Here is a 144,179-nt window from a genome sequence, read left to right as displayed (position 1 = left end):
TCTGTGTGGCATAGACACAGCTACCAACACTGTAAAACCAAAAGCAAAAATGCCTCTCATGCACTGATCATTTCTGTGTGGCATGGACACAGCTACCAACACTGTATAACCAAAAGCAGAAATGCCTCTCATGCACTGGTCATTTCTGTGTGGCATGGACACAGCTACCAACACTGTATAACCAAAAGCAGAAATGCCTCTTATGCACTGGTCATTTCTGTGTGGCATGGACACAGCTACCAACACTGTAAAATCAAAAGCAGAAATGCCTTTTATGCACTGGTCATTTCTGTGTGGCATGGACACAGCTACCATCACTGTATAACCAAAAGCAGAAATGCTTCTCATGTACAGGTCATTTCTGTGTGGCATGGACACAGCTACCAACACTGTAAAATCAAAAGCAGAAATGCCTTTTATGCACTGGTCATTTCTGTGTGGCATAGACACAGCTACCAACACTGTATAACCAAAAGCAGAAATGCTTCTCATGCACTGGTCATTTCTGTGTGGCATGGACACTGCTACCAACACTGTATAACCAAAAGCAGAAATGCCTCTTATGCACTGGTCATTTCTGTGTGGCATGGACACAGCTACCAACTCTGTATAAATAAAAGCAGAAATGTCTCTCATGCACTGGTCATTTCTGTGTGGCATAGACACAGCTACCAACACTGTTAAACCAAAAGCAGAAATGCCTCTCATGCACTGGTCATTTCTGTGTGGCATAGACACAGCTACCAACACTGTATAACCAAAAGCAGAAATGCCTCTCATGCACTGGTCATTTCTGTGTGGCATAGACACAGCTACCAACACTGTATAACCAAAAGCAAAAATACCTCTCATGCACTGGTCATTTCTGTGTGGCATAGACACAGCTACCAACACTATAACCAAAAGCAGAAATGCCTCTCATGTACAGGTCATTTCTGTGTGACATAGACACAGCTACCAACACTGTATAACCAAAAGCAGAAATGCCTCTCATGCACTGGTCATTTCTGTGTGGCATAGACACAGCTACCAACACTGTATAACCAAAAGCAGAAATGACTTTCATGCACTGGTCATTTCTGTGTGGCATAGACACAGCTACCAACACTGTATAACCAAAAGCAGAAATGACTTTCATGCACTGGTCATTTCTGTGTGGCATAGACACAGCTACCAACACTGTAAAACCAAAAGCAGAAATGCCTCTCATGCACTGATCATTTCTGTGTGGCATGGACACAGCTACCAACACTGTATAACCAAAAGCAGAAATGCCTCTCATGCACTGGTCATTTCTGTGTGGCATGGACACAACTACCAACACTGTATAACCAAAAGCAGAAATGCCTCTTATGCACTGGTCATTTCTGTGTGGCATGGACACAGCTACCAACACTGTAAAATCAAAAGCAGAAATGCCTTTTATGCACTGGTCATTTCTGTGTGGCATGGACACAGCTACCATCACTGTATAACCAAAAGCAGAAATGCTTCTCATGCACTGATCATTTCTGTGTGGCATGGACACTGCTACCAACACTCTATAACCAAAAGCAGAAATGCCTCTTATGCACTGGTCATTTCTGTGTGGCATGGACACAGCTACCAACACTGTATAAATAAAAGCAGAAATGCCTCTCATGCACTGGTCATTTCTGTGTGGCATAGACACCGCTACCAACACTGTTAAACCAAAAGCAGAAATGCCTCTCATGCACTGGTCATTTCTGTGTGGCATAGACACAGCTACCAACACTGTATAACCAAAAGCAGAAATGCCTCTCATGCACTGGTCATTTCTGTGTGGCATAGACACAGCTACCAACACTGTATAACCAAAAGCAAAAATGCCTCTCATGCACTGGTCATTTCTGTGTGGCATAGACACAGCTACCAACACTGTATAACCAAAAGCAGAAATGCCTCTCATGTACAGGTCATTTCTGTGTGGCATAGACACAGCTACCAACACTGAATAACCAAAAGCAGAAATGCCTCTCATGCACTGGTCATTTCTGTGTGACATAGACACAGCTACCAACACTGTATAACCAAAAGCAGAAATGACTCATTGCACTGGTCATTTCTGTGTGGCATGGACACAGCTACCAACACTGTATAACCAAATGCAGAAATGCCTCTCATGTACAGGTCATTTCTGTGTGGCAGAGACACAGCTACCAACACTGTATAACCAAAAGCAGAAATGCCTCTCATGCACTGGTCATTTCTGTGTGGCATAGACACAGCTACCAACACTGTATAACCAAAAGCAGAAATGACTTTCATGCACTCGTCATTTCTGTGTGGCATAGACACAGCTACCAACACTGTATAACCAAAAGCAGAAATGCCTCTCATGCACTGGTCATTTCTGTGTGGCATAGACACAGCTACCAACACTATTAAACCAAAAGCAGAAATGCCTCTCATGCACTGGTCATTTCTGTGTGGCATAGACACAGCTACCAACACTGTATAACCAAAAGCAGAAATGCCTCTTATGCACTGGTCATTACTGTGTGGCATAGACACAGCTACAAACACTGTAAAGCCAAAAGCAGAAATGCCTCTTATACACTGGTCATTTCTGTGTGGCATAGACACAGCTACGAACACTGTTAATCCAAAAGCAGAAATGCCTCTCATGCACTGGTCATTTCTGTGTGGCATGGACACACCTACCACCACTGTATAACCAAAAGCAAAAATGCCTTTTATGCACTGGTCATTTCTGTGTGGCATGGACACAGCTACCAACACTGTATAACCAAAAGCAGAAATGCCTCTTATGCACTGGGCATTTCTGTGTGGCATGGACACAGCTACCAACACTGTAAAATCAAAAGCAGAAATGCCTTTTATGCACTGGTCATTTCTGTGTGGCATGGACACAGATACCAACACTGTATAACCAAAAGCAGAAATGCCTTTTATGCACTGGTCATTTCTGTGTGGCATGGACACTGCTATCAACACTGTATAACCAAAAGCAGAAATGCCTTTTATGCACTGGTCATTTCTGTGTGGCATGGACACAGCTACCAACACTGTATAACCAAAAGCAGAAATGCCTTTTATGCACTGGTCATTTCTGTGTAGCATGGACACAGCTACCAACACTGTATAACCAAAAGCAGAAATGCCTCTTATGCACTGGTCATTTCTGTGTGGCATAGACACAGCTACCAACACTGTAAAACCAAAAGCAGAAATGCCTTTTATGCACTGGTCATTGCTGTGCAGCATAGACACAGCTACCAACACTGTATAAATAAAAGTAGAAATGTCTCTCATGCACTGGTCATTTCTGTGTGGCATAGACACAGCTACCAACACTGTTAAACCAAAAGCAGAAATGCCTCTCATGCACTGGTCATTTCTGTGTGGCATAGACACACCTACCACCACTGTATAACCAAAAGCAAAAATGCCTTTTATGCACTGGTCATTTCTGTGTGGCATGGACACAGCTACCAACATTGTATAACCAAAAGCAGAAATGCCTCTTATGCACTGGTCATTTCTGTGTGGCATGGACACAGCTACCAACACTGTAAAATCAAAAGCAGAAATGCCTTTTATGCACTGGTCATTTCTGTGTGGCATGGACACAGATACCAACACTGTATAACCAAAAGCAGAAATGCCTTTTATGCACTGGTCATTTCTGTGTGGCATGGACACTGCTACCAACACTGTATAACCAAAAGCAGAAATGCCTTTTATGCACTGGTCATTTCTGTGTGGCATGGACACAGCTACCAACACTGTATAACCAAAAGCAGAAATGCCTCTTATGCACTGGTCATTTCTGTGTGGCATAGACACAGCTACGAACACTGTTAAACAAAAAGCAGAAATGCCTCTCATGCACTGGTCATTTCTGTGTGGCATGGACACACCTACCGCCACTGTATAACCAAAAGCAAAAATGCCTTTTATGCACTGGTCATTTCTGTGTGGCATGGACACAGCTACCAACACTGTATAACCAAAAGCAGAAATGCCTCTTATGCACTGGTCATTTCTGTGTGGCATGGACACAGCTACCAACACTGTATAACCAAAAGCAGAAATGCCTTTTATGCACTGGTCATTTCTGTGTGGCATGGACACAGCTACCAACACTGTATAACCAAAAGCAGAAATGCCTTTTATGCACTGGTCATTTCTGTGTGGCATGGACACAGCTACCAAAACTGTATAACCAAAAGCAGAAATGCCTTTTATGCACTGGTCATTTCTGTGTAGCATGGACACAGCTACCAACACTGTATAACCAAAAGCAGAAATGCCTCTTATGCACTGGTCATTTCTGTGTGGCATAGACACAGCTACCAACACTGTAAAACCAAAAGCAGAAATGCCTTTTATGCACTGGTCATTGCTGTGCAGCATAGACACAGCTACCAACACTGTAAAATCAAAAGCAGAAATGCCTTTTATGCACTGGTCATTTCTGTGTGGCATAGACACAGCTACCAACACTGTATAACCAAAAGCAGAAATGCTTCTCATGCACTGGTCATTTCTGTGTGGCATGGACACTGCTACCAACACTGTATAACCAAAAGCAGAAATGCCTCTTATGCACTGGTCATTTCTGTGTGGCATGGACACAGCTACCAACTCTGTATAAATAAAAGCAGAAATGTCTCTCATGCACTGGTCATTTCTGTGTGGCATAGACACAGCTACCAACACTGTTAAACCAAAAGCAGAAATGCCTCTCATGCACTGGTCATTTCTGTGTGGCATAGACACAGCTACCAACACTGTATAACCAAAAGCAGAAATGCCTCTCATGCACTGGTCATTTCTGTGTGGCATAGACACAGCTACCAACACTGTATAACCAAAAGCAAAAATACCTCTCATGCACTGGTCATTTCTGTGTGGCATAGACACAGCTACCAACACTGTATAACCAAAAGCAGAAATGCCTCTCATGCACTGGTCATTTCTGTGTGGCATAGACACAGCTACCAACACTGTATAACCAAAAGCAGAAATGACTTTCATGCACTGGTCATTGCTGTGCAGCATAGACACAGCTACCAACACTGTATAAATAAAAGTAGAAATGTCTCTCATGCACTGGTCATTTCTGTGTGGCATAGACACAGCTACCAACACTGTTAAACCAAAAGCAGAAATGCCTCTCATGCACTGGTCATTTCTGTGTGGCATAGACACACCTACCACCACTGTATAACCAAAAGCAAAAATGCCTTTTATGCACTGGTCATTTCTGTGTGGCATGGACACAGCTACCAACATTGTATAACCAAAAGCAGAAATGCCTCTTATGCACTGGTCATTTCTGTGTGGCATGGACACAGCTACCAACACTGTAAAATCAAAAGCAGAAATGCCTTTTATGCACTGGTCATTTCTGTGTGGCATGGACACAGATACCAACACTGTATAACCAAAAGCAGAAATGCCTTTTATGCACTGGTCATTTCTGTGTGGCATGGACACTGCTACCAACACTGTATAACCAAAAGCAGAAATGCCTTTTATGCACTGGTCATTTCTGTGTGGCATGGACACAGCTACCAACACTGTATAACCAAAAGCAGAAATGCCTCTTATGCACTGGTCATTTCTGTGTGGCATAGACACAGCTACGAACACTGTTAAACCAAAAGCAGAAATGCCTCTCATGCACTGGTCATTTCTGTGTGGCATGGACACACCTACCGCCACTGTATAACCAAAAGCAAAAATGCCTTTTATGCACTGGTCATTTCTGTGTGGCATGGACACAGCTACCAACACTGTATAACCAAAAGCAGAAATGCCTCTTATGCACTGGTCATTTCTGTGTGGCATGGACACAGCTACCAACACTGTATAACCAAAAGCAGAAATGCCTTTTATGCACTGGTCATTTCTGTGTGGCATGGACACAGCTACCAACACTGTATAACCAAAAGCAGAAATGCCTTTTATGCACTGGTCATTTCTGTGTGGCATGGACACAGCTACCAAAACTGTATAACCAAAAGCAGAAATGCCTTTTATGCACTGGTCATTTCTGTGTAGCATGGACACAGCTACCAACACTGTATAACCAAAAGCAGAAATGCCTCTTATGCACTGGTCATTTCTGTGTGGCATAGACACAGCTACCAACACTGTAAAACCAAAAGCAGAAATGCCTTTTATGCACTGGTCATTGCTGTGCAGCATAGACACAGCTACCAACACTGTAAAATCAAAAGCAGAAATGCCTTTTATGCACTGGTCATTTCTGTGTGGCATAGACACAGCTACCAACACTGTATAACCAAAAGCAGAAATGCTTCTCATGCACTGGTCATTTCTGTGTGGCATGGACACTGCTACCAACACTGTATAACCAAAAGCAGAAATGCCTCTTATGCACTGGTCATTTCTGTGTGGCATGGACACAGCTACCAACTCTGTATAAATAAAAGCAGAAATGTCTCTCATGCACTGGTCATTTCTGTGTGGCATAGACACAGCTACCAACACTGTTAAACCAAAAGCAGAAATGCCTCTCATGCACTGGTCATTTCTGTGTGGCATAGACACAGCTACCAACACTGTATAACCAAAAGCAGAAATGCCTCTCATGCACTGGTCATTTCTGTGTGGCATAGACACAGCTACCAACACTGTATAACCAAAAGCAAAAATACCTCTCATGCACTGGTCATTTCTGTGTGGCATAGACACAGCTACCAACACTGTATAACCAAAAGCAGAAATGCCTCTCATGCACTGGTCATTTCTGTGTGGCATAGACACAGCTACCAACACTGTATAACCAAAAGCAGAAATGACTTTCATGCACTGGTCATTTCTGTGTGGCATAGACACAGCTACCAACACTGTATAACCAAAAGCAGAAATGCTTCTCATGCACTGGTCATTTCTGTGTGGCATGGACACTGCTACCAACACTGTATAACCAAAAGCAGAAATGCCTCTTATGCACTGGTCATTTCTGTGTGGCATGGACACAGCTACCAACTCTGTATAAATAAAAGCAGAAATGTCTCTCATGCACTGGTCATTTCTGTGTGGCATAGACACAGCCACCAACACTGTTAAACCAAAAGCAGAAATGCCTCTCATGCACTGATCATTTCTGTGTGGCATAGACACAGCTACCAACACTGTATAACCAAAAGCAGAAATGCCTCTCATGCACTGGTCATTTCTGTGTGGCATAGACACAGCTACCAACACTGTATAACCAAAAGCAAAAATACCTCTCATGCACTGGTCATTTCTGTGTGGCATAGACACAGCTACCAACACTGTATAACCAAAAGCAGAAATGCCTCTCATGCACTGGTCATTTCTGTGTGGCATAGGCACAGCTACCAACACTGTATAACCAAAAGCAGAAATGACTTTCATGCACTGGTCATTTCTGTGTGGCATAGACACAGCTACCAACACTGTAAAACCAAAAGCAGAAATGCCTCTCATGCACTGGTCATTTCTGTGTGGCATGGACACAGCTACCAACACTGTATAACCAAAAGCAGAAATGACTCTCATGCACTGGTCATTTCTGTGTGGCATGGACACAGCTACCAACACTGTATAACCAAAAGCAGAAATGCCTCTCATGCACTGGTCATTTCTGTGTGACATGGACACAGCTACCAACACTGTATAACCAAAAGCAGAAAAGCCTCTCATGTACAGGTCATTTCTGTGTGGCATAGACACAGCTACCAACACTGTATAACCAAAAGCAGAAATGCCTCTCATGCACTGGTCATTTCTCTGTGGCATGGACACAGCTACCAACACTGTATAACCAAAAGCAGAAATGCCTCTTATGCACTGGTCATTTCTGTGTGGCATGGACACAGCTACCAACACTGTATAACCAAAAGCAGAAATGCCTCTCATGCACTGGTCATTTCTGTGTGGCATGGACACAGCTACCAACACTGTATAACCAAAAGCAGAAATGCCTCTTATGCACTGGTCATTTCTGTGTGGCATAGACACAGCTACCAACACTGTAAAACCAAAAGCAGAAATGCCTCTCATGCACTGGTCATTTCTGTGTGGCATGGACACAGCTACCAACACTGTATAACCAAAAGCAGAAATGACTCTCATGCACTGGTCATTTCTGTGTGGCATGGACACAGCTACCAACACTGTATAACCAAAAGCAGAAATGCCTCTCATGCACTGGTCATTTCTGTGTGACATGGACACAGCTACCAACACTGTATAACCAAAAGCAGAAAAGCCTCTCATGTACAGGTCATTTCTGTGTGGCATAGACACAGCTACCAACACTGTATAACCAAAAGCAGAAATGCCTCTCATGCACTGGTCATTTCTGTGTGGCATAGACACAGCTACCAACACTGTATAACCAAAAGCAGAAATGACTTTCATGCACTGGTCATTTCTGTGTGGCATAGACACAGCTACCAACACTGTATAACCAAAAGCAGAAATGACTTTCATGCACTGGTCATTTCTGTGTGGCATAGACACAGCTACCAACACTGTAAAACCAAAAGCAGAAATGCCTCTCATGCACTGATCATTTCTGTGTGGCATGGACACAGCTACCAACACTGTATAACCAAAAGCAGAAATGCCTCTCATGCACTGGTCATTTCTGTGTGGCATGGACACAGCTACCAACACTGTATAACCAAAAGCAGAAAAGCCTCATGTACAGGTCATTTCTGTGTGGCATAGACACAGCTACCAACACTGTATAACCAAAAGCAGAAATGCCTCTCATGTACAGGTCATTTCTGTGTGGCATAGACACAGCTACCAACACTGTATAACCAAAAGCAGAAATGCCTCTCATGCACTGGTCATTTCTGTGTGGCATAGACACAGCTACCAACACTGTATAACCAAAAGCAGAAATGACTTTCATGCACTGGTCATTTCTGTGTGGCATAGACACAGCTACCAACACTGTAAAACCAAAAGCAGAAATGCCTCTCATGCACTGATCATTTCTGTGTGGCATGGACACAGCTACCAACACTGTATAACCAAAAGCAGAAATGCCTCTCATGCACTGGTCATTTCTGTGTGGCATGGACACAGCTACCAACACTGTATAACCAAAAGCAGAAATGCCTCTTATGCACTGGTCATTTCTGTGTGGCATGGACACAGCTACCAACACTGTAAAATCAAAAGCAGAAATGCCTTTTATGCACTGGTCATTTCTGTGTGGCATGGACACAGCTACCATCACTGTATAACCAAAAGCAGAAATGCTTCTCATGCACTGATCATTTCTGTGTGGCATGGACACTGCTACCAACACTCTATAACCAAAAGCAGAAATGCCTCTTATGCACTGGTCATTTCTGTGTGGCATGGACACAGCTACCAACACTGTATAAATAAAAGCAGAAATGCCTCTCATGCACTGGTCATTTCTGTGTGGCATAGACACTGCTACCAACACTGTTAAACCAAAAGCAGAAATGCCTCTCATGCACTGGTCATTTCTGTGTGGCATAGACACAGCTACCAACACTGTATAACCAAAAGCAGAAATGCCTCTCATGCACTGGTCATTTCTGTGTGGCATAGACACAGCTACCAACACTGTATAACCAAAAGCAAAAATGCCTCTCATGCACTGGTCATTTCTGTGTGGCATAGACACAGCTACCAACACTGTATAACCAAAAGCAGAAATGCCTCTCATGTACAGGTCATTTCTGTGTGGCATAGACACAGCTACCAATACTGAATAACCAAAAGCAGAAATGCCTCTCATGCACTGGTCATTTCTGTGTGACATAGACACAGCTACCAACACTGTATAACCAAAAGCAGAAATGACTCATTGCACTGGTCATTTCTGTGTGGCATGGACACAGCTACCAACACTGTATAACCAAATGCAGAAATGCCTCTCATGTACAGGTCATTTCTGTGTGGCAGAGACACAGCTACCAACACTGTATAACCAAAAGCAGAAATGCCTCTCATGCACTGGTCATTTCTGTGTGGCATAGACACAGCTACCAACACTGTATAACCAAAAGCAGAAATGACTTTCATGCACTCGTCATTTCTGTGTGGCATAGACACAGCTACCAACACTGTATAACCAAAAGCAGAAATGCCTCTCATGCACTGGTCATTTCTGTGTGGCATAGACACAGCTACCAACACTATTAAACCAAAAGCAGAAATGCCTCTCATGCACTGGTCATTTCTGTGTGGCATAGACACAGCTACCAACACTGTATAACCAAAAGCAGAAATGCCTCTTATGCACTGGTCATTACTGTGTGGCATAGACACAGCTACAAACACTGTAAAGCCAAAAGCAGAAATGCCTCTTATGCACTGGTCATTTCTGTGTGGCATAGACACAGCTACGAACACTGTTAATCCAAAAGCAGAAATGCCTCTCATGCACTGGTCATTTCTGTGTGGCATGGACACACCTACCACCACTGTATAACCAAAAGCAAAAATGCCTTTTATGCACTGGGCATTTCTGTGTGGCATGGACACAGCTACCAACACTGTATAACCAAAAGCAGAAATGCCTCTTATGCACTGGGCATTTCTGTGTGGCATGGACACAGCTACCAACACTGTAAAATCAAAAGCAGAAATGCCTTTTATGCACTGGTCATTTCTGTGTGGCATGGACACAGATACCAACACTGTATAACCAAAAGCAGAAATGCCTTTTATGCACTGGTCATTTCTGTGTGGCATGGACACTGCTATCAACACTGTATAACCAAAAGCAGAAATGCCTTTTATGCACTGGTCATTTCTGTGTGGCATGGACACAGCTACCAACACTGTATAACCAAAAGCAGAAATGCCTTTTATGCACTGGTCATTTCTGTGTAGCATGGACACAGCTACCAACACTGTATAACCAAAAGCAGAAATGCCTCTTATGCACTGGTCATTTCTGTGTGGCATAGACACAGCTACCAACACTGTAAAACCAAAAGCAGAAATGCCTTTTATGCACTGGTCATTGCTGTGCAGCATAGACACAGCTACCAACACTGTATAAATAAAAGTAGAAATGTCTCTCATGCACTGGTCATTTCTGTGTGGCATAGACACAGCTACCAACACTGTTAAACCAAAAGCAGAAATGCCTCTCATGCACTGGTCATTTCTGTGTGGCATAGACACACCTACCACCACTGTATAACCAAAAGCAAAAATGCCTTTTATGCACTGGTCATTTCTGTGTGGCATGGACACAGCTACCAACACTGTATAACCAAAAGCAGAAATGCCTCTTATGCACTGGTCATTTCTGTGTGGCATGGACACAGCTACCAACACTGTAAAATCAAAAGCAGAAATGCCTTTTATGCACTGGTCATTTCTGTGTGGCATGGACACAGATACCAACACTGTATAACCAAAAGCAGAAATGCCTTTTATGCACTGGTCATTTCTGTGTGGCATGGACACTGCTACCAACACTGTATAACCAAAAGCAGAAATGCCTTTTATGCACTGGTCATTTCTGTGTGGCATGGACACAGCTACCAACACTGTATAACCAAAAGCAGAAATGCCTCTTATGCACTGGTCATTTCTGTGTGGCATAGACACAGCTACGAACACTGTTAAACCAAAAGCAGAAATGCCTCTCATGCACTGGTCATTTCTGTGTGGCATGGACACACCTACCGCCACTGTATAACCAAAAGCAAAAATGCCTTTCATGCACTGGTCATTTCTGTGTGGCATGGACACAGCTACCAACACTGTATAACCAAAAGCAGAAATGCCTCTTATGCACTGGTCATTTCTGTGTGGCATGGACACAGCTACCAACACTGTATAACCAAAAGCAGAAATGCCTTTTATGCACTGGTCATTTCTGTGTGGCATGGACACAGCTACCAACACTGTATAACCAAAAGCAGAAATGCCTTTTATGCACTGGTCATTTCTGTGTGGCATGGACACAGCTACCAAAACTGTATAACCAAAAGCAGAAATGCCTTTTATGCACTGGTCATTTCTGTGTAGCATGGACACAGCTACCAACACTGTATAACCAAAAGCAGAAATGCCTCTTATGCACTGGTCATTCTGTGTGGCATAGACACAGCTACCAACACTGTAAAACCAAAAGCAGAAATGCCTTTTATGCACTGGTCATTGCTGTGCAGCATAGACACAGCTAACAACACTGTATAACCAAAAGCAGAAATGCCTCTCATGCACTGGTCATTTCTGTGTGGCATAGACACAGCTACCAACACTGTTAATCCAAAAGCAGAAATGCCTCTCATGCACTGGTCATTTCTGTGTGGCATGGACACACCTACCACCACTGTATAACCAAAAGCAAAAATGCCTTTTATGCACTGGTCATTTCTGTGTGGCATGGACACAGCTACCAACACTGTATAACCAAAAGCAGAAATGCCTCTTATGCACTGGTCATTTCTGTGTGGCATAGACACAGCTACCAACACTGTATAACCAAAAGCAGAAATGCCTCTTATGCACTGGTCATTACTGTGTGGCATAGACACAGCTACAAACACTGTAAAGCCAAAAGCAGAAATGCCTCTTATGCACTGGTCATTTCTGTGTGGCATAGACACAGCTACGAACACTGTTAATCCAAAAGCAGAAATGCCTCTCATGCACTGGTCATTTCTGTGTGGCATGGACACACCTACCACCACTGTATAACCAAAAGCAAAAATGCCTTTTATGCACTGGTCATTTCTGTGTGGCATGGACACAGCTACCAACACTGTATAACCAAAAGCAGAAATGCCTCTTATGCACTGGGCATTTCTGTGTGGCATGGACACAGCTACCAACACTGTAAAATCAAAAGCAGAAATGCCTTTTATGCACTGGTCATTTCTGTGTGGCATGGACACAGATACCAACACTGTATAACCAAAAGCTGAAATGCCTTTTATGCACTGGTCATTTCTGTGTGGCATGGACACTGCTATCAACACTGTATAACCAAAAGCAGAAATGCCTTTTATGCACTGGTCATTTCTGTGTGGCATGGACACAGCTACCAACACTGTATAACCAAAAGCAGAAATGCCTTTTATGCACTGGTCATTTCTGTGTAGCATGGACACAGCTACCAACACTGTATAACCAAAAGCAGAAATGCCTCTTATGCACTGGTCATTTCTGTGTGGCATAGACACAGCTACCAACACTGTAAAACCAAAAGCAGAAATGCCTTTTATGCACTGGTCATTGCTGTGCAGCATAGACACAGCTACCAACACTATATAAATAAAAGTAGAAATGTCTCTCATGCACTGGTCATTTCTGTGTGGCATAGACACAGCTACCAACACTGTTAAACCAAAAGCAGAAATGCCTCTCATGCACTGGTCATTTCTGTGTGGCATAGACACACCTACCACCACTGTATAACCAAAAGCAAAAATGCCTTTTATGCACTGGTCATTTCTGTGTGGCATGGACACAGCTACCAACACTGTATAACCAAAAGCAGAAATGCCTCTTATGCACTGGTCATTTCTGTGTGGCATGGACACAGCTACCAACACTGTAAAATCAAAAGCAGAAATGCCTTTTATGCACTGGTCATTTCTGTGTGGCATGGACACAGATACCAACACTGTATAACCAAAAGCAGAAATGCCTTTTATGCACTGGTCATTTCTGTGTGGCATGGACACTGCTACCAACACTGTATAACCAAAAGCAGAAATGCCTTTTATGCACTGGTCATTTCTGTGTGGCATGGACACAGCTACCAACACTGTATAACCAAAAGCAGAAATGCCTTTTATGCACTGGTCATTTCTGTGTGGCATGGACACAGCTACCAACACTGTATAACCAAAAGCAGAAATGCCTTTTATGCACTGGTCATTTCTGTGTGGCATGGACACAGCTACCAACACTGTATAACCAAAAGCAGAAATGCCTTTTATGCACTGGTCATTTCTGTGTAGCATGGACACAGCTACCAACACTGTATAACCAAAAGCAGAAATGCCTCTTATGCACTGGTCATTTCTGTGTGGCATAGACACAGCTACCAACACTGTAAAACCAAAAGCAGAAATGCCTTTTATGCACTGGTCATTGCTGTGCAGCATAGACACAGCTACCAACACTGTATAACCAAAAGCAGAAATGCCTCTCATGCACTGGTCATTTCTGTGTGGCATAGACACAGCTACCAACACTGTTAAACCAAAAGCAGAAATGCCTCTCATGCACTGGTCATTTCTGTGTGGCATGGACACACCTACCACCACTGTATAACCAAAAGCAAAAATGCCTTTTATGCACTGGTCATTTCTGTGTGGCATGGACACAGCTACCAACACTGTAAAACCAAAAGCAGAAATGCCTTTTATGCACTGGTCATGGCTGTGCAGCATAGACACAGCTACCAACACTGTATAACCAAAAGCAGAAATGCCTCTCATGCACTGGTCATTTCTGTGTGGCATAGACACAGCTACCAACACTGTTAAACCAAAAGCAGAAATGCCTCTCATGCACTGGTCATTTCTGTGTGGCATGGACACACCTACCACCACTGTATAACCAAAAGCAAAAATGCCTTTTATGCACTGGTCATTTCTGTGTGGCATGGACACAGCTACCAACACTGTATAACCAAAAGCAGAAATGCCTCTTATGCACTGGTCATTTCTGTGTGGCATGGACACAGATACCAACACTGTATAACCAAAAGCAGAAATGCCTCTTATGCACTGGTCATTTCTGTGTGGCATAGACACAGCTACAAACACTGTAAAGCCAAAAGCAGAAATGCCACTTATGCACTGGTCATTTCTGTGTGGCATAGACACAGCTACGAACACTGTTAAACCAAAAGCAGAAATGCCTCTCATGCACTGGTCATTTCTGTGTGGCATGGACACACCTACCACCACTGTATAACCAAAAGCAAAAATGCCTTTTATGCACTGGTCATTTCTGTGTGGCATGGACACAGCTACCAACACTGTATAACCAAAAGCAGAAATGCCTCTTATGCACTGGTCATTTCTGTGTGGCATAGACACAGCTACCAACACTGTAAAACCAAAAGCAGAAATGCCTTTTATGCACTGGTCATTTCTGTGTGGCATGGACACAGCTACCAACACTGTATAACCAAAAGCAGAAATGCCTTTTATGCACTGGTCATTTCTGTGTAGCATGGACACAGCTACCAACACTGTATAACCAAAAGCAGAAATGCCTCTTATGCACTGGTCATTTCTGTGTGGCATAGACACAGCTACCAACACTGTAAAACCAAAAGCAGAAATGCCTTTTATGCACTGGTCATTTCTGTGTGGCATAGACACAGCTATGAACACTGTTAAACCAAAAGCAGAAATGCCTCTCATGCACTGGTCATTTCTGTGTGGCATGGACACACCTACCGCCACTGTATAACCAAAAGCAAAAATGCCTTTTATGCACTGGTCATTTCTGTGTGGCATGGACACAGCTATCAACACTGTATAACCAAAAGCAGAAATGCCTCTTATGCACTGGTCATTTCTGTGTGGCATGGACACAGCTACCAACACTGTATAACCAAAAGCAGAAATGCCTTTTATGCACTGGTCATTTCTGTGTGGCATGGACACTGCTACCAACACTGTATAACCAAAAGCAGAAATGCCTTTTATGCACTGATCATTTCTGTGTGACATGGACACAGCTACCAACACTGTATAACCAAAAGCAGAAATGCCATTTATGCACTGGTCATTTCTGTGTAGCATGGACACAGCTACCAACACTGTATAACCAAAAGCAGAAATGCCTCTTAGACACAGCTACCAACACTGTAAAACCAAAAGCAGAAATGCCTTTTATGCACTGGTCACTGCTGTGCAGCATAGACACAGCTACCAACACTGTATAACCAAAAGCAGAAATGCCTCTCATGCACTGGTCATTTCTGTGTGGCATAGACACAGCTACCAACACTGTTAAACCAAAAGCAGAAATGCCTCTCATGCACTGGTCATTTCTGTGTGGCATGGACACAGCTACCAACACTGTATAACCAAAAGCAGAAATGCCTTTTATACACTGGTCATTTCTGTGTGGCATGGACACTGCTACCAACACTGTATAACCAAAAGCAGAAATGCCTTTTATGCACTGGTCATTTCTGTGTGGCATGGACACAGCTACCAACACTGTATAACCAAAAGCAGAAATGCCTTTTATGCACTGGTCATTTCTGTGTAGCATGGACACAGCTACCAACACTGTATAACCAAAAGCAGAAATGCCTCTTATGCACTGGTCATTTCTGTGTGGCATAGACACAGCTACCAACACTGTAAAACCAAAAACAGAAATGTCTTTTATGCACTGGTCATTGCTGTGCAGCATAGACACAGCTACCAACACTGTATAACCAAAAGCAGAAATGCCTCTCATGCACTGGTCATTTCTGTGTGGCATAGACACAGCTACCAACACTGTATAACCAAAAGCAGAAATGCCTTTTATGCACTGGTCATTTCTGTGTAGCATGGACACAGCTACCAACACTGTATAACCAAAAGCAGAAATGCCTCTTATGCACTGGTCATTTCTGTGTGGCATAGACACAGCTACCAACACTGTAAAACCAAAAGCAGAAATGCCTTTTATGCACTGGTCATTTCTGTGTGGCATAGACACAGCTACGAACACTGTTAAACCAAAAGCAGAAATGCCTCTCATGCACTGGTCATTTCTGTGTGGCATGGACACACCTACCGCCACTGTATAACCAAAAGCAGAAATGCCTCTTATGCACTGGTCATTTCTGTGTGGCATGGACACAGCTACCAACACTGTATAACCAAAAGCAGAAATGCCTTTTATGCACTGGTCATTTCTGTGTGGCATGGACACTGCTACCAACACTGTATAACCAAAAGCAGAAATGCTTTTTATGCACTGGTCATTTCTGTGTGGCATGGACACAGCTACCAACACTGTATAACCAAAAGCAGAAATGCCTTTTATGCACTGGTCATTTCTGTGTAGCATGGACACAGCTACCAACACTGTATAACCAAAAGCAGAAATGCCTCTTAGACACAGCTACCAACACTGTAAAACCAAAAGCAGAAATGCCTTTTATGCACTGGTCATTGCTGTGCAGCATAGACACAGCTACCAACACTGTATAACCAAAAGCAGAAATGCCTCTCATGCACTGGTCATTTCTGTGTGGCATAGACACAGCTACCAACACTGTTAAACCAAAAGCAGAAATGCCTCTCATGCACTGGTCATTTCTGTGTGGCATGGACACAGCTACCAACACTGTATAACCAAAAGCAGAAATGCCTTTTATACACTGGTCATTTCTGTGTGGCATGGACACTGCTACCAACACTGTATAACCAAAAGCAGAAATGCCTTTTATGCACTGGTCATTTCTGTGTGGCATGGACACAGCTACCAACACTGTATAACCAAAAGCAGAAATGCCTTTTATGCACTGGTCATTTCTGTGTAGCATGGACACAGCTACCAACACTGTATAACCAAAAGCAGAAATGCCTCTTATGCACTGGTCATTTCTGTGTGGCATAGACACAGCTACCAACACTGTAAAACCAAAAACAGAAATGTCTTTTATGCACTGGTCATTGCTGTGCAGCATAGACACAGCTACCAACACTGTATAACCAAAAGCAGAAATGCCTCTCATGCACTGGTCATTTCTGTGTGGCATAGACACAGCTACCAACACTGTTAAACCAAAAGCAGAAATGCCTCTCATGCACTGGTCATTTCTGTGTGGCATAGACACAGCTACAAACAGTGTAAAGCCAAAAGCAGAAATGCCTCTTATGCACTGGTCATTTCTGTGTGGCATAGACACAGCTACGAACACTGTTAAACCAAAAGCAGAAATGCCTCTCATGCACTGGTCATTTCTGTGTGGCATGGACACACCTACCACCACTGTATAACCAAAAGCAAAAATGCCTTTTATGCACTGGTCATTTCTGCGTGGCATGGACACAGCTACCAACACTGTATAACCAAAAGCAGAAATGCCTCTTATGCACTGGTCATTTCTGTGTGGCATGGACACAGCTACCAACACTGTAAAATCAAAAGCAGAAATGCCTTTTATGCACTGGTCATTTCAGTGTGGCATGGACACAGATACCAACACTGTATAACCAAAAGCAGAAATGCCTTTTATGCACTGGTCATTTCTGTGTGGCATGGACACTGCTACCAACACTGTATAACCAAAAGCAGAAATGCCTTTTATGCACTGGTCATTTCTGTGTGGCATGGACACAGCTACCAACACTGTATAACCAAAAGCAGAAATGCCTTTTATGCACTGGTCATTTCTGTGTAGCATGGACACAGCTACCAACACTGTATAACCAAAAGCAGAAATGCCTCTTATGCACTGGTCATTTCTGTGTGGCATAGACACAGCTACCAACACTGTAAAACCAAAAGCAGAAATGCCTTTTATGCACTGGTCATTGCTGTGCAGCATAGACACAGCTACCAACACTGTATAACCAAAAGCAGAAATGCCTCTCATGCACTGGTCATTTCTGTGTGGCATAGACACAGCTACCAACACTGTTAAACCAAAAGCAGAAATGCCTCTCATGCACTGGTCATTTCTGTGTGGCATAGACACAGCTACCAACACTGTATAACCAAAAGCAGAAATGCCTCTTATGCACTGGTCATTTCTGTGTGGCATAGACACAGCTACAAACACTGTAAAGCCAAAAGCAGAATAGCCTCTTATGCACTGGTCATTTCTGTGTGGCATAGACACAGCTACGAACACTGTTAAACCAAAAGCAGAAATGCCTCTCATGCACTGGTCATTTCTGTGTGGCATGGAAACACCTACCACCACTGTATAACCAAAAGCAAAAATGCCTTTTATGCACTGGTCATTTCTGTGTGGCATGGACACAGCTACCAACACTGTATAACCAAAAGCAGAAATGCCTCTTATGCACTGGTCATTTCTGTGTGGCATGGACACAGATACCACCACTGTATAACCAAAAGCAGAAATGCCTTTTATACACTGGTCATTTCTGTGTGGCATGGACACTGCTACCAACACTGTATAACCAAAAGCAGAAATGCCTTTTATGCACTGGTCATTTCTGTGTGGCATGGACACAGCTACCAACACTGTATAACCAAAAGCAGAAATGCCTTTTATGCACTGGTCATTTCTGTGTAGCATGGACACAGCTACCAACACTGTATAACCAAAAGCAGAAATGCCTCTTATGCACTGGTCATTTCTGTGTGGCATAGACACAGCTACCAACACTGTAAAACCAAAAACAGAAATGTCTTTTATGCACTGGTCATTGCTGAGCAGCATAGACACAGCTACCAACACTGTATAACCAAAAGCAGAAATGCCTCTCATGCACTGGTCATTTCTGTGTGGCATAGACACAGCTACCAACACTGTTAAACCAAAAGCAGAAATGCCTCTCATGCACTGGTCATTTCTGTGTGGCATAGACACAGCTACAAACAGTGTAAAGCCAAAAGCAGAAATGCCTCTTATGCACTGGTCATTTCTGTGTGGCATAGACACAGCTACGAACACTGTTAAACCAAAAGCAGAAATGCCTCTCATGCACTGGTCATTTCTGTGTGGCATGGACACACCTACCACCACTGTATAACCAAAAGCAAAAATGCCTTTTATGCACTGGTCATTTCTGTGTGGCATGGACACAGCTACCAACACTGTATAACCAAAAGCAGAAATGCCTCTTATGCACTGGTCATTTCTGTGTGGCATGGACACAGCTACCAACACTGTAAAATCAAAAGCAGAAATGCCTTTTATGCACTGGTCATTTCAGTGTGGCATGGACACAGATACCAACACTGTATAACCAAAAGCAGAAATGCCTTTTATGCACTGGTCATTTCTGTGTGGCATGGACACTGCTACCAACACTGTATAACCAAAAGCAGAAATGCCTTTTATGCACTGGTCATTTCTGTGTGGCATGGACACAGCTACCAACACTGTATAACCAAAAGCAGAAATGCCTTTTATGCACTGGTCATTTCTGTGTAGCATGGACACAGCTACCAACACTGTATAACCAAAAGCAGAAATGCCTCTTATGCACTGGTCATTTCTGTGTGGCATAGACACAGCTACCAACACTGTAAAACCAAAAGCAGAAATGCCTTTTATGCACTGGTCATTGCTGTGCAGCATAGACACAGCTACCAACACTGTATAACCAAAAGCAGAAATGCCTCTCATGCACTGGTCATTTCTGTGTGGCATAGACACAGCTACCAACACTGTTAAACCAAAAGCAGAAATGCCTCTCATGCACTGGTCATTTCTGTGTGGCATAGACACAGCTACCAACACTGTATAACCAAAAGCAGAAATGCCTCTTATGCACTGGTCATTTCTGTGTGGCATAGACACAGCTACAAACACTGTAAAGCCAAAAGCAGAATAGCCTCTTATGCACTGGTCATTTCTGTGTGGCATAGACACAGCTACGAACACTGTTAAACCAAAAGCAGAAATGCCTCTCATGCACTGGTCATTTCTGTGTGGCATGGACACACCTACCACCACTGTATAACCAAAAGCAAAAATGCCTTTTATGCACTGGTCATTTCTGTGTGGCATGGACACAGCTACCAACACTGTATAACCAAAAGCAGAAATGCCTCTTATGCACTGGTCATTTCTGTGTGGCATGGACACAGCTACCAACACTGTAAAATCAAAAGCAGAAATGCCTTTTATGCACTGGTCATTTCTGTGTGGCATGGACACAGATACCAACACTGTATAACCAAAAGCAGAAATGCCTTTTATGCACTGGTCATTTCTGTGTGGCATGGACACTGCTACCAACACTGTATAACCAAAAGCAGAAATGCCTTTTATGCACTGGTCATTTCTGTGTGGCATGGACACAGCTACCAACACTGTATAACCAAAAGCAGAAATGCCTTTTATGCACTGGTCATTTCTGTGTAGCATGGACACAGCTACCAACACGGTATAACCAAAAGCAGAAATGCCTCTTATGCACTGGTCATTTCTGTGTGGCATAGACACAGCTACCAACACTGTAAAACCAAAAGCAGAAATGCCTTTTATGCACTGGTCATTTCTGTGTGGCATGGACACAGCTACCAACACTGTAAAATCAAAAGCAGAAATGCCTTTTATGCACTGGTCATTTCTGTGTGGCATAGACACAGCTACCAACACTGTATAACCAAAAGCAGAAATGCTTCTCATGCACTGGTCATTTCTGTGTGGCATGGACACTGCTACCAACACTGTATAACCAAAAGCAGAAATGCCTCTTTGTCAAAGATCCGAGGATTGGCGAAGCACGCGGGAGCACACAATGAATGGTGATGACAAAGTGCATACAGTTAACTAAGCTATTTTATTCTCTAGACCTCATCAACAGATATTCATACTCAGAAATTAACATGAAACTTGTGCACAAGAATTTATCACTAATAAATCACGTTAATCGACAAATCAACAACTTCAATCTATTATCCATTTATGCGAAATACAACAATATGCTTAATACACAGTTACGTAAAACTAAGTTGAGCCATACAAGGCCTTCGGGTCAGGGAATTAAGGCAAAGCAAAACTTTGATAAAGTTTACAGTATTAGTGTTCTATTGTAGTCCTGCAGTGTTCTGTTACGCTCCTCAAATCTTGGCATCGACAATACTTCAGCTACCATCCACATCAAGTCCATAGAGCTTCTAACACTGCCTGTACCACCAGTAACCGATCCGGGTAGATACAATAGAAACCATTCACCACCAGTTGCCAATATTAACGTATGTCCACACGACCACGATACACCAGTTCACGATTACCAAGCCAACTGAAAACAGCAATACCAATTGCACGTGCTAATTAATTAAATTCCCATCACACGACGAGTATTCTATAGGACTATTATGTATCGCTACATTACACTTAAAGAAAGCTTAAATAATGCGACATATATAATTCACAATAAATTCCATGCTTCCAATCATCGCTTTAACGCCATATAAATAATTGTGTCTACACGACACTCCAAAATATGAAAAGTACGACTTACGGTTGATATGCCGTCACTCCCCCTGTTCCATTCAGCAAGAGACAGAACCACTGAAACCAACAGACTCGTCCTGTCTGTACACAGGTATAAACGTAACGCTGGTTGACTATTAGTCTGGTTCTGCAGCATGAGCAAGGTGACGAAGAGCCTGAAATGCCCTTACAAACTGCTGCTAGGCAGAGCTGAATACGGTGCTCATACTTCGACGGCTCGTGGTGTACTGACTTGCCACGTCCACCACACAACTCACATGAATTTACATAACAAAGCCACCTGCAAGACGCATGCAACCTTACACTCCCATTCATACGCAAATATCCACATCATACGCTGTACAAAGCAAATGCAACACTTGGCTTGGTTAAGCTCGACCAAGGGTCGGGCCAATTTTATTTATAGATTTAGCTCGCATTTACATAGCAGAAAACTAGGCTGATTTTCCTACAACATTGACTCCCCTCTCTAGAAATGTATCTACTCATGATACACTTTCCACAGGGAAATCAGAGCCTCACAAATGTACCTATTCAACTCTACTGAGATAGTCGGCCCCAACATTCTCAGAACCTTTAATACCTTCAATACGAAACCTGTAGGACTGCAATGCCAAAGCCCAACGCATCACCCTTGCATTTACCATTTTGGCCCTCTGCATGTATATAAGAGATTGGTGGTCTGTCTGAAGAGTAAACATACGGCCATACAAATATGCGTCAAACTTGTGCACGCCCCAAATAACCGCTAAACATTCCCTTTCTATAGTAGCATACCTGGTTTCCCTTGGCAGGAGCTTCTGGCTAGCATAGGCTACTGGGAAAACTTCATGGTCATGTTCCTGGAGAAGAACTGCACCTAAGCCGAGATTGGATGCATCTGTGCGCAGCATGAACGGCTTGGTACAGTCTGGCAGATGAAGGATAGGCGAAGAGGTTAGCTGGAATTTTAGTGCATTGAATGCGCCCTCTTGACTCTCGCCCCACCCAATCAAATTAGGTTCCCCTTTCTTTGTCAGATCCGTCAAGGGCACTGCAATCGCCGCAAAGTTGGGGATGAACTTCCGGTAGTAGTTTGCCAGTCCGAGAAAGGAACGCAGCTGCTTCTTGGTTGATGGCCTCTTAGCCTCTTGGATATTCAGTAGTTTGTCAAGTTGTGGCTTAAGCTGACCTTCTCCAACTATATGACCCAAGAAGTTGATAGATTTAAAACCAATTTCACATTTACCTGGTTTTGCTGTGAGGTTCGCTTCTTTAAGTCGTGCCATGACTTCATCTAGGGTCGCGAGATGCTCACCCCAAGTTGCTGTGTGAACCAATATATCATCAACAAAGCTATCAACACTCTTCATTCCATCCAGTACCAATCGCATAACCCTGCTGAACGATGCCTGTGCATTTACCAAGCCAAAGAGCATCATGCAGAAATGAAACAAACCATTTGGGGCTTTAAATGCAGTTACTGGCCGCGATTCCTTCTTCAAAGGGATTTGCCAATACCCTTTTGTGAGGTCTAGCTTGCTGAAATAATTATCACGTGAAAGTGAAGCAAAAATTTCATCTGGATCATTCATTGGTTCAGCATCAAAAACTGTGATACCATTTAATGACCGAAAATCTATGCAGAACCTGATGCTGTTGTCTTTTTTCTTCACAAGGACTATTGGAGAAGAGTAAGGGGATTCAGAGGGCTCTATTATTCCCAGACGCAACATGAACGATATTTCCTCTCTCACTGTATCCTTTAAGGCATGTGCTATGGGGTAGGGTCTCTGTCTGATTGGCTCACATGTAGTCAACTTTATCTCATGTTCATATAGTGATGTCCTCCCTGGCAAATCTGTGAGTACTTCGCTGTACTGGGCAAGTAGCCGCCTCACTGCAACACCTTGCTCCAAAGTAAGGCTGTCACTCACCTTCACATCATTAGCAGTCTGCGTTTGCTGTAAGACTGGCACTGTCAACAAGTCGCCATGTGGTTGTACAGCCTCGTGCCCTTGTTCCGGGTCTGGTTCTGAGTCAAGGAGTGCTCAGGACGCCGTCACCTCCACATCATCCTTCTCCTTGGGGGCCACTGAGCCAACTACACCCTCTGCTTTCCTGCAAACATACAACTTTAGTAAATTTGAATGGAATGTTTTTACTTTACCACCCATGTCAATCTGATAATCCACATTACCGAGCTTTGCCACCACTGGAAATGGGCCCTTCCACTGCAGCTTGTTACTATCAGTGGGAAGTAGTAGCAGAACATAATCACCCACCTTAAACTGACGTGGTTTACTCTTTCTATTGTAAAACTTCTCTTGTCTCATCTGTGCCTTCTTTAGGTTCTCATGTGCGAGTTCACACGTCTTTTCCAATCTTTCCCTCAGATCGATAACATACTGGTAGGTGGTCCTTACCTCTGTCTCTTCTACCTCGCCAGTCCACAGCTCTTTAAGTATGGATATTGGACGTCTAACACTCCTCCCATATATCAGATCAAATGGTGAAAACCCAAGACTAGCTTGTGGCACCTCACGATATGCAAATAAAAGTGGTGCTAGGTAGCGATCCCAATCTTTGGGTCTCTCGGAACTCATTCTCTTCAACATTTGCTTCAGTGTGCCGTTGAAACGCTCCACCAGTCCGTTACAGGCAGGATGGTAGGGTGTTGTAGTCAACTGTTTTATTGAAAGTAATCTGCTCACCTCCAGCATGATACCCGATGTAAATTGGGAGCCTTGGTCACTCAAGATCTCCCTCGGTACACCAACCCTACAAAAAACATCCACCAGTGCCTCTGCTACTGTAGTAGTCTCAATATTCTTCATTGCCACTGCCTCCGGATATCTTGTAGCATAATCTACTACGGTGAGTATGTACCTATTACCCTTGTCAGTTATCGGGAAGATGGGTCCCACAATATCTACTGCCACTCTCCTGAATGGGATGTCAATACATGGCATGCGTCCCAAGGGTACCCTTACTACTCTACCCTTTGGACTTGTTCGCTGACAAATATCACACGACTGGACATAACGCTTCACATCAGACTGAACACCAGGCCAGAAGAAACTAGTGAGTACCTTATCCACAGTTCTTTGAACTCCTTGGTGTCCTCCTAATAGTGACTCATGGGCTATCTTCATAACCATAGGACGAAGCCTGCAGGGAACTACAACTTGGTGAATGCAGTCACTGCTCCCAACCTTTGGAGACTGGAATTCCCTGTACAACACATTCTTGAGAACAATGAACTTGGACTTGCGGCCGTTTCTGTCTATCCTCTCATGCCCCTGATCTGCCAAATACCTACATCTCTTAAGGGTTTCATCATCTCCTTGTTCTTCTCTAAGCTTCTGTGGTGTAATGACCTCAGCGAAGTCATCTGGTACCTTCAATGGTTTGGTCAGCCTACCTTCTGCCCTTTTCTGTGCCCGTGTCTGCATTGAAGATGTGACCTTAACTTTCCTCGCACACTCAGTGTCTACACCCTCTTCAGTCCACTTGGGGTCAGGGTCTTCGGGTCCTCTACTTCCTTCGATATTCCCCAACACTAGGTCGTATACTGGCTTCTCCATACATAGGGCATCTACAGTACCAACATAGAATGATGTGTTAATGTATATTGTGGCTACTGGAGCCCTTCTAATTGTTCCATCTATCAGAACACATGACTGATGCTCGCCTGTAAGTTGGCTGTCAAATACCAAATCCCTGCGAACAACAACACCACTACACCCACTGTCCCTAAGAACCGACACCTTTGTCTTACCAACAAACCCACTTAGCACTGGCATAGCTCCTGTGGTGTGCTTATGAGATGACATACTTGTGGCTGGCGACTGCAGAGGGCCTGATACTCTACCACTTCCCAGCTCTTTGGCAGGCTGTTTGCCCCGTTTCATCGGTTTACCCTTAGCAGTCCCCTTGACCTTGCCCCCTGTCTTTAGTGGCACATGTCTGAAACCATTACCCTGTGGTGCAGATTGGTTGAACTTACTTGAAACCATGCTGGATGCCTTCAGACTAGCAGGCGCTCTGTGGTTACAATCCTTAGCCATGTGTCCTTTGCGATGACAAACATAACAGGTCAAATCTTTAATAAGCTGGCTCTTCCTAGTTCCAGCTGCTGAACTCTATTGCGATGGTGGAGTAGGAGTCTCTGGCTTACCTACTGCAGCTTGTGGTGCCTTTCCACCACTCCACGACTGCTTTTGTGTGGAACTCCCGAATGAGGAACCTCTTGCCTCAACGAACTGCTCTGACAACCTTGCCATCTCAGTCAGTGTCTTAGGGGATCGCTCCTTCACAAAAATAGCCAGGTCTTGGCCACAACTGTTCAAAAACTGTTCCTGCAAGAGAAGGTTCTTTAGACAATCAAAATCTTTGTCAATCTCTGATAGATCAACCCACCGAGTAAACAAATTCTCTATTCTGGCTGCAAACTGAATTGCTGATTCAACACGGTCGGGTTTAGCCATTCGAAATCTGGTACGAAACCTTTCCTCTGTTAGGTTGTATTGTTTGAACAACGCCGTTTTTACTACTTCATAATCATTTATCTCTGTAACTGCTAGACGACAGTAAACATCAAGAGCTTTACCTGTGAGCAATGTGCTCAAGTTAGTAGCCCAATCTACCTTCTTCCATCTGACTGACACAGCATATCTTTCAAATCGCTGTATATATGAATCCAAATCATCCTTACTATCCTGAAACATGGGGAGTTTGGGGGCCTTTACATTATAGGCTGGCCTATGCTTGCGCTCATCCTCATCACTCTCACTGCCACTTTCATCACTCTCACCTTTCCTCAACACATCACTTTTTACCCGTAGCTCCATCAACATTCTTTCCTCTTTCTTTATCTCCAGCTCACGCTTCCTCAATTCTAACAACTCCGCTCGTTCACCTCTAGCATCTCTCTCCCTCTCTCTAGCAAACTCAAGCAAATCCGCCCCTGTCAGTCCTGTCTCTCTTCCAAAGTCTAGCCACTTCTCCATATTAGGCGCCGGATTCAGCCTGCAAATCTAAACTGAAATACGATGGGAGCATCTACCAAACCAGATCGCCCACGCCTGTGTACATAAAGACGGCACTGTCCCTTGCCGAGTGGATAGCCAGGAGAACGGATATCTGAAATAAGCTAAGCTAAGATAAAACCAGACAATATATTAGTAAATGAAAAATTAAAAAATTACCTGTGCGGCGAAAGGAAAAATTATAAGCACCGTGAGACAACGCCAATCAGTGCGGGTCACCCGTTAAGATGCACGTGCTCGATTTTTTTTTGTATAAGCCAATCCTGGCACGCTCGCCAAAATGTCAAAGATCCGAGGATTGGCGAAGCACGCGGGAGCACACAATGAATGGTGATGACAAAGTGCATACAGTTAACTAAGCTATTTTATTCTCTAGACCTCATCAACAGATATTCATACTCAGAAATTAACATGAAACTTGTGCACAAGAATTTATCACTAATAAATCACGTTAATCGACAAATCAACAACTTCAATCTATTATCCATTTATGCGAAATACAACAATATGCTTAATACACAGTTACGTAAAACTAAGTTGAGCCATACAAGGCCTTCGGGTCAGGGAATTAAGGCAAAGCAAAACTTTGATAAAGTTTACAGTATTAGTGTTCTATTGTAGTCCTGCAGTGTTCTGTTACGCTCCTCAAATCTTGGCATCGACAATACTTCAGCTACCATCCACATCAAGTCCATAGAGCTTCTAACACTGCCTGTACCACCAGTAACCGATCCGGGTAGATACAATAGAAACCATTCACCACCAGTTGCCAATATTAACGTATGTCCACACGACCACGATACACCAGTTCACGATTACCAAGCCAACTGAAAACAGCAATACCAATTGCACGTGCTAATTAATTAAATTCCCATCACACGACGAGTATTCTATAGGACTATTATGTATCGCTACATTACACTTAAAGAAAGCTTAAATAATGCGACATATATAATTCACAATAAATTCCATGCTTCCAATCATCGCTTTAACGCCATATAAATAATTGTGTCTACACGACACTCCAAAATATGAAAAGTACGACTTACGGTTGATATGCCGTCACTCCCCCTGTTCCATTCAGCAAGAGACAGAACCACTGAAACCAACAGACTCGTCCTGTCTGTACACAGGTATAAACGTAACGCTGGTTGACTATTAGTCTGGTTCTGCAGCATGAGCAAGGTGACGAAGAGCCTGAAATGCCCTTACAAACTGCTGCTAGGCAGAGCTGAATACGGTGCTCATACTTCGACGGCTCGTGGTGTACTGACTTGCCACGTCCACCACACAACTCACATGAATTTACATAACAAAGCCACCTGCAAGACGCATGCAACCTTACACTCCCATTCATACGCAAATATCCACATCATACGCTGTACAAAGCAAATGCAACACTTGGCTTGGTTAAGCTCGACCAAGGGTCGGGCCAATTTTATTTATAGATTTAGCTCGCATTTACATAGCAGAAAACTAGGCTGATTTTCCTACAACACTCTTATGCACTGGTCATTTCTGTGTGGCATGGACACAGCTACCAACACTGTATAAATAAAAGCAGAAATGTCTCTCATGCACTGGTCATTTCTGTGTGGCATAGACACAGCTACCAACACTGTTAAACCAAAAGCAGAAATGCCTCTCATGCACTGGTCATTTCTGTGTGGCATAGAAACAGCTACCAACACTGTATAACCAAAAGCAGAAATGCCTCTCATGCACTGGTCATTTCTGTGTGGCATAGACACAGCTACCAACACTGTATAACCGAAAGCAAAAATGCCTCTCATGCACTGGTCATTTCTGTGTGGCATAGACACAGCTACCAACACTGTATAACCAAAAGCAGAAATGCCTCTCATGTACAGGTCATTTTTGTGTGGCATAGACACAGCTACCAACACTGTATAACCAAAAGCAGAAATGCCTCTCATGCACTGGTCATTTCTGTGTGGCATAGACACAGCTACCAACACTGTATAACCAAAAGCAGAAATGACTTTCATGCACTGGTCATTTCTGTGTGGCATAGACACAGCTACCAACACTGTAAAACCAAAAGCAGAAATGCCTCTCATGCACTGGTCATTTCTGTGTGGCATGGACACAGCTACCAACACTGTAAAATCAAAAGCAGAAATGCCTCTCATGCACTGATCATTTCTGTGTGGCATAGACACAGCTACGAACACTGTTAAACCAAAAGCAGAAATGCCTCTCATGCACTGGTCATTTCTGTGTGGCATGGACACACCTACCACCACTGTATAACCAAAAGCAAAAATGCCTTTTATGCACTGGTCATTTCTGTGTGGCATGGACACAGCTACCAACACTGTATAACCAAAAGCAGAAATGCCTCTTATGCACTGGTCATTTCTGTGTGGCATGGACACAGCTACCAACACTGTAAAATCAAAAGCAGAAATGCCTTTTATGCACTGGTCATTTCTGTGTGGCATAGACACAGCTACCAACACTGTATAACCAAAAGCAGAAATGCCTCTCATGCACTGGTCATTTCTGTGTGACATGGACACAGCTACCAACACTGTATAACCAAAAGCAGAAATGCCTCTCATGTACAGGTCATTTCTGTGTGGCATAGACACAGCTACCAACACTGTATAACCAAAAGCAGAAATGCCTCTCTTGCACTGGTCATTTCTGTGTGGCATAGACACAGCTACCAACACTGTATAACCAAAAGCAGAAATGCCTCTCATGCACTGGTCATTTCTGTGTGGCATGGACACAGCTACCATCACTGTATAACCAAAAGCAGAAATGCCTCTCATGCACTGGTCATTTCTGTGTGGCATAGACACACCTACCACCACTGTATAACCAAAAGCAAAAATGCCTTTTATGCACTGGTCATTTCTGTGTGGCATGGACACAGCTACCAACACTGTATAACCAAAAGCAGAAATGCCTCTCATGCACTGGTCATTTCTGTGTGGCATAGACACAGCTACATTTGTACCAACACTGTATAACCAAAAGCAGAAATGCCTCTCATGCACTGGTCATTTCTGTGTGGCATGGACACAGCTACCAACACTGTTAAACCAAAAGCAGAAATGCCTCTCATGCACTGGTCATTTCTGTGTGGCATAGACACAGCTACAAACACTGTATAACCAAAAGCAGAAATGCCTCTCATGCACTGGTCATTTCTGTGTTGCATAGACACAGCTATCAACACTGTATAACCAAAAGCAGAAATGCCTCTCATGCACTGGTCATTTCTGTGTGGCATAGACACACCTACCACCACTGTATAACCAAAAGCAAAAATGCCTTTTATGCACTGGTCATTTCTGTGTGGCATGGACACAGCTACCAACACTGTATAACCAAAAGCTGAAATGCCTCTTATGCACTGGTCATTTCTGTGTGGCATGGACACAGCTACCAACACTGTAAAATCAAAAGCAGAAATGCCTTTTATGCACTGGTCATTTCTGTGTGGCATGGACACAGATACCAACACTGTATAACCAAAAGCAGAAATGCCTTTTATGCACTGGTCATTTCTGTGTGGCATGGATACTGCTACCAACACTGTATAACCAAAAGCAGAAATGCCTTTTATGCACTGGTCATTTCTGTGTGGCATGGACACAGCTACCAACACTGTATAACCAAAAGCAGAAATGCCTTTTATGCACTGGTCATTTCTGTGTAGCATGGACACAGCTACCAACACTGTATAACCAAAAGCAGAAATGCCTCTTATGCACTGGTCATTTCTGTGTGGCATAGACACAGCTACCAACACTGTAAAACCAAAAGCAGAAATGCCTTTTATGCACTGGTCATTGCTGTGCAGCATAGACACAGCTACCAACACTGTATAACCAAAAGCAGAAATGCCTCTCATGCACTGGTCATTTCTGTGTGGCATAGACACAGCTACCAACACTGTTAAACCAAAAGCAGAAATGCCTCTCATGCACTGATCATTTCTGTGTGGCATAGACACAGCTACGAACACTGTTAAACCAAAAACAGAAATGCCTCTCATGCACTGGTCATTTCTGTGTGGCATGGACACACCTACCACCACTGTATAACCAAAAGCAAAAATGCCTTTTATGCACTAGTCATTTCTGTGTGGCATGGACACAGCTACCAACACTGTATAACCAAAAGCAGAAATGCCACTTATGCACTGGTCATTTCTGTGTGGCATGGACACAGCTACCAACACTGTAAAATCAAAAGCAGAAATGCCTTTTATGCACTGGTCATTTCTGTGTGGCATAGACACAGCTACCAACACTGTATAACCAAAAGCAGAAATGCCTCTCATGCACTGGTCATTTCTGTGTGACATGGACACAGCTACCAACACTGTATAACCAAAAGCAGAAATGCCTCTCTTGCACTGGTCATTTCTGTGTGGCATAGACACAGCTACAAACACTGTATAACCAAAAGCAGAAATGCCTCTCATGCACTGGTCATTTCTGTGTGGCATGGACACAGCTACCAACACTGTATAACCAAAAGCAGAAATGCCTCTTATGCACTGGTCATTTCTGTGTGGCATAGACACAGCTACCAACACTGTATAACCAAAAGCAGAAATGCCTCTCATGCACTGGTCATTTCTGTGTGGCATAGACACAGCTACCAACACTGTATAACCAAAAGCAGAAATGACTTTCATGCACTGGTCATTTCTGTGTGGCATAGACACAGCTACCAACACTGTAAAACCAAAAGCAGAAATGCCTCTCATGCACTGATCATTTCTGTGTGGCATGGACACAGCTACCAACACTGTATAACCAAAAGCAGAAATGCCTCTCATGCACTGGTCATTTCTGTGTGGCATGGACACAGCTACCAACACTGTATAACCAAAAGCAGAAATGCCTCTTATGCACTGGTCATTTCTGTGTGGCATGGACACAGCTACCAACACTGTAAAATCAAAAGCAGAAATGCCTTTTATGCACTGGTCATTTCTGTGTGGCATGGACACAGCTACCATCACTGTATAACCAAAAGCAGAAATGCTTCTCATGCACTGATCATTTCTGTGTGGCATGGACACTGCTACCAACACTGTATAACCAAAAGCAGAAATGCCTCTTATGCACTGGTCATTTCTGTGTGGCATGGACACAGCTACCAACACTGTATAAATAAAAGCAGAAATGCCTCTCATGCACTGGTCATTTCTGTGTGGCATAGACACCGCTACCAACACTGTTAAACCAAAAGCAGAAATGCCTCTCATGCACTGGTCATTTCTGTGTGGCATAGACACAGCTACCAACACTGTATAACCAAAAGCAGAAATGCCTCTCATGCACTGGTCATTTCTGTGTGGCATAGACACAGCTACCAACACTGTATAACCAAAAGCAAAAATGCCTCTCATGCACTGGTCATTTCTGTGTGGCATAGACACAGCTACCAACACTGTATAACCAAAAGCAGAAATGCCTCTCATGCACTGGTCATTTCTGTGTGGCATGGACACAGCTACCAACCCTGTTAAACCAAAAGCAGAAATGCCTCTCATGCACTGGTCATTTCTGTGTGGCATAGACACAGCTACATTTGTACCAACACTGTATAACCAAAAGCAGAAATGCCTCTCATGCATTGGTCATTTCTGTGTGGCATGGACACAGCTACCAACACTGTTAAACCAAAAGCAGAAATGCCTCTCATGCACTGGTCATTTCTGTGTGGCATAGACACAGCTACAAACACTGTATAACCAAAAGCAGAAATGCCTCTCATGCACTGGTCATTTCTGTGTTGCATAGACACAGCTACCAACACTGTATAACCAAAAGCAGAAATGCCTCTCATGCACTGGTCATTTCTGTGTGGCATAGACACAGCTACAAACACTGTATAACCAAAAGCAAAAATGCCTTTTATGCACTGGTCATTTCTGTGTGGCATGGACACAGCTACCAACACTGTATAACCAAAAGCAGAAATGCCTCTTATGCACTGGTCATTTCTGTGTGGCATGGACACAGCTACCAACACTGTAAAATCAAAAGCAGAAGTGCCTTTTATGCACTGGTCATTTCTGTGTGGCATGGACACAGATACCAACACTGTATAACCAAAAGCAGAAATGCCTTTTATGCACTGGTCATTTCTGTGTGGCATGGACACTGCTACCAACACTGTATAACCAAAAGCAGAAATGCCTCTCATGCACTGGTCATTTCTGTGTGGCATAGACACAGCTACCAACACTGTATAACCAAAAGCAGAAATGACTTTCATGCACTGGTCATTTCTGTGTGGCATAGACACAGCTACCAACACTGTAAAACCAAAAGCAGAAATGCCTCTCATGCACTGGTCATTTCTGTGTGGCATGGACACAGCTACCAACACTGTAAAATCAAAAGCAGAAATGCCTCTCATGCACTGATCATTTCTGTGTGGCATAGACACAGCTACGAACACTGTTAAACCAAAAGCAGAAATGCCTCTCATGCACTGGTCATTTCTGTGTGGCATGGACACACCTACCACCACTGTATAACCAAAAGCAAAAATGCCTTTTATGCACTGGTCATTTCTGTGTGGCATGGACACAGCTACCAACACTGTATAACCAAAAGCAGAAATGCCTCTTATGCACTGGTCATTTCTGTGTGGCATGGACACAGCTACCAACACTGTAAAATCAAAAGCAGAAATGCCTTTTATGCACTGGTCATTTCTGTGTGGCATAGACACAGCTACCAACACTGTATAACCAAAAGCAGAAATGCCTCTCATGCACTGGTCATTTCTGTGTGACATGGACACAGCTACCAACACTGTATAACCAAAAGCAGAAATGCCTCTCATGTACAGGTCATTTCTGTGTGGCATAGACACAGCTACCAACACTGTATAACCAAAAGCAGAAATGCCTCTCATGCACTGGTCATTTCTGTGTGGCATGGACACAGCTACCAACACTGTTAAACCAAAAGCAGAAATGCCTCTCATGCACTGGTCATTTCTGTGTGGCATAGACACAGCTACAAACACTGTATAACCAAAAGCAGAAATGCCTCTCATGCACTGGTCATTTCTGTGTTGCATAGACACAGCTACCAACACTGTATAACCAAAAGCAGAAATGCCTCTCATGCACTGGTCATTTCTGTGTGGCATAGACACACCTACCACCACTGTATAACCAAAAGCAAAAATGCCTTTTATGCACTGGTCATTTCTGTGTGGCATGGACACAGCTACCAACACTGTATAACCAAAAGCTGAAATGCCTCTTATGCACTGGTCATTTCTGTGTGGCATGGACACAGCTACCAACACTGTAAAATCAAAAGCAGAAATGCCTTTTATGCACTGGTCATTTCTGTGTGGCATGGACACAGATACCAACACTGTATAACCAAAAGCAGAAATGCCTTTTATGCACTGGTCATTTCTGTGTGGCATGGATACTGCTACCAACACTGTATAACCAAAAGCAGAAATGCCTTTTATGCACTGGTCATTTCTGTGTGGCATGGACACAGCTACCAACACTGTATAACCAAAAGCAGAAATGCTTTTTATGCACTGGTCATTTCTGTGTAGCATGGACACAGCTACCAACACTGTATAACCAAAAGCAGAAATGCCTCTTATGCACTGGTCATTTCTGTGTGGCATAGACACAGCTACCAACACTGTAAAACCAAAAGCAGAAATGCCTTTTATGCACTGGTCATTGCTGTGCAGCATAGACACAGCTACCAACACTGTATAACCAAAAGCAGAAATGCCTCTCATGCACTGGTCATTTCTGTGTGGCATAGACACAGCTACCAACACTGTTAAACCAAAAGCAGAAATGCCTCTCATGCACTGATCATTTCTGTGTGGCATAGACACAGCTACGAACACTGTTAAACCAAAAACAGAAATGCCTCTCATGCACTGGTCATTTCTGTGTGGCATGGACACACCTACCACCACTGTATAACCAAAAGCAAAAATGCCTTTTATGCACTAGTCATTTCTGTGTGGCATGGACACAGCTACGAACACTGTATAACCAAAAGCAGAAATGCCTCTTATGCACTGGTCATTTCTGTGTGGCATGGACACAGCTACCAACACTGTAAAATCAAAAGCAGAAATGCCTTTTATGCACTGGTCATTTCTGTGTGGCATAGACACAGCTACCAACACTGTATAACCAAAAGCAGAAATGCCTCTCATGCACTGGTCATTTCTGTGTGACATGGACACAGCTACCAACACTGTATAACCAAAAGCAGAAATGCCTCTCTTGCACTGGTCATTTCTGTGTGGCATAGACACAGCTACAAACACTGTATAACCAAAAGCAGAAATGCCTCTCATGCACTGGTCATTTCTGTGTGGCATGGACACAGCTACCAACACTGTATAACCAAAAGCAGAAATGCCTCTTATGCACTGGTCATTTCTGTGTGGCATAGACACAGCTACCAACACTGTATAACCAAAAGCAGAAATGCCTCTCATGCACTGGTCATTTCTGTGTGGCATAGACACAGCTACCAACACTGTATAACCAAAAGCAGAAATGACTTTCATGCACTGGTCATTTCTGTGTGGCATAGACACAGCTACCAACACTGTAAAACCAAAAGCAGAAATGCCTCTCATGCACTGATCATTTCTGTGTGGCATGGACACAGCTACCAACACTGTATAACCAAAAGCAGAAATGCCTCTCATGCACTGGTCATTTCTGTGTGGCATGGACACAGCTACCAACACTGTATAACCAAAAGCAGAAATGCCTCTTATGCACTGGTCATTTCTGTGTGGCATGGACACAGCTACCAACACTGTAAAATCAAAAGCAGAAATGCCTTTTATGCACTGGTCATTTCTGTGTGGCATGGACACAGCTACCATCACTGTATAACCAAAAGCAGAAATGCTTCTCATGCACTGATCATTTCTGTGTGGCATGGACACTGCTACCAACACTGTATAACCAAAAGCAGAAATGCCTCTTATGCACTGGTCATTTCTGTGTGGCATGGACACAGCTACCAACACTGTATAAATAAAAGCAGAAATGCCTCTCATGCACTGGTCATTTCTGTGTGGCATAGACACCGCTACCAACACTGTTAAACCAAAAGCAGAAATGCCTCTCATGCACTGGTCATTTCTGTGTGGCATAGACACAGCTACCAACACTGTATAACCAAAAGCAGAAATGCCTCTCATGCACTGGTCATTTCTGTGTGGCATAGACACAGCTACCAACACTGTATAACCAAAAGCAAAAATGCCTCTCATGCACTGGTCATTTCTGTGTGGCATAGACACAGCTACCAACACTGTATAACCAAAAGCAGAAATGCCTCTCATGCACTGGTCATTTCTGTGTGGCATGGACACAGCTACCAACCCTGTTAAACCAAAAGCAGAAATGCCTCTCATGCACTGGTCATTTCTGTGTGGCATAGACACAGCTACATTTGTACCAACACTGTATAACCAAAAGCAGAAATGCCTCTCATGCACTGGTCATTTCTGTGTGGCATGGACACAGCTACCAACACTGTTAAACCAAAAGCAGAAATGCCTCTCATGCACTGGTCATTTCTGTGTGGCATAGACACAGCTACAAACACTGTATAACCAAAAGCAGAAATGCCTCTCATGCACTGGTCATTTCTGTGTTGCATAGACACAGCTACCAACACTGTATAACCAAAAGCAGAAATGCCTCTCATGCACTGGTCATTTCTGTGTGGCATAGACACAGCTACAAACACTGTATAACCAAAAGCAAAAATGCCTTTTATGCACTGGTCATTTCTGTGTGGCATGGACACAGCTACCAACACTGTATAACCAAAAGCAGAAATGCCTCTTATGCACTGGTCATTTCTGTGTGGCATGGACACAGCTACCAACACTGTAAAATCAAAAGCAGAAGTGCCTTTTATGCACTGGTCATTTCTGTGTGGCATGGACACAGATACCAACACTGTATAACCAAAAGCAGAAATGCCTTTTATGCACTGGTCATTTCTGTGTGGCATGGACACTGCTACCAACACTGTATAACCAAAAGCAGAAATGCCTTTTATGCACTGGTCATTTCTGTGTGGCATGGACACAGCTACCAACACTGTATAACCAAAAGCAGAAATGCCTTTTATGCACTGGTCATTTCTGTGTAGCATGGACACAGCTACCAACACTGTATAACCAAAAGCAGAAATGCCTCTTATGCACTGGTCATTTCTGTGTGGCATTGACACAGCTACCAACACTGTAAAACCAAAAGCAGAAATGCCTTTTATGCACTGGTCATTGCTGTGCAGCATAGACACAGCTACCAACACTGTATAACCAAAAGCAGAAATGCCTCTCATGCACTGGTCATTTCTGTGTGGCATAGACACAGCTACCAACACTGTTAAACCAAAAGCAGAAATGCCTCTCATGCACTGGTCATTTCTGTGTGGCATAGACACAGCTACCAACACTGTATAACCAAAAGCAGAAATGCCTCTTATGCACTGGTCATTTCTGTGTGGCATAGACACAGCTACAAACACTGTAAAGCCAAAAGCAGAAATGCCTCTTATGCACTGGTCATTTCTGTGTGGCATAGACACATCTACGAACACTGTTAAACCAAAAGCAGAAATGCCTCTCATGCACTGGTCATTTCTGTGTGGCATGGACACACCTACCACCACTGTATAACCAAAAGCAAAAATGCCTTTTATGCACTGGTCATTTCTGTGTGGCATGGACACAGCTACCAACACTGTATAACCAAAAGCAGAAATGCCTCTTATGCACTGGTCATTTCTGTGTGGCATGGACACAGCAACCAACACTGTAAAATCAAAAGCAGAAATGCCTTTTATGCACTGGTCATTTCTGTGTGGCATGGACACAGATACCAACAGTGTATAACCAAAAGCAGAAATGCCTTTTATGCACTGGTCATTTCTGTGTGGCATGGACACTGCTACCAACACTGTATAACCAAAAGCAGAAATGCCTTTTATGCACTGGTCATTTCTGTGTGGCATGGACACAGCTACCAACACTGTATAACCAAAAGCAGAAATGCCTTTTATGCACTGGTCATTTCTGTGTAGCATGGACACAGCTACCAACACTGTATAACCAAAAGCAGAAATGCCTCTTATGCACTGGTCATTTCTGTGTGGCATAGACACAGCTACCAACACTGTAAAACCAAAAGCAGAAATGCCTTTTATGCACTGGTCATTGCTGTGCAGCATAGACACAGCTACCAACACTGTATAACCAAAAGCAGAAATGCCTCTCATGCACTGGTCATTTCTGTGTGGCATGGACACAGCTACATGTACCAACACTGTATAACCAAAAGCAGAAATGCCTCTTATGCACTGGTCATTTCTGTGTGGCATGGACACAGCTACCAACACTGTAAAATCAAAAGCAGAAATGCCTTTTATGCACTGGTCATTTCTGTGTGGCATAGACACAGCTACCAACACTGTATAACCAAAAGCAGAAATGCTTCTCATGCACTGGTCATTTCTGTGTGGCATGGACACTGCTACCAACACTGTATAACCAAAAGCAGAAATGCCTCTTATGCACTGGTCATTTCTGTGTGGCATGGACACAGCTACCAACACTGTATCAATAAAAGAAGAAATGTCTCTCATGCACTGGTCATTTCTGTGTGGCATAGACACAGCTACCAACACTGTTAAACCAAAAGCAGAAATGCCTCTCATGCACTGGTCATTTCTGTGTGGCATAGACACAGCTACCAACACTGTATAACCAAAAGCAGAAATGCCTCTCATGCACTGGTCATTTCTGTGTGGCATAGACACAGCTACATTTGTACCAACACTGTATAACCAAAAGCAGAAATGCCTCTCATGCACTGGTCATTTCTGTGTGGCATGGACACAGCTACCAACACTGTTAAACCAAAAGCAGAAATGCCTCTCATGCACTGGTCATTTCTGTGTGGCATAGACACAGCTACAAACACTGTATAACCAAAAGCAGAAATGCCTCTCATGCACTGGTCATTTCTGTGTTGCATAGACACAGCTACCAACACTGTATAACCAAAAGCAGAAATGCCTCTCATGCACTGGTCATTTCTGTGTGGCATAGACACACCTACCACCACTGTATAACCAAAAGCAAAAATGCCTTTTATGCACTGGTCATTTCTGTGTGGCATGGACACAGCTACCAACACTGTATAACCAAAAGCAGAAATGCCTCTTATGCACTGGTCATTTCTGTGTGGCATGGACACAGCTACCAACACTGTAAAATCAAAAGCAGAAATGCCTTTTATGCACTGGTCATTTCTGTGTGGCATGGACACAGATACCAACACTGTATAACCAAAAGCAGAAATGCCTTTTATGCACTGGTCATTTCTGTGTGGCATGGATACTGCTACCAACACTGTATAACCAAAAGCAGAAATGCCTTTTATGCACTGGTCATTTCTGTGTGGCATGGACACAGCTACCAACACTGTAAAATCAAAAGCAGAAATGCCTTTTATGCACTGGTCATTTCTGTGTGGCATAGACACAGCTACCAACACTGTATAACCAAAAGCAGAAATGCCTCTTATGCACTGGTCATTTCTGTGTGGCATAGACACAGCTACAAACACTGTAAAGCCAAAAGCAGAAATGCCTCTTATGCACTGGTCATTTCTGTGTGGCATAGACACAGCTACGAACACTGTTAAACCAAAAGCAGAAATGCCTCTCATGCACTGGTCATTTCTGTGTGGCATGGACACACCTACCACCACTGTATAACCAAAAGCAAAAATGCCTTTTATGCACTGGTCATTTCTGTGTGGCATGGACACAGCTACCAACACTGTATAACCAAAAGCAGAAATGCCTCTTATGCACTGGTCATTTCTGTGTGGCATGGACACAGCTACCAACACTGTAAAATCAAAAGCAGAAATGCCTTTTATGCACTGGTCATTTCTGTGTGGCATGGACACAGATACCAACACTGTATAACCAAAAGCAGAAATGCCTTTTATGCACTGGTCATTTCTGTGTGGCATGGACACTGCTACCAACACTGTATAACCAAAAGCAGACATGCCTTTTATGCACTGGTCATTTCTGTGTGGCATGGACACAGCTACCAACACTGTATAACCAAAAGCAGAAATGCCTTTTATGCACTGGTCATTTCTGTGTAGCATGGACACAGCTACCAACACTGTATAACCAAAAGCAGAAATGGCTCTTATGCACTGGTCATTTCTGTGTGGCATAGACACAGCTACCAACACTGTAAAACCAAAAGCAGAAATGCCTTTTATGCACTGGTCATTGCTGTGCAGCATAGACACAGCTACCAACACTGTATAACCAAAAGCAGAAATGCCTCTCATGCACTGGTCATTTCTGTGTGGCATGGACACAGCTACCAACACTGTATAACCAAAAGCAGAAATGCCTCTTATGCACTGGTCATTTCTGTGTGGCATGGACACAGCTACCAACACTGTAAAATCAAAAGCAGAAATGCCTTTTATGCACTGGTCATTTCTGTGTGGCATAGACACAGCTACCAACACTGTATAACCAAAAGCAGAAATGCTTCTCATGCACTGGTCATTTCTGTGTGGCATGGACACTGCTACCAACACTGTATAACCAAAAGCAGAGATGCCTCTTATGCACTGGTCATTTCTGTGTGGCATGGACACAGCTACCAACACTGTATAAATAAAAGCAGAAATGTCTCTCATGCACTGGTCATTTCTGTGTGGCATAGACACAGCTACCAACACTGTTAAACCAAAAGCAGAAATGCCTCTCATGCACTGGTCATTTCTGTGTGGCATAGACACAGCTACCAACACTGTATAACCAAAAGCAGAAATGCCTCTCATGTACTGGTCATTTCTGTGTGGCATAGACACAGCTACCAACACTGTATAACCAAAAGCAAAAATGCCTCTCATGCACTGGTCATTTCTGTGTGGCATAGACACAGCTACCAACACTGTATAACCAAAAGCAGAAATGCCTCTCATGTACAGTTAATTTCTGTGTGGCATAGACACAGCTACCAACACTGTATAACCAAAAGCAGAAATGCCTCTCATGTACAGGTCATTTATGTGTGGCATAGACACAGCTACATTTGTACCAACACTGTATAACCAAAAGCAGAAATGCCTCTCATGCACTGGTCATTTCTGTGTGGCATGGACACAGCTACCAACACTGTTAAACCAAAAGCAGAAATGCCTCTCATGCACTGGTCATTTCTGTGTGGCATAGACACAGCTACAAACACTGTATAACCAAAAGCAGAAATGCCTCTCATGCACTGGTCATTTCTGTGTTGCATAGACACAGCTACCAACACTGTATAACCAAAAGCAGAAATGCCTCTCATGCACTGTTCATTTCTGTGTGGCATAGACACACCTACCACCACTGTATAACCAAAAGCAAAAATGCCTTTTATGCACTGGTCATTTCTGTGTGGCATGGACACAGCTTGCAACACTGTATAACCAAAAGCAGAAATGCCTCTTATGCACTGGTCATTTCTGTGTGGCATGGACACAGCTACCAACACTGTAAAATCAAAAGCAGAAATGCCTTTTATGCACTGGTCATTTCTGTGTGGCATGGACACAGATACCAACACTGTAAAACCAAAAGCAGAAATGCCTTTTATGCACTGGTCATTTCTGTGTGGCATGGACACTGCTACCAACACTGTATAACCAAAAGCAGAAATGCCTTTTATGCACTGGTCATTTCTGTGTGGCATGGACACAGCTACCAACACTGTATAACCAAAAGCAGAAATGCCTTTTATGCACTGGTCATTTCTGTGTAGCATGGACACAGCTACCAACACTGTATAACCAAAAGCAGAAATGCCTCTTATGCACTGGTCATTTCTGTGTGGCATAGACACAGCTACCAACACTGTAAAACCAAAAGCAGAAATGCCTTTTATGCACTGGTCATTTCTGTGTGGCATGGACACAGCTACCAACACTGTATAACCAAAAGCAGAAGTGCCTTTTATGCACTGGTCATTTCTGTGTAGCATGGACACAGCTACCAACACTGTATAAGCAAAAGCAGAAATGCCTCTTATGCACTGGTCATTTCTGTGTGGCACAGACACAGCTACCAACACTGTTAAACCAAAAGCAGAAATGCCTCTCATGCACTGGTCATTTCTGTGTGGCATAGACACAGCTACCAACACTGTATAACCAAAAGCAGAAATGCCTCTTATGCACTGGTCATTTCTGTGTGGCATAGACACAGCTACAAACACTGTAAAGCCAAAAGCAGAAATGCCTCTTATGCACTGGTCATTTCTGTGTGGCATAGACACAGCTACCAACACTGTATAACCAAAAGCAGAAATGCCTCTCATGCACTGGTCATTTCTGTGTGGCATGGACACACCTACCACCACTGTATAACCAAAAGCAAAAATGCCTTTTATGCACTGGTCATTTCTGTGTGGCATGGACACAGCTACCAACACTGTATAACCAAAAGCAGAAATGCCTCTTATGCACTGGTCATTTCTGTGTGGCATGGGCACAGCTACCAACACTGTAAAATCAAAAGCAGAAATGCCTTTTATGCACTGGTCATTTCTGTGTGGCATAGACACAGCTACCAACACTGTATAACCAAAAGCAGAAATGCCTCTTATGCACTGGTCATTTCTGTGTGGCATAGACACAGCTACAAACACTGTAAAGCCAAAAGCAGAAATGCCTCTTATGCACTGGTCATTTCTGTGTGGCATAGGCACAGCTACGAACACTGTTAAACCAAAAGCAGAAATGCCTCTCATGCACTGGTCATTTCTGTGTGGCATGGACACACCTACCACCACTGTATAACCAAAAGCAAAAATGCCTTTTATGCACTGGTCATTTCTGTGTGGCATGGACACAGCTACCAACACTGTATAACCAAAAGCAGAAATGCCTCTTATGCACTGGTCATTTCTGTGTGGCATGGACACAGCTACCAACACTGTAAAATCAAAAGCAGAAATGCCTTTTATGCACTGGTCATTTCTGTGTGGCATGGACACAGATACCAACACTGTATAACCAAAAGCAGAAATGCCTTTTATGCACTGGTCATTTCTGTGTGGCATGGACACTGCTACCAACACTGTATAACCAAAAGCAGACATGCCTTTTATGCACTGGTCATTTCTGTGTGGCATGGACACAGCTACCAACACTGAATAACCAAAAGCAGAAATGCCTTTTATGCACTGGTCATTTCTGTGTAGCATGGACACAGCTACCAACACTGTATAACCAAAAGCAGAAATGCCTCTTATGCACTGGTCATTTCTGTGTGGCATAGACACAGCTACCAACACTGTAAAACCAAAAGCAGAAATGCCTTTTATGCATTGGTCATTGCTGTGCAGCATAGACACAGCTACCAACACTGTATAACCAAAAGCAGAAATGACTTTTATGCACTGGTCATTTCTGTGTGGCATAGACACAGCTACGAACACTGTTAAACCAAAAGCAGAAATGCCTCTTATGCACTGGTCATTTCTGTGCGGCATGGACACAGCTACCAACACTGTAAAATCAAAAGCAGAAATGCCTTTTATGCACTGGTCATTTCTGTGTGGCATAGACACAGCTACCACCACTGTATAACCAAAAGCAAAAATGCCTTTTATGCACTGGTCATTTCTGTGTGGCATGGACACAGCTACCAACACTGTATAACCAAAAGCAGAAATGCCTCTTATGCACTGGTCATTTCTGTGTGGCATGGACACAGCTACCAACACTGTAAAATCAAAAGCAGAAATGCCTTTTATGCACTGGTCATTTCTGTGTGGCATGGACACAGATACCAACACTGTATAACCAAAAGCAGAAATGCCTTTTATGCACTGGTCATTTCTGTGTGGCATGGACACTGCTACCAACACTGTATAACCAAAAGCAGACATGCCTTTTATGCACTGGTCATTTCTGTGTGGCATGGACACAGCTACCAACACTGAATAACCAAAAGCAGAAATGCCTTTTATGCACTGGTCATTTCTGTGTAGCATGGACACAGCTACCAACACTGTATAACCAAAAGCAGAAATGCCTCTTATGCACTGGTCATTTCTGTGTGGCATAGACACAGCTACCAACACTGTAAAACCAAAAGCAGAAATGCCTTTTATGCATTGGTCATTGCTGTGCAGCATAGACACAGCTACCAACACTGTATAACCAAAAGCAGAAATGACTTTTATGCACTGGTCATTTCTGTGTGGCATAGACACAGCTACGAACACTGTTAAACCAAAAGCAGAAATGCCTCTTATGCACTGGTCATTTCTGTGTGGCATGGACACAGCTACCAACACTGTAAAATCAAAAGCAGAAATGCCTTTTATGCACTGGTCATTTCTGTGTGGCATAGACACAGCTACCAACACTGTATAACCAAAAGCAGAAATGCTTCTCATGCACTGGTCATTTCTGTGTGGCATGGACACAGCTACCAACACTGTATAACCAAAAGCAGAAATGCCTCTTATGCACTGGTCATTGCTGTGCAGCATAGACACAGCTACCAACACTGTATAACCAAAAGCAGAAATGCCTCTCATGCACTGGTCATTTCTGTGTGGCATGGACACAGCTACCAACACTGTATAACCAAAAGCAGAAATGCCTCTTATGCACTGGTCATTTCTGTGTGGCATGGACACAGCTACCAACACTGTAAAATCAAAAGCAGAAATGCCTTTTATGCACTGGTCATTTCTGTGTGGCATAGACACAGCTACCAACACTGTATAACCAAAAGCAGAAATGCTTCTCATGCACTGGTCATTTCTGTGTGGCATGGACACTGCTACCAACACTGTATAACCAAAAGCAGAAATGCCTCTTATGCACTGGTCATTTCTGTGTGGCATGGACACAGCTACCAACACTGTATAAATAAAAGCAGAAATGTCTCTCATGCACTGGTCATTTCTGTGTGGCATAGACACAGCTACCAACACTGTATAACCAAAAGCAGAAATGCCTCTCATGCACTGGTCATTTCTGTGTGGCATAGACACAGCTACCAACACTGTATAACCAAAAGCAGAAATGCCTCTCATGCACTGGTCATTTCTGTGTGACATGGACACAGCTACCAACACTGTATAACCAAAAGCAGAAATGCCTCTCATGCACTGGTCATTTCTGTGTGGCATAGACACAGCTACCAACACTGTATAACCAAAAGCAGAAATGCCTCTCATGTACAGGTCATTTCTGTGTGGCATAGACACAGCTACCAACACTGTATAACTAAAGCAGAAATGCCTCTCTTGCACTGGTCATTTCTGTGTGGCATAGACACAGCTACCAACACTGTATAACCAAAAGCAGAAATGACTTTCATGCACTGGTCATTTCTGTGTGGCAGAGACACAGCTACCAACACTGTAAAACCAAAAGCAGAAATGCCTCTCATGCACTGATCATTTCTGTGTGGCATGGACACAGCTACCAACACTGTATAACCAAAAGCAGAAATGCCTCTCATGCATTGGTCATTTCTGTGTGGCATGGACACAGCTACCAACACTGTATAACCAAAAGCAGAAATGCCTCTTATGCACTGGTCATTTCTGTGTGGCATGGACACAGCTACCAACACTGTAAAATCAAAAGCAGAAATGCCTTTTATGCACTGGTCATTTCTGTGTGGCATGGACACAGCTACCATCACTGTATAACCAAAAGCAGAAATGCTTCTCATGCACTGATCATTTCTGTGTGGCATGGACACTGCTACCAACACTGTATAATCAAAAGCAGAAATGCCTCTTATGCACTGGTCATTTCTGTGTGGAATGGACACAGCTACCAACACTGTATAAATAAAAGCAGAAATGCCTCTCATGCACTGGTCATTTCTGTGTGGCATAGACACAGCTACCAACACTGTATAACCAAAAGCAGAAATGACTTTCATGTACTGGTCATTTCTGTGTGGCATAGACACAGCTACCAACACTGTAAAACCAAAAGCAGAAATGCCTCTCATGCACTGGTCATTTCTGTGTGGCATGGACACAGCTACCAACACTGTATAACCAAAAGCAGAAATGACTCTCATGCACTGGTCATTTCTGTGTGGCATGGACACAGCTACCAACACTGTATAACCAAAAGCAGAAATGCCTCTCATGCACTGGTCATTTCTGTGTGACATGCACACAGCTACCAACACTGTATAACCAAAAGCAGAAATGCCTCTCATGTACAGGTCATTTCTGTGTGGCATAGACACAGCTACCAACACTGTATAACCAAAAGCAGAAATGCCTCTCTTGCACTGGTCATTTCTGTGTGGCATAGACAAAGCTACCAACACTGTATAACCAAAAGCAGAAATGACTTTCATGCACTGGTCATTTCTGTGTGGCATAGACACAGCTACCAACACTGTAAAACCAAAAGCAGAAATGCCTCTCATGCACTGATCATTTCTGTGTGGCATGGACACAGCTACCAACACTGTATAACCAAAAGCAGAAATGCCTCTCATGCATTGGTCATTTCTGTGTGGCATGGACACAGCTACCAACACTGTATAACCAAAAGCAGAAATGCCTCTTATGCACTGGTCATTTCTGTGTGGCATGGACACTGCTACCAACTCTGTATAATCAAAAGCAGAAATGCCTCTTATGCACTGGTCATTTCTGTGTGGCATGGACACAGCTACCAACACTGTAAAACCAAAAGCAGAAATGCCTCTCATGCACTGGTCATTTCTGTGTGGCATGGACACAGCTACCAACACTGTATAACCAAAAGCAGAAATGACTCTCATGCACTGGTCATTTCTGTGTGGCATAGACACAGCTACCAACACTGTATAACCAAAAGCAGAAATGCCTCTCATGCACTGGTCATTTCTGTGTGACATAGACACAGCTACCAACACTGTATAACCAAAAGCAGAAATGACTCATTGCACTGGTCATTTCTGTGTGGCATGGACACAGCTACCAACACTGTATAACCAAAAGCAGAAATGTCTCTCATGTACAGGTCATTTCTGTGTGGCATAGACACAGCTACCAACACTGTATAACCAAAAGCAGAAATGCCTCTCATGCACTGGTCATTTCTGTGTGGCATAGACACAGCTACCAACACTGTATAACCAAAAGCAGAAATGACTTTCATGCACTGGTCATTTCTGTGTGGCATAGACACAGCTACCAACACTGTATAACCAAAAGCAGAAATGCCTCTCATGCACTGGTCATTTCTGTGTGGCATAGACACAGCTACCAACACTGTAAAACCAAAGCAGAAATGCCTCTTATGCACTGGTCATTTCTGTGTGGCATAGACACAGCTACCAACACTGTATAACCAAAAGCAGAAATGCCTCTCATGCACTGGTCATTTCTGTGTGGCATAGACACAGCTACCAACACTGTAAAACCAAAAGCAGAAATGCCTCTCATGCACTGGTCATTTCTGTGTGGCATAGACACAGCTACCAACACTGTATAACCAAAAGCAGAAATGCCTCTTATGCACTGGTCATTTCTGTGTGGCATGGACACAGCTACCAACACTGTATAACCAAAAGCAAAAATGCCTCTCATGCACTGGTCATTTCTGTGTGGCATAGACACAGCTACCAACACTGTATAAACAAAAGCAGGAATGCCTCTCATGTACTGGTCATTGCTGTGCAGCATAGATGCAGCTATCACTACTGTATGCCCAAATTTATTTGTAGAGTTGCAAGTTTTCAGTTTATGTTCACTATCAGAATGAAATAAACACTTCACCTGATAGACAGAAACTAAATTGTTTTTTAACTTTGACTTAACTGGTTTGACTCTTATTATCACTGTAGGTGATTTTTTGAGGAAATTGTTTTGTACTATTTCAAGCACAGGTAGGAATAGATAGTAATGTTGTAAAGTTAACCAGTGGTTTGGTGGTAGCGACATCCTTACAGCAAGTTTTGAAAATTGCACTCTAAAATCATGCACTCATGTATCCATGTTGCAGTGCTAATTTGTATGTGACAAAGGGTCCATGCAGCAAGGAATGTACAGCATGGCAGTAGCAGCCTCACAGCATAGATGCTGCAACACTGTGAGGCAAAGCTGAAATTTTATAAAGGTGTGTTTGTCACATAGAACCCACATTGAGCAAACTGAAGCATCACCATGACAACCTCTCTTTTATATTACATTAGGCTTCATGAATATGACTCAGGAAATATTTAGAACCAATTTTAAAACAAAATATTCAAATCAACCACTCCCATCTATGATATGGTAAGAAAAAACCCAGACAGTAAAGATATCCTTGACAAAAGTTTAAAATGGCTTTGTATGAAAATTCATCAAATCAAATGAATACAAATTTGGTATGGTAATCATTTAGGAATCTTACCAGTGTTCTATCTCTGACTGACAAGAAAGCAGGGGACTTGCAAATCCAATGTTCAACCAAACATGACCTTTCTGACAGGCTTGTAGTGCGCCCTCTGCGGTACATCCATGACTCCTACTCATTATACAGCTGGGCTTTGAAGACGCTCACACAGTAATCAGCATTCTAGACACAAACATATTGAACATATGTGCAATCATGAATTAAATTGATGAAATAGACACATGCAGGGTATAACAGAGCTAACTGTGAAAACTGAATACGTTTGACACAGTTGTATCGAATAACTACGCCTTGAGTAATACATAAGATTATGTTCTTATTTTTGGAACTGACAGATGTTCTAGCAGTAGATACACTCATGTGTCATAACTCAAATTGTCAACAATTTGTAATCCCAAGTTATAAGCAAAAATTAACAAAAATAAGTACTTTTTGATGAACAAAATGGCCACCAGTCGGCTAATCTCAAAAACAAATCTGAATAATAATGGATGTGCCTTGGCATGTCAAAAGGTGTTACACATATTCTACATTTGAACAGAATCAGCCAGCACAACTTGGAGATATATGGTCACCAGTCGGCCATTTTGTATCTGAAAAGAAAACAAATCTGGGGCATACGTATACCATCATGTATCAACCATGTACCAAGTTTGGAAAAAAATGGTCCATGAACTTCTGTGATACTGTGACGGATGGAAGGAATCCAATCCATACGTCCCCAGACTGTTTCCAGTCAACGACTCACAATCCTGCAAATCTAAATATTTGTTCTAATACCTATGAACTAACTAAGCCACACATCAGACCATTCAATATTTCACACAGTAGTTCTAAAACACAGATGAAACTAATAATATCTCAGAGTACAACTTTAAAGATTTAATATGGGAATACTCACATCACTGACATCCAAGTTGATATTACCAGTGGAGTCTTTGAAATATTGACCTTCAACTGACAGGAAAAACAATAACACTCGTAATCTTCTGTTGGACCATAATACTGATATAGACTGGGTGCTACCACCAACACACTCCATGAACAAACCAACTAGCTTGGCTTTCTGATTCACATTGGTTTATCTGGTAAGAAAAGTACAGACATGATATAGTGAAAATAATCTTAAAAGGGACAATGACAGGAGAATAAAATCTAGACACAATTAACACATCACTGCTGGCACCATAAATAACAGGGATGATTTCACTTTTTCTGAGGAGACTCAGCTTGCGATGCGTTAAAATCAAAGTCCATCTTTTTAACTTATGGATAATTATTGTAACTGTATTTGAAGTACTGTATTTGTTCTATTAGTTACACATGCACTTAAATTACAGAGGTGTTTCTGTTGTCAAATTAAGTAATAATGAATCACTGTACAACAAATGTGATTTTTGGTTTGCACTCCTATTGAAGATGTGCTTCTAATATAGCGAACATAGTAAACCAAATTAGGTGAAAAAATCTAGAAACAATGATAAATATTTCCTCAATAAATTCTCTTTATAAAAGTCTCTAAACCATGTAATGATATAAGCTAAATTAGGTCGATAAAAAAACTTAAATAAAATAATAGAAAAATAATGAGAGCCAAAATATATAGTACAGTATGTACAAGATTAAAAGTCAGATTAGGTGTTATAGCGGGGTTGTCGTCACCTGCGCATGCATCAGATGGCCATAACAAGTCATTGTTTACAAACATTACATTGTTTATCTATGAGTCTTTGCATTTTTAGCGCGTGTTATTGTCACTTGGAACTCAATTCCCACATGTACGCAGGTGACGACCCTCTCGCTTTAAATGTGAATGATGGTTTCAAAGAAAAAAAAACATTAAAATTACATTTAATACTGACCAGATTATGTGATATGTACAATCATGTGCTTGACAAATTTTGGCAGGTAAAAATAATTTATACAACATATTTACTCTACGTAACAGATCTTAGAGTTATAAATATAACAACAAATCACATTCCCTCTATCACCCGCTATGTCTAACAAAAACATACTTCCTATTGTCTCTGTTCACATATGAGTATACAGATGAGCTAGTAAAGAATGACCAAATTGAACAAATTGACCCGACATGATGAAAAATAAAAATAAAATAAAATGCCATTCATCTCAATCAAACACAAGGCGTGTTTTTGTCAACATAAATATTTAGTATACTCCAGGTATTATTGCTCAGGCCTTCATCATTCCTAAATAAGAAAGTATTTAGATTTTTTAAACGAGACAATGCATGAATGGGAATATATATATCGTTTGCCATTTAAATTAACAATAGATACAAAATTGAGAGAGTTCCAGTGGAAGGTTAATCATAACCTTCTCACTACAAACATAAGATTACATAAAATTAGACCTGAAATTTGTGAAACCAAGCTATGTACATTTTGCAAGGGGGAGGATAAAACATTAATACATCTTATGGTTCATTGGTGAATATTTTTTGGACAAAATTCTCAAAAAATTGTGGCAGGAAGGGAGGGCTAAGAAGCTCCCTAAACGCAATGGCAATACTGTTGGGAAATTCGCTGTTCCCAATATTATTATTTTTTTTTTAAATTTGATAGCAAAAAGGTATATTTACATATGTAGATGTCAAAATAGAATTCACTATTTTAAAGTGACTGTGCAATGCCCACCACCACGCTTCCCATTTTAAATCTGTGTTCTACTGAAATGGGCAGTTATTGATTTTTTTGCTGAAAATGATTACTCGCCTCCAAGTAGATTTGAGATATTTCTCGTGCTGTAGCCACGCCCACCTATACTGAAACAGTCAACTGTTTTCGGATATCCGACTTTCATCAAAAGTGTGCCACCAAATGCCAAAATATGAGAGGAAGCCATGTTCCTGAGCCGTACTTTTATAACACTGCGTCATTCAATATATAGGTATACATTTTTAGGTCTGCGTTTTTTTTTTGCCTTTTTTTTTGAGAGAGAGAGTTTTTAGAAGTTGTTTTCACAACAAACATTTATGTTGGTTAAACGTTGTGTTGTGGTCGGGTGGAGTGATACGTATAGCCATAGTGTAAGTATTCACATGTTTCCAATCGATCAGAAGGTACGATGTCAGTGGACGAAAGCCGTGAAAGCAACAAGAAAGGGTTGGGATGGACCTTCTCCTTACAGCGTCATATGTAGTGTCCAATTTACCTCAGAATCTTTTTTTTCGAAAAACTGTCCTCGTCCATGACAAAACAACGATGTTTCAAAGAGAAGCGCCGACAACTTAAAGCTTGTGCAATACCAACACTTTTGACGTCGGGTAAGTGTTTCAAATGATTTGACTTTTTTTGCGATCCTGAATATCGCTTTATAGAGACTGTTTAGTTCGTGTCATGTACTTTTTTTGTAACCGTGGTAAAAGGTAGGAATAATTTTGACAGTGACAATTTAGTCAAAGAAGAGAAAACTTTACAAGAAGTGTGTCTTAATGACACGTATCGGCAAGCTGCACAGCAAGTTTCCCTTCTGACATAACAAAGGGAATTTCTGTATGCAAATGAGAAGCTAATGAGAAGCCTAGTTTTAAAATACACAAAAAGTTGTCCTGGACTGAGTTTGAAACGTATTTTTTCACTTTAAACAAATATTTTATGCTTAGAAACATAAAAACTAATAATATTAATGTACCAATGAATGATTTTAGGAGAGAAAATATCAGCCATTTCACAGTCACTTTAATAGTTCAGACCTTTACTCTGGGCAGTGATGGAAGTTTCAGCCAAAAGTGATCCCAAAGTTTCGGCGACAATGGAAATTTCGGTCACTGCCACATAAATGTTTTATTTCAAGTATAGAATATATTTAGATCTAATAACAAATTCAATCTTAACTTGTACATTTCCATGTGTGTATGTAGCTTTAATTTCAAACAATTCACCATAAAAGGCTATGAGTGTGTATTCTACTTTATATCTACAACCCCTACCTAGCTAGTTTGTAAGTTATGGTCAGATTATACTGTATCGCAGATCTTGATCACAAAAAAATAATTAGAAAGATTTATGAGGATTAATTTTGTGAAAGATTCAAATAGTTAATGACAATTACACCTCATAATGGTGTCAATACAGAATTGATGTCTTGAATTGTGTACATGCAGAATTGTATTGATACCGTGTTTTGCATATGAGCATGTGCAATGCATTGTGGGAGAAAATAATCAAGTTTAGCACCTTAACCAATGCTCTCTCCAGAATTTTGGTCAAGGATGGCAGCTAATTTACATAATAATCAGCATACAATTTACATAATTTATTCATTATGTTTGCCCATTTTAATTTTTCATAAACTGCTTCTATATTTGTACACTATATTAGTTTTAATTTTATAATGCAGAATGAAAACATGGCTTAAATCAGTAAACAAGAAAATCAATATTATTATAAAGTAACTCATCCAATATTTGTGCAAAAATAATGGCAAAATACGTAATTGAGGATTCTTGGTTAATTGACAACAATAACTGAACTGTATAAAATATCCCTGGCCGTAGTGGAAACTGAAAGTTGTGTCGGTTGTAAACAATCATGGCAACTTGTGTGTTACATGTACCTCAATTAATACCCAGAATGCAGTATTTCAGTTGTCTTAGCATTAGAGCGCCCCCAATGACAGTTGGACTGCAGTCTGAACAAGGTCTACATAAAGGTGACACAACCCTGTTTTTAGCAAATGATAATAGTTTTTATGAAGCCATTGAAACGGTCAAACGATTCAGCAATGTGGCTGGGACACTTTTAAATAACACTAAAACAGATGGTATGTGGATCGGGAAATGGAAAACCAGAAAAAAGTGTCTCGGGAATATCAACTGGCCTAATGAGCCGATTAAATCTTTGGGGGTGTACTTCCATACATGTACAGACTTAACACTTTGTAAAACTAGGATTTGGGAAGTTAAGATAGTCCAGATAGAAAAGAATCTTATGCCCTGGAGAAAACGAAATATTACCCTGTATGGTAAAATGACAATTCTGAAGACTTTCGCTCTGTCACAATTAACATATATTTTATCCATTCTGGATTATAGCTATAATTCCCTGAAAGAGATTGATGTTATGTTTTTCAAATTTTTATGGGGGAGTAAAAAACATAAAATATCAAGAAAGGCTCTGATAGCAGATTATGATCAAGGTGGTATCAAAATGATAGATATTTTATTTTTGCTCATAACAAAGCATTAAAGGCAGCATGGGTAAAAAGACTGCTGACAAAAAATCCAGATAAAGAAATGGAACCCAGTTGGAAGTTTAATACCATTTTTCTATCTCAGGAAAAATAACATGTACAAAATAATTTTTCATTGTAATTTTTTATATCCCCAATACTGTCCTGATCTTGGATCTCTGCCAGCATTTTTATAAAGAAATGATACATGCATTACACCAATCAAATATTATACCTTCTAAACAAATTTGCACCAAATCTATATTAAAACAAATTATTTGGTGTAATAGATTTATTGTTTACAAAGGAAAACCTTTATTCTTTTCTAACTGGATTAAGTTCAATATTATCTATATGCAAGACATAATAACTGCTAACAAAATAGACCTGGACAAGATTCTACGTCATTTATATAACAAGACTAACTAACTGGGTAAATGAATATTACATGCTTTGTAACGCCCTGAAACCATGGATGAGTTTGCTTGGGAGTGTCACGGTATCTGATATTAACACTAATAATGATGACGGTATGCTTTTGAATATAACTTCAAAGTTGGTGTACACAAATTTGACTCAACAACAAATTAAAAAACCTTATGTTGAAGAAAGGTGGTCTAAAAAGTATGACATACCAGCTGAATATTGGAAACATATTTGGGAAAAAAGATGTATGTACACTACTTATGACAGAAAACTGTCAAATTTTATATTTAAATTTATTCATTTTAACTTGCCAAATGGATATAATCGGTACAAATGGAAAATACAAAACACACCATTCTGTGATAAGTGTTTTGTCGTTGAAGACAGTCTCCATATATTCTATAATTGTATTGATGTACGGAATTTTTGGGGCAAAATCAGATGTTTTATCTTTATCTACTTTGGCAGTGGCGTAATGTTAAACATGAGAACACTTATTACCGGAACAAACATATTAATTAAGGACCAACATTTCTAAATAATGCCATGCACCCCCTCTTTAAGAAATGGTGCCAAAATAATTGCAACCCAAAAACGAATTTTGCTTTTTTTATGTTCCAGCTCAATAAGTATGATTACCCAAACAAACTTAGCAGCTTTTTGACTTCTGTTACATTGGTTAATGTTTATGGCTGATTATGAAAAGCGAAGACATATCTCATAGAACAATAGCTGTGGAAATCATAGGCAAAGGTGGGAAATCAATGGCGCTAATGATTTTGAGCATGGCAGTGTCTGACAAGCGTGGTGGCATCTCAGAGCAGCATGGCGGTGCCGCCAAACTGTTTGTATCCTGGGGAGAACACTAAATGTAACTAAGCATGTACAATGCATTATGGGAGAAGAAAATCAGTTCATCCTCTTATGGAAAAGTAAATCAAGTTTAGTATCTTAAGATGTTTACTGAGCATGCGCAATGTATTATGGGAGAAGAAAATCAGTTCAGCATGTTTACTGAGCATGTGCAATGCATTATAGGAGAAGAAAATCAGTTTAGCATGTTTACTGAACATGTGCAATGCATTATGGGAGTAGAAAATCATTTTAGCATGTATTCTGAGAATGTGCAATGCATTATGGGAGAAGAAAATCAGTTTAGCATGTTTACTGAACATGTGCAATGCATTATGGAAGAAGAAAATCATTTTACCATTTTAGCATGTATTCTGAGCATGTGCAATGCATTATGGGAGAAGAAAATAAGTTTACCATTTTAGCATGATTACTGAGCATGTGCAATGCATTATGGGAGAAGAAAATCAGTTCACCATCTTAGCATGTTTACTGAGCATGTGCAATGCATTATGGGAGAAGAAAATCAGTTCACCATCTTAGCATGTTTACTGAGCATGTGCAATGCATTATGGGAGAGAAAATCAGTTTCTGGTTGTGTGACAAAAGAAGTTCACAGATTGTTATTCAGAATGACATCAAGGATGAGTTGAACACAATAGATGACAATCACACAGGACACAAGATGTCAGAACCTAGCAGAATAATAACGTTAACTAAATATGGGAAATCTAACTAGAATTATTCCGGTTGTGTCACAAAAGAAGTTCACAGATTGTTATTCAGGTTGTCAGACCCTAGCAGAGTAATAAGGTTAATTAAATATAGGAAATCTAACTGGAATTAATCTGGTTGTGTCACAAAAAAGTTCACAGATTGTTATTCAGAATGTCATCAAGGACGAGTTGAACACAATAGATGACAATCACACAGGACACAAGATGTCAGAACCTAGCAGAGTAATAAGGTTAACTAAATACAGGAAATCTAACTAGAATTATTCTGGTTGTGTAACAAAAGAAGTTCACAGATTGTTATTCAGAATGTCATCAAGGATGAGTTGAACACAATAGATGACAACCACACAGGACACAAGATGTCAGAACCTAGCAGAGTAATAAGGTTAACTAAATACAGGAAATCTAACTAGAATTATTCTGGTTGTGTGACAAAAGAAGTTCACAGATTGTTATTCAGAATGTCATCAAGGATGAGTTGAACACAATAGATGACAATCACACAGGACACAAGATGTCAGAACCTAGCAGAGTAATAAGGTTAACTAAATACAGGAAATCTAACTAGAATTATTCTGGTTGTGTCACAAAAAAAGTTCACAGATTGTTATTCAGGTTGTCAGACCCTAGCAGAGTAATAAGGTTAATTAAATATAGGAAATCTAACTGGAATTAATCTGGTTGTGTCACAAAAGAAGTTCACAGATTGTTATTCAGAATGTCATCAAGGATGAGTTGAACACAATTGATGACAATCACACAGGACACAAGATGTCAGAACCTAGCAGAGTAATAAAGTTTATTAAATATAGAAAATCTAACTAGAATTAATCTGGTTGTGTCACAAAAGAAGTTCACAGATTGTTATTCAGAATGACATCAAGGATGAGTTGAACACAATTGATGACAATCACACAGGACACAAGATATCAGAACCTAGCAGAGTAATAAGGTTTATTTAATATAGAAAATCTAACTAGGATTAATCTGGTTGTGTCACAAAAAAAGTTCACAGATTGTTATTCAGGTTGTCAGACCCTAGCAGAGTAATAAGGTTAATTATATACAGGAAATCTAACTGGAATTAATCTGGTTGTGTCACAAAAGAAGTTCACAGATTGTTATTCAGAATGACATCAAGGACGAGTTGAACACAATAGATAACAATCACACAGGACACAAGATGTCAGAACCTAGCAGAGTAAAAAGGTTTATTAAATATAAAAAATCTAACTAGAATTAATCTGGTTGTGTGACAAAAGAAGTTCACAGATTGTTATTCAGAATGTCATCAAGGACGAGTTGAACACAATAGATGACAATCACACAGGACACAAGATGTCAGAACCTAGCAGAGTAATAAGATTTATTAAATATAGAAAATCTAACTAGAATTAATCTGGTTGTGTCACAAAAGAAGTTCACAGATTGTTATTCAGAATGTCATCAAGGACAAGTTGAATACAATAGATGACAATCACACAGGACACAAGATGTCAGAACTAGCAGAGTATTAAGGTTAACTAAATATAGAAAATCTAACTGGAATTAATCTTGTGTCATAAAAAGGTAAGATTGTTATTCAGGATGTCAGACCCTAGCAGAGTAATAAGGTTAACTAAATATAGAAAATCTAACTGGAATTAATCTTGTGTCATAAAAAGGTAAGATTGTTATTCAGGATGTCAGACCCTAGCAGAGTAATAAGGTTAACTAAATACAGGAAAACTAACTGGAATTAATCTTGTGTCATATAAAAAGGTAAGATTGTTATTCAGGATGTCAGAACCTAGCAGAGTAATAAGGTTAACTAAATACGGGAAATCTAACTGGAATTAATTTTGTGTCATATAAAAAGGTAAGATTGTTATTCAGGATGTCAGACCCTAGCAGAGTAATACGGTTAACTAAATACAGAAAATCTAACAGGAATTAATTTTGTGTCATATAAAAAGGTAAGATTGTTATTCAGGACGTCAGACCCTAGCAGAGTAATAAGGTTAACTAAATACAAGAAATCTAACTGGAATTAATTTTGTGTCATATAAAAAGGTAAGATTGTTATTCAGGACGTCAGACCCTAGCAGAGTAATAAGGTTAATTAAATATAGGAAATCTAACTGGAATTAATCTTGTGTCATATAAAAAGGTAAGATTGTTATTCAGGACGTCAGACCCTAGCAGAGTAGTAAGGTTAACTAAATATAGGAAATCTACCTGGAATTATTCTTGTGTCATATAAAAAGGTAAGATTGTTATTCAGGATGTTATCAAAGACATTTGGAAACAACAGATGACAGGGTACAACGTGGCCAGACCCCAGTAGAGTAATAAGGTTAATAATAAGGTTAAGTACGCAGTTGGTTTACAGAATAAACTGAGTTGTTTGTATTAATCTCTTGTACATAGAACAAGGACAAAGAATTCTCTGAAAAGTGTTCAAATGTGATAACCTTGACCTACATTGTAGGCAAGACTTTTTTTATTCCTTCTTTCTCGAGTTTTTAGAAGACAATTATTTTGAAAAGGGTGGGAAAAATATAAAATTAATTCTTTTTTTCCATTAGATTTGTATGATTCTCAAAGAATTGTAGGTGAGATCATTGATCGGAGAGAAGAAATGAAATAACATTTTATTCCATGTATAACCTTGTTTCTCATTTGCATGAGACTTCGGTACTTTGATCATGATACACCCACGAAAATGCAACTTGGATTTGTTGCGGCGGACGGTAAAAAAATGAAGATAAAAATAATATTTTTTAGCATTTTTTGCACTCACAAGTTGGCGGGCGCGAGAAATTATGCTGAAATAATATTTTATTTTTATTTCATTTTCGGCTTCTGTTCATTCGGCAGGTTCACGAAACAAGGAATAATAAAAATCTGGCCTAAGAGAAAATTTGAATATTCCAATGAGCGCAGATAAATTTTGGAATAAATGCTGAAAAGGATTTTTACAGAAAAGCCAATTTTATTGTTTTCAGTGCTAGAGTTTATATTAACTTCATGTACATGTACTAAATTGTTTACACATAGAAAACTAATAAACAAGAATTTTCCAAAATTAGTCTGGACGTTATGAATTTTTTATTCAAAAGTACAGTGTCTGAAATGAGAAAGCTATCTGGTTGATGGTTTTAAAGAAGGATGTGAAAATAATGGAAAGAAGAAAGACAAGATGACTGTGAAGTTAAAAAATATTACTGTAGAATACTTTATTTTAGCTGGAATTAATTTTCGCTGAAAACACTTTTTGGGTGTTTTGTATGGAATTTATTTTCACTGATTTTTACTAAGTTGAATGTAAAATATAGGAAAAAAGGTATATTCACTAGATTTTATTTTCAGCAAAAATAGCAAAAATTAATTCCAAGTGAAAATAAAGTATTCTACATCTGTCACCGTAGCTGTGGTGATTTTATTCAGTTAAAAAAAAATGGAAAAAAATAGTTTTGCGAAAGGTGGTTTGAACGAGAAACCACCACAGACTGGTCTTATTTGCAGCGAATCTGCTGCTATTATTCATTCATGATATGCAGTGACATCACTGAACGGATACAGAAAAGGAGTGGGGGCGTGCGCTGCATAATGAGTAACATTGTGGGTCTTCTGTGCAGATCGCGCTTCACTGTACCCAGGCGAGATAAAGCTACACGCAGGCTACTTCTCTCCATTAGAATAATTTGTACGGAACGTTATGAATAGTAATTCGTTTATGATAGACGATCGAGAAACTTGAAGAAAAGTGTAGTCTTCAGGTACAAAGGTTAACTAGATATAGTTTAAAGGTCAAATTACTGTGATTGGATAACGTTCTTGCCTGTTATTCTGCTCATTAACATAAAAACTAGTATGAAAACACACTAGGTCCTGCCTTCACCACAGAGGGCGCGGCAAAAACGTCCAGTCTAGGTGATTTTGCGGTTACAGGCGACTTCGCGTTAACACCTCCATTTTTTTAATTTAATTTTAAAGTAAAAAAGAAATAAATCGCCCAGACTATGCCAGTCTACTGTCACCGTAACGCCATGAGTTATACATAATTTTGTGCTATCGCACTGGGTATTTTCATCCTACCATAGTAGGAAATACTATTTCCAAATATGGAGCGATTACACGTGCGTGAACGTCCTCTAATAATAAAAACAAACATGACAGCCCCAGTTAAATAAATTTCAGACATATCCTTGGAAGGAAAAGATGTATAATATTAAGGTTATTACGAGGATACGCGTCAGTCAATACTCTTCAGTGTCCTTGTAATAACCTCATATTATACTATTTAAAATTTATTCTCAGCTAATATCCAAGATAATGTTATATGCAGTATTGTAAAAGGTTTAATTATTCACTGTAAAATACCGAAATAACTTCTGACAAAATTTGTATCTGATGAAAAATTAAATGGTTTACAGAACTGATTATAAAAGTGGCCAGGGTAGTTTATTGTCTCATTATTATGCAAATGAGCATGGTTGTCAACGAAAAACTAATCAAGTTAGCACATTATCCCAGAGTATCTATATGCTGAGTTTCATTGACATCTAGAGATACTGTAAAAGGATTAATTATTCACTGGGTTTTAATTTGGCTTATTTCGCTAACTGGAAAATGTGCTAAATTAAAACCCAGTGAATGTGTTAAAATTTAGCATAGAACACATTATCTAAATGATAAAACGGTAAATTTAAAACCCTCTGAATATGCTTGAAATGGTAAACCCAGTGAAAATTAGTCATTTTACAGTACTGGTGAAACATACATACAGACAGGGTAACTGTAATGAATCCCATTATGTGCTTTGCACACAAGAGTCAAAAATAGCAAAAAATACACATGACCTACATGTAGGTCACAAAGATAGAAACCATTCAATGACATGTACCAAACATGGTTGCCACAATGTAACATAGATCCTATAGAAAAAAGAACTAAGTACATTATGTTTAGGCATATAAGCAACAAATAACTGGAAATGCTGACATAGCAAAAAAACAATCATGGCCAAGCAATGCATGAATAGTCATAGTCATGACATATATGGTGTAGATAGGATGGGGATCGTGGGAATCTAGAGCCATGTAAACTGTGTGTAAAATGATGGATTAAAAGAACCTAACAGAAGAAAGTCCTACTTGACTTTTAGACGTGCACCCACAAAAATAAAACTCAAAGCAGAAAGAAAAGCAACCATTCAGAAATCTGCAACTACCCATGCTATTAGTATTAATAGCTGGTTACTATAGTAACAGTGCTGCTAGAGTAGCGTTTACACTGGGACCATACATTGTACATGGTAACTATGGAAACAGTAATCTTACAAACTAATTATAATACCAAGCTTGCTGTCAACAATACCCTAGTCAGCTGTCAGTAATAGATACAAGTGTTATGTCTTAATTAATTCTTCCATATGACACACATGGACAAGAATGTATGTCTAAAAAACATTTATAAGTTTACAGCCATACCATATGTACACTATTAATACAGGACTATACCCTGGAGTTAATTATAATCCACAATCAAAAGGTCAAACCAGTGTTCAATTCAAAATAAGATCAATGTGCTTCCGAGAAATTCAAACAACTGCAGCAGTAAAAATTCACATACTAATTTAAATATTTTTTTTAAGTTAATCGTGAATCCATTTAATGCCAAATAAAACTAAAATGTAAAAAAAAATACATATTGTCATCCATATTTTATTTTTAAACCATGAATCAAGCATTTTGATGTGTTTTTTTATTCTATTAAATCGACCAATACAAATCACTCATTTTTGGTGTTCTAACAACTAAGGGCCTTTGAATCAAACTGGTCATCAAGTCACTGTTTTTGTCATGAATTTCAGGTCTACCTGGCAAATTTATTGTATAGCGTCTTATCAATAAATTTAGCTTTTGTTGAATGGATAGTGAGAGCACCACAAATGTAAATATATAAATGCGATTCAATTAGTTTATTTATTGCGGTATTTTAGTTTACAAGCATTCCATATTACATCACACATCAATACATGTACACTATATTTTATACCTTATACACAATGAGTCACACATGCAATAAAACAGAAATTACACAACCAACAGAACATTGGTCAATTATAATCTGTCGTGTAGTTACAGCTATTGACAGACAATTAATCAGCTGACAGTTGTTGGTTGGAAAGAAACACGTTTCATTGTTTGTGTTTAGTTGACCAACCTTTTAAAACTACCTATACCAGATTATACACCATATATACTATGGTACATACAGTACAGTCAGAGTGTAACTTTACTTTCAAGCTAGCTCTGCATTTCTATAAAACTTATCATTTTTAAAGTGAACCACTGTCACAAATACTAATTGTAGTATTTACCAAATTAAGTCAGATTACTTCACGTAATTTTGATATGCGTCAGTTTTAAAAGCAAACTAAATGTTGAGTTACACTCAGACAGTATTGTAGTTCTATTTATAATAAAGACATGTTATTACCAAATCAGTTAAAATATTTTCTCGTAACATTGAACAAAAAATACAATGTAGGTAGGTATTAATCTTGGAATTGTTGTCAAGATGCTTGGGGGAATGTTGGTCCATACAGGAGCATTTTAAATTTTAACAACACATGATGACAATGTACATACTAACATGTTCCTGCAAAGAATTTGTCAAGCAAACAGCTAGAAACAGTAAGTAAGCACTGTCCAGTTACCACTTTATAGTCTAGTCACAAAAAGATATAAAGTTGGTGTGTAAAATCTAGGCAAGGTTGGGTTACTGAAAAAATCACTGTCATTTATGGTTCTGATCAATTATAAAAACAGCTGAAAAATCTTAAATCCTAAGATACATTTCTGGTCTCAAAGTGAATCACAAATATACGCAGACAAACAGACTAGAATTATAACTATGGCTAGAGAGAACACATACAAATGTCCCAATGCCAACATGACAGAAAAATAAATTTTCTTACAATTTTGTTAAGTATAGAGTACATGTCATAAAGAGTATACCAACTTCAATACAACCTCATTACACAGAATAAAAAGATAAAGTGTTTTTGGTTAGAATCACTATGGTAGTGAGTAAGTGAGAGAATATTCACCTCAAATAAGGGTAGTGTACAAAACACAACACAGTATCACTGGCAGTAAATCCATACACACCACTGTATATCAGCTGATGTACACAGTATCACTGGCAGTAAATCCATACACACCACTGTATATCAGCTGATGTACACAATATCACTGGCAGTAAATCCATACACACCACTGTATACATGTATCAGCTGATGTACACAGTATCACTGGCAGTAAATCCATACACACCACTGTATATCAGCTGATGTACACAGTATCACTGGCAGTAAATCCATACACACCACTGTATATCAGCTGATGTACACAGTATCACTGGCAGTAAATCCATACACACCACTGTATATCAGCTGATGTACACAGTATCACTGGCAGTAAATCCATACACACCACTGTATATCAGCTGATGTACACAGTATCACTGGCAGTAAATCCATACACACCACTGTATATCAGCTGATGTACACAGTATCACTGGCAGTAAATCCATACACACCACTGTATATCAGCTGATGTACACAGTATCACTGGCAGTAAATCCATACACACCACTGTATATCAGCTGATGTACACAGTATCACTGGCAGTAAATCCAAACACACCATTGTATATCAGATGATGTACTTAGTATCACTGGTAGTAAATCCATACACACCACTGTATATCAGCTGATGTACACAGTATCACTAGCAGTAAATCCATACACACCACTGTATATCAGCTGATGTACACAGGCAGCAAACAACACAGCTGCTACTCATTGCTTGTTAAGCCTAATCCTTTTATATGAAAATTTGTTTGCAACATCACTGGTCAGATGCTCATGAAAAGAGCAGAAATCAAGGGGTAGTCTCAAAAGTTTACATTAATCGACTGATTAAACTCTGGCATTGCATCATGGGATGACATGATTTATACTTTGTCCATAAAGTTGAAAGTAAACTTTATGTTTGACCCTTGAACTTCACACATCTTGGCACTTTTTCACCTTCTGATCATTTCAAGACTGTAATGTTTGTGTTTTTACAGAGTAAGTTGAGATCACCACTGCAGTGTGTCATGTATATGTTGTGCTGACATGAATAAATGCATAACTCAAATAAGATAAATGGACAATGTTACAAGAAAGCGTTATTTTTATGAATGCATAAAAGCTGCACTTTATGTGTTATACTATTATGCAAACATTTGAGAAAACCCCTTAATTTAGAATAACCAAACCCTATAAGTGAGCTGAGCAGCATGCTAAAGTCTTTCAATGCCAAATATGCATGAACACTATTGTTCAGTAAATTCAACAATTTACTCAAATAAAATAAAAGCTCTGTTTTCACTATTTTTCACACATTCCTTACAAATTATTTTAAATTGGTCATTTATGAGACATTGTACATATCACACAAGAGTGATATATTTTGATGACTTTTATATTACTTCACACTTGAGTGTCAGGTAGTGGGTTGCTGTGCTGGACTTTAGGTCTAAGTTCAAATCCTAACTGAAGGTTAAATATTAATAGTTCAGTCCTTTACCCTGGGTGGTAGGCAGTGGGAAGTCTCAGCCAAAAGTTAATGAAGCTAATGCAAGTTTTGGTCATTGCCACACAAAGGTTTTATATCAAGTATCAATATATATTTAGATCTAATAACAAATTTAATTTTGACTTGTACATTTCCATGTGTGTCTTGGGCATATGTTGCTTTATTTTCAAACTATTTACCATAAAAGGCTAGTTCTACTTTATATCTGATACTGTACTGTATCTGGTGCATACATGACATGATGACCACTGCCCTTTAAATTAAATAGACACACATGTAATCTATCGCAGATCTTGATAACAAACAAAATAATTAAAAAAAGAAAATTTTGTGAAAGGTTCAAATAGTTAGTGAAAATTACACCACATAATGGTGTCAATACAGAATTGATGTCTTGAATTGTGTACATTCAGAATTGTATTGACACCATGTTTTGCATTTGAGCATGTGCAATGCATTATGGGGGAAAATAATTTAATTATGGGAGAGAAAATCAATTTAGCATCTGAGCATGTTTACTGAGTATGTTCAATGCATTATGGGAGATGAAAATCACGTTTAGCATGTTAGCATATTTACTGAGCATGTGCAATGCATTATGGGAGAGAAAATCAGTTTATCATCGTAGCATGTTTACTGAGCATGTGCAATGCATTATGGGAGAGAAAATCAATTTATCATCACAGCGTGTTTACTGAGCATATGTAATGCAGTTTGCAATCGCAGCATATTTACTGAACATGCTCAATGCATTATGGGAGAAAAAATCAGTCTATCATTGTAGCATATTTACTGAACATGTGCAATGCATTATGGGAGAGAAAATCAGTTTATCATCGCAGCATATTTACTGAACATGTGCAATGCATTATGGGAGAGAAAATCAGTTTATCATCGCAGAGTATTTACTGAACATGTGCAGTGCATTATGGGAGAGAAAATCAGTTTATCATCGCAGCATATTTACTGAACATGCTCAATGCATTATGGGAGAGAAAATTAGTTTATCATTGCAGCATATTTACTGAACATGTGCAATGCATTATGGGAGAGAAAATCAAGGTCAGCATCTTAGCATGTTTACCGAGCATGTGCAATGCATTATGGGGGAGAAAATCAATTTAGCATCATAGCATGTTTACTGAGCATGTGCAGTGCATTATGGGAGAGAAAATCAGTTTATCATCGAAGCATATTTTCTGAACATATGCAATGCATTATGGGAGAGAAAATCAAGTTTAGCATCTTGGTATGTTTACTGAGCATGTGCAATGCATTATGGGAGTGAAAATCAGTTTATCATCGCAGCATGTTTACTGAGCATGTGCAAAGCATTATGGGAGAAAAAATCAGTTTAGTATTTTAGCATGTTTACCTGAGCATGTGCAATGCATTATGGGGGTGAAAATCAATTTAGCATCATAGCATGTTTACTGAGCATGTGCAGTGCATTATGGGAGAGAAAATCAGTTTATCATCGCAGCATATTTACTGAACATATGCAATGCATTATGGGAGAGAAAATCAAGTTTAGCATCTTGGCATGTTTACCTGAGCATGTGCAATGCATTATGGGGGAGAAAATCAATTTAGCATCATAGCATGTTTACTGAGCATGTGCAATGCATTATGGGGGAGAAAATCAATTTAGCATCATAGCATGTTTACTGAGCATGTGCAAAGCATTATGGGAGAGAAAATCAGTTCATCAGACCAGCATATTTACTGAGCATGTGCAAAGCATTATGGGAGAGAAAATCAAGTTTAGCATCTTGGCATGTTTACCTGAGCATGTGCAATGCATTATGGGAGAGAAAATCAATTTAGCATCATAGCATGTTTACTGAGCATGTACAGTGCATTATGGGAGAGAACATCAGTTTATCATTGCAGCATGTTTACTGAACATAGGCAATGCATTATGGGAGAGAAAATCAAGTTTAGCATCTTAGCATGTTTACTGAGCATGTGCAGTGAATTATGGGAAAGAAATCAGTTAATCATTGCAGCATATTTACTGAACATGTGCAGTGGATTATGGTAGAGAAAATCAGTTTATCATCACAGAATATTTACTGAACATGTGCAGTGCACTATGGGAGAGAAAATCAAGTTTAACATCACAGCATGTTTACTGAGCATGTGCAGTGCATTATGGGAGAGAAAATCAGTTTAGCATCATAGCATGTTTACTGAGCATGTGCAATGCATTGTGGGAGAGAAAATCAGTTCAGCATAATAGCATGTTTACTGAGCATGTGCAATGCATTACGGGAGAGAAAATCAAGTTTAACATCATAGCATGTTTACTGAACATGTGCAATGTATTATGGGAGAGAAAATCAGTTTATCATCGCAGCATATTTACTGAACATGTGTAGTGCATTATGGGAGAGCAGGGTTCTCCCCAGGACTTTTTAGCGCCGAGGTCCGCGGTGCTATACCTGTGAATCTCGGCGCTTCACTTGGGACCTCGGCGCTATGTGATCCCACCTCGGCGCTTGATTTCATATTTGACATGCCAATATCAGATGTGAAAAAGCTTTGTTCGCCACGCCGGTCGGCGCCGACCGTCACTCAAAATTAGTGACCACCATGGAAATGCTTCCGACGAGGACTATTGTCTGATTGTTGGTATAATTACGTACCGACCGACACGCATCCTGCCAGTCGTGGATTATAATTTATAAACAATAGACCTAGTCGCACGATACGTAGCGGCTAGTCAAATTTGTGGAATTAGCACCTCTTTGTTTGTAAGTAAATACTTTCTGCGATAGACAGTCTTTAGATTGAAAGCTAAAATTATTTCAAAATCAATTCCACCTCGATATAACATGGTCAAATCGGAGTTCACGATCAGTTCACGCTACTCAAGAAAAAAACGTGTTTATTGCGTGATTTGGTAAAATACATTTGAACTGTTATCATTTCGAATCATGTAAAAACTCTTCTTTCAAGACCTAATTTACCTTTTAAAAATTGCAAATCACCTCTTTCAAAAGCTGTCATGCAGTTTTCAATTGAAATCGATGCCAACACATCGTGCTACGACATCACTTTACTTCCGCAATGTAATTTTTATGATCACTACCATTCGGAAAACTTCGGGTTCTACCGGCATTACCATGCGGCATTTTGATTGGTTAATGGAATTCTTGACCCATCGGGTCAAAGGACACATGCTAATGTTTCACAAACATCATGGCGGGTCTGTTTTTTTTTACCGAAGCGATCAAGTGAACAAAAATAATCGCTCCCGATAAAAATAAGTCGGATTTTACTTACATTTCATATCAAAAAAAAGAAGTAAAATTTGTTGAGGAATTATTGCTATAACTGGTGTATAACATGGCCAAGTAAGTTATGTCACGTCGTAACTTTGATGATCGTTTTGAAGCTTTATTTGTTCGCTCATTACTGTAATTGTAAACGTTTTAGAAGTTGATGGTACGAATAATAAATTACAACAATACGTCAATTAATTACGTGATCGATTTTTTGAAGGAGAATGTTTTTGGAGTGAATAAAATTATGAGATTCGTGAACATAAATCTGGCTTAACGTTTTGAATGCGTTTCCTTCAACGTTTTACAAAACAATTAAATTGCAACAATAATGTATTTGTGTTTGTTTTTTAGTCTGCAGCATTTGTATTTCGAGAATGTTTCAAACTCTTCTAAATTGTGAAACATAATGTGTTGATTCCATTAAAAAAAATATTTGCCCTGTGACTGAGCTCACTAATATTCATAATTGGAAATAAGTTCTGTTAATCAATGAAGAAAAGATATGTAAATGATATGCAAATTATTATGCAAATTAGCCCCGGCGCTATGCATTTTTTCTGGGGAGAACCCTGGAGAGAACATCAGTTTATCATCGCAGCATATTTACTGAACATGTGCAGTGCATTATGGGAGAAAACATCAGTTTATCATCGCAGCATGTTTACTGAGCATGTGAAATACATTATGGAAGAAGAAAATCAATTTATCATCGTAGCATGTTTACTGAGCATATGCAATGCATTGTGGGAGATAAAATCAAGTTTAGCATCTTAGCATATTTACTGAACATGTCCAATGCATTATGGGAGAGAAAATCAAGTTTAGGATCTTAGCATGTTTACTGAGCATGTGCAATGCATTATGAGAGAGAAAATCAATTTATCATCATAGCATGTTTACTGAGCATATGCAATGCATTATGGGAGAGAAAATCATGTTTAGCATCTTGGTATGTTTACTGAGCATGTGCAATGCATTATGGGAGAGAAAATCAATTTAGCATCTGAGCATGTTTACTGAGCATGTACAATGCATTATGGGAGAGGAAAATCAATTTAGCATCTTAGCATATTTACTGAGCAAGTGCAATGCATTATGGGAAGGAAATCAATTTATCATGGTAGCATGTTTACTGAGCATGTACAAGGCATTATGGGAGAGAAAATCAATTTAGCATCTGAGCATGTGCAATGTATTATGGGAGAGAAAATCAGTTTAGCATCATAGCATGTTTACTGAGCATGTGCAGTGCATTATGGGAGAGAAAATCAAGTTTAACATCATATCATGTTTACTGAGCATTTGCAGTGCATTATGGGAGAGAAAATCAGTTTATCATTGCAGAATATTTACTAAGCATGTGCAATGCATTATGGGAGAGAACATCAGTTTATCATCGCAGCATGTTTACTGAGCATGTGAAATACATTATGGGAGAAGAAAATGAATTTATCATTGCAGCATGTTTACTGAGCGTATGCAATGCATTATGGGAGATAAAATCAAGTTTAGCATCTTAGCATATACACTGAACATGTCCAATACATTATGGGAGAGAAAATCAAGTTTAGCATCTTAGCATGTTTACTGAGCATGTGCAATGCATTATGGGAGAGAAAATCAATTTATCATCGCAGCATGTTTACTGAGCGTATGCAATGCATTATGGGAGAGAAAATCATGTTTAGCATCTGAGCATGTGCAATGTATTATGGGAGAGAAAATCAGTTTAGCATCATAGCATGTTTACTGAGCATGTGCAGTGCATTATGGGAGAGAAAATCAGTTTATCATTTCATTGCAGCATATTTACTGAACATGTGCGTGCATTATGGGAGAGAAAATCAAGTTTAACATCATAGCATGTTTACTGAGCATGTACAATGCATTATTGGAGAGAAAATCAGTTTATCATCGCAGCATGTTTACTGAGCATGTGCAGTGCATTATGGGAGAGAAAATCAAGTTTAACATCATAGCATGTTTACTGAGCATGTGCAGTGCATTATGGGAGAGAAAATCAGTTTATCATTGCAGAATATTTACTGAACATGTGCAGTGCATTATGGGAGAGAACAACAGTTTATCATCTTAGCATATTTACTGAGCATGTGCAATGCATTATGGGAGAGAACATCAGTTTATCACCGCAGCATGTTTACTAAGCATGTGCAATGCATTATGGGAGAGAACATCAGTTTATCATCGCAGCATGTTTACTGAGCATGTGAAATACATTATGGGAGAAGAAAATGAATTTATCATCGCAGCATGTTTACTGAGCGTATGCAATGCATTATGGGAGATAAAATCAAGTTTAGCATCTTAGCATATACACTGAACATGTCCAATACATTATGGGAGAGAAAATCAAGTTTAGCATCTTAGCATGTTTACTGAGCATGTGCAATGCATTATGGGAGAGAAAATCAGTTTATCATCGCAGCATGTTTACTGAGCATGTGCAGTGCATTATGGGAGAAGAAAATGAATTTATCATCGCAGCATGTTTACTGAGCGTATGCAATGCATTATGGGAGAGAAAATCATGTTTAGCATCTGAGCATGTGCAATGTATTATGGGAGAGAAAATCAGTTTAGCATCATAGCATGTTTACTGAGCATGTGCAGTGCATTATGGGAGAGAAAATCAAGTTTAACATCATAGCATGTTTACTGAGCATGTACAATGCATTATTGGAGAGAAAATCAGTTTATCATCGCAGCATGTTTACTGAGCATGTGCAGTGCATTATGGAAGAGAAAATCAAGTTTAACATCATAGCATGTTTACTGAGCATGTGCAGTGCATTATGGGAGAGAAAATCAGTTTATCATTGCAGAATATTTACTGAACATGTGCAGTGCATTATGGGAGAGAACAACAGTTTATCATCTTAGCATATTTACTAAGCATGTGCAATGCATTATGGGAGAGAACATCAGTTTATCACCGCAGCATGTTTACTGAGCATGTGAAATACATTATGGGAGAAGAAAATGAATTTATCATCGCAGCATGTTTACTGAGCGTATGCAATGCATTATGGGAGATAAAATCAAGTTTAGCATCTTAGCATATACACTGAACATGTCCAATACATTATGGGAGAGAAAATCAAGTTTAGCATCTTAGCATGTTTACTGAGCATGTGCAATGCGTTATGGGAGAGAAAATCAATTTATCATCGCAGCATGTTTACTGAGCGTATGCAATGCATTATGGGAGAGAAAATCATGTTTAGCATCTTAGCATGTTTACTGAGCATGTGCAATGCATTATGGGAGAGAAAATCAATTTAGCATGTGAGCATGTTTACTGAGCATGTACAATGCATTATGGGAGAGAAAATCAATTTAGCATCTAAGCATGTGCAATGCATTATGGGAGAGAAAATGAATTTAGCATCTGAGCATGTTTACTGAGTATGTGCAATGCATTATGGGAGAGAAAATCAATTTAGCATCAGAGCATGTGCAATGCATTATGGGAGAGAAAATCAATTTAGCATCTGAGCATGTTTACTGAGCATGTGCAATGCATTATGGAGAGAAAATCAGTTTATCATAGCATATTTACTGAGCATGTGCAATGCATTATGGGAGAGAACATCAGTTTATCATCGCAGCATGTTTAATGAGCATGTGCAATGCATTATGGGAGAGAACATCAGTTTATCATCGCAGCATGTTTACTGAGCATGTGAAATACATTATGGGAGAAGAAAATGAATTTATCATCGCAGCATGTTTACTGAGCATATGCAATGCATTATGGGAGAGAAAATCAATTTAGCATCTGAGCATGTGCAATGCATTATGGGAGAGAAAATGAATTTAGCATCTGAGCATGTTTACTGAGTATGTGCAATGCATTATGGGAGAGAAATCAATTTAGCATCTGTGCATGTGCAATGCATTATGGGAGAGAAAATCAATTCAGCGTCTGAGCATGTTTACTGAGCATGTGCAGTGCCTTATGGGAGAGAAAATCAATTTATCATCGCAGCATGTTTAATGAGCATGTGAAATGCATTATGGGAGAAGAAAATCAATTTATCATCGCAGCATATTTACTGAGCATGTGCAATGTATTATGGGAGATAAAATCAAGTTTAGCATCTTAGCATATTTACTGAACATGTCCAATGCATTATAAGGGAGAGACTCAAGTTTAGCATCTTAGCATGTTTACTGAGCATGTGCAATGCATTATGGGAGAGAAAATCAATTTATCATCGTAGCATGTTTACTGAGCGTATGCAATGCATTATGGGAGAAAAAGTCAGTTTAGTATTTAAGCATTTTTACTGAGCATGTGCAATGCATTATGGGAGAGAAAAATCAGTTTATCCTCTTAGCATATTTACCGAGCATATGCAATGCATTATGGGAGAGAAAATCAGTTTACCATCGGAGCATATTAACTGGACATGTGCAATGCATTATGGGAGAGGGGGAATTCTGATTGAAGTAACCAAGATTGCGCCACAGAGTTCATGATTTTGCTGCGATGTTTAAAACCATCATCTCAATTTTGATTTAATTTCTAAGATAATCTTTTATTTTTATTTCTAATTAACTGAGGATTCAAAATGTGTGTATTTTGACACAAGTCACATACCAATGATCACAACAGCAGCACGGTTGAATACCCGTACACCACAATACAGTCAGCTGACAATGTTACAGTGATCATAGCCTAAAGGTATACATCAATGAAAAATCACTGACTTTAGTTTACATTATTGATTTATTAATTTCATCATATTTTGAAAACTCGCAGTCTCACAGATTTTACAAAATTAACCAAACATGTTTTCTCTGATGTCATGAACTGACATGGGCACTAAAACTTACTATACTGTTGATAAAATAGTAATAGATACCTCCATGGATAAACATATTTTACTGACCATACCAAGTATATAAACATGTATATGTATTTATAACATATTTGTAAAATATGTTTGCATATTCATAAAATCTAACATTAGAGATAACATAAGAAGCTGCCCATTAAAATTCTATTGCCTTTTTCTAAATTTGTTTTTGATGTACAGTTCTATTTCAAACTTTATTTCACTTTATACATACTTAATAATAAAATATATCAGATTACCAATATTATATTATACTATATTAATTCCGGTAGTCAGTCTATCTGTAATTAATTGCAAATAGATTGACTACTGGTAATAAATTTTATTCTCAATAATAATTTAGCAATTATTGTCACAACACTCCCTACTTGACAAGTACACATCAAGTGATGATACAAATGATAACTAAAATGACTATGATTGGCTGGCGATACACAGCATAGATACAAAATTATGTTAATTACCAGCACAGAATATGGGCTGGTACATCCCACCACTGCCAAGTTTTCCCAGTCTGCGTCCAAGTATACAGAAATAACAAGTATTATTGAGGACAGTATAGCAGTAAAGCCAACGAAAATTTGGGACACAGACTGGAAATCAAGTTTATGCATTCCCTAATTACATTGTATGTATATCCAAGGTTAAAAACAAAGTGAAGATACAACATCAAGCAATCTGAGTGTTTAGTAATCCAACATGTAAACAGATAACACACTGTAGTATGTTTATTCTCATACAACATGCATGTACCTATCTCTATCACTGTCTATTTAACTGTTTTATGAGAACAAAGTCAAGCTACAAAAGGTAAAAGGAAACCTGACCCTATCAATGTTTTGACCTTTGACCTCAGTCAACAAAAGTGACTGGTTGGTGAATAGATCTAAGTCTCAAGAATGTTTGTCAATTCAGCAACAATAATAAGAATTTTAGTTATACATCTAAAAAATCTAACTGTGAAGCTTGACAATCTAACAATTACAAACATTTATACAACTTTATCAAAATAATTCTAGCTTTTACAGTAATTTTCAGTAAGCCAAATAAAATGAATTTGATATTTAATAGGTTTAAAATTTACTGATTTTTGAAGAAACACATTTTGTCATTAACTTACTGTAAAATATTTTATTTTTTTCCCTGAATTTAATTTAACTTTTTTCGCTGAAGGGGTGAGTAAAAAAGTAAAAAAAATGTTCATGGAAATTGATTTATTAAAAAACTGATGTTCAGATTCTTTACCTAAATACAACAATTTAGGCAATTGGGAAAAGTGAAAGGCCTTAATTTAGATCCAAAATAGACGTCAAAAACTTTTGAACACAAAATTCACGAGCCAATCAGCGATGATCTTTTTTTGGGTCAACAGAGTGATCAAAAATAACTCTTAAAACATGAATTTTCTTAGTCTTTGGAGGTGTTTCTCACTTTTTTCCTTTGACTATTTTTTTAACATTCGTGACATAATGCAATTACTATTTCATGTATTACAGATAATTTATTTTATGGACGTTAGATTGACAGAAAAATGCATGGCTAAATCTGATAATACAGACTGAATAACAAACTGTGAAATATGTAGTCTGTTACCAAAAATGTATCTAGAATCATCAGTAATAAATAACTGTATAGCTGCCTATAGTGGAAATATCCTATAGCATATGCCCACTATAGGAAATTTGTCACACAAGTCTTACTCAAATGAGCCATAGAGATTTGTTCTCAAGGTAACCAAAAATATGTTAACATGCTTGAAGTGTGACAGTATCAAATGTAAAAAGGCTCAACAATTATTGAATGTATTATTTCACATCCAAAAACATAGTCCACAATATATACCAGAAAGCTGAGATAGAAATCTGACAGTACTAATTTATAACAAATAAAATATTATGTACATTTCAGATACAAAATAGACAGAACAAATACATACAGTCAAACCAGTGACCACCCAAACGACTTCATTATAGACAACAGTGTTCTCCTCAAAGAATTTTAGTGTAGCAGAGCCGCTACTCCAAGATTTACAACAATACTCTGACAGCTTGCCCACTACGCTGGTTGACCGCAACATTGAAGATGTCCTACCTCGACTTTTATTATGCACAATTACCATTTCCGGTGTTTATTAATTAATATGTTAAACAAAAACACAGAATTGGCGAGCAGACTGAAAGGAAGTGTGAAGCTTGGTTTCTGTTGCACTCAAAAGCAGAAAACAAATAAACATGACAACCACTAGACTAGAATTATTGCAAAGACACAAGTCAAATTTACATAATTCACACCTCAATTTTAATGATAATTTCATAGTTTTTTTTTTCTTCAAAACAACAGATATGAATTGTATATATATAATTGTAACCAACAATACTAACTTACATGTATATATTTTTGGAAATATGCATTGGCATTTTATTTAACTAATGTGTACAGTAAATCTTATTTATTTACAAAAATGTGTACATTATGCTAATTAGTATGCAAATTAACATGCAAATTAGCCACAACCCTGAGACAATTTTCTGGGGAGAACACTGGACAGGTGCTCAAGTCGGATTATTTTTGTAAGAATCAATAACTCATACATTTGACATAATTTATTGAAGAAATTAAAAAACTGTTTTTTAAACAGAATGTAAATTATTATTTGGTCCCTAATAAATGTGAATATGTAAAAATATTGCTGAAAGGGTGGTCACATAGACATGTCTTTGTTATACACATGTTGTTAATAAGATATACCATGGGACTGTGTTAAAGTAGTCAATATACTATAGGCAGTTGGTTTTTATATAGAGGTGGTGACTAACACAGGTTTGACTGTAACATTGCACTGTGCAGGCCAAGAACAGAGTCAAACCAAACCATGTGGCTAAACAAATGCAAATATTCCTTATTCTTATTTCTTATTTAATTAATTTATAAATTATTTATACATTATCATATTTTTGTAATGTTAACAAAATTAAAAGGAAAGGGGCACATAGGTTATGTTAGCTACAAATACAACCAGTCCCCCCCACCTCCATGCATCCATGACGTAATAATTGCCCACCTCCAGAAAATGTTTTTTTTGTTCACAGTCCCTCTATCCCGGATTGTGTTTTGTTGTTGTTTTTTTGCTTATATTTATTTTGGATATGTGTTGTTTCACTCGTATGTGAATCAATTAACATGACACTAAACAGACCAAGTTGGTGTTTATACAGATCAATACAGACAGTCAGCTAAGCCCTAGTGAAACTTTGTGCCACGGTCCAATACACTTGTACAGAGACCGGTGTACAACGATCAACAAGCTGATTGGATTGGGAAGCCGTGATTTAGAAATGACCTACAAACAGTTTAGGAGTTGCCGACTCAAACAAAGTATCGATAGAATACCTTTAATGAACGAGTATCGACAGCGATGCCTCACCAGACAGACTGCACAGAAGACAAAGTAGCTACACTATCGATTCACCGTGATCGACCCACTGCCCGATCCGAACACAACAAAAACCAGACATCACCGGGTTATTTCGTTGAGGTCAACAGCACAAATGCAACCACATATTTACGCAATTCTGCTACTCTTTGAAAACTATACATGTTATCCACCGTGACGTCACACAATATGAAATCAAATTTATGAGTAAACTGCTATAATTGAAGAGTACTCACCAACAGAAAGTTTAGTCCATCTGTCTCACTTTCAACATGGCCGACCCTTGGGTGACCCTCAATGATGTCATGATTTCCTTTCTTGGAACGGCGTGAGAGGGCGTACTACAGAATTGTAGAGCAAGTCACAGTGAAACTTGGCTAATGACGGCCACGCGAATTTCTAATATTTTCTAGAATCTATTTCTATACATTTTGGTTTTAGGCGTAATTTAAATTTGATGAATCGGCAGTATGTAATCACAATTTAGATTTTAGCGGTTATTCTCGAAGTTATACCTGTAGTGCCGAATTTTGAAATGAACATTTTTGGACGTTTTATTTGTTTAAAAATCAGTAAAACCAATTATACCAAGAGCCATGAGCTGTAACCTCTGTGTCACTGACGTGAAAACATCGCTCTAATTTATAAATAAGTAACATAAAACATAAGGTTAACTAAAATAAATGTAATGTTTCTGATAGTCCACTTAATTGCATAAAAGTTATCCATCTTCAAAACAAACTTTTACATATTTTTTGAAATATTTAGTCGTTAAACCATATTTATATTCTAGCAATAAGATTACAGCTCAGATGCGGAAAGAAAAATACCTATCCATTATTTTCTTGCAGCGGCAACTGATTGTTAAAAATATATACCTATTTTGTGTCTGTCGCAAACTACTGATGCCTCACCCCCCTCCTCCCAAAAATAATGACCAGAATTGTATTAGCTAGGCCTGATGCATATGCTCCGCTTTCATTCTCATTGGAAGATTAAGCTAATTATTAGTTATTTACTTTTTTTTTTTGTTTTTTATGAAAACGGTTTCAGGGAAACACTGGGTTACTAGTATATTGCTGCAGGTTTCAAGTGCCCGTGATATAAGTTGTTCGGATTACGTCAGTAAGTTACAGCCTCGTTCAAAATTTATTTTATTAGACTAAGTTCGATTTAAGTAAACACATGAATTGCTGGCTAAATTGTTGTCGTATGCATGAAGAATGGGATCATACCTCGGCTGCCTCTGTATGTTTTATCCGCTTCGCTACCAAGCGAAGGCAGCGGTATAAATACTTGCCTTCAGTATTTTACTGAGACATGAAGTGTGGAGAGTTTTCTTCCATTGTCTGTTTATTGTACAGATGCAATCGCGCGTTATAGAACTTTGAGCTCTTAGAGCCTCGTTCCACCACACTGAAATCAAGCTAATCTTGATACGTAATAGATAATGAACGAGTTTGGTGAGTTACGCGTCATAAAACGAGATGGCGAATAGAATAAACAACACAGCGGGAAAATAAACATAGAGGCGGAGTCGAAACAATGCTAATCTTGATACGTAATAGATAATGAACAAGTTTGGTGAGTTATGCGTCATAAGACGAGAGGGCGAAAAAACAGAAATACAGCAGGAAAAATAAACATAGAGGCGGAGCCGAAACAATGCTAATCAGGCATTGTTGCACGTTTAGTAACATGTATTTGACAAGTTGAGTTCGGGTGAGTTTTTACGGTATGACTTTACTTGGAATGAACTCAGATTAATATAGTAGTCAGAGGTATGAGACAAAAAGCGACATTTGAGTAGCACAATTTAAACACTTTTATGAGTATAAACTATAGAAGTAAAACACGGATTTACCACAAACAAGAGTGAAAGTGAAACATTAAAAAACAGAAATATAAATATAAAATAGAATAACAGAAAATATGAGCCATAAATCAAAGTTAGTTCAATATTGAATATTAAAAGCTCTAGTCTCAGAAAATAATACAGTAATTATTTCACGATTAGTCTGCAGGACTTTTATGACAATAATAATAATTTGGAATTAAATTATTACTTATATTTTTAGCTTTCAATTTTCATTGCATGTTTACTTTAAAACAATCATTACCACGACGTCACATTTCCATCGTTTTATAATATTACACACTTTTCGAGACGCCATTGGCGCTATCTAAACATCATCTAGAGCTAGAACAAACAGCAAAATGTGGGCGGGGGTCTTGTTAAAAATATGCGTGAGAGCAATCAGTGTTGTACCAATTCGCGGCTTGGTAGTACATGTACTAGAAATAATTTTATTTAATGCATAAAAGAGATTATAACACCACAGTTTAAATGCGCCCATTGTCTTGGATAGATTAATTTCCTCAACATAAGAATTTGTTTCTAAATAGCGCCGTAGTTTATAATTTAAATCGTGTAAATAGCTTGCTAAATAGCGGCAATTGCACCCGAAAAATAATAATTTCAAAGTAACAAGACATCGTTTCTCAATAGCTCTGTAGTTTATAATTTAGATCGTGTAAATAGCTTGCTAGCTAAATAGCGGCAATTGCGCCCGAATAATAATACCTTAAAACCCATAAGACTTCGTCTCTGAATTGTGTCTTACGGCAAACACTCTATTCTGACTGTTCTATGCACACCGAAACGCTGGCCTCTGAGGAAAGAAGTTGGAGACATCCAATCATAATTGAATTGCAGAATAAAGTGTTGATAATTATACCGGCATTTTAATTGCCGTAATATGTCATTTTGATTGGGAGTGTTTTTAATTATGTAAGCCATTGAAAGACGACATACCACCGTTTTTTCAAGTTTAGAAGTTAGGTTCCAAACGACACTAACTTTGAACACACATAAGGGGTAATGCCTGCCGTCAATTACTATTTTGTGCCACAGACATAGAGCGTAATGAAGAACAGTGCCACCCTTGTTGTTTGTGTTCAACGGAGATGCATGAGAAAATTAATTTATCAGAATTACAACGCCAACAAAAGGTTTTACGCAATCTCACAGACATATACTTTCGATGATCTAACCGCAAGGAACTCTGGGAAGGAGAATGGGTTTTTCCATCTGAAGCGACTCAACTGTGAACCCAGAAGTTGTGTGGATATTCAAAACTTAAATCGGGCGTACGGCACTAATCGGCGTGTATATTTCTTTGAAATTGTGTCGATTGAGACGAATTTAAATACATCAACGCTGTCGTTAATACGAAAATACACAAATAAACCTCACAATGCCGAAATACAGGCGCGAATGTTTGCTGAATGAGGTCAAATTGTATACAACCGTTGGTCGTTGGGGGCGTACAAATCAAACCCTCGGCGTTGTTGCTGTGGGAGACCAAGCTGCGAGTGTGAATCATACAGGTGTACTACTTAGTTTTATTCAAAGTTATTCACGCAGATTTACTCAGCTAACACCGTCATGCGTTCTAAGGTAAGTGTAAAATTATCTACATATATGTTTATGTTAGTTAGGTAATACACATATTTTCAGATAACAAACTATTCCTGTGTTATGACATTTACCACTGAGGTCACCTGACGCCAGTGACGGTGTGACCTAATTAACAACAGGAACTTTTTACACAGATTTGTACACCATATTTTAATTGAATGCGATAACCATGACATCATTCCGTATTGTAACAATACACAATATGTACTTGGATCGTCCATGGGAACGTTTAATACATGATTTAAAAGTTATAGACATTTTAAGGAAGTCTTTCCCTAGACCACTTTCCCGGAAGTAGAAGTAACGCGCGCATACCGTTTTGGGGTGTAACGTAAACTTGCATGCGTGATATTGTGCGTGCAGGTGTACTAATCAACGTGACAAAAATAATATTTCCTTTTTATGGAATATCAGCAGACTGACATGTTTGTACTCGCCTCATTCTTGCATCCCCAGACTCACGACTTCCAGGAAAGTCGTCTATAATTGCTGCTAGAAATCGCTAGATATAACGCTATCGCTGATTGGCTGCTCTCACATTCGATTACTTGGCCGATGTATAGTGGCCTACTCATGAACGCATTATAAGGATATCGTCTCAGGACACGTTTAATACATGATTTAGAAGTTATGGACATTTAAGGAGGTTTTTCCCCCGAAACCACTTTCCCGGAAGTAGAATACCGTTTTGAAGAGTAGCGTAAACTTACACGCGTGATATTGTGCGTACAGGTGTACTAATCGACATGACAAAAATAATATTCCCTTTTTATGGAATATCAGCAGACTGACATGTTTTTTTTATTTGCCTTATTCTTGTACCCCAGTCTCATGACTTCCGGCTATCGCTGATTGGCAGCTCGCACATTTGATCACTTGGCCGGTGTATAGTGGCCTACTCATGAACGCAAATATCCAGAATTCATTCTTTTTCCAATAAATTGTATTTCCAGGTATTATAAGGATATTGACCTAAAAAAAGTTGGGGGTCGATCACCAACTTAGTTTTTGTGAAAATGATAGTTGTATTTTTGTGGATAGTAGCCATTTTGACAGTATTGCGACACTTTTACCATATCTAGAGGCATGTATTTAAGCATTTTGTTTAAAGACGATATAAACGAAAATGTGCATTATCCTTTCCACACACAACTGCCATGTAGAGGAACCCTTGCATACATGCTATGCAAATTTGTCCACCTTTCTGGAATGCAAGTGTGAGCTACCTGCCAAGTACTAATATGTGACGAAATCAGCCCAGCCAATAAAAATCACAAATGAGTTAAAAGCTGTTACTGGCAAAAGGTTACCACAAATTTGAGATCAAATTTTCTGGTAATGAAAAAAATTATCAAAAAACAGATAGTAGAATGAGATTTGTCTGAGGTTTAAATTTTACTCTAACATTTGTAGGAGGGGAATTTTTAAGGGTATCAAGACCAGACAATGATGGATAACTGGAAAAACAAAGCCTGTGTATTGGCATTGCCATGTCTTATGAACCAAACACTTGAACCAATTCTAATCAGGCAATGTCAGATATTAAAAAAGTAGACCATATTAATTATAACATTATGGTATGTTTCATTTTGTATTTGTATGGCTCAATCTGGAAATAGAAAAAAAAAAGAATTTTCAACTGGGAATTATATATAGAGGTCATGAAAGTTCAATTTTATCATGACAAACCAAGACTCTATATAGCCTGGTTAACTTTACAGTTTTTATGAGTTTTATGAGGTAGACACATAACAAACTTAAAACAAAAGAAACCATTCAAGTATATGTATTATACATATATTTTTTATATATGTATGTATATACTGTATCTATAAAACTATTCATTTCAGACGCCATTTTGTTGAACTGTTAAACGTCCACAGCAACATTTCTAATATACCCGCAGGGCTCGAAATTAGCAGTAGCCCCGCGTCCACAGACTACCAGTTTCTTTCTTGGGGCTACCACTTTTTAAATTCTGAATCTGACAACAGATTCTATGATGTCATACTTTACCCATAATCCTTTGCTTAAGAATCAAGATGGCTGACTACATAATACTGATATAAAGTTGAATATCTAGAGAATGAAAAGTGATATAAAAAAACTGTAAATTTGCATTTTCCTACATTTGTGGAGCTTTTTCTTTCGGGATCATTATGTTGTTTGGATTGATGTTTCCTTTAAATGTCCAATTACGCCAAAATATTTAATAAAAAAATGCGATTTCTTTTATTTTAAAAAACGAACTGCCGTTTAACGGCCAAGGGCGAATTTACGGCAGAATACGGTACATTGTATAGACAGAATTACGTTACCGTAGTTTTAGTTCTGAGTGTGTGAAAAATGACTGACCTCAATTAAGCGCTATTTGCAACAAAGTTGCCAAAATGTGACCTCAAATTAGCGCCAGACAGAAATGAAAATGTATCAAAGTGGCGCCTATAAGAGGTACGGGTATTATATGGACAATTTATTTCTTGTGGCAATTTAAATTTTAATTAATTAAGTTTTAATTTAATTTAAGTCAGCCTGCGCGAGAAATTACGCTGAAATAAAATTCTCTTTTTATTTCATTTTCGGCTCCTGTTCATTCGGCGGGTTCACGAAACAAGAGATAATAAAAGTCTGGCCTAACATTAAAACTTTAAACTTGGAATTTGCAGTATTTCACAATGCACAATGAGTGAAAGCAGTGAAACTATAAAACATGAACTCTTTATTTCAGTTAAGTTCTCCTGTCTATAGGAAATTAGTACCAATACATTAAAATATATGAAATATTATCAACCTGTCAAAAAGATTTACTGAACATGACATTTGTTTATAGAAAAAATATTCTTTTTTATTTTTACGGCATAAATACTGCTTTAAAAAAGTGATTGATCTTGGGCTACCAGATTTAAAAAGTGGTAGCCCAGATGGACTACCAAAAAAAAGTTAATTTCGAGTCCTGACCCAGTATATGCTATTCGGAGTTCAAAAAGACCGACCAACAAAAATTTTGAGACTGTTTTTGTGCTTAGCATGAGAAAGACAAATACAAACTTGTAATCTCACCAAACAACTTCAGAATGTATGGCACCAAATCATCGTTATATTGTCGTAAATTCTGTTTAGATATCATGTTTATGGCACAGTTTTACGTACGACTTTATATTCTCTTTATATATCATGTTTATTGCACAGTTTTACGTAGAACTTTATTTCTGTCTTCTCAACTACATAACATGGATGAACTTTATACACATTACGAAACACTGTAATTTCAGAAATTATAACTGAGGTAATTAATGTAAAAAGTTCCAAAGTATTCTGGTAGTCAGAGATGAACTCAATTATATAATAATTTAATCAAGTAGCTGTAATTGACCTTGACATTGAAATAATCAAGACATACAACAATAAATATCTGTGCATATTTTACAAATACAGACAGGTAACAATCAGAAGGAATTACAACTATGTGATGAGAGACAATCCACATTATATCAACCTGTTTGGTCTTAGTTGTGAGTTTGTGTGTGCAATGAATGGAAAATAAAATTAAATTGAAAAAACTAAAACATTTAATGAAATAAAGACTTGTCTATCCAATTCTGACACCCATTAAATAAAAAAAATGAAAATGTAAAATGTTACAGTGTAAAATTTGCGCTGTAACAATGACAGATCACTAACCAATCAATGGTCATGTGATGCATTTATCTCTGTCTTGTGTATTTAATATCTGCCAAGTCAACCATATTCAGGTGGATGTAGGACACCCACATTCTGCAACCAATCACCCACACTTAACATGTTAGTATACATGTATCTGCGGAAAATATTTCTCTAAATATATTAACGCAAATTATCAAAAAATTAATGGATGAGTGAAAAATTAGTAAAAAATGCTATTTTTGACTTAAACCATTTCACCATGAGACTTTCTTGCCCAAATTTGTCTGCACTTTTTTTCCTATATTCTTCAATATATTTAGTAGTGAATCCGAATTTTGGAACCAACAGACACAATTTAATTAAATTTTCAGTTTTTATTCAAAACATTTTGCTATTTTTGTACCAATCTTCTGAAGGAAAGTGCAGACTATAAACAGGACTATTTTGTGAATTTGTGATAAAAAGAGGGAACTGGTGGTAAAAAGGTTAAAATGGCTAGCCCAATTGCTTTGATATTTTTTATGCAGACACCTCGGTAAACCCCTGACAGATATTTATTTCATTTTGTGACTAAAAGTTTAATTTTCTAATTGTAGTGAATATTTTTATCATTTTGGAGAAAAAGTGCTATTTTTAATTGTTTAACTACAATGTATACAGCGTGGTTGAAAGTCTGCTTGTTTATTATCTCATTCGCTATCAAAAGCCAATGTGACTAGTAACAGAGTTATACCTTTATTTTTTGAGTATATGCATAAATATTTAAAAGTTGAATTCTCTAAAGGGGCTCGGTACACTAACCTGACTATGCCAATGTGTACATGTGTCTCTATCACAGCTGCTTCAATAATAGTTTAGGATGGTATAAGGATAATAAACTTGTTGATATTGTTTTCAGACTGGAAAGTGGGATTTCCTTGGTAAATTTAGTGTACATAATATCCCTTTTATCAATGTAATAGCTACAGTCTGTAATAAAATGAACTTCGCCTTCAATACTGTCGCTCCCACACTTATCACAAATCCTGTTCTCTAATGGGCCATTCCAGTTTTTACCCCCCCCCCCCGTGGATGAGCTTGTGTGTTTACTTCATACAGGGTATAATTTCCATGGGTGTATAAGTCATACAAAGTTTTATTTCAAAATCACCATTCACCGTAAAGTAATGAAAATCCAAAACTATAGTTCCTACTTATGGTGTTGATGAGTTCCTTTGTGCCACCATACAGAGTATGATGAGTAACTCTCATTTTCAGATAAACTAGGCCATATTTTATTTAGTAGCCATAACTGCCTGGATTTCCAGGAATTTTTTTTTCATACTCGTCTGGATTTTTAGATTGTTTCCCCATATACAGTTGGAATTCCGGGGTATTTTCCCTATCATACAGTGCTGGAAATCTGACCACATCAACAGGGGGGTGCAGATATAAAGTGGAATGGCCCAATGGGATTTTAGGTCTTTTATGTTGAGTTTGTGACAACTAAGTCTCAATTGAGACAGTAATCTAATATCTTGTCTATTATTTAACTGTTGTAGGTATTTAGCTGGAATAATATCACTTTTAAATAGACTGTAAGATCTGAGTTTGGCATCTGGTCTCTTGATATTATTAATCTTTAGTTAGTATAGTTGTTTTTATTTTTGTGGTAGAGTATATGTGTCTGTATGACAGCAGCTCCACTAATAGAGTAAATATGGTACTAGTACTACACCTGAAATGTAAATGTACATGTAATGGTACAAATACAGTACATGTGTCTGTATGACAGCTGCTCCACTAATAGAGTAAATATGGTACTACACCTGAAATATAGATGTACTTGTAATGGTACAAATACAGTATATGTGTCTGTATGGCAGCTGCTCCACTAATAGAGTAAATATGGTACTACACATAAAATATAGATGTACTTGTAATGGTACAAATACAGTACGTGTCTTTATGACAGCTGCTCCACTAATAGAGTAAATATGGTACTACACCTGAAATATAGATGTACATATAATGGTACAAATACAGTACATGTGTCTCTATGACAGTTGTACCACTAATAGAGTAAATATGGTACTACACATGAAATATAAATGTACTTGTAATGGTACAAATACAGTACATGTGTCTATGACAGCTGCTCCACTAATAAAGTAAATATGGTACTACACCTGAAATGTACATGTAATGGTACAAATACAGTACATGTGTCTATGACAGCTGCACCACTAATAGAGTAAATATGGTACTACACACAGTGATTGATCTAGGAATTCATTAAGTGGGGCCATTGGGGCCCCTCTTGTATGAGAATAAGGGCCATGAAAAATTACTGGGGGCCCAGAAGTTGGCATAGCAATGGCGTGCTCATAACCCTGAAGTGTTCACTTGGCACAAATCAACCAGTTTACTGGTTGTCAGGATTGTCTGGAGCATAAGTGAAATATAGCAATCTAGTGACAGGTCTGAAGAATTTTCCAGCATTTATAAGCCTGAATGCATAAAAAATGATATTTTTATTTTTATTGGGCAACATTATATTGAACACTCACTTGTTGTCCTATAAACAAGTTTTATAGTACTGAACAGTGCCCTTTACTAATACCTTCTTCATGACCACTTACATCTACCTACTGGGACAATTAATGGAACATTGACAAACGGAAGCTGCAGAAGCTCCAGTGCTTGCTAGAAAAGATTACATGTAAGCAAGTATTTCAGTTATTTTTTTATTTATCATAAATTGCAACAAAACACAATTTGGGAAGACACTTCAAAAACAAATGTTGCAACAAAATGCATGAGAAAATAATATATTCACCATTTCACTATGGAATACTTATAATTTCAATTTTTGGGTATAGAAATCAAATCAGCTGGGTTAAACTTTGTTGGATACCAATTCACTGCTTTTTACTTAGTGTTGACAGTTTGTCACTATTATACATAACATTGAAATGTCAATTCTTTACAGGTGGTAATGGATGGGTTCTGGTGTGACACTGACAGTGGGTGCTACATTATTTTAACACAGTCTGGGGATAACCACCTTTCCTGCAAGAAAAAGAAAGTTGGAAGAGTCAAGATAAATTCTAATATTGTAACCATTGTTATGTCTGTAAATCATATTGCATAGATCAATAAAAATATTTTTTTTTTAAATTTACAGGTTTTTGGGTAGTTTTTAAGACCTATGCGTTTTTTATAAGAAACAACACAACATCACCCAGAGTTCTTGAATTATATTTTGAAAAAACGCCATAAAATTACTTCTGATAGCCAACTAAAGCATTCTGAAGCCTAGTGTGTGTATACAATAATACATAGAAAACTGTTTCAAAACTAGAGAAGAAAAACTGAAAACAATATAGTCAGCTATCTCAAGATAAGGTCATGTACATGCATTAGTAATCCAAACATTCACCAACACAAATATGAAAAACAACCCAATTTATTTTTTCCCTACTTTTATTTGCTTGTCAGTTTTTATTTTCCTGTGTGTATTTTTATTCTCATCTTAATTGTTTGTTTATCTTTATTCACATCTGTATTGCATTTTAGTCAAAATCCTGATAAAGATACGAACGCAATAAAGATAATTATTATTTCAAAAAATAGTCTTATATTTTGGTTTCACGTGTAATGTAATGTTGACCTACAAAACACTTCGCAACTTCGCTTTGATTTGATAATACATGGTATAGTACTAAGTAGGCTCTTTTGCTGGTCATAATTTTCAAAGTAAAAGTGTAATTTATTAAAATAACATTAGCATTGAAAACAATGAATACCGTAACAGTGTTATGATTGTGTTTACGTACCTGTGGGTGCCGCCGATTGACATCGGAACTAGTATCACTGCTAGTTACCGTTGTATCTGTTATCTCATATTTATCCGGCCCTCCAAACGTTCAGAAGTCTCAGAAACTGTTTCTGGGGTATCATTTTCTTTCATAGAACGAACTGATGCCCGAAGATGACCTCATTCATCAACCGCTGGCTTTTATTCGCCATGCTGTTTAATTGCACACGGTCCACTTGAAGTGGTCACGTGATGAAATTTGCGACATTATTGTCGCAAAAGATTTCGCCACGAAGTAAATAATGGGTCGTTAAGGTCAATCAGCCTCTTTACGGTAAAAACAACGCAACTACGTAATTGTTTCATTAAATTGGCAGGAAAAAAATGTTGCGCCCAAACTGGCGCACAGTGTTATGAATAACGCGTCAACTTTGATTTTTTTGCGCAAATTGCGCAATGGCGCAGCCTAGATCAAACACTGTACACATGAAATATAGATGTACTTGTAATGGTACAAATACAGTACATGTGTCTCTTCAACTGCTGCACCACTAATAGAGTAAATATGGTAAAAAAAACAATGAGTGAATTACATTTTGTTCGTCAGATTTTGTCAGATCTGCGTTATTAGCAAACAGTTAATAAATGTTCAGTTTGACAAACAAGCAAACTGCCATTATGACTGAGAGACGCAATCCTTAGTACTGGTCATGACACTCCATGATACTGGAGGGGACACAATGCTTATATCGTGTGAACAATTAATGTTCATCACCATGGCGATAATCAATTAGTCAAGTACCGTATTTTAAGGTACAAGCCTTATGTATGACATAAGTGGAAATGCAACTTTAAAATTCAAAAGTTGACGTATAATGTGAAATATATTGGTGTCATAATACCACCAGAAAGAGCCAGGATGTGTGACCTGTAGGGGTCATGCTTATAAGGCTGTAAGCCGTGTTTCAAAAATGTATTGTCTTGTAAGAGCCTGTCATGATTAAGGAAAGTCCTAGGCTTACATAACATTAAGAGTGGGATACTCACCTCACCGAACACTTATTGCATACATAACAGCACAGTATTTTCTAACTGGGAAATGATTGCATTTTCATTAGGGGCCCAAGGGCTATATGCCCCTATTATTATCATTTTTTTCTTCTTCTTTCTTTCTTCCGTAACTTTTTTTGGCAAGCCGTTTGAGAAAACCGCTGAACGGAATGGTCTGATAATGCTCTATACTGAAAGTCCCTAATGTGAACTGGTGCACCTAACTTTCAGAATTGTGATTGGTCAAATAGTTCGGCAGCCATATTGGATTGAAATTTAACAGGAAATGGCTATTTAACCACTTTCTGAGGGTCTAGGCGATCTGATTTATTATGGCATATAGTACAACTCATGAGCAATAGATATAAGCAATAACAACTTTAGCGGTCACGTGACTTTTTTTCTAAAACGGATGGGAAAATCTTCTTCAGAACAACCAGACAAAATGTTCTCATATACACATTTAAGTTTATTGTGATTGGTCGCATGGTTTGGCCGCCAATTTACTAAGTTCATTTACCCACCATAGACTTCAGTCAAATAAAAATTACTATTTTGAACTGTAGAAATTAATCTGCAATTCAGCAATATGACTGAGAGAGAAATCTAGGTAATGTATTTTCTTCCACGTCGCGCACCTCATAACTGAGGCAAGGCAGGCGATGCCATATTGCCTTATGTTCACTTCTGTTTGTGAATCATAGCAAAAACAGTACGATTCAGTCTCCGGGTTTTTGACTGAGTTTTCTGAAGAAGCTGTGAACTGTTGTTAACAGTAGACGTAGTGGCTGGTAGGATAAGTTTTTCTTATTTTGGGGCCCGTGTCTGTTTTGTGTGCAAAAAAAAACCTAGGATGGCGCATTCGGCCACGTTGTTGGGTCTTTTTGTGTCAGCCTTTAACTGTAAATTTGTTTCACTCATGCATGCCTAGTTCATTTTACTAGTGTGGTTTTCAAAATTGACAGGGAGAAAGGGCGCAGTCTGTTGATGTCCTCGCCTCCTAGAATGTACCCCAGAACAGATTCAATCGTGCAGCAATTGCCTCTGGAGCTCCCGGATTGGTAACCCCCATAGCAAATGTCACTGGGTTTGGGATTCGGGGTTTTGCCACGAGATGTGTACGCCAACTGCGATTCAGAGGTCTGTGATTATTTTCAGGACTGTGTGCGTATTCCAAGACTCATTGTGTTGATCGTACGTTCAGTTCGGGGAACCTTTTGGCGTAAGTGAGTGGAGTGCTAACACGAGCGAAAGTCCTTCCGTTTGTCTACAGATACCTTTGTACTTCATTGACGACTGGGAGGCCCAACAGCAGTGGAACCAGCAGGGTCTGGAGCCAAATCTTATGCTCCAACCGGATCCATTGGTTCCTTCCCTGACCCCAGTACCACACATTTTTAGCCTTCGCAGACGAAGTCTGACGAAGGCTTCTAGATTGGCTTTCGTCCGTTTGTCCGTTTTTTTTGCTCGTGCGTGCGTTCGTCTTTTTTCTCTCTTAACTTTGATATGATCTGTCCAATGTTTTTCAAAGTTGGTGCATATGTAATTCTCAATGCCATACATATGCACGCCAAGTATTTTTTTGATTCGCCAAAGTTTCACTGTGTTTTTCTGAGTTTTAACGACATCTCACAAGAGAACTGGCATAACCTTTTGCGCATGCGCCAGTCTAACCACTGAGGAAATCGAAAACTGTGCTTATGGTATTTATTATGAACTATTTATCCTTTTGTGTCCTGGCTTTGGTGAGAAACTAGCGATCGCACAGTGTCACACTTTGCCAAAAAAACAGTCCTGCTATTATTGTAAAAACAGATGAACTGGTTATGAAACGTGTCATTTAGGAAGCTTGGGAATAACGTTTGGCATATAAAATACTGGATTATTAAAAACGTAAAAGTTTAGAACACGTTGATCGTGATTCTGTTATGCACGATTGCTATTTCCGGTTTTGTGACGACATATTAGACAAGAATTATCGAGAAAACACAAGTCAAGTTCGGCCAAACGTGACTGCTTGAAAGCAATGATGAAATTGAGAAGTACTGTAATTCAATATCAATGAATCTATCATCACTTTTAAATTACCTTTGAAGTAAATATGATACTAGAGTGCCTTACTACCCATAACCGATACCGGGACCTACCGGTGTTGAAGTTTATCGGTAAATCAATATTTTCCCAATACACTATTTATTTCAGTAGTGATTAAGTCAGGGTGGCAATTTCAATGTTTAGCTACCATAATTTATCTCCATTATGAGCAGAAAAAATAAATTACGGACCCTGATTGAGATGGATAGTTCTTAAGGCGGCCATGTGCAGTATGCAAATTACCAGCATGCTTCTATTAAGGAAGCAGTGAAACAAGATCTTGGAGGAGGTCAAACTCACGTAATCCTAAATTTTAATGATGTTGACTTAATAGTCATTTTTTTTTCAAAACAAATATTATATTAAACAATATTAACTACCGTACTTCGCCGAGTATAAGCCCCTCCCCGAGTATAAGCCCACCTCTCTATTTTTGGACATTTAACGAGTTGAGTACATCCCTGAGTATAGGCCCATGGTGTTTTTACCGGATGTCGACGGCATTTATTAAAATATGCATGTAAAAAGTGTATTTTATTGCATAAAAATCATGATTGCTATGGTAGTTTGGTTCCAGCTTTTACGAGCAAACTCTGCATTAATTTCAGAGTGCACGGCGGGCGAACGTACATAGTTCGAACGTTTTCTATTCTGTTATTTACTCGGGATTAACCCCGATGTTGCAATACTGAAATAATCCATATTTCTTTTGAGTAGTAGTTTTTCACAGATTGCGCCAGTGTATCCCGGCTTGAAGGCAGCGTGTAACCAACCCCTGGAATCTCCAGGTGGTTTTACACGGTTACAAGATCCCGCTGCAATTTCCACCTCTCCTGTCCACAACCCTCTGTTTGGAAGCTACCAGGGGTTCCCCGCAAGCGGAAGCAATCCGACTGGAGGTAGACAGTTTGCTTACACAGGATAGAGGACCCGGCAATAAGTTCGGGCTTTTACTCGCAAGTGTTTGTGGTTCCAAAGACTACTGGTGGCTGCATCCAGTTCTGAACTTAAGCAGACTAAATCAGTATGTGCTTCTTGGACATATCGAGCATAGTTTTACTCTCCGTACTCTGTTTCTATTGATTAGCCTCGTTAGACTTGAGACATGCTTACCTGCACATACCCATGCACCCAGCAAGTCAGCGACTTCCTTGATTCGCCCATTTGGGCCAAATAGTCAAGTACAGGGTGCTCCACTTCGGGTTATGCACGGCTCCATACGTTTTCACCAGAGTGTTGAAACAGATGTTGCTGCTGCTGCACTGGGCATTGGTACACATCAACCTGTACCTAGACAACTGGTTGCTACACAACTCAAACAAGTAGTTGTTGGTCGAGCAAGTAAGGCTGACACAGGAGTTATTACACCAGTTTATATACCTTAAATATTTGGTGGCGGGTCGATGAATGGTTTGAAAATCAATTGTATTCTTAAATATTCGAAAATCAATTGTATCCTTAAATATTTGGTGGTGGGTCAATGAATGGTTTGAAAATCAATTGTATCCTTAAATATTCGAAAATCAATTGTATCCTTAAATATTTGGTGGTGGGTCAATGAATGGTTTGAAAATCAATTGTATCCTTAAATATTTGGTGGTGGGTCAATGAATGGCTTGAAAATCAATTGTATTCTTAAATATTTGGTGGGTGTTCGATGAATGGTTTGAAAATAAATTGTATTCTTAAATATTTGGTGGTGGATCAATGAATGGTTTGAAAATCAATTGTATTCTTAAATATTTGGCGGGTGTTCAATGAATGGTTTCAAAATTAATTGTATTCTTAAAAATGTGGTGGTGGGTCAATGAATGGTTTGAAAATCAATTGTATTCTTAAATATTTGGCGGGTGTTCGATGAATGGTTTCAAAATCAATTGTATCCTTAAAAATTTGGTGGTGGGTCAATGAATGGCTTGAAAATCAATTGTATTCTTAAATATTTGGAGGGTGTTCGATGAATGGTTTGAAAATCAATTGTATTCTTAAATATTTGGTGGTGGGTCAATGAATGGTTTGAAAATCAATTGTATCATTGAATATTTGATGGGTGTTCGATGAATGATTTGAAAGTCAATTCTATCCTTAAATATTTGGTGGCGGGTTGATGAATGGTTTGAAAATCAATTGTATTCTTAAATATTTGGTGGTGGGTCAATGAATGGTTTGAAAATCAATTGTATCCTTAAATATTTGGTGGTGGGTCAATGAATGGTTTGAAAATCAATTGTATTCTTAAATATTTGGTGGTGGGTCAATGAATGGTTTGAAAACCAATTGTATCCTTAAATATTTGGTGGGTATTCGATGAATGGTTTGAAAATCAATTGTATTCTTAAATATTTAGTGGTGGGTGTTCAATGAATGGTTTGAAAATCAATTGTATCCTTAGATATTTGGTGGGTATTCGATGAATGGTTTGAAAACCAATTGTATCCTTAAATATTTGGTGGGCGGGTCAATGAATGGTTTGAAAATCAATTGTATCCTTGAATATTTGATGGGTGTTCGATGAATGATTTGAAAGTCAATTCTATCCTTAAATATTTGGTGGCGGGTTGATGAATGGTTTGAAAATCAATTGTATCCTTAAATATTTGGTGAGTGTTCGATGAATGGTTTGAAAATCAATTGTATCCTTGTATATTTGGTGGGTGTTCGATGAATGGTTTGAAAATCAATTGTATCCTTAAATATTTGGTGGCGGGTCGATGAATTGTTTGAAAATCAATTGTATCCTTAAATATTTGGTGGGTGTTCAATGAATGGTTTGAAAATCAATTATATCCTTAAATATTTGGTGGGTGTTCGATGAATGGTTTGGAAATCAATTGTATCCTTAAATATTTGGTGGTGGGTCAATGAATGGTTTGAAAATCAATTGTATCATTAAATATTTGGTGGGTGTTTGATGAATGGTTTGAAAATCAAGTGTATCCTTAGATATTTGGTGGGTATTCGATTAATGGATTGAAAATCAATTGTATTCTTAAATATTTGGTGAGTGTTCAATGAATGGTTTGAAAATCAATTATATCCTTAAGTATTTGGTGGGTGTTCGATGAATGGTTTGAAAATCAATTATATTCTTAAATATTTGGTGGTGGGTCAATGAATGGTTTGAAAATCAATTGTATCCTTAAATATTTGGTGGTGGGTCAATGAATGGTTTGAAAATCAATTGTATTCTTAAATATTTGGCGGGTGTTCGATGAATGGTTTCAAAATCAATTGTATCCTTAAAAATTTGGTGGTGGGTCAATGAATGGCTTGAAAATCAATTGTATTCTTAAATATTTGGAGGGTGTTCGATGAATGGTTTGAAAATCAATTGTATTCTTAAATATTTGGTGGTAGGTCAATGAATGGTTTGAAAATCAATTGTATTCTTAAATATTTGGCGGGTGTTCGATGAATGGTTTGAAATTCAATTTTATCCTTAAATATTTGGTGGGCAGGTCAATGAATGGTTTGAAAATCAATTGTATCCTTAAATATTTGATGGGTGTTCGATAAATGATTTGAAAGTCAATTGCATCATTAAATATTTGGTGGCGGGTTGATGAATGGTTTGAAAATCAATTGTATTCTTAAATATTTGGTGGTGGGTCAATGAATGGTTTGAAAATCAATTGTATCCTTAAATATTTGGTGGTGGGTCAATGAAAGGTTTGAAAATCAATTGTATTCTTAAATATTTGGTGGTGGGTCAATGAATGGTTTGAAAATCAATTGTATCCTTAAATATTTGGTGGGTATTCGATGAATGGTTTGAAAATCAATTGTATCCTTAAATATTTGGTGGGTATTCGATGAATGGTTTGAAAATCAATTGTATTCTTAAATATTTAGTGGTGGGTGTTCAATGAATGGTTTGAAAATCAAATGTATCCTTAGATATTTGGTGGGCATTCGATGAATGGTTTGAAAACCAATTGTATCCTTAAATATTTGGTGGGCGGGTCAATGAATGGTTTGAAAATCAATTGTATCCTTGAATATTTGATGGGTGTTCGATGAATGATTTGAAAGTCAATTCTATCCTTAAATATTTGGTGGCGGGTTGATGAATGGTTTGAAAATCAATTGTATCCTTAAATATTTGGTGGGTGTTCAATGAATGATTTGAAAATCAATTATATCCTTAAATATTTGGTGGGTGTTCGGTGAATGGTTTGAAAATCAATTATATTCTTAAATATTTTGTGGTGGGTCAATGAATGGTTTGAAAATCAATTGTATGCTTAAATATTTGGTGGCGGGTTGATGAATAGTTTGAAAGTCAATTCTATCCTTAAATATTTGGTGGCGGGTTGATGAATGATTTGAAAATCAATTGTATCCTTAAATATTTGGTGGTGGGTCAATGAATGGTTTGAAAATCAATTGTATTCTTAAATATTTGGCGGGTGTTCGATGAATGGTTTCAAAATCAATTGTATCCTTAAAAATTTGGTGGTGGGTCAATGAATGGCTTGAAAATCAATTGTATTCTTAAATATTTGGAGGGTGTTCGATGAATGGTTTGAAAATCAATTGTATTCTTAAATATTTGGTGGTGGGTCAATGAATGGTTTGAAAATCAATTGTATTCTTAAATATTTGGAGGGTGTTCGATGAATGGTTTGAAAATCAATTGTATTCTTAAATATTTGGTGGTAGGTCAATGAATGGTTTGAAAATCAATTGTATTCTTAAATATTTGGCGGGTGTTCGATGAATGGTTTGAAATTCAATTTTATCCTTAAATATTTGGTGGTGGGTCAATGAATGGTTTGAAAATCAAATGTATTCTTAAATATTTGGTGGTGGGTCAATGAATGGTTTGAAAATCAATTGTATCCTTAAATATTTGGTGGTGGGTCAATAAATGGTTTGAAAATCAATTGTATCCTTAAATATTTGGTGGGTATTCGATGAATGGTTTGAAAATCAATTGTATCCTTAAAAATTTGGTGGGTATTCGATGAATGGTTTGAAAATCAATTGTATTCTTAAATATTTGGTGGTGGGTCAATCAATTGTATCCTTAAATATTTGGTGGTGGGTCAATAAATGGTTTGAAAATCAATTGTATCCTTAAAAATTTGGTGGGTATTCGATGAATGGTTTGAAAATCAATTGTATCCTTAAATATTTGGTGGGTATTCGATGAATGGTTTGAAAATCAATTGTATTCTTAAATATTTAGTGGTGGGTGTTCAATGAATGGTTTGAAAATCAAATGTATCCTTAGATATTTGGTGGGCATTCGATGAATGGTTTGAAAACCAATTGTATCCTTAAATATTTGGTGGGCGGGTCAATGAATGGTTTGAAAATCAATTGTATCCTTGAATATTTGATGGGTGTTCGATGAATGATTTGAAAGTCAATTCTATCCTTAAATATTTGGTGGCGGGTTGATGAATGGTTTGAAAATCAATTGTATCCTTAAATATTTGGTGGGTGTTCAATGAATGATTTGAAAATCAATTATATCCTTAAATATTTGGTGGGTGTTCGGTGAATGGTTTGAAAATCAATTATATTCTTAAATATTTGGTGGTGGGTCAATGAATGGTTTGAAAATCAATTGTATGCTTAAATATTTGGTGGCGGGTTGATGAATAGTTTGAAAGTCAATTCTATCCTTAAATATTTGGTGGCGGGTTGATGAATGATTTGAAAATCAATTGTATCCTTAAATATTTGGTGATGGGTCAATGAATGGTTTGAAAATCAATTGTATTCTTAAATATTTGGCGGGTGTTCGATGAATGGTTTCAAAATCAATTGTATCCTTAAAAATTTGGTGGTGGGTCAATGAATGGCTTGAAAATCAATTGTATTCTTAAATATTTGGAGGGTGTTCGATGAATGGTTTGAAAATCAATTGTATTCTTAAATATTTGGTGGTGGGTCAATGAATGGTTTGAAAATCAATTGTATTCTTAAATATTTGGAGGGTGTTCGATGAATGGTTTGAAAATCAATTGTATTCTTAAATATTTGGTGGTAGGTCAATGAATGGTTTGAAAATCAATTGTATTCTTAAATATTTGGCGGGTGTTCGATGAATGGTTTGAAATTCAATTTTATCCTTAAATATTTGGTGGTGGGTCAATGAATGGTTTGAAAATCAAATGTATTCTTAAATATTTGGTGGTGGGCCAATGAATGGTTTGAAAATCAATTGTATCCTTAAATATTTGGTGGTGGGTCAATAAATGGTTTGAAAATCAATTGTATCCTTAAATATTTGGTGGGTATTCGATGAATGGTTTGAAAATCAATTGTATCCTTAAATATTTGGTGGGTATTCGATGAATGGTTTGAAAATCAATTGTATTCTTAAATATTTGGTGGTGGGTCAATCAATTGTATCCTTAAATATTTGGTGGTGGGTCAATAAATGGTTTGAAAATCAATTGTATCCTTAAAAATTTGGTGGGTATTCGATGAATGGTTTGAAAATCAATTGTATCCTTAAATATTTGGTGGGTATTCGATGAATGGTTTGAAAATCAATTGTATTCTTAAATATTTAGTGGTGGGTCAATGAATGGTTTGAAAATCAATTGTATTCTTAAATATTTGGCGGGTGTTCGATGAATGGTTTGAAATTCAATTTTATCCTTAAATATTTGGTGGTGGGTCAATGAATGGTTTGAAAATCAAATGTATTCTTAAATATTTTGTGGTGGGCCAATGAATGGTTTGAAAATCAATTGTATCCTTAAATATTTGGTGGTGGGTCAATAAATGGTTTGAAAATCAATTGTATCCTTAAATATTTGGTGGGTATTCGATGAATGGTTTGAAAATCAATTGTATCCTTAAATATTTGGTGGGTATTCGATGAATGGTTTGAAAATCAATTGTATTCTTAAATATTTGGTGGTGGGTCAATCAATTGTATCCTTAAATATTTGGTGGTGGGTCAATAAATGGTTTGAAAATCAATTGTATCCTTAAAAATTTGGTGGGTATTCGATGAATGGTTTGAAAATCAATTGTATCCTTAAATATTTGGTGGGTATTCGATGAATGGTTTGAAAATCAATTGTATTCTTAAATATTTAGTGGTGGGTGTTCAATGAATGGTTTGGAAATCAAATGTATCCTTAGATATTTGGTGGGCATTCGATGAATGGTTTGAAAACCAATTGTATCCTTAAATATTTGGTGGGCGGGTCAATGAATGGTTTGAAAATCAATTGTATCCTTGAATATTTGATGGGTGTTCGATGAATGATTTGAAAGTCAATTCTATCCTTAAATATTTGGTGGCGGGTTGATGAATGGTTTGAAAATCAATTGTATCCTTAAATATTTGGTGGGTGTTCAATGAATGGTTTGAAAATCAATTATATCCTTAAATATTTGGTGGGTGTTCGATGAATGGTTTGAAAATCAATTGTATTCTTAAATATTTGGTGGTGGGTCAATGAATGGTTTGAAAATCAATTGTATCCTTAAATATTTGGTGGCGGGTTGATGAATAGTTTGAAAGTCAATTCTATCCTTAAATATTTGGTGGCGGGTTGATGAATGGTTTGAAAATCAATTGTATCCTTAAATATTTGGTGGTGGGTCAATGAATGGTTTGAAAATCAATTGTATTCTTAAATATTTGGCGGGTGTTCGATGAATGGTTTCAAAATCAATTGTATCCTTAAAAATTTGGTGGTGGGTCAATGAATGGCTTGAAAATCAATTGTATTCTTAAATATTTGGAGGGTGTTCGATGAATGGTTTGAAAATCAATTGTATTCTTAAATATTTGGCGGGTGTTCGATGAATGGTTTGAATTTCAATTTTATCCTTAAATATTTGGTGGTGGGTCAATGAATGGTTTGAAAATCAAATGTATTCTTAAATATTTGGTGGTGGGTCAATGAATGGTTTGAAAATCAATTGTATCCTTAAATATTTGGTGGTGGGTCAATAAATGGTTTGAAAATCAATTGTATCCTTAAATATTTGGTGGGGATTCGATGAATGGTTTGAAAATCAATTGTATCCTTAAATATTTGGTGGGTATTCGATGAATGGTTTGAAAATCAATTGTATTCTTAAATATTTAGTGGTGGGTGTTCAATGAATGGTTTGAAAATCAATTGTATCCTTGAATATTTGATGGGTGTTCGATGAATGATTTGAAAGTCAATTCTATCCTTAAGTATTTGGTGGGTATTCGATGAATGGTTTGAAAATCAATTGTATTCTTAAATAATTAGTGGTGGGTGTTCAATGAATGGTTTGAAAATCAAATGTATCCTTAGATATTTGGTGGGCATTCGATGAATGGTTTGAAAACCAATTGTATTCTTAAATATTTGGTGGGCGGGTCAATGAATGGTTTGAAAATCAATTGTATCCTTGAATATTTGATGGGTGTTCGATGAATGATTTGAAAGTCAATTCTATCCTTAAATATTTGGTGGCGGGTTGATGAATGGTTTGAAAATCAATTGTATTCTTAAATATTTGGCGGGTGTTCGATGAATGGTTTGAAATTCAATTTTATCCTTAAATATTTGGTGGTAGGTCAATGAATGGTTTGAAAATCAATTGTATTCTTAAATATTTGGCGGGTGTTCGATGAATGGTTTGAAATTCAATTTTATCCTTAAATATTTGGTGGTGGGTCAATGAATGGTTTGAAAATCAAATGTATTCTTAAATATTTGGTGGTGGGCCAATGAATGGTTTGAAAATCAATTGTATCCTTAAATATTTGGTGGTGGGTCAATAAATGGTTTGAAAATCAATTGTATCCTTAAATATTTGGTGGGTATTCGATGAATGGTTTGAAAATCAATTGTATCCTTAAATATTTGGTGGGTATTCGATGAATGGTTTGAAAATCAATTGTATTCTTAAATATTTGGTGGTGGGTCAATCAATTGTATCCTTAAATATTTGGTGGTGGGTCAATAAATGGTTTGAAAATCAATTGTATCCTTAAAAATTTGGTGGGTATTCGATGAATGGTTTGAAAATCAATTGTATCCTTAAATATTTGGTGGGTATTCGATGAATGGTTTGAAAATCAATTGTATTCTTAAATATTTAGTGGTGGGTGTTCAATGAATGGTTTGAAAATCAAATGTATCCTTAGATATTTGGTGGGCATTCGATGAATGGTTTGAAAACCAATTGTATCCTTAAATATTTGGTGGGCGGGTCAATGAATGGTTTGAAAATCAATTGTATCCTTGAATATTTGATGGGTGTTCGATGAATGATTTGAAAGTCAATTCTATCCTTAAATATTTGGTGGCGGGTTGATGAATGGTTTGAAAATCAATTGTATCCTTAAATATTTGGTGGGTGTTCAATGAATGGTTTGAAAATCAATTATATCCTTAAATATTTGGTGGGTGTTCGATGAATGGTTTGAAAATCAATTATATTCTTAAATATTTGGTGGTGGGTCAATGAATGGTTTGAAAATCAATTGTATCCTTAAATATTTGGTGGCGGGTTGATGAATAGTTTGAAAGTCAATTCTATCCTTAAATATTTGGTGGCGGGTTGATGAATGGTTTGAAAATCAATTGTATCCTTAAATATTTGGTGGTGGGTCAATGAATGGTTTGAAAATCAATTGTATTCTTAAATATTTGGCGGGTGTTCGATGAATGGTTTCAAAATCAATTGTATCCTTAAAAATTTGGTGGTGGGTCAATGAATGGCTTGAAAATCAATTGTATTCTTAAATATTTGGAGGGTGTTCGATGAATGGTTTGAAAATCAATTGTATTCTTAAATATTTGGCGGGTGTTCGATGAATGGTTTGAATTTCAATTTTATCCTTAAATATTTGGTGGTGGGTCAATGAATGGTTTGAAAATCAAATGTATTCTTAAATATTTGGTGGTGGGTCAATGAATGGTTTGAAAATCAATTGTATCCTTAAATATTTGGTGGTGGGTCAATAAATGGTTTGAAAATCAATTGTATCCTTAAATATTTGGTGGGTATTCGATGAATGGTTTGAAAATCAATTGTATCCTTAAATATTTGGTGGGTATTCGATGAATGGTTTGAAAATCAATTGTATTCTTAAATATTTAGTGGTGGGTGTTCAATGAATGGTTTGAAAATCAATTGTATCCTTGAATATTTGATGGGTGTTCGATGAATGATTTGAAAGTCAATTCTATCCTTAAGTATTTGGTGGGTATTCGATGAATGGTTTGAAAATCAATTGTATTCTTAAATAATTAGTGGTGGGTGTTCAATGAATGGTTTGAAAATCAAATGTATCCTTAGATATTTGGTGGGCATTCGATGAATGGTTTGAAAACCAATTGTATCCTTAAATATTTGGTGGGCGGGTCAATGAATGGTTTGGAAATCAATTGTATCCTTGAATATTTGATGAGTGTTCGATGAATGATTTGAAAGTCAATTCTATCCTTAAATATTTGGTGGCGGGTTGATGAATGGTTTGAAAATCAATTGTATTCTTAAATATTTGGCGGGTGTTCGATGAATGGTTTGAAATTCAATTTTATCCTTAAATATTTGGTGGTGGGTCAATGAATGGTTTGAAAATCAAGTGTATTCTTAAATATTTGGTGGTGGGTCAATGAATGGTTTGAAAATCAATTGTATCCTTAAATATTTGGTGGTGGGTCAATAAATGGTTTGAAAATCAATTGTATCCTTAAATATTTGGTGGGTATTCGATGAATGGTTTGAAAATCAATTGTATCCTTAAATATTTGGTGGGTATTCGATGAATGGTTTGAAAATCAATTGTATTCTTAAATATTTGGTGGTGGGTCAATCAATTGTATCCTTAAATATTTGGTGGTGGGTCAATAAATGGTTTGAAAATCAATTGTATCCTTAAATATTTGGTGGGTATTCGATGAATGGTTTGAAAATCAATTGTATCCTTAAATATTTGGTGGGTATTCGATGAATGGTTTGAAAATCAATTGTATCCTTAAATATTTGGTGGTGGGTCAATGAATGGTTTGAAAATCAATTGTATTCTTAAATATTTGGCGGGTGTTCGATGAATGGTTTCAAAATCAATTGTATCCTTAAAAATTTGGTGGTGGGTCAATGAATGGCTTGAAAATCAATTGTATTCTTAAATATTTGGAGGGTGTTCGATGAATGGTTTGAAAATCAATTGTATTCTTAAATAATTAGTGGTGGGTGTTCAATGAATGGTTTGAAAATCAAATGTATCCTTAGATATTTGGTGGGCATTCGATGAATGGTTTGAAAACCAATTGTATCCTTAAATATTTGGTGGGCGGGTCAATGAATGGTTTGGAAATCAATTGTATCCTTGAATATTTGATGAGTGTTCGATGAATGGTTTGAAAATCAATTGTATCCTTAAATATTTGGTGGTGGGTCAATGAATGGTTTGAAAATCAATTGTATTCTTAAATATTTGGCGGGTGTTCGATGAATGGTTTCAAAATCAATTGTATCCTTAAAAATTTGGTGGTGGGTCAATGAATGGCTTGAAAATCAATTGTATTCTTAAATATTTGGAGGGTGTTCGATGAATGGTTTGAAAATCAATTGTATTCTTAAATATTTGGCGGGTGTTCGATGAATGGTTTGAAATTCAATTTTATCCTTAAATATTTGGTGGTGGGTCAATGAATGGTTTGAAAACCAAATGTATTCTTAAATATTTGGTGGTGGGTCAATGAATGGTTTGAAAATCAATTGTATCCTTAAATATTTGGTGGGTATTCGATGAATGGTTTGAAAATCAATTGTATCCTTAAATATTTGGTGGGTATTCGATGAATGGTTTGAAAATCAATTGTATTCTTAAATATTTAGTGGTGGGTGTTCAATGAATGGTTTGAAAATCAAATGTATCCTTAGATATTTGGTGGGCATTCGATGAATGGTTTGAAAACCAATTGTATCCTTAAATATTTGGTGGGCGGATCAATGAATGGTTTGAAAATCAATTGTATCCTTGAATATTTGATGGGTGTTCGATGAATGATTTGAAAGTCAATTCTATCCTTAAATATTTGGAGGGTGTTCGATAAACGGTTTGAAAATCAATTGTATTCTTAAATATTTGGCGGGTGTTCGATGAATGGTTTGAAATTCAATTTTATCCTTAAATATTTGGTGGTGGGTCAATGAATGGTTTGAAAACCAAATGTATTCTTAAATATTTGGTGGTGGGTCAACGAATGGTTTGAAAATCAATTGTATCCTTAAATATTTGGTGGTGGGTCAATAAATGGTTTGAAAATCAATTGTATTCTTAAATAATTAGTGGTGGGTGTTCAATGAATGTTTTGAAAATCAATTGTATCCTTGAATATTTGATGGGTGTTCGATGAATGATTTGAAAGTCAATTCTATCATTAAATATTTGGTGGCGGGTTGATGAATGGTTTGAAAATCAATTGTATCCTTAAATATTTGGTGGTGGGTCAATAAATGGTTTGAAAATCAATTGTATTCTTAAATATTTGGTGGGTATTCGATGAATGGTTTGAAAATCAATTGTATCCTTAAATATTTGGTGGGTATTCGATGAATGGTTTGAAAATCAATTGTATCCTTGAATATTTGATAGGTGTTCGATGAATGATTTGAAAGTCAATTCTATCCTTAAATATTTGGTGGCGGGTAGATGAATGGTTTGAAAATCAATTGTATCCTTAAATATTTGGTGGGTGTTCAATGAATGGTTTGAAAATCAATTATATCCTTAAATATTTGGTGGGTGTTCGATGAATGGTTTGAAAATCAATTATATTCTTAAATATTTGGTGGTGGGTCAATGAATGGTTTGAAAATCAATTGTATCCTTAAATATTTGGTGGCGGGTTGATGAATAGTTTGAAAGTCAATTCTATCCTTAAATATTTGGTGGCGGGTTGATGAATGATTTGAAAATCAATTGTATCCTTAAATATTTGGTGGTGGGTCAATGAATGGTTTGAAAATCAATTGTATTCTTAAATATTTGGCGGGTGTTCGATGAATGGTTTCAAAATCAATTGTATCCTTAAAAATTTGGTGGTGGGTCAATGAATGGCTTGAAAATCAATTGTATTCTTAAATATTTGGAGGGTGTTCGATGAATGGTTTGAAAATCAATTGTATTCTTAAGTATTTGGTGGTGGGTCAATGAATGGTTTGAAAATCAATTGTATTCTTAAATATTTGGAGGGTGTTCTATGAATGGTTTGAAAATCAATTGTATTCTTAAATATTTGGTGGTAGGTCAATGAATGGTTTGAAAATCAATTGTATTCTTAAATATTTGGCGGGTGTTCGTTGAATGGTTTGAAATTCAATTTTATCCTTAAATATTTGGTGGTGGGTCAATGAATGGTTTGAAAATCAAATGTATTCTTAAATATTTGGTGGTGGGTCAATGAATGGTTTGAAAATCAATTGTATCCTTAAATATTTGGTGGTGGGTCAATAAATGGTTTGAAAATCAATTGTATCCTTAAATATTTGGTGGGTATTCGATGAATGGTTTGAAAATCAATTGTATCCTTAAATATTTGGTGGGTATTCGATGAATGGTTTGAAAATCAATTGTATTCTTAAATATTTGGTGGTGGGTCAATCAATTGTATCCTTAAATATTTGGTGGTGGGTCAATAAATGGTTTGAAAATCAATTGTATCCTTAAATATTTGGTGGGTATTCGATGAATGGTTTGAAAATCAATTGTATCCTTAAATATTTGGTGTGTATTCGATGAATGGTTTGAAAATCAATTGTATTCTTAAATATTTAGTGGTGGGTGTTCAATGAATGGTTTGAAAATCAAATGTATCCTTAGATATTTGGTGGGCATTCGATGAATGGTTTGAAAACCAATTGTATCCTTAAATATTTGGTGGCGGGTTGATGAATGGTTTGAAAATCAATTGTATCCTTAAATATTTGGTGGGTGATCAATGAATGGTTTGAAAATCAATTATATGCTTAAATATTTGGTGGGTGTTCGATGAATGGTTTGAAAATCAATTATATTCTTAAATATTTGGTGGTGGGTCAATGAATGGTTTGAAAATCAATTGTATCCTTAAATATTTGGTGGCGGGTTGATGAATAGTTTGAAAGTCAATTCTATCCTTAAATATTTGGTGGCGGGTTGATGAATGGATTGAAAATCAATTGTATCCTTAAATATTTGGTGGTGGGTCAATGAATGGTTTGAAAATCAATTGTATTCTTAAATATTTGGCGGGTGTTCGATGAATGGTTTCAAAATCAATTGTATCCTTAAAAATTTGGTGGTGGGTCAATGAATGGCTTGAAAACCAATTGTATTCTTAAATATTTGGAGGGTGTTCGATGAATGGTTTGAAAATCAATTGTATTCTTAAATATTTGGCGGGTGTTCGATGAATGGTTTGAAATTCAATTTTATCCTTAAATATTTGGTGGTGGGTCAATGAATGGTTTGAAAATCAAATGTATTCTTAAATATTTGGTGGTGGGTCAATGAATGGTTTGAAAATCAATTGTATCCTTAAATATTTGGTGGGTGTTCAATGAATGGTTTGAAAACCAATTGTATCCTTAAATATTTGGTGGTAGGTCAATGAATGGTTTGAAAATCAATTGTATTCTTAAATATTTGGCGGGTGTTCGATGAATGGTTTGAAATTCAATTTTATCCTTAAATATTTGGTGGGCAGGTCAATGAATGGTTTGAAAATCAATTGTATCCTTAAATATTTGATGGGTGTTCGATGAATGATTTGAAAGTCAATTGTATCCTTAAATATTTGGTGGCGGGTTGATGAATGGTTTGAAAATCAATTGTATTCTTAAATATTTGGTGGTGGGTCAATGAATGGTTTGAAAATCAATTGTATCCTTAAATATTTGGTGGTGGGTCAATGAAAGGTTTGAAAATCAATTGTATTCTTAAATATTTGGTGGTGGGTCAATGAATGGTTTGAAAATCAATTGTATCCTTAAATATTTGGTGGTGGGTCAATAAATGGTTTGAAAATCAATTGAATCCTTAAATATTTGGTGGGTATTCGATGAATGGTTTGAAAATCAATTGTATTCTTAAATATTTAGTGGTGGGTGTTCAATGAATGGTTTGAAAATCAAATGTATCCTTAAATATTTGGTGGGCGGGTCAATGAATGGTTTGAAAATCAATTGTATCCTTGAATATTTGATGGGTGTTCGATGAATGATTTGAAAGTCAATTCTATCCTTAAATATTTGGTGGCGGGTTGATGAATGGTTTGAAAATCAATTGTATCCTTAAATATTTGGTGGGTGTTCAATGAATGGTTTGAAAATCAATTGTATTCTTAAATATTTGGAGGGTGTTCGATGAATGGTTTGAAAATCAATTGTATTCTTAAATAATTAGTGGTGGGTGTTCAATGAATGGTTTGAAAATCAAATGTATCCTTAGATATTTGGTGGGCATTCGATGAATGGTTTGAAAACCAATTGTATCCTTAAATATTTGGTGGGCGGGTCAATGAATGGTTTGGAAATCAATTGTATCCTTGAATATTTGATGAGTGTTCGATGAATGGTTTGAAAATCAATTGTATCCTTAAATATTTGGTGGTGGGTCAATGAATGGTTTGAAAATCAATTGTATTCTTAAATATTTGGCGGGTGTTCGATGAATGGTTTCAAAATCAATTGTATCCTTAAAAATTTGGTGGTGGGTCAATGAATGGCTTGAAAATCAATTGTATTCTTAAATATTTGGAGGGTGTTCGATGAATGGTTTGAAAATCAATTGTATTCTTAAATATTTGGCGGGTGTTCGATGAATGGTTTGAAATTCAATTTTATCCTTAAATATTTGGTGGTGGGTCAATGAATGGTTTGAAAACCAAATGTATTCTTAAATATTTGGTGGTGGGTCAATGAATGGTTTGAAAATCAATTGTATCCTTAAATATTTGGTGGGTATTCGATGAATGGTTTGAAAATCAATTGTATCCTTAAATATTTGGTGGGTATTCGATGAATGGTTTGAAAATCAATTGTATTCTTAAATATTTAGTGGTGGGTGTTCAATGAATGGTTTGAAAATCAAATGTATCCTTAGATATTTGGTGGGCATTCGATGAATGGTTTGAAAACCAATTGTATCCTTAAATATTTGGTGGGCGGATCAATGAATGGTTTGAAAATCAATTGTATCCTTGAATATTTGATGGGTGTTCGATGAATGATTTGAAAGTCAATTCTATCCTTAAATATTTGGAGGGTGTTCGATAAACGGTTTGAAAATCAATTGTATTCTTAAATATTTGGCGGGTGTTCGATGAATGGTTTGAAATTCAATTTTATCCTTAAATATTTGGTGGTGGGTCAATGAATGGTTTGAAAACCAAATGTATTCTTAAATATTTGGTGGTGGGTCAACGAATGGTTTGAAAATCAATTGTATCCTTAAATATTTGGTGGTGGGTCAATAAATGGTTTGAAAATCAATTGTATTCTTAAATAATTAGTGGTGGGTGTTCAATGAATGTTTTGAAAATCAATTGTATCCTTGAATATTTGATGGGTGTTCGATGAATGATTTGAAAGTCAATTCTATCATTAAATATTTGGTGGCGGGTTGATGAATGGTTTGAAAATCAATTGTATCCTTAAATATTTGGTGGTGGGTCAATAAATGGTTTGAAAATCAATTGTATTCTTAAATATTTGGTGGGTATTCGATGAATGGTTTGAAAATCAATTGTATCCTTAAATATTTGGTGGGTATTCGATGAATGGTTTGAAAATCAATTGTATCCTTGAATATTTGATAGGTGTTCGATGAATGATTTGAAAGTCAATTCTATCCTTAAATATTTGGTGGCGGGTAGATGAATGGTTTGAAAATCAATTGTATCCTTAAATATTTGGTGGGTGTTCAATGAATGGTTTGAAAATCAATTATATCCTTAAATATTTGGTGGGTGTTCGATGAATGGTTTGAAAATCAATTATATTCTTAAATATTTGGTGGTGGGTCAATGAATGGTTTGAAAATCAATTGTATCCTTAAATATTTGGTGGCGGGTTGATGAATAGTTTGAAAGTCAATTCTATCCTTAAATATTTGGTGGCGGGTTGATGAATGATTTGAAAATCAATTGTATCCTTAAATATTTGGTGGTGGGTCAATGAATGGTTTGAAAATCAATTGTATTCTTAAATATTTGGCGGGTGTTCGATGAATGGTTTCAAAATCAATTGTATCCTTAAAAATTTGGTGGTGGGTCAATGAATGGCTTGAAAATCAATTGTATTCTTAAATATTTGGAGGGTGTTCGATGAATGGTTTGAAAATCAATTGTATTCTTAAGTATTTGGTGGTGGGTCAATGAATGGTTTGAAAATCAATTGTATTCTTAAATATTTGGAGGGTGTTCTATGAATGGTTTGAAAATCAATTGTATTCTTAAATATTTGGTGGTAGGTCAATGAATGGTTTGAAAATCAATTGTATTCTTAAATATTTGGCGGGTGTTCGTTGAATGGTTTGAAATTCAATTTTATCCTTAAATATTTGGTGGTGGGTCAATGAATGGTTTGAAAATCAAATGTATTCTTAAATATTTGGTGGTGGGTCAATGAATGGTTTGAAAATCAATTGTATCCTTAAATATTTGGTGGTGGGTCAATAAATGGTTTGAAAATCAATTGTATCCTTAAATATTTGGTGGGTATTCGATGAATGGTTTGAAAATCAATTGTATCCTTAAATATTTGGTGGGTATTCGATGAATGGTTTGAAAATCAATTGTATTCTTAAATATTTGGTGGTGGGTCAATCAATTGTATCCTTAAATATTTGGTGGTGGGTCAATAAATGGTTTGAAAATCAATTGTATCCTTAAATATTTGGTGGGTATTCGATGAATGGTTTGAAAATCAATTGTATCCTTAAATATTTGGTGTGTATTCGATGAATGGTTTGAAAATCAATTGTATTCTTAAATATTTAGTGGTGGGTGTTCAATGAATGGTTTGAAAATCAAATGTATCCTTAGATATTTGGTGGGCATTCGATGAATGGTTTGAAAACCAATTGTATCCTTAAATATTTGGTGGCGGGTTGATGAATGGTTTGAAAATCAATTGTATCCTTAAATATTTGGTGGGTGATCAATGAATGGTTTGAAAATCAATTATATGCTTAAATATTTGGTGGGTGTTCGATGAATGGTTTGAAAATCAATTATATTCTTAAATATTTGGTGGTGGGTCAATGAATGGTTTGAAAATCAATTGTATCCTTAAATATTTGGTGGCGGGTTGATGAATAGTTTGAAAGTCAATTCTATCCTTAAATATTTGGTGGCGGGTTGATGAATGGATTGAAAATCAATTGTATCCTTAAATATTTGGTGGTGGGTCAATGAATGGTTTGAAAATCAATTGTATTCTTAAATATTTGGCGGGTGTTCGATGAATGGTTTCAAAATCAATTGTATCCTTAAAAATTTGGTGGTGGGTCAATGAATGGCTTGAAAACCAATTGTATTCTTAAATATTTGGAGGGTGTTCGATGAATGGTTTGAAAATCAATTGTATTCTTAAATATTTGGCGGGTGTTCGATGAATGGTTTGAAATTCAATTTTATCCTTAAATATTTGGTGGTGGGTCAATGAATGGTTTGAAAATCAAATGTATTCTTAAATATTTGGTGGTGGGTCAATGAATGGTTTGAAAATCAATTGTATCCTTAAATATTTGGTGGGTGTTCAATGAATGGTTTGAAAACCAATTGTATCCTTAAATATTTGGTGGTAGGTCAATGAATGGTTTGAAAATCAATTGTATTCTTAAATATTTGGCGGGTGTTCGATGAATGGTTTGAAATTCAATTTTATCCTTAAATATTTGGTGGGCAGGTCAATGAATGGTTTGAAAATCAATTGTATCCTTAAATATTTGATGGGTGTTCGATGAATGATTTGAAAGTCAATTGTATCCTTAAATATTTGGTGGCGGGTTGATGAATGGTTTGAAAATCAATTGTATTCTTAAATATTTGGTGGTGGGTCAATGAATGGTTTGAAAATCAATTGTATCCTTAAATATTTGGTGGTGGGTCAATGAAAGGTTTGAAAATCAATTGTATTCTTAAATATTTGGTGGTGGGTCAATGAATGGTTTGAAAATCAATTGTATCCTTAAATATTTGGTGGTGGGTCAATAAATGGTTTGAAAATCAATTGAATCCTTAAATATTTGGTGGGTATTCGATGAATGGTTTGAAAATCAATTGTATTCTTAAATATTTAGTGGTGGGTGTTCAATGAATGGTTTGAAAATCAAATGTATCCTTAAATATTTGGTGGGCGGGTCAATGAATGGTTTGAAAATCAATTGTATCCTTGAATATTTGATGGGTGTTCGATGAATGATTTGAAAGTCAATTCTATCCTTAAATATTTGGTGGCGGGTTGATGAATGGTTTGAAAATCAATTGTATCCTTAAATATTTGGTGGGTGTTCAATGAATGGTTTGAAAATCAATTATATCCTTAAATATTTGGTGGGTGTTCGGTGAATGGTTTGAAAATCAATTATATTCTTAAATATTTGGTGGTGGGTCAATGAATGGTTTGAAAATCAATTGTATGCTTAAATATTTGGTGGCGGGTTGATGAATAGTTTGAAAGTCAATTCTATCCTTAAATATTTGGTGGCGGGTTGATGAATGATTTGAAAATCAATTGTATCCTTAAATATTTGGTGGTGGGTCAATGAATGGTTTGAAAATCAATTGTATTCTTAAATATTTGGCGGGTGTTCGATGAATGGTTTCAAAATCAATTGTATCCTTAAAAATTTGGTGGTGGGTCAATGAATGGCTTGAAAATCAATTGTATTCTTAAATATTTGGAGGGTGTTCGATGAATGGTTTGAAAATCAATTGTATTCTTAAATATTTGGTGGTGGGTCAATGAATGGTTTGAAAATCAATTGTATTCTTAAATATTTGGAGGGTGTTCGATGAATGGTTTGAAAATCAATTGTATTCTTAAATATTTGGTGGTAGGTCAATGAATGGTTTGAAAATCAATTGTATTCTTAAATATTTGGCGGGTGTTCGATGAATGGTTTGAAATTCAATTTTATCCTTAAATATTTGGTGGTGGGTCAATGAATGGTTTGAAAATCAAATGTATTCTTAAATATTTGGTGGTGGGTCAATGAATGGTTTGAAAATCAATTGTATCCTTAAATATTTGGTGGTGGGTCAATAAATGGTTTGAAAATCAATTGTATCCTTAAATATTTGGTGGGTATTCGATGAATGGTTTGAAAATCAATTGTATCCTTAAATATTTGGTGGGTATTCGATGAATGGTTTGAAAATCAATTGTATTCTTAAATATTTGGTGGTGGGTCAATCAATTGTATCCTTAAATATTTGGCGGTGGGTCAATAAATGGTTTGAAAATCAATTGTATCCTTAAAAAATTGGTGGGTATTCGATGAATGGTTTGAAAATCAATTGTATCCTTAAATATTTGGTGGGTATTCGATGAATGGTTTGAAAATCAATTGTATTCTTAAATATTTAGTGGTGGGTGTTCAATGAATGGTTTGAAAATCAAATGTATCCTTAGATATTTGGTGGGCATTCGATGAATGGTTTGAAAACCAATTGTATCCTTAAATATTTGGTGGGCAGGTCAATGAATGGTTTGAAAATCAATTGTATCCTTGAATATTTGATGGGTGTTCGATGAATGATTTGAAAGTCAATTCTATCCTTAAATATTTGGTGGCGGGTTGATGAATGGTTTGAAAATCAATTGTATCCTTAAATATTTGGTGGGTGTTCAATGAATGGTTTGAAAATCAATTATATCCTTAAATATTTGGTGGGTGTTCGATGAATGGTTTGAAAATCAATTATATTCTTAAATATTTGGTGGTGGGTCAATGAATGGTTTGAAAATCAATTGTATCCTTAAATATTTGGTGGCGGGTTGATGAATAGTTTGAAAGTCAATTCTATCCTTAAATATTTGGTGGCGGGTTGATGAATGATTTGAAAATCAATTGTATCCTTAAATATTTGGTGGTGGGTCAATGAATGGTTTGAAAATCAATTGTATTCTTAAATATTTGGCGGGTGTTCGATGAATGGTTTGAAATTCAATTTTATCCTTAAATATTTGGTGGGCAGGTCAATGAATGGTTTGAAAATCAATTGTATCCTTAAATATTTGATGGGTGTTCGATGAATGATTTGAAAGTCAATTGTATCCTTAAATATTTGGTGGCGGGTTGATGAATGGTTTGAAAATCAATTGTATTCTTAAATATTTGGTGGTGGGTCAATGAATGGTTTGAAAATCAATTGTATCCTTAAATATTTGGTGGTGGGTCAATGAAAGGTTTGAAAATCAATTGTATTCTTAAATATTTGGTGGTGGGTCAATGAATGGTTTGAAAATCAATTGTATCCTTAAATATTTGGTGGTGGGTCAATAAATGGTTTGAAAATCAATTGAATCCTTAAATATTTGGTGGGTATTCGATGAATGGTTTGAAAATCAATTGTATTCTTAAATATTTAGTGGTGGGTGTTCAATGAATGGTTTGAAAATCAAATGTATCCTTAAATATTTGGTGGGCGGGTCAATGAATGGTTTGAAAATCAATTGTATCCTTGAATATTTGATGGGTGTTCGATGAATGATTTGAAAGTCAATTCTATCCTTAAATATTTGGTGGCGGGTTGATGAATGGTTTGAAAATCAATTGTATCCTTAAATATTTGGTGGGTGTTCAATGAATGGTTTGAAAATCAATTATATCCTTAAATATTTGGTGGGTGTTCGGTGAATGGTTTGAAAATCAATTATATTCTTAAATATTTGGTGGTGGGTCAATGAATGGTTTGAAAATCAATTGTATGCTTAAATATTTGGTGGCGGGTTGATGAATAGTTTGAAAGTCAATTCTATCCTTAAATATTTGGTGGCGGGTTGATGAATGATTTGAAAATCAATTGTATCCTTAAATATTTGGTGGTGGGTCAATGAATGGTTTGAAAATCAATTGTATTCTTAAATATTTGGCGGGTGTTCGATGAATGGTTTCAAAATCAATTGTATCCTTAAAAATTTGGTGGTGGGTCAATGAATGGCTTGAAAATCAATTGTATTCTTAAATATTTGGAGGGTGTTCGATGAATGGTTTGAAAATCAATTGTATTCTTAAATATTTGGTGGTGGGTCAATGAATGGTTTGAAAATCAATTGTATTCTTAAATATTTGGAGGGTGTTCGATGAATGGTTTGAAAATCAATTGTATTCTTAAATATTTGGTGGTAGGTCAATGAATGGTTTGAAAATCAATTGTATTCTTAAATATTTGGCGGGTGTTCGATGAATGGTTTGAAATTCAATTTTATCCTTAAATATTTGGTGGTGGGTCAATGAATGGTTTGAAAATCAAATGTATTCTTAAATATTTGGTGGTGGGTCAATGAATGGTTTGAAAATCAATTGTATCCTTAAATATTTGGTGGTGGGTCAATAAATGGTTTGAAAATCAATTGTATCCTTAAATATTTGGTGGGTATTCGATGAATGGTTTGAAAATCAATTGTATCCTTAAATATTTGGTGGGTATTCGATGAATGGTTTGAAAATCAATTGTATTCTTAAATATTTGGTGGTGGGTCAATCAATTGTATCCTTAAATATTTGGCGGTGGGTCAATAAATGGTTTGAAAATCAATTGTATCCTTAAAAAATTGGTGGGTATTCGATGAATGGTTTGAAAATCAATTGTATCCTTAAATATTTGGTGGGTATTCGATGAATGGTTTGAAAATCAATTGTATTCTTAAATATTTAGTGGTGGGTGTTCAATGAATGGTTTGAAAATCAAATGTATCCTTAGATATTTGGTGGGCATTCGATGAATGGTTTGAAAACCAATTGTATCCTTAAATATTTGGTGGGCAGGTCAATGAATTGTTTGAAAATCAATTGTATCCTTGAATATTTGATGGGTGTTCGATGAATGATTTGAAAGTCAATTCTATCCTTAAATATTTGGTGGCGGGTTGATGAATGGTTTGAAAATCAATTGTATCCTTAAATATTTGGTGGGTGTTCAATGAATGGTTTGAAAATCAATTATATCCTTAAATATTTGGTGGGTGTTCGATGAATGGTTTGAAAATCAATTATATTCTTAAATATTTGGTGGTGGGTCAATGAATGGTTTGAAAATCAATTGTATCCTTAAATATTTGGTGGCGGGTTGATGAATAGTTTGAAAGTCAATTCTATCCTTAAATATTTGGTGGCGGGTTGATGAATGGTTTGAAAATCAATTGTATCCTTAAATATTTGGTGGTGGGTCAATGAATGGTTTGAAAATCACTTGTATTCTTAAATATTTGGCGGGTGTTCGATGAATGGTTTCAAAATCAATTGTATCCTTAAAAAATTGGTGGTGGGTCAATGAATGGCTTGAAAATCAATTGTATTCTTAAATATTTGGATGGTGTTCGATGAATGGTTTGAAAATCAATTGTATTCTTAAATATTTGGCGGGTGTTCGATGAATGGTTTGAAATTCAATTTTATCCTTAAATATTTGGTGGTGGGTCAATGAATGGTTTGAAAATCAAATGTATTCTTTAATATTTGGTGGTGGGTCAATGAATGGTTTGAAAATCAATTGTATCCTTAAATATTTGGTGGTGGGTCAATAAATGGTTTGAAAATCAATTGTATCCTTAAATATTTGGTGGGTATTCGATGAATGGTTTGAAAATCAATTGTATCCTTAAATATTTGGTGGGTATTCGATGAATGGTTTGAAAATCAATTGTATTCTTAAATATTTAGTGGTGGGTGTTCAATGAATGGTTTGAAAATCAAATGTATCCTTAGATATTTGGTGGGCATTCGATGAATGGTTTGAAAACCAATTGTATCCTTAAATATTTGGTGGGTGTTCAATGAATGGTTTGAAAATCAATTATATCCTTAAATATTTGGTGGGTGTTCGGTGAATGGTTTGAAAATCAATTATATTCTTAAATATTTGGTGGTGGGTCAATGAATGGTTTGAAAATCAATTGTATCCTTAAATATTTGGTGGCGGGTTGATGAATGGTTTGAAAATCAATTGTATCCTTAAATATTTGGTGGGTGTTCAATGAATGGTTTGAAAATCAATTATATCCTTAAATATTTGGTGGGTGTTCGGTGAATGGTTTGAAAATCAATTATATTCTTAAATATTTGGTGGTGGGTCAATGAATGGTTTGAAAATCAATTGTATGCTTAAATATTTGGTGGCGGGTTGATGAATAGTTTGAAAGTCAATTCTATCCTTAAATATTTGGTGGCGGGTTGATGAATGATTTGAAAATCAATTGTATCCTTAAATATTTGGTGGTGGGTCAATGAATGGTTTGAAAATCAATTGTATTCTTAAATATTTGGCGGGTGTTCGATGAATGGTTTGAAATTCAATTTTATCCTTAAATATTTGGTGGTGGGTCAATGAATGGTTTGAAAATCAAATGTATTCTTAAATATTTGGTGGTGGGTCAATGAATGGTTTGAAAATCAATTGTATCCTTAAATATTTGGTGGTGGGTCAATAAATGGTTTGAAAATCAATTGTATCCTTAAATATTTGGTGGGTATTCGATGAATGGTTTGAAAATCAATTGTATCCTTAAATATTTGGTGGGTATTCGATGAATGGTTTGAAAATCAATTGTATTCTTAAATATTTGGTGGTGGGTCAATCAATTGTATCCTTAAATATTTGGCGGTGGGTCAATAAATGGTTTGAAAATCAATTGTATCCTTAAAAAATTGGTGGGTATTCGATGAATGGTTTGAAAATCAATTGTATCCTTAAATATTTGGTGGGTATTCGATGAATGGTTTGAAAATCAATTGTATTCTTAAATATTTAGTGGTGGGTGTTCAATGAATGGTTTGAAAATCAAATGTATTCTTAGATATTTGGTGGGCATTCGATGAATGGTTTGAAACCAATTGTATCCTTAAATATTTGGTGGGCAGGTCAATGAATGGTTTGAAAATCAATTGTATCCTTGAATATTTGATGGGTGTTCGATGAATGATTTGAAAGTCAATTCTATCCTTAAATATTTGGTGGCGGGTTGATGAATGGTTTGAAAATCAATTGTATCCTTAAATATTTGGTGGGTGTTCAATGAATGGTTTGAAAATCAATTATATCCTTAAATATTTGGTGGGTGTTCGATGAATGGTTTGAAAATCAATTATATTCTTAAATATTTGGTGGTGGGTCAATGAATGGTTTGAAAATCAATTGTATCCTTAAATATTTGGTGGCGGGTTGATGAATAGTTTGAAAGTCAATTCTATCCTTAAATATTTGGTGGCGGGTTGATGAATGGTTTGAAAATCAATTGTATCCTTAAATATTTGGTGGTGGGTCAATGAATGGTTTGAAAATCACTTGTATTCTTAAATATTTGGCGGGTGTTCGATGAATGGTTTCAAAATCAATTGTATCCTTAAAAAATTGGTGGTGGGTCAATGAATGGCTTGAAAATCAATTGTATTCTTAAATATTTGGAGGGTGTTCGATGAATGGTTTGAAAATCAATTGTATTCTTAAATATTTGGCGGGTGTTCGATGAATGGTTTGAAATTCAATTTTATCCTTAAATATTTGGTGGTGGGTCAATGAATGGTTTGAAAATCAAATGTATTCTTTAATATTTGGTGGTGGGTCAATGAATGGTTTGAAAATCAATTGTATCCTTAAATATTTGGTGGTGGGTCAATAAATGGTTTGAAAATCAATTGTATCCTTAAATATTTGGTGGGTATTCGATGAATGGTTTGAAAATCAATTGTATCCTTAAATATTTGGTGGGTATTCGATGAATGGTTTGAAAATCAATTGTATTCTTAAATATTTAGTGGTGGGTGTTCAATGAATGGTTTGAAAATCAAATGTATCCTTAGATATTTGGTGGGCATTCGATGAATGGTTTGAAAACCAATTGTATCCTTAAATATTTGGTGGGTGTTCAATGAATGGTTTGATAATCAATTATATCCTTAAATATTTGGTGGGTGTTCGATGAATGGTTTGAAAATCAATTATATTCTTAAATATTTGGTGGTGGGTCAATGAATGGTTTGAAAATCAATTGTATCCTTAAATATTTGGTGGCGGGTTGATGAATAGTTTGAAAGTCAAATCTATCCTTAAATATTTGGTGGCGGGTTGATGACTGATTTGAAAATCAATTGTATCCTTAAATATTTGGTGGTGGGTCAATGAATGGTTTGAAAATCAATTGTATTCTTAAATATTTGGCGGGTGTTCGATGAATGGTTTCAAAATCAATTGTATCCTTAAAAATTTGGTGGTGGGTCAATGAATGGCTTGAAAATCAATTGTATTCTTAAATATTTGGAGGGTGTTCGATGAATGGTTTGAAAATCAATTGTATTCTTAAATATTTGGTGGTGGGTCAATGAATGGTTTGAAAATCAATTGAAATCTTAAATATTTGGAGGGTGTTCGATGAATGGTTTGAAAATCAATTGTATTCTTAAATATTTGGTGGTAGGTCAATGAATGGTTTGAAAATCAATTGTATTCTTAAATATTTGACGGGTGTTCGATGACTGGTTTGAAATTCAATTTTATCCTTAAATATTTGGTGGTGGGTCAATGAATGGTTTGAAAATCAAATGTATTCTTAAATATTTGGTGGTGGGTCAATGAAAGGTTTGAAAATCAATTGTATCCTTAAATATTTGGTGGTGGGTCAATAAATGGTTTGAAAATCAATTGTATCCTTAAATATTTGGTGGGTATTCGATGAATGGTTTTGAAAATCAATTGTATCCTTAAATATTTGGTGGGTATTCGATGAATGGTTTGAAAATCAATTGTATTCTTAAATATTTGGTGGTGGGTCAATCAATTGTATCCTTAAATATTTGGTGGTGGGTCAATAAATGGTTTGAAAATCAATTGTATCCTTAAATATTTGGTGGGTATTCGATGAATGGTTTGAAAATCAATTGTATCCTTAAATATTTGGTGGGTATTCGATGAATGGTTTGAAAATCAATTGTATTCTTAAATATTTAGTGGTGGGTGTTCAATGAATGGTTTGAAAATCAAATGTATCCTTAGATATTTGGTGGGCATTCGATGAATGGTTTGAAAACCAATTGTATCCTTAAATATTTGGTGGGCGGGTCAATGAATGGTTTGAAAATCAATTGTATCCTTGAATATTTGATGGGTGTTCGATGAATGATTTGAAAGTCAATTCTATCCTTAAATATTTGGTGGCGGGTTGATGAATGGTTTGAAAATCAATTGTATCCTTAAATATTTGGTGGGTGTTCAATGAATGGTTTGAAAATCAATTATATCCTTAAATATTTGGTGGGTGTTCGATGAATGGTTTGAAAATCAATTATATTCTTAAATATTTGGTGGTGGGTCAATGAATGGTTTGAAAATCAATTGTATCCTTAAATATTTGGTGGCGGGTTGATGAATAGTTTGAAAGTCAATTCTATCCTTAAATATTTGGTGGCGGGTTGATGAATGGTTTGAAAATCAATTGTATCCTTAAATATTTGGTGGTGGGTCAATGAATGGTTTGAAAATCAATTGTATTCTTAAATATTTGGCGGGTGTTCGATGAATGGTTTCAAAATCAATTGTATCCTTAAAAATTTGGTGGTGGGTCAATGAATGGCTTGAAAATCAATTGTATTCTTAAATATTTGGAGGGTGTTCGATGAATGGTTTGAAAATCAATTGTATTCTTAAATATTTGGCGGGTGTTCGATGAATGGTTTGAAATTCAATTTTATCCTTAAATATTTGGTGGTGGGTCAATGAATGGTTTGAAAACCAAATGTATTCTTAAATATTTGGTGGTGGGTCAATGAATGGTTTGAAAATCAATTGTATCCTTAAATATTTGGTGGTGGGTCAATAAATGGTTTGAAAATCAATTGTATCCTTAAATATTTGGTGGGTATTCGATGAATGGTTTGAAAATCAATTGTATCCTTAAATATTTGGTGGGTATTCGATGAATGGTTTGAAAATCAATTGTATTCTTAAATATTTAGTGGTGGGTGTTCAATGAATGGTTTGAAAATCAAATGTATCCTTAGATATTTGGTGGGCATTCGATGAATGGTTTGAAAACCAATTGTATCCTTAAATATTTGGTGGGCGGATCAATGAATGGTTTGAAAATCAATTGTATCCTTGAATATTTGATGGGTGTTCGATGAATGATTTGAAAGTCAATTCTATCCTTAAATATTTGGAGGGTGTTCGATAAATGGTTTGAAAGTCAATTGTATTCTTAAATATATGGCGGGTGTTCGATGAATGGTTTGAAATTCAATTTTATCCTTAAATATTTGGTGGTGGGTCAATGAATGGTTTGAAAACCAAATGTATTCTTAAATATTTGGTGGTGGGTCAACGAATGTTTTGAAAATCAATTGTATCCTTAAAAATTTGGTGGTGGGTCAATGAATGGCTTGAAAATCAATTGTATTCTTAAATATTTGGAGGGTGTTCGATGAATGGTTTGAAAATCAATTGTATTCTTAAATATTTGGCGGGTGTTCGATGAATGGTTTGAAATTCAATTTTATCCTTAAATATTTGGTGGTGGGTCAATGAATGGTTTGAAAATCAAATGTATTCTTAAATATTTGGTGGTGGGTCAATGAATGGTTTGAAAATCAATTGTATCCTTAAATATTTGGTGGTGGGTCAATAAATGGTTTGAAAATCAATTGTATCCTTAAATATTTGGTGGGTATTCGATGAATGGTTTGAAAATCAATTGTATCCTTAAATATTTGGTGGGTATTCGATGAATGGTTTGAAAATCAATTGTATCCTTAAATATTTGGTGGGTGTTCGATGAATGGTTTGAAAATCAATTATATTCTTAAATATTTGGTGGTGGGTCATTGAATGGTTTGAAAATCAATTGTATCCTTATATATTTGGTGGCGGGTTGATGAATAGTTTGAAAGTCAATTCTATCCTTAAATATTTGGTGGCGGGTTGATGAATGATTTGAAAATCAATTGTATCCTTAAATATTTGGTGGTGGGTCAATGAATGGTTTGAAAATCAATTGTATTCTTAAATATTTGGCGGGTGTTCGATGAATGGTTTCAAAATCAATTGTATCCTTAAAAATTTGGTGGTGGGTCAATGAATGGCTTGAAAATCAATTGTATTCTTAAATATTTGGAGGGTGTTCGATGAATGGTTTGAAAATCAATTGTATTCTTAAATATTTGGTGGTGGGTCAATGAATGGTTTGAAAATCAATTGTATTCTTAAATATTTGGAGGGTGTTCGATGAATGGTTTGAAAATCAATTGTATTCTTAAATATTTGGTGGTAGGTCAATGAATGGTTTGAAAATCAATTGTATTCTTAAATATTTGGCGGGTGTTCGATGAATGGTTTGAAATTCAATTTTATCCTTAAATATTTGGTGGTGGGTCAATGAATGGTTTGAAAATCAAATGTATTCTTAAATATTTGGTGGTGGGTCAATGAATGGTTTGAAAATCAATTGTATCCTTAAATATTTGGTGGTGGGTCAGTAAATGGTTTGAAAATCAATTGTATCCTTAAATATTTGGTGGGTATTCGATGAATGGTTTGAAAATCAATTGTATTCTTAAATATTTGGTGGGTATTCGATGAATGGTTTGAAAATCAATTGTATTCTTAAATATTTAGTGGTGGGTGTTCAATGAATGGTTTGAAAATCAAATGTATCCTTAGATATTTGGTGGGCATTCGATTAATGGTTTGAAAACCAATTGTATCCTTAAATATTTGGTGGCGGGTTGATGAATGGTTTGAAAATCAATTGTATCCTTAAATATTTGGTGGGTGATCAATGAATGGTTTGAAAATCAATTATATGCTTAAATATTTGGTGGGTGTTCGATGAATGGTTTGAAAATCAATTATATTCTTAAATATTTGGTGGTGGGTCAATGAATGGTTTGAAAATCAATTGTATCCTTAAATATTTGGTGGCGGGTTGATGAATAGTTTGAAAGTCAATTCTATCCTTAAATATTTGGTGGCGGGTTGATGAATGGATTGAAAATCAATTGTATCCTTAAATATTTGGTGGTGGGTCAATGAATGGTTTGAAAATCAATTGTATTCTTAAATATTTGGCGGGTGTTCGATGAATGGTTTCAAAATCAATTGTATCCTTAAAAATTTGGTGGTGGGTCAATGAATGGCTTGAAAACCAATTGTATTCTTAAATATTTGGAGGGTGTTCGATGAATGGTTTGAAAATCAATTGTATTCTTAAATATTTGGCGGGTGTTCGATGAATGGTTTGAAATTCAATTTTATCCTTAAATATTTGGTGGTGGGTCAATGAATGGTTTGAAAATCAAATGTATTCTTAAATATTTGGTGGTGGGTCAATGAATGGTTTGAAAATCAATTGTATCCTTAAATATTTGGTGGGTGTTCAATGAATGGTTTGAAAACCAATTGTATCCTTAAATATTTGGTGGTAGGTCAATGAATGGTTTGAAAATCAATTGTATTCTTAAATATTTGGCGGGTGTTCGATGAATGGTTTGAAATTCAATTTTATCCTTAAATATTTGGTGGGCAGGTCAATGAATGGTTTGAAAATCAATTGTATCCTTAAATATTTGATGGGTGTTCGATGAATGATTTGAAAGTCAATTGTATCCTTAAATATTTGGTGGCGGGTTGATGAATGGTTTGAAAATCAATTGTATTCTTAAATATTTGGTGGTGGGTCAATGAATGGTTTGAAAATCAATTGTATCCTTAAATATTTGGTGGTGGGTCAATGAAAGGTTTGAAAATCAATTGTATTCTTAAATATTTGGTGGCGGGTCAATGAATGGTTTGAAAATCAATTGTATCCTTAAATATTTGGTGGTGGGTCAATAAATGGTTTGAAAATCAATTGAATCCTTAAATATTTGGTGGGTATTCGATGAATGGTTTGAAAATCAATTGTATTCTTAAATATTTAGTGGTGGGTGTTCAATGAATGGTTTGAAAATCAAATGTATCCTTAAATATTTGGTGGGCGGGTCAATGAATGGTTTGAAAATCAATTGTATCCTTGAATATTTGATGGGTGTTCGATGAATGATTTGAAAGTCAATTCTATCCTTAAATATTTGGTGGCGGGTTGATGAATGGTTTGAAAATCAATTGTATCCTTAAATATTTGGTGGGTGTTCAATGAATGGTTTGAAAATCAATTATATCCTTAAATATTTGGTGGGTGTTCGGTGAATGGTTTGAAAATCAATTATATTCTTAAATATTTGGTGGTGGGTCAATGAATGGTTTGAAAATCAATTGTATGCTTAAATATTTGGTGGCGGGTTGATGAATAGTTTGAAAGTCAATTCTATCCTTAAATATTTGGTGGCGGGTTGATGAATGATTTGAAAATCAATTGTATCCTTAAATATTTGGTGGTGGGTCAATGAATGGTTTGAAAATCAATTGTATTCTTAAATATTTGGCGGGTGTTCGATGAATGGTTTCAAAATCAATTGTATCCTTAAAAATTTGGTGGTGGGTCAATGAATGGCTTGAAAATCAATTGTATTCTTAAATATTTGGAGGGTGTTCGATGAATGGTTTGAAAATCAATTGTATTCTTAAATATTTGGTGGTGGGTCAATGAATGGTTTGAAAATCAATTGTATTCTTAAATATTTGGAGGGTGTTCGATGAATGGTTTGAAAATCAATTGTATTCTTAAATATTTGGTGGTAGGTCAATGAATGGTTTGAAAATCAATTGTATTCTTAAATATTTGGCGGGTGTTCGATGAATGGTTTGAAATTCAATTTTATCCTTAAATATTTGGTGGTGGGTCAATGAATGGTTTGAAAATCAAATGTATTCTTAAATATTTGGTGGTGGGTCAATGAATGGTTTGAAAATCAATTGTATCCTTAAATATTTGGTGGTGGGTCAATAAATGGTTTGAAAATCAATTGTATCCTTAAATATTTGGTGGGTATTCGATGAATGGTTTGAAAATCAATTGTATCCTTAAATATTTGGTGGGTATTCGATGAATGGTTTGAAAATCAATTGTATTCTTAAATATTTGGTGGTGGGTCAATCAATTGTATCCTTAAATATTTGGCGGTGGGTCAATAAATGGTTTGAAAATCAATTGTATCCTTAAAAAAATGGTGGGTATTCGATGAATGGTTTGAAAATCAATTGTATCCTTAAATATTTGGTGGGTATTCGATGAATGGTTTGAAAATCAATTGTATTCTTAAATATTTAGTGGTGGGTGTTCAATGAATGGTATGAAAATCAAATGTATCCTTAGATATTTGGTGGGCATTCGATGAATGGTTTGAAAACCAATTGTATCCTTAAATATTTGGTGGGCAGGTCAATGAATGGTTTGAAAATCAATTGTATCCTTGAATATTTGATGGGTGTTCGATGAATGATTTGAAAGTCAATTCTATCCTTAAATATTTGGTGGCGGTTTGATGAATGGTTTGAAAATCAATTGTATCCTTAAATATTTGGTGGGTGTTCAATGAATGGTTTGAAAATCAATTATATCCTTAAATATTTGGTGGGTGTTCGATGAATGGTTTGAAAATCAATTATATTCTTAAATATTTGGTGGTGGGTCAATGAATGGTTTGAAAATCAATTGTATCCTTAAATATTTGGTGGCGGGTTGATGAATAGTTTGAAAGTCAATTCTATCCTTAAATATTTGGTGGCGGGTTGATGAATGGTTTGAAAATCAATTGTATCCTTAAATATTTGGTGGTGGGTCAATGAATGGTTTGAAAATCACTTGTATTCTTAAATATTTGGCGGGTGTTCGATGAATGGTTTCAAAATCAATTGTATCCTTAAAAAATTGGTGGTGGGTCAATGAATGGCTTGAAAATCAATTGTATTCTTAAATATTTGGAGGGTGTTCGATGAATGGTTTGAAAATCAATTGTATTCTTAAATATTTGGCGGGTGTTCGATGAATGGTTTGAAATTCAATTTTATCCTTAAATATTTGGTGGTGGGTCAATGAATGGTTTGAAAATCAAATGTATTCTTTAATATTTGGTGGTGGGTCAATGAATGGTTTGAAAATCAATTGTATCCTTAAATATTTGGTGGTGGGTCAATAAATGGTTTGAAAATCAATTGTATCCTTAAATATTTGGTGGGTATTCGATGAATGGTTTGAAAATCAATTGTATCCTTAAATATTTGGTGGGTATTCGATGAATGGTTTGAAAATCAATTGTATTCTTAAATATTTAGTGGTGGGTGTTCAATGAATGGTTTGAAAATCAAATGTATCCTTAGATATTTGGTGGGCATTCGATGAATGGTTTGAAAACCAATTGTATCCTTAAATATTTGGTGGGTGTTCAATGAATGGTTTGATAATCAATTATATCCTTAAATATTTGGTGGGTGTTTGATGAATGGTTTGAAAATCAATTATATTCTTAAATATTTGGTGGTGGGTCAATGAATGGTTTGAAAATCAATTGTATCCTTAAATATTTGGTGGCGGGTTGATGAATAGTTTGAAAGTCAAATCTATCCTTAAATATTTGGTGGCGGGTTGATGACTGATTTGAAAATCAATTGTATCCTTAAATATTTGGTGGTGGGTCAATGAATGGTTTGAAAATCAATTGTATTCTTAAATATTTGGCGGGTGTTCGATGAATGGTTTCAAAATCAATTGTATCCTTGAAAATTTGGTGGTGGGTCAATGAATGGCTTGAAAATCAATTGTATTCTTAAATATTTGGAGGGTGTTCGATGAATGGTTTGAAAATCAATTGTATTCTTAAATATTTGGTGGTGGGTCAATGAATGGTTTGAAAATCAATTGAAATCTTAAATATTTGGAGGGTGTTCGATGAATGGTTTGAAAATCAATTGTATTCTTAAATATTTGGTGGTAGGTCAATGAATGGTTTGAAAATCAATTGTATTCTTAAATATTTGACGGGTGTTCGATGACTGGTTTGAAATTCAATTTTATCCTTAAATATTTGGTGGTGGGTCAATGAATGGTTTGAAAATCAAATGTATTCTTAAATATTTGGTGGTGGGTCAATGAAAGGTTTGAAAATCAATTGTATCCTTAAATATTTGGTGGTGGGTCAATAAATGGTTTGAAAATCAATTGTATCCTTAAATATTTGGTGGGTATTCGATGAATGGTTTTGAAAATCAATTGTATCCTTAAATATTTGGTGGGTATTCGATGAATGGTTTGAAAATCAATTGTATTCTTAAATATTTGGTGGTGGGTCAATCAATTGTATCCTTAAATATTTGGTGGTGGGTCAATAAATGGTTTGAAAATCAATTGTATCCTTAAATATTTGGTGGGTATTCGATGAATGGTTTGAAAATCAATTGTATCCTTAAATATTTGGTGGGTATTCGATGAATGGTTTGAAAATCAATTGTATTCTTAAATATTTAGTGGTGGGTGTTCAATGAATGGTTTGAAAATCAAATGTATCCTTAGATATTTGGTGGGCATTCGATGAATGGTTTGAAAACCAATTGTATCCTTAAATATTTGGTGGGCGGGTCAATGAATGGTTTGAAAATCAATTGTATCCTTGAATATTTGATGGGTGTTCGATGAATGATTTGAAAGTCAATTCTATCCTTAAATATTTGGTGGCGGGTTGATGAATGGTTTGAAAATCAATTGTATCCTTAAATATTTGGTGGGTGTTCAATGAATGGTTTGAAAATCAATTATATCCTTAAATATTTGGTGGGTGTTCGATGAATGGTTTGAAAATCAATTATATTCTTAAATATTTGGTGGTGGGTCAATGAATGGTTTGAAAATCAATTGTATCCTTAAATATTTGGTGGCGGGTTGATGAATAGTTTGAAAGTCAATTCTATCCTTAAATATTTGGTGGCGGGTTGATGAATGGTTTGAAAATCAATTGTATCCTTAAATAATTGGTGGTGGGTCAATGAATGGTTTGAAAATCAATTGTATTCTTAAATATTTGGCGGGTGTTCGATGAATGGTTTCAAAATCAATTGTATCCTTAAAAATTTGGTGGTGGGTCAATGAATGGCTTGAAAATCAATTGTATTCTTAAATATTTGGAGGGTGTTCGATGAATGGTTTGAAAATCAATTGTATTCTTAAATATTTGGCGGGTGTTCGATGAATGGTTTGAAATTCAATTTTATCCTTAAATATTTGGTGGTGGGTCAATGAATGGTTTGAAAACCAAATGTATTCTTAAATATTTGGTGGTGGGTCAATGAATGGTTTGAAAATCAATTGTATCCTTAAATATTTGGTGGTGGGTCAATAAATGGTTTGAAAATCAATTGTATCCTTAAATATTTGGTGGGTATTCGATGAATGGTTTGAAAATCAATTGTATCCTTAAATATTTGGTGGGTATTCGATGAATGGTTTGAAAATCAATTGTATTCTTAAATATTTAGTGGTGGGTGTTCAATGAATGGTTTGAAAATCAAATGTATCCTTAGATATTTGGTGGGCATTCGATGAATGGTTTGAAAACCAATTGTATCCTTAAATATTTGGTGGGCGGATCAATGAATGGTTTGAAAATCAATTGTATCCTTGAATATTTGATGGGTGTTCGATGAATGATTTGAAAGTCAATTCTATCCTTAAATATTTGGAGGGTGTTCGATAAATGGTTTGAAAATCAATTGTATTCTTAAATATTTGGCGGGTGTTCGATGAATGGTTTGAAATTCAATTTTATCCTTAAATATTTGGTGGTGGGTCAATGAATGGTTTGAAAACCAAATGTATTCTTAAATATTTGGTGGTGGGTCAACGAATGTTTTGAAAATCAATTGTATCCTTAAATATTTGGTGGTGGGTCAATAAATGGTTTGAAAATCAATTGTATCCTTAAATATTTGGTGGGTATTCGATGAATGGTTTGAAAATCAATTGTATCCTTAAATATTTGGTGGGTATTCGATGAATGGTTTGAAAATCAATTGTATCCTTAAATATTTGGTGGGTGTTCGATGAATGGTTTGAAAATCAATTATATTCTTAAATATTTGGTGGTGGGTCATTGAATGGTTTGAAAATCAATTGTATCCTTATATATTTGGTGGCGGGTTGATGAATAGTTTGAAAGTCAATTCTATCCTTAAATATTTGGTGGCGGGTTGATGAATGATTTGAAAATCAATTGTATCCTTAAATATTTGGTGGTGGGTCAATGAATGGTTTGAAAATCAATTGTATTCTTAAATATTTGGCGGGTGTTCGATGAATGGTTTCAAAATCAATTGTATCCTTAAAAATTTGGTGGTGGGTCAATGAATGGCTTGAAAATCAATTGTATTCTTAAATATTTGGAGGGTGTTCGATGAATGGTTTGAAAATCAATTGTATTCTTAAATATTTGGTGGTGGGTCAATGAATGGTTTGAAAATCAATTGTATTCTTAAATATTTGGAGGGTGTTCGATGAATGGTTTGAAAATCAATTGTATTCTTAAATATTTGGTGGTAGGTCAATGAATGGTTTGAAAATCAATTGTATTCTTAAATATTTGGCGGGTGTTCGATGAATGGTTTGAAATTCAATTTTATCCTTAAATATTTGGTGGTGGGTCAATGAATGGTTTGAAAATCAAATGTATTCTTAAATATTTGGTGGTGGGTCAATGAATGGTTTGAAAATCAATTGTATCCTTAAATATTTGGTGGTGGGTCAGTAAATGGTTTGAAAATCAATTGTATCCTTAAATATTTGGTGGGTATTCGATGAATGGTTTGAAAATCAATTGTATTCTTAAATATTTGGTGGGTATTCGATGAATGGTTTGAAAATCAATTGTATTCTTAAATATTTAGTGGTGGGTGTTCAATGAATGGTTTGAAAATCAAATGTATCCTTAGATATTTGGTGGGCATTCGATGAATGGTTTGAAAACCAATTGTATCCTTAAATATTTGGTGGGCGGACCAATGAATGGTTTGAAAATCAATTGTATCCTTGAATATTTGATGGGTGTTCGATGAATGATTTGAAAGTCAATTCTATCCTTAAATATTTGGAGGGTGTTCGATAAATGGTTTGAAAATCAATTGTATTCTTAAATATTTGGCGGGTGTTCGATGAATGGTTTGAAATTCAATTTTATCCTTAAATATTTGGTGGTGGGTCAATGAATGGTTTGAAAACCAAATGTATTCTTAAATATTTGGTGGTGGGTCAACGAATGGTTTGAAAATCAATTGTATCCTTAAATATTTGGTGGGTATTCGATGAATGGTTTGAAAATCAATTGTATCCTTAAATATTTGGTGGATATTCGATGAATGGTTTGAAAATCAATTGTATCCTTAAATATTTGGTGGGTGTTCGATGAATGGTTTGAAAATCAATTATATTCTTAAATATTTGGTGGTGGGTCATTGAATGGTTTGAAAATCAATTGTATCCTTAAATATTTGGTGGCGGGTTGATGAATGATTTGAAAATCAATTGTATCCTTAAATATTTGGTGGTGGGTCAATGAATGGTTTGAAAATCAATTGTATTCTTAAATATTTGGCGGGTGTTCGATGAATGGTTTGAAATTCAATTTTATCCTTAAATATTTGGTGGTGGGTCAATGAATGGTTTGAAAATCAAATGTATTCTTAAATATTTGGTGGTGGGTCAATGAATGGTTTGAAAATCAATTGTATTCTTAAATATTTGGTGGTGGGTCAATAAATGGTTTGAAAATCAATTGTATCCTTAAATATTTGGTGGGTATTCGATGAATGGTTTGAAAATCAATTGTATCCTTAAATATTTGGTGGGTATTCGATGAATGGTTTGAAAATCAATTGTATTCTTAAATATTTGGTGGTGGGTCAATCAATTGTATCCTTAAATATTTGGTGGTGGGTCAATAAATGGTTTGAAAATCAATTGTATCCTTAAATATTTGGTGGGTATTCGATGAATGGTTTGAAAATCAATTGTATCCTTAAATATTTGGTGGGTATTCGATGAATGGTTTGAAAATCAATTGTATTCTTAAATATTTAGTGGTGGGTGTTCAATGAATGGTTTGAAAATCGAATGTATCCTTAGATATTTGGTGGGCATTCGATGAATGGTTTGAAAACCAATTGTATCCTTAAATATTTGGTGGGCGGGTCAATGAATGGTTTGAAAATCAATTGTATCCTTGAATATTTGATGGGTGTTCGATGAATGATTTGGAAGTCAATTCTATCCTTAAATATTTGGTGGCGGGTTGATGAATGGTTTGAAAATCAATTGTATCCTTAAATATTTGGTGGGTGTTCAATGAATGGTTTGAAAATCAATTATATCCTTAAATATTTGGTGGGTGTTCGATGAATGGTTTGAAAATCAATTATATTCTTAAATATTTGGTGGTGGGTCAATGAATGGTTTGAAAATCAATTGTATCCTTAAATATTTGGTGGCGGGTTGATGAATAGTTTGAAAGTCAATTCTATCCTTAAATATTTGGTGGCGGGTTGATGAATGGTTTGAAAATCAATTGTATCCTTAAATATTTGGTGGTGGGTCAATGAATGGTTTGAAAATCAATTGTATTCTTAAATATTTGGCGGGTGTTCGATGAATGGTTTCAAAATCAATTGTATCCTTAAAAATTTGGTGGTGGGTCAATGAATGGCTTGAAAATCAATTGTATTCTTAAATATTTGGAGGGTGTTCGATGAATGGTTTGAAAATCAATTGTATTCTTAAATATTTGGCGGGTGTTCGATGAATGGTTTGAAATTCAATTTTATCCTTAAATATTTGGTGGTGGGTCAATGAATGGTTTGAAAATCAAATGTATTCTTAAATATTTGGTGGTGGGTCAATGAATGGTTTGAAAATCAATTGTATCCTTAAATATTTGGTGGTGGGTCAATAAATGGTTTGAAAATCAATTGTATCCTTAAATATTTGGTGGGTATTCGATGAATGGTTTGAAAATCAATTGTATCCTTAAATATTTGGTGGGTATTCGATGAATGGTTTGAAAACCAATTGTATTCTTAAATATTTAGTGGTGGGTGTTCAATGAATGGTTTGAAAATCAAATGTATCCTTAGATATTTGGTGGGCATTCGACGAATGGTTTGAAAACCAATTGTATCCTTAAATATTTGGTGGGCGGATCAATGAATGGTTTGAAAATCAATTGTATCCTTGAATATTTGGAGGGTGTTCGATAAATGGTTTGAAAATCAATTGTATTCTTAAATATTTGGCGGGTGTTCGATGAATGGTTTGAAATTCAATTTTATCCTTAAATATTTGGTGGTGGGTCAATGAATGGTTTGAAAACCAAATGTATTCTTAAATATTTGGTGGTGGGTCAACGAATGGTTTGAAAATCAATTGTATCCTTAAATATTTGGTGGTGGGTCAATAAATGGTTTGAAAATCAATTGTATCCTTAAATATTTGGTGGGTATTCGATGAATGGTTTGAAAATCAATTGTATCCTTAAATATTTGGTGGGTATTCGATGAATGGTTTGAAAATCAATTGTATCCTTAAATATTTGGTGGGTGTTCAATGAATGGTTTGAAAATCAATTATATCCTTAAATATTTGGTGGGTGTTCGATGAATGGTTTGAAAATCAATTATATTCTTAAATATTTGGTGGTGGGTCATTGAATGGTTTGAAAATCAATTGTATCCTTAAATATTTGGTGGCGGGTTGATGAATAGTTTGAAAGTCAATTCTATCCTTAAATATTTGGTGGCGGGTTGATGAATGATTTGAAAATCAATTGTATCCTTAAATATTTGGTGGTGGGTCAATGAATGGTTTGAAAATCAATTGTATTCTTAAATATTTGGCGGGTGTTCGATGAATGGTTTCAAAATCAATTGTATCCTTAAAAATTTGGTGGTGGGTCAATGAATGGCTTGAAAATCAATTGTATTCTTAAATATTTGGAGGGTGTTCGATGAATGGTTTGAAAATCAATTGTATTCTTAAATATTTGGTGGTGGGTCAATGAATGGTTTGAAAATCAATTGTATCATTGAATATTTGATGGGTGTTCGATGAATGATTTGAAAGTCAATTCTATCCTTAAATATTTGGTGGCGGGTTGATGAATGGTTTGAAAATCAATTGTATTCTTAAATATTTGGTGGTGGGTCAATGAATGGTTTGAAAATCAATTGTATCCTTAAATATTTGGTGGTGGGTCAATGAATGGTTTGAAAATCAATTGTATTCTTAAATATTTGGTGGTGGGTCAATGAATGGTTTGAAAACCAATTGTATCCTTAAATATTTGGTGGTGGGTCAATAAATGGTTTGAAAATCAATTGTATCCTTAAATTTTTGGTGGGTATTCGATGAATGGTTTGAAAATCAATTGTATTCTTAAATAATTAGTGGTGGGTGTTCAATGAATGGTTTGAAAATCAAATGTATCCTTAGATATTTGGTGGGCATTCGATGAATGGTTTGAAAACCAATTGTATCCTTAAATATTTGGTGGGCGGGTCAATGAATGGTTTGGAAATCAATTGTATCCTTGAATATTTGATGAGTGTTCGATGAATGGTTTGAAAATCAATTGTATCCTTAAATATTTGGTGGTGGGTCAATGAATGGTTTGAAAATCAATTGTATTCTTAAATATTTGGCGGGTGTTCGATGAATGGTTTCAAAATCAATTGTATCCTTAAAAATTTGGTGGTGGGTCAATGAATGGCTTGAAAATCAATTGTATTCTTAAATATTTGGAGGGTGTTCGATGAATGGTTTGAAAATCAATTGTATTCTTAAATATTTGGCGGGTGTTCGATGAATGGTTTGAAATTCAATTTTATCCTTAAATATTTGGTGGTGGGTCAATGAATGGTTTGAAAACCAAATGTATTCTTAAATATTTGGTGGTGGGTCAATGAATGGTTTGAAAATCAATTGTATCCTTAAATATTTGGTGGGTATTCGATGAATGGTTTGAAAATCAATTGTATCCTTAAATATTTGGTGGGTATTCGATGAATGGTTTGAAAATCAATTGTATTCTTAAATATTTAGTGGTGGGTGTTCAATGAATGGTTTGAAAATCAAATGTATCCTTAGATATTTGGTGGGCATTCGATGAATGGTTTGAAAACCAATTGTATCCTTAAATATTTGGTGGGCGGATCAATGAATGGTTTGAAAATCAATTGTATCCTTGAATATTTGATGGGTGTTCGATGAATGATTTGAAAGTCAATTCTATCCTTAAATATTTGGAGGGTGTTCGATAAACGGTTTGAAAATCAATTGTATTCTTAAATATTTGGCGGGTGTTCGATGAATGGTTTGAAATTCAATTTTATCCTTAAATATTTGGTGGTGGGTCAATGAATGGTTTGAAAACCAAATGTATTCTTAAATATTTGGTGGTGGGTCAACGAATGGTTTGAAAATCAATTGTATCCTTAAATATTTGGTGGTGGGTCAATAAATGGTTTGAAAATCAATTGTATCCTTAAATATTTGGTGGGTATTTGATGAATGGTTTGAAAATCAATTGTATCCTTAAATATTTGGTGGGTATTCGATGAATGGTTTGAAAATCAATTGTATCCTTAAATATTTGGTGGGTGTTCGATGAATGGTTTGAAAATCAATTATATTCTTAAATATTTGGTGGTGGGTCATTGAATGGTTTGAAAATCAATTGTATCCTTAAATATTTGGTGGCGGGTTGATGAATAGTTTGAAAGTCAATTCTATCCTTAAATATTTGGTGGCGGGTTGATGAATGATTTGAAAATCAATTGTATCCTTAAATATTTGGTGGTGGGTCAATGAATGGTTTGAAAATCAATTGTATTCTTAAATATTTGGCGGGTGTTCGATGAATGGTTTCAAAATCAATTGTATCCTTAAAAATTTGGTGGTGGGTCAATGAATGGCTTGAAAATCAATTGTATTCTTAAATATTTGGAGGGTGTTCGATGAATGGTTTGAAAATCAATTGTATTCTTAAATATTTGGCGGGTGTTCGATGAATGGTTTGAAATTCAATTTTATCCTTAAATATTTGGTGGTGGGTCAATGAATGGTTTGAAAACCAAATGTATTCTTAAATATTTGGTGGTGGGTCAATGAATGGTTTGAAAATCAATTGTATCCTTAAATATTTGGTGGGTATTCGATGAATGGTTTGAAAATCAATTGTATCCTTAAATATTTGGTGGGTATTCGATGAATGGTTTGAAAATCAATTGTATTCTTAAATATTTAGTGGTGGGTGTTCAATGAATGGTTTGAAAATCAAATGTATCCTTAGATATTTGGTGGGCATTCGATGAATGGTTTGAAAACCAATTGTATCCTTAAATATTTGGTGGGCGGATCAATGAATGGTTTGAAAATCAATTGTATCCTTGAATATTTGATGGGTGTTCGATGAATGATTTGAAAGTCAATTCTATCCTTAAATATTTGGAGGGTGTTCGATAAACGGTTTGAAAATCAATTGTATTCTTAAATATTTGGCGGGTGTTCGATGAATGGTTTGAAATTCAATTTTATCCTTAAATATTTGGTGGTGGGTCAATGAATGGTTTGAAAACCAAATGTATTCTTAAATATTTGGTGGTGGGTCAACGAATGGTATGAAAATCAATTGTATCCTTAAATATTTGGTGGTGGGTCAATAAATGGTTTGAAAATCAATTGTATTCTTAAATAATTAGTGGTGGGTGTTCAATGAATGTTTTGAAAATCAATTGTATCCTTGAATATTTGATGGGTGTTCGATGAATGATTTGAAAGTCAATTCTATCATTAAATATTTGGTGGCGGGTTGATGAATGGTTTGAAAATCAATTGTATCCTTAAATATTTGGTGGTGGGTCAATAAATGGTTTGAAAATCAATTGTATTCTTAAATATTTGGTGGGTATTCGATGAATGGTTTGAAAATCAATTGTATCCTTAAATATTTGGTGGGTATTCGATGAATGGTTTGAAAATCAATTGTATCCTTGAATATTTGATAGGTGTTCGATGAATGATTTGAAAGTCAATTCTATCCTTAAATATTTGGTGGCGGGTAGATGAATGGTTTGAAAATCAATTGTATCCTTAAATATTTGGTGGGTGTTCAATGAATGGTTTGAAAATCAATTATATCCTTAAATATTTGGTGGGTGTTCGATGAATGGTTTGAAAATCAATTATATTCTTAAATATTTGGTGGTGGGTCAATGAATGGTTTGAAAATCAATTGTATCCTTAAATATTTGGTGGCGGGTTGATGAATAGTTTGAAAGTCAATTCTATCCTTAAATATTTGGTGGCGGGTTGATGAATGATTTGAAAATCAATTGTATCCTTAAATATTTGGTGGTGGGTCAATGAATGGTTTGAAAATCAATTGTATTCTTAAATATTTGGCGGGTGTTCGATGAATGGTTTCAAAATCAATTGTATCCTTAACAATTTGGTGGTGGGTCAATGAATGGCTTGAAAATCAATTGTATTCTTAAATATTTGGAGGGTGTTCGATGAATGGTTTGAAAATCAATTGTATTCTTAAGTATTTGGTGGTGGGTCAATGAATGGTTTGAAAATCAATTGTATTCTTAAATATTTGGAGGGTGTTCTATGAATGGTTTGAAAATCAATTGTATTCTTAAATATTTGGTGGTAGGTCAATGAATGGTTTGAAAATCAATTGTATTCTTAAATATTTGGCGGGTGTTCGATGAATGGTTTGAAATTCAATTTTATCCTTAAATATTTGGTGGTGGGTCAATGAATGGTTTGAAAATCAAATGTATTCTTAACTATTTGGTGGTTGGTCAATGAATGGTTTGAAAATCAATTGTATCCTTAAATATTTGGTGGTGGGTCAATAAATGGTTTGAAAATCAATTGTATCCTTAAATATTTGGTGGGTATTCGATGAATGGTTTGAAAATCAATTGTATCCTTAAATATTTGGTGGGTATTCGATGAATGGTTTGAAAATCAATTGTATTCTTAAATATTTGGTGGTGGGTCAATCAATTGTATCCTTAAATATTTGGTGGTGGGTCAATAAATGGTTTGAAAATCAATTGTATCCTTAAATATTTGGTGGGTATTCGATGAATGGTTTGAAAATCAATTGTATCCTTAAATATTTGGTGTGTATTCGATGAATGGTTTGAAAATCAATTGTATTCTTAAATATTTAGTGGTGGGTGTTCAATGAATGGTTTGAAAATCAAATGTATCCTTAGATATTTGGTGGGCATTCGATGAATGGTTTGAAAACCAATTGTATCCTTAAATATTTGGTGGCGGGTTGATGAATGGTTTGAAAATCAATTGTATCCTTAAATATTTGGTGGGTGATCAATGAATGGTTTGAAAATCAATTATATGCTTAAATATTTGGTGGGTGTTCGATGAATGGTTTGAAAATCAATTATATTCTTAAATATTTGGTGGTGGGTCAATGAATGGTTTGAAAATCAATTGTATCCTTAAATATTTGGTGGCGGGTTGATGAATAGTTTGAAAGTCAATTCTATCCTTAAATATTTGGTGGCGGGTTGATGAATGGATTGAAAATCAATTGTATCCTTAAATATTTGGTGGTGGGTCAATGAATGGTTTGAAAATCAATTGTATTCTTAAATATTTGGCGGGTGTTCGATGAATGGTTTCAAAATCAATTGTATCCTTAAAAATTTGGTGGTGGGTCAATGAATGGCTTGAAAACCAATTGTATTCTTAAATATTTGGAGGGTGTTCGATGAATGGTTTGAAAATCAATTGTATTCTTAAATATTTGGCGGGTGTTCGATGAATGGTTTGAAATTCAATTTTATCCTTAAATATTTGGTGGTGGGTCAATGAATGGTTTGAAAATCAAATGAATTCTTAAATATTTGGTGGTGGGTCAATGAATGGTTTGAAAATCAATTGTATCCTTAAATATTTGGTGGGTGTTCAATGAATGGTTTGAAAACCAATTGTATCCTTAAATATTTGGTGGTAGGTCAATGAATGGTTTGAAAATCAATTGTATTCTTAAATATTTGGCGGGTGTTCGATGAATGGTTTGAAATTCAATTTTATCCTTAAATATTTGGTGGGCAGGTCAATGAATGGTTTGAAAATCAATTGTATCATTAAATATTTGATGGGTGTTCGATGAATGATTTGAAAGTCAATTGTATCCTTAAATATTTGGTGGCGGGTTGATGAATGGTTTGAAAATCAATTGTATTCTTAAATATTTGGTGGTGGGTCAATGAATGGTTTGAAAATCAATTGTATCCTTAAATATTTGGTGGTGGGTCAATGAAAGGTTTGAAAATCAATTGTATTCTTAAATATTTTGTGGTGGGTCAATGAATGGTTTGAAAATCAATTGTATCCTTAAATATTTGGTGGTGGGTCAATAAATGGTTTGAAAATCAATTGAATCCTTAAATATTTGGTGGGTATTCGATGAATGGTTTGAAAATCAATTGTATTCTTAAATATTTAGTGGTGGGTGTTCAATGAATGGTTTGAAAATCAAATGTATCCTTAAATATTTGGTGGGCGGGTCAATGAATGGTTTGAAAATCAATTGTATCCTTGAATATTTGATGGGTGTTCGATGAATGATTTGAAAGTCAATTCTATCCTTAAATATTTGGTGGCGGGTTGATGAATGGTTTGAAAATCAATTGTATCCTTAAATATTTGGTGGGTGTTCAATGAATGGTTTGAAAATCAATTATATCCTTAAATATTTGGTGGGTGTTCGGTGAATGGTTTGAAAATCAATTATATTCTTAAATATTTGGTGGTGGGTCAATGAATGGTTTGAAAATCAATTGTATGCTTAAATATTTGGTGGCGGGTTGATGAATAGTTTGAAAGTCAATTCTATCCTTAAATATTTGGTGGCGGGTTGATGAATGATTTGAAAATCAATTGTATCCTTAAATATTTGGTGGTGGGTCAATGAATGGTTTGAAAATCAATTGTATTCTTAAATATTTGGCGGGTGTTCGATGAATGGTTTCAAAATCAATTGTATCCTTAAAAATTTGGTGGTGGGTCAATGAATGGCTTGAAAATCAATTGTATTCTTAAATATTTGGAGGGTGTTCGATGAATGGTTTGAAAATCAATTGTATTCTTAAATATTTGGTGGTGGGTCAATGAATGGTTTGAAAATCAATTGTATTCTTAAATATTTGGAGGGTGTTCGATGAATGGTTTGAAAATCAATTGTATTCTTAAATATTTGGTGGTAGGTCAATGAATGGTTTGAAAATCAATTGTATTCTTAAATATTTGGCGGGTGTTCGATGAATGGTTTGAAATTCAATTTTATCCTTAAATATTTGGTGGTGGGTCAATGAATGGTTTGAAAATCAAATGTATTCTTAAATATTTGGTGGTGGGTCAATGAATGGTTTGAAAATCAATTGTATCCTTAAATATTTGGTGGTGGGTCAATAAATGGTTTGAAAATCAATTGTATCCTTAAATATTTGGTGGGTATTCGATGAATGGTTTGAAAATCAATTGTATCCTTAAATATTTGGTGGGTATTCGATGAATGGTTTGAAAATCAATTGTATTCTTAAATATTTGGTGGTGGGTCAATCAATTGTATCCTTAAATATTTGGCGGTGGGTCAATAAATGGTTTGAAAATCAATTGTATCCTTAAAAAATTGGTGGGTATTCGATGAATGGTTTGAAAATCAATTGTATCCTTAAATATTTGGTGGGTATTCGATGAATGGTTTGAAAATCAATTGTATTCTTAAATATTTAGTGGTGGGTGTTCAATGAATGGTTTGAAAATCAAATGTATCCTTAGATATTTGGTGGGCATTCGATGAATGGTTTGAAAACCAATTGTATCCTTAAATATTTGGTGGGCAGGTCAATGAATGGTTTGAAAATCAATTGTATCCTTGAATATTTGATGGGTGTTCGATGAATGATTTGAAAGTCAATTCTATCCTTAAATATTTGGTGGCGGGTTGATGAATGGTTTGAAAATCAATTGTATCCTTAAATATTTGGTGGGTGTTCAATGAATGGTTTGAAAATCAATTATATCCTTAAATATTTGGTGGGTGTTCGATGAATGGTTTGAAAATCAATTATATTCTTAAATATTTGGTGGTGGGTCAATGAATGGTTTGAAAATCAATTGTATCCTTAAATATTTGGTGGCGGGTTGATGAATAGTTTGAAAGTCAATTCTATCCTTAAATATTTGGTGGCGGGTTGATGAATGGTTTGAAAATCAATTGTATCCTTAAATATTTGGTGGTGGGTCAATGAATGGTTTGAAAATCACTTGTATTCTTAAATATTTGGCGGGTGTTCGATGAATGGTTTCAAAATCAATTGTATCCTTAAAAAATTGGTGGTGGGTCAATGAATGGCTTGAAAATCAATTGTATTCTTAAATATTTGGAGGGTGTTCGATGAATGGTTTGAAAATCAATTGTATTCTTAAATATTTGGCGGGTGTTCGATGAATGGTTTGAAATTCAATTTTATCCTTAAATATTTGGTGGTGGGTCAATGAATGGTTTGAAAATCAAATGTATTCTTTAATATTTGGTGGTGGGTCAATGAATGGTTTGAAAATCAATTGTATCCTTAAATATTTGGTGGTGGGTCAATAAATGGTTTGAAAATCAATTGTATCCTTAAATATTTGGTGGGTATTCGATGAATGGTTTGAAAATCAATTGTATCCTTAAATATTTGGTGGGTATTCGATGAATGGTTTGAAAATCAATTGTATTCTTAAATATTTAGTGGTGGGTGTTCAATGAATGGTTTGAAAATCAAATGTATCCTTAGATATTTGGTGGGCATTCGATGAATGGTTTGAAAACCAATTGTATCCTTAAATATTTGGTGGGTGTTCAATGAATGGTTTGATAATCAATTATATCCTTAAATATTTGGTGGGTGTTCGATGAATGGTTTGAAAATCAATTATATTCTTAAATATTTGGTGGTGGGTCAATGAATGGTTTGAAAATCAATTGTATCCTTAAATATTTGGTGGCGGGTTGATGAATAGTTTGAAAGTCAAATCTATCCTTAAATATTTGGTGGCGGGTTGATGACTGATTTGAAAATCAATTGTATCCTTAAATATTTGGTGGTGGGTCAATGAATGGTTTGAAAATCAATTGTATTCTTAAATATTTGGCGGGTGTTCGATGAATGGTTTGAAAATCAATTGTATTCTTAAATATTTGGTGGTGGGTCAATGAATGGTTTGAAAATCAATTGAAATCTTAAATATTTGGAGGGTGTTCGATGAATGGTTTGAAAATCAATTGTATTCTTAAATATTTGGTGGTAGGTCAATGAATGGTTTGAAAATCAATTGTATTCTTAAATATTTGACGGGTGTTCGATGACTGGTTTGAAATTCAATTTTATCCTTAAATATTTGGTGGTGGGTCAATGAATGGTTTGAAAATCAAATGTATTCTTAAATATTTGGTGGTGGGTCAATGAAAGGTTTGAAAATCAATTGTATCCTTAAATATTTGGTGGTGGGTCAATAAATGGTTTGAAAATCAATTGTATCCTTAAATATTTGGTGGGTATTCGATGAATGGTTTTGAAAATCAATTGTATCCTTAAATATTTGGTGGGTATTCGATGAATGGTTTGAAAATCAATTGTATTCTTAAATATTTGGTGGTGGGTCAATCAATTGTATCCTTAAATATTTGGTGGTGGGTCAATAAATGGTTTGAAAATCAATTGTATCCTTAAATATTTGGTGGGTATTCGATGAATGGTTTGAAAATCAATTGTATCCTTAAATATTTGGTGGGTATTCGATGAATGGTTTGAAAATCAATTGTATTCTTAAATATTTAGTGGTGGGTGTTCAATGAATGGTTTGAAAATCAAATGTATCCTTAGATATTTGGTGGGCATTCGATGAATGGTTTGAAAACCAATTGTATCCTTAAATATTTGGTGGGCGGGTCAATGAATGGTTTGAAAATCAATTGTATCCTTGAATATTTGATGGGTGTTCGATGAATGATTTGAAAGTCAATTCTATCCTTAAATATTTGGTGGCGGGTTGATGAATGGTTTGAAAATCAATTGTATCCTTAAATATTTGGTGGGTGTTCAATGAATGGTTTGAAAATCAATTATATCCTTAAATATTTGGTGGGTGTTCGATGAATGGTTTGAAAATCAATTATATTCTTAAATATTTGGTGGTGGGTCAATGAATGGTTTGAAAATCAATTGTATCCTTAAATATTTGGTGGCGGGTTGATGAATAGTTTGAAAGTCAATTCTATCCTTAAATATTTGGTGGCGGGTTGATGAATGGTTTGAAAATCAATTGTATCCTTAAATATTTGGTGGTGGGTCAATGAATGGTTTGAAAATCAATTGTATTCTTAAATATTTGGCGGGTGTTCGATGAATGGTTTCAAAATCAATTGTATCCTTAAAAATTTGGTGGTGGGTCAATGAATGGCTTGAAAATCAATTGTATTCTTAAATATTTGGAGGGTGTTCGATGAATGGTTTGAAAATCAATTGTATTCTTAAATATTTGGCGGGTGTTCGATGAATGGTTTGAAATTCAATTTTATCCTTAAATATTTGGTGGTGGGTCAATGAATGGTTTGAAAACCAAATGTATTCTTAAATATTTGGTGGTGGGTCAATGAATGGTTTGAAAATCAATTGTATCCTTAAATATTTGGTGGTGGGTCAATAAATGGTTTGAAAATCAATTGTATCCTTAAATATTTGGTGGGTATTCGATGAATGGTTTGAAAATCAATTGTATCCTTAAATATTTGGTGGGTATTCGATGAATGGTTTGAAAATCAATTGTATTCTTAAATATTTAGTGGTGGGTGTTCAATGAATGGTTTGAAAATCAAATGTATCCTTAGATATTTGGTGGGCATTCGATGAATGGTTTGAAAACCAATTGTATCCTTAAATATTTGGTGGGCGGATCAATGAATGGTTTGAAAATCAATTGTATCCTTGAATATTTGATGGGTGTTCGATGAATGATTTGAAAGTCAATTCTATCCTTAAATATTTGGAGGGTGTTCGATAAATGGTTTGAAAATCAATTGTATTCTTAAATATTTGGCGGGTGTTCGATGAATGGTTTGAAATTCAATTTTATCCTTAAATATTTGGTGGTGGGTCAATGAATGGTTTGAAAACCAAATGTATTCTTAAATATTTGGTGGTGGGTCAACGAATGTTTTGAAAATCAATTGTATCCTTAAATATTTGGTGGTGGGTCAATAAATGGTTTGAAAATCAATTGTATCCTTAAATATTTGGTGGGTATTCGATGAATGGTTTGAAAATCAATTGTATCCTTAAATATTTGGTGGGTATTCGATGAATGGTTTGAAAATCAATTGTATCCTTAAATATTTGGTGGGTGTTCGATGAATGGTTTGAAAATCAATTATATTCTTAAATATTTGGTGGTGGGTCATTGAATGGTTTGAAAATCAATTGTATCCTTATATATTTGGTGGCGGGTTGATGAATAGTTTGAAAGTCAATTCTATCCTTAAATATTTGGTGGCGGGTTGATGAATGATTTGAAAATCAATTGTATCCTTAAATATTTGGTGGTGGGTCAATGAATGGTTTGAAAATCAATTGTATTCTTAAATATTTGGCGGGTGTTCGATGAATGGTTTCAAAATCAATTGTATCCTTAAAAATTTGGTGGTGGGTCAATGAATGGCTTGAAAATCAATTGTATTCTTAAATATTTGGAGGGTGTTCGATGAATGGTTTGAAAATCAATTGTATTCTTAAATATTTGGCGGGTGTTCGATGAATGGTTTGAAAATCAATTGTATTCTTAAATATTTAGTGGTGGGTGTTCAATGAATGGTTTGAAAATCAAATGTATCCTTAGATATTTGGTGGGCATTCGATGAATGGTTTGAAAACCAATTGTATCCTTAAATATTTGGTGGGCGGGTCAATGAATGGTTTGAAAATCAATTGTATCCTTGAATATTTGATGGGTGTTCGATGAATGATTTGAAAGTCAATTCTATCCTTAAATATTTGGTGGCGGGTTGATGAATGGTTTGAAAATCAATTGTATCCTTAAATATTTGGTGGGTGTTCAATGAATGGTTTGAAAATCAATTATATCCTTAAATATTTGGTGGGTGTTCGATGAATGGTTTGAAAATCAATTATATTCTTAAATATTTGGTGGTGGGTCAATGAATGGTTTGAAAATCAATTGTATCCTTAAATATTTGGTGGCGGGTTGATGAATAGTTTGAAAGTCAATTCTATCCTTAAATATTTGGTGGCGGGTTGATGAATGGTTTGAAAATCAATTGTATCCTTAAATATTTGGTGGTGGGTCAATGAATGGTTTGAAAATCAATTGTATTCTTAAATATTTGGCGGGTGTTCGATGAATGGTTTCAAAATCAATTGTATCCTTAAAAATTTGGTGGTGGGTCAATGAATGGCTTGAAAATCAATTGTATTCTTAAATATTTGGAGGGTGTTCGATGAATGGTTTGAAAATCAATTGTATTCTTAAATATTTGGCGGGTGTTCGATGAATGGTTTGAAATTCAATTTTATCCTTAAATATTTGGTGGTGGGTCAATGAATGGTTTGAAAACCAAATGTATTCTTAAATATTTGGTGGTGGGTCAATGAATGGTTTGAAAATCAATTGTATCCTTAAATATTTGGTGGTGGGTCAATAAATGGTTTGAAAATCAATTGTATCCTTAAATATTTGGTGGGTATTCGATGAATGGTTTGAAAATCAATTGTATCCTTAAATATTTGGTGGGTATTCGATGAATGGTTTGAAAATCAATTGTATTCTTAAATATTTAGTGGTGGGTGTTCAATGAATGGTTTGAAAATCAAATGTATCCTTAGATATTTGGTGGGCATTCGATGAATGGTTTGAAAACCAATTGTATCCTTAAATATTTGGTGGGCGGATCAATGAATGGTTTGAAAATCAATTGTATCCTTGAATATTTGATGGGTGTTCGATGAATGATTTGAAAGTCAATTCTATCCTTAAATATTTGGAGGGTGTTCGATAAATGGTTTGAAAATCAATTGTATTCTTAAATATATGGCGGGTGTTCGATGAATGGTTTGAAATTCAATTTTATCCTTAAATATTTGGTGGTGGGTCAATGAATGGTTTGAAAACCAAATGTATTCTTAAATATTTGGTGGTGGGTCAACGAATGTTTTGAAAATCAATTGTATCCTTAAATATTTGGTGGTGGGTCAATAAATGGTTTGAAAATCAATTGTATCCTTAAATATTTGGTGGGTATTCGATGAATGGTTTGAAAATCAATTGTATCCTTAAATATTTGGTGGGTATTCGATGAATGGTTTGAAAATCAATTGTATCCTTAAATATTTGGTGGGTGTTCGATGAATGGTTTGAAAATCAATTATATTCTTAAATATTTGGTGGTGGGTCATTGAATGGTTTGAAAATCAATTGTATCCTTATATATTTGGTGGCGGGTTGATGAATAGTTTGAAAGTCAATTCTATCCTTAAATATTTGGTGGCGGGTTGATGAATGATTTGAAAATCAATTGTATCCTTAAATATTTGGTGGTGGGTCAATGAATGGTTTGAAAATCAATTGTATTCTTAAATATTTGGCGGGTGTTCGATGAATGGTTTCAAAATCAATTGTATCCTTAAAAATTTGGTGGTGGGTCAATGAATGGCTTGAAAATCAATTGTATTCTTAAATATTTGGAGGGTGTTCGATGAATGGTTTGAAAATCAATTGTATTCTTAAATATTTGGTGGTGGGTCAATGAATGGTTTGAAAATCAATTGTATTCTTAAATATTTGGAGGGTGTTCGATGAATGGTTTGAAAATCAATTGTATTCTTAAATATTTGGTGGGCATTCGATTAATGGTTTGAAAACCAATTGTATCCTTAAATATTTGGTGGCGGGTTGATGAATGGTTTGAAAATCAATTGTATCCTTAAATATTTGGTGGGTGATCAATGAATGGTTTGAAAATCAATTATATGCTTAAATATTTGGTGGGTGTTCGATGAATGGTTTGAAAATCAATTATATTCTTAAATATTTGGTGGTGGGTCAATGAATGGTTTGAAAATCAATTGTATCCTTAAATATTTGGTGGCGGGTTGATGAATAGTTTGAAAGTCAATTCTATCCTTAAATATTTGGTGGCGGGTTGATGAATGGATTGAAAATCAATTGTATCCTTAAATATTTGGTGGTGGGTCAATGAATGGTTTGAAAATCAATTGTATTCTTAAATATTTGGCGGGTGTTCGATGAATGGTTTCAAAATCAATTGTATCCTTAAAAATTTGGTGGTGGGTCAATGAATGGCTTGAAAACCAATTGTATTCTTAAATATTTGGAGGGTGTTCGATGAATGGTTTGAAAATCAATTGTATTCTTAAATATTTGGCGGGTGTTCGATGAATGGTTTGAAATTCAATTTTATCCTTAAATATTTGGTGGTGGGTCAATGAATGGTTTGAAAATCAAATGTATTCTTAAATATTTGGTGGTGGGTCAATGAATGGTTTGAAAATCAATTGTATCCTTAAATATTTGGTGGGTGTTCAATGAATGGTTTGAAAACCAATTGTATCCTTAAATATTTGGTGGTAGGTCAATGAATGGTTTGAAAATCAATTGTATTCTTAAATATTTGGCGGGTGTTCGATGAATGGTTTGAAATTCAATTTTATCCTTAAATATTTGGTGGGCAGGTCAATGAATGGTTTGAAAATC

The 144,179-nt window shown here is 36.4% G+C and overlaps 1 protein-coding gene and 2 long non-coding RNA genes across 3 annotated transcripts; all 3 read right to left on the bottom strand.

Annotated features, from left to right (window-relative positions):
• Nucleotides 1-26,268: 26,268 nt before the first annotated feature.
• On the bottom strand, nucleotides 26,269-28,659 carry LOC146730055 (uncharacterized). Its single transcript, XM_085494404.1, has 2 exons — nucleotides 28,224-28,659; nucleotides 26,269-28,001 (listed from the first exon to the last, which is right to left on the bottom strand). Exon 2 carries the CDS (start codon nucleotides 27,133-27,135, stop codon nucleotides 26,269-26,271), a length of 867 nt encoding a protein of 288 aa, XP_085350530.1. The 5' UTR covers nucleotides 27,136-28,001; nucleotides 28,224-28,659.
• A 20,042-nt stretch (nucleotides 28,660-48,701) lies between these two features.
• LOC146730054 (uncharacterized) lies at nucleotides 48,702-76,432 on the bottom strand. The gene is made up of 3 exons (XR_014927902.1): nucleotides 76,371-76,432; nucleotides 49,584-49,767; nucleotides 48,702-48,844 (listed from the first exon to the last, which is right to left on the bottom strand). It is a non-coding gene; the product is annotated as an uncharacterized LOC146730054 (long non-coding RNA).
• Nucleotides 76,433-85,983: 9,551 nt separating this feature from the next.
• LOC146730053 (uncharacterized) lies at nucleotides 85,984-87,312 on the bottom strand. Its single transcript, XR_014927855.1, has 2 exons — nucleotides 87,097-87,312; nucleotides 85,984-86,329 (listed from the first exon to the last, which is right to left on the bottom strand). It is a non-coding gene; the product is annotated as an uncharacterized LOC146730053 (long non-coding RNA).
• Nucleotides 87,313-144,179: the final 56,867 nt, after the last annotated feature.

This window comes from Saccoglossus kowalevskii, chromosome 20 (assembly GCF_978046115.1).
Source record: "Saccoglossus kowalevskii chromosome 20, keSacKowa6.1, whole genome shotgun sequence".
NCBI lineage: Eukaryota > Metazoa > Hemichordata > Enteropneusta > Harrimaniidae > Saccoglossus > Saccoglossus kowalevskii.
Note: the sequence above shows the minus strand (reverse complement) of the source record. Positions and strands in the feature narration are given on the sequence as shown.

What these genes read in the sequence shown, in the direction of transcription:
- LOC146730055 (XM_085494404.1), bottom strand. Translation starts at nt 27,135, where the DNA reads ATGGAGAAGTGGCTAGACTTTGGAAGAGAGACAGGACTGACAGGGGCG.